This window comes from Capra hircus, chromosome 5, assembly GCF_001704415.2.
Source record: "Capra hircus breed San Clemente chromosome 5, ASM170441v1, whole genome shotgun sequence".
Taxonomy (NCBI): domain Eukaryota; kingdom Metazoa; phylum Chordata; class Mammalia; order Artiodactyla; family Bovidae; genus Capra; species Capra hircus.
The window spans coordinates 22,940,202-23,084,380 of record NC_030812.1 but is presented as its reverse complement, the minus strand read 5'-3'; the positions used below and the strand labels follow the sequence as shown (position 1 = coordinate 23,084,380).

At 40.0% G+C, this 144,179-nt stretch overlaps 3 protein-coding genes and 1 pseudogene across 6 annotated transcripts; 2 read left to right on the top strand and 2 right to left on the bottom strand.

Moving 5' to 3' along the window:
- On the bottom strand, positions 13,578 to 43,321 carry MRPL42 (mitochondrial ribosomal protein L42). Of its 3 annotated transcripts, none has more exons than XM_005679817.3 (7): positions 43,237 to 43,321; positions 42,427 to 42,499; positions 41,646 to 41,805; positions 36,553 to 36,616; positions 34,971 to 35,055; positions 27,673 to 27,836; positions 13,578 to 13,750 (listed from the first exon to the last, which is right to left on the bottom strand). In XM_005679817.3, the coding sequence occupies exons 3-7, from the start codon at positions 41,713 to 41,715 to the stop codon at positions 13,705 to 13,707; spliced, it is 429 nt and encodes a 142-aa protein (XP_005679874.1). In that variant the 5' UTR covers positions 41,716 to 41,805; positions 42,427 to 42,499; positions 43,237 to 43,321; the 3' UTR covers positions 13,578 to 13,704. The 3 variants fall into 3 exon arrangements, with proteins under 3 accessions (XP_005679874.1, XP_017903113.1, XP_005679875.1); XM_018047624.1 differs by having other exon boundaries at positions 42,394 to 42,502; positions 43,237 to 43,313; XM_005679818.3 differs by having other exon boundaries at positions 42,427 to 42,502; positions 43,237 to 43,313.
- Positions 57,315 to 99,447, top strand: UBE2N (ubiquitin conjugating enzyme E2 N). Its single transcript, XM_018047623.1, has 4 exons — positions 57,315 to 57,672; positions 94,484 to 94,730; positions 94,919 to 95,059; positions 95,839 to 99,447. The coding sequence occupies exons 1-4, from the start codon at positions 57,643 to 57,645 to the stop codon at positions 95,877 to 95,879; spliced, it is 459 nt and encodes a 152-aa protein (XP_017903112.1). The 5' UTR covers positions 57,315 to 57,642; the 3' UTR covers positions 95,880 to 99,447.
- On the top strand, positions 72,627 to 74,558 carry LOC102178041 (annotated as a pseudogene).
- NUDT4 (nudix hydrolase 4) lies at positions 103,711 to 120,039 on the bottom strand. Of its 2 annotated transcripts, none has more exons than XM_005680075.3 (5): positions 119,601 to 120,039; positions 109,430 to 109,540; positions 108,555 to 108,599; positions 106,709 to 106,796; positions 103,711 to 106,488 (listed from the first exon to the last, which is right to left on the bottom strand). In XM_005680075.3, the coding sequence occupies exons 1-5, from the start codon at positions 119,697 to 119,699 to the stop codon at positions 106,286 to 106,288; spliced, it is 546 nt and encodes a 181-aa protein (XP_005680132.2). In that variant the 5' UTR covers positions 119,700 to 120,039; the 3' UTR covers positions 103,711 to 106,285. The 2 variants fall into 2 exon arrangements, with proteins under 2 accessions (XP_005680132.2, XP_017903111.1); XM_018047622.1 differs by having other exon boundaries at positions 106,709 to 106,793; positions 119,601 to 119,720.

Genomic DNA, 144,179 nt, shown 5'->3' with positions numbered 1-144,179 from the left:
AATTATCAAGCAGAGTTGTTTTGTCTCATGTTATGGTCACTGACTAATCTTGTCTGATGCTGGTATTCTGTGAGATTCTTATGCCAGCAGAAAATAACATGGCCTGACTGAATCCCAGGTCAGCGTCAGGATGTCAACAGCTGCCTTTTTCCCTTCTTTCTCACGCATTACTGTCATTCACATGTAAATTACTTACCAAGTCCTATTAATTTTACTTCCTACATATCACTAGAATCTGTCCCCTTCTCGCCATCTTCTCTTCTGCTTCTCTAATCCAGGCCATTACCATTTGTCATCTAAATAACTACATCAGTCACCCCAGATTTCATCTTGCTCCTGTTCCGGTCCATCTGCTACCCTCCCCCCAGTTAGCCAAAATGAAGTTTCTAAAAATATCATCCCTGCTTAAAATCTTCTTTGGTTACATTATCAGCCATACTGCTAACACTTACACTGTAAAATTAAAAATCACGGAGGTTAGCAATGAAATAAAACTTTTTTTTTCTTTTCTCCCTAAGAGGAATTAAGAAGAGTGGAAGAATTTATTTTTATACAAGAATCAGCTGAATTTGGAGACCATTTTCACAGGGTTAGCAGAAGTATATTGTCCAGAACACGAAAATGATGTTCAGTTCAATTCTGGGCAATACATTTTAAGAGAGACTTCATTTAAAAAAATATGTCCAGAAGAGGGCAACTAAGACTGGGAGCTTCTGGAAACTGCGTCATACAGATAAACAGAAAAAGTGGAGCTTAAAGAAAAATAGGAATTTGACAAGTGTTTTCAAATATACAAAGAGCTGTCATATGTAAGAGGGACTAAATATATTTTTTACAGTTGTGGGGCAGGATCAATCCTGAGGATTACAAATCATAGGCAGATTGATTTCCACTCAATATAAGGAAATACTTTCTAATAATGAGAACTGTCCAATAATGGAGTTAGCTTCCTGGAACTCCAGGTTACTAGAAGGGTTTAAGCCAAAACTGAATAACTGTCTGGAAAGAATGCTGTAAAACAGAAGTTGTTAAACCATCAATTTTGATCTAATACTTTCATAAATTATAATAAAACAGTAGAATGAAAAGAAAAAAATGAAAATTACAAACTTAATTTTTTATTGCCTAATTCAATGAACATAAAATTTAATTTTAGTAAATAGAATTAGAACACATCTGAGTACATTCAGGATTAATATAGAAAATTTCTATGAAAGTTAAAGTGTTAGTCACTCAGTTGTATCTGACTCTTTTCTGAATCTGTTGGACTATAGCCTGCCAGGCTCCTCTGTCCATGGGATTCTCCAGGCAAGAATACTGGGGTGGGTTGCCATGCCCTCCTCCAGGGGATCTTCCTGACCCAGGGATTGAAACCACATCTCATGTCTCTTGCATTGACAGGTGGGTTCTTGACCACTTGAACCTCACGGGAACCAAATTTCTACAACTCTTAACATTTTGTTGTTCTTCAGTTCTAAATGAAGAAAATTATGAGTGAATTAGCAATTTTCTAGATTAGCCCAATACATGCATACTTTGAATAAACAGCCTGCATATTACTATTTTAAAGTTTTAATATTTTAAAATACCATGTGACAAATGAGCTTGTTTCTTTCTTGTTAAAATATCTAATCCAGGTTGGACTGATGACAATGCTACTTTCAGGAAATGATGCACGTCTAGACTACTTCTATGAGATATTTTAATATTATCCCTAAGAAAGAACTGAGCTTACAAAGGGGTGATGGTAGAAATGGAAAAAATAAGTTTTAAGATAATTTCAGCATGCTCACACTGTTCGTTTTAACTTTTGTACAAAATGAAGGGAGTGATTCTGAAATTTCAAAGTTTATTTTTAATTCTTCATTAGTTGCCAGTTAGAACAATATATCCTATAAGTCTATAATTAAATTTAAATCATCTTTTGATGAAATAAATGGATTCCAGATCTATGAAGTTACTGTTTGGACTTTCTTTTAATGGAAGATAAAATTCAAAACATTCTATCAAATTAATAATCGTTTGCTGTAAACTGTTTGCACATGTGCAGCATCAAGATAATCACCACTTCCACTGACAGTTGTTAAATTATGGAACATGGAATCACAATCTGTAGAAACCCTGTTCTTCCTGTCCTCTACCTTTTGTTTTTGCCCTTTATCTTCCACTGAAAAACATCTTGCATTCCTGCTTTGAGGAGACCAATTTTGAAGATATCAAACAAGTTAATAATTCTAGATGGCCAATTTATATCTAAAAAGTTGGAACCAAGCTGGTTTCTTGAAGTGAAGCTAAATATTCAAATATACTCAACAGAATTCCCCCCCTATGTAACTATCATATCTCAGCATGTAATCATAGTTGTTTATAATGTTTTCTAATTATCACATAATAAAATGAATAATTTCAAATTTATTGCATTAGCCTTAATATAATTTATAATATTTCCTAAGTCACTAAACACACTGTTTAATTTAGCTGATGAACTTTTTATACTAAGACTTTCTGAAAGAAAGTGGTATATTGACTTAAATTCTGGGTCAAGCTCCTTAACTTAAGTAACTACTTCAGAATGGTTCTTATCATTGCAGCTATGTATCTAATTGTATTCCTACTCAAAAATTCAAACCACATTCACTGACACTGTAATCCTTCTGTTGTTTACAGATAGTTATGTTTGTCAGCAATGAAGGTAAACAAGAGAATTATTTGGACTTATATTTGATTGTCTAATGCTGGGAGCAGGGGAGGAAAGACAGCAAAAGGGGCAAGAGTTAATTTTGAGGGATGATGGAAATGCTCTCAATCTCGCCAAAGCAATCTCGAGAAAGAACAGAGCTGGAGGAATCATGGCCCCTGACTTCAGACTATACGACAAAGCTACAGTCATCAAAAGATGCACATAACTAGACACATGAACCAGAAATAAACTTGTACATTTATGGCCAATTAATCTATAACAAAGGAGGTGAGGATGTATAGTGGGGAAAAGACAACCTCCTCAGTGAGTGGTGCTGGGGAAAATGGACAGCTACAGGTAAAAGAATTAAATTAGAATGTTTTCTTATACCATAAGAAACAAACTCAAAATAGATTAAAGATCTAAACATAAAACCAGAAATCATAAAACTCCTAGAAGAAAACATCAGCAGAACACTCTTTGACATAAACCATAGCAATCTTTTTTGGATCTGTCTCCTAAGGCAATATATAAATAGAAACAAAAATACACATATGTGACTTAATTAAACTTAAAAGCTTTTGCAAAACCAAGGAAATCAAAATGAAAACAACCTATTGAATGGAAGAAAATAGTTGCAAATGATATGATCAGTAGGGGATTAATACCCAAAATATATAAACTGCTTATACAAAATAAAAAATTCAATTTTAAAAATGGGCAGAAGATATCAACAGACATTTTTCCAAAGAAGACATACAGATGTGTGTATGACACATAGGAAGACACACAGATAACCAAGAGGCAGATGTAAAGATGCTCAACACTGCTCGTCACCAGAGAAATGCAAATCAAAACCACAGTGAGATATCACCTCACACCCGTTAGAATGGCTATCATCAGAAAGACCACACACACACACACAAAAGACCACAAATAACAAATGTTGGCGAGATCATAGAGGAAAGAAAGAGAACTCTTGTGAACAATTGATGGGAACATAAATTGGTGCAGCCACTATGGGAAAGAGATTCCTCAAAAATCTAAAAATTAGAACTATCATCTGATCCAGCAATTCCACTCCTGGGTATGCACCCAAAGAAACAAAAGCACTCAGTGGAAAAGATACATGCACCCAATGATCACAGTAGCATTACTTACAACAACCAAGGTATGGAAGCAACTCAAGTGTGCAGAGCAGATGAATGGAAAAAGAATATGTGGTGTACACACACACACACACACACACACACACACACACAATGAAATACTGCTCAGTCATAAAAAAGAAAAAGAACAAAATTTTGCCATTTCAACAACATGGATGGACATGGAGGGTATTATACTTAGTGAAATAAGTCAGGCAAATGAAGACAAATACTGTCTGTTAAATACGTGCATTTTATTGTATGTAAACTATACTTCAATAAGGTGGATTTAAAAATTGGTTCTCCAAAAAGCAGTCTTCTCCACAAATCTAATTCCCAGTGAGTGCTTCTTTTCCTAAACTTGAATGACAATACACAGTTTATCAACTGATTACCTAAAGTCTTATTTCAGCTTCCAATTGTTAAGCAGACTGTACCGCCTTACTATTTAACCCTTTCCCACCTCCACCCTCTCTTTAGCTAACCAGTGTGTGTGGAAAAGAGACAGTATTAAAATAAATGTTCTAATTGATAAGGAAATTATCAGTTAATGAGCATATCAATGAGGGCATTCAAGTAAAGCTGGTTTGTAAGTAAAAGTTATGAATTTCTTCTGGACATCAGGAAAAAAAAACTTCAGTTAATTTCTTACTGTGGGGCTTCCCTGGTGGCTCACTGGTGATGAGTCCAGCTGTTAATGCAGGAGACACAAGTTCAATCCCTGATCCAGGAAGATTCAGCTAAACCCATGCACAACTTACTGAGCCCGAGCTCTAGAGCCTGGGAGACACAGCAACTGAGCGGCGGCTGCAACAACTGAAGCTCGGGCGCACTAGAGCTGTGCTCTGCAACAGGAGAAGCCACTGCAATGAGAAGCCTGCCCCCAAACTAGAAAGGAGCCTCCAAGTGCCACGCCTAGAGAACAGCCCGCACAGTAACGAAGATCCAGCACAGCCACAAGTAAGTAAGTGTTCACATTTGAAAACTCTTTGCTGATGTTGAGCCTTCAGCTCTGTCCTACAGACATGTGACAATCTACACCCAAATGTAAATCAGTTAAGATTAGTGATTCCTACTGTGACAGAATGGCCACTGTATGTGCTGCTTCTCTCAAAAGCTAGAGAGTCTCTTTCCCCACTCCCGGAACCTGGGATGGCCTTGTGGAAGCGATGTCAAGCCAGTTCAAAGGCTTGGCCTTTAGAAACTTGACAGCTTCTAGTCTTGTACCTGTGAGACCATGAAGCCATGTGACCAAGCCAGGCCTGGCTTGCTGGACAGTGAGAAACATAGGTCCTCTTACTGCCCTAGCTGATAGACACACAGATGATGTCATCCAAGACCAGCCAGCCTCATCAACCCAATTAATGACCTTGGATAGACAAGCCCAGCCTACACTAGAAGAACACCCAGAAGAACTGTTGACTAAAATAGAGGATGGTTGTTTTAGGCCAGTGAGTTTTGTGGCAGTTTGTAACTTAGCCAATAAATAAGAGATACTCAAGGACTCATCTGAAGCTCTCTTAAAAGACAGACCAAGTCATTTTAGACATTTATCAAAAAGTTATTAAGTCCTTGGACTCCCCTGGTGGTGCGAGGGTTAAGAATCTGCCTGCCAACACAGGGACTAGGGTTCAATCCCTGGTCGGGAAGAGGCCACATGCCACTGGGGCAACTAAACCTGTGTGCCACAACGACTGAGCCCGAGCTCTAGAGCCCGCAAGCGGCAACCACCCAAGTCCACTCGCCTGGACAGCCCAAGCTCAGCACCGGAATAAGCCACTGCAGCGAGAAGCCTGCGCATCCCAGAGAAGAGTAGCCCACACTCACCCCAACTAGAGAAAGCCTGTGCACGGCAACAAAGACATAGCACAGCCAAAAATAAATAAGTAAAGATAACTTTTTAAAAGTCAGTAAGTCCTTAAACTGAAAGTAAAGGCTGAAGCTGACATGTAAAGAATAATTTATTTCTCCCTGGAAATATTAACCAGAAAGCAACGTAAAGTGTCTCTGAATAGACAATTAGAATGAGTGAAGAAATAATCTAATGCTTTAATAGTAAATGTATGATTTCAGAGGCATAGCCAGTGGAATGCTAGGACTGGCTCACACCAACCTTTGAAATTCAATTATTAAATTTTCAGAAATGTTGTGAGCCAATTGTTAAACCATTGGGAGATTAAATCAGCCCTGATAAGAGTATTTATACCATGGAATCCAGTTGTTAAATCTTTACTAGTGTATCACTGGGCATATCTGCAACTGGAGGCAAATTTCATCAGTTTGTATATACCTATATACATATTAAAATATCCTTGAGTCTTCCCTGGGGGTTCAGTGGTTAAGACTCTGTGCTCTCACTGCAGGGGGCACAGGTTCAATTCCGTCAGGGAGCTAAAATCCTGCACGCCATGTGGCACAGCCAAAAATAAAATATCCTTAACGCTTAAAGAAGACATTGGTTGGCATAACCAAGGCCATGGCATAGCATTCTGCCATGATATGTAGTCTTGGGGAAGCCAATCAGTCTTGGTAACTCTGAACCCATATATGTAAAGTCTGTGCCCCAAATCATCCTTTAGGTTTCTCTCAGATCTGTTATTCTATCTCCTATGAGTATACTGATGGTAATTATACCTGGATGGCAATGATGGGAAAGGCCAAGGGAGCATTCAAATGATTGCACTGTGCTACTGACCACAAAGTTTGCTCTAATTCAAGACAAACTAAAGTGATAGTACAGTAGTAATTACATGTACTTTGGGTTATAGACAGCAAGGAGATCAAACCAGTCCATCCTAAAGGAAATCAGTCCTGAATATTCATTGGAAGGACTGATGCTGAAGGGTGAAACTCCCACCTGATACGAAGAACTGACTCATTGGAAAAGACCTTACTGCTGGGAAAGATTGAAGGTGAGAGGAGAAGGGGTCAACAGAGGATGAGATGACTGGAGGGCATCACCGACTCAATGGACGTGAGTTTGAGTAAACTCCGGGAGTTGGTGTTGGACAGGGTTCCTGGCATGCTGCAGTCCATGGGGTCGCAGAGTCGGGCACAACTGAGCGACTACTGAACTGAACTGGGTTATGGAGGAGGAAGAGGTGAATTCTGACTAGATGGGAAAGAAAAGAAGGTCTGGGGAAGATATTTTATCCGACAGGAATGAGATCTCATCTCTGAGTCCACAGTGGCTCGAACTCTGTAGGTGCTTAATAAAACTTGCTGAAATTGGGCTTTCTGCAGGAAGATACTAAATAAATGTGAGGTGATTTTAGTGATGTTACTAAATCTAAGGGGATGCCTTTTGGTAGAATTAGAAAACACAAATACTCTGAGCACTTCTTGCCCGTACATTGAAGTCTTACTTTCAGAAGGTTAAACAGTACATTAGAAAATAGTAGGGGGTTAACAGCTGAGCTGTAATTAGGAAAGTATTTCTTTAGCATTGGAATATTTGCAAATTATTTTGGTAAAAATATTAGCAAATAATTTTTAACTTTGGTGGAAAAAAAATCTAAGAAATCATTCCTTTTGCCTATAAACAGTGGAAATACTTATCTATGCCTTCAGCAAAAGAAATGATTTGCTTATTTCTTGTGTTTATACAGATGAACAAGTTGACTCATTTCTGAATACACATCTGAAACTGAAAAAATATTCCTTGATGGAATTCTCCCATCTAAAACAAAGGCACATGATGTCTTGTTTTCTTCTTTTCTTAAAAAAGCTTGAATCTAATTAAGGTTGCTTCTGAGAATATGTGGAAACTACTCTTTGTTGCATATCAATATCATTCCATTACTAATGTTATTATGTGCTTTAGCTGCAGGCATGTAAGAACTAGGGCATAATGTGACAGAGCCTTTAATTGCTGAAAAACCACAGAACTTATTCCCGGGGGGGGGGGGGGGGAAGCGCACACACACACACACACACACACACACACACACAAATTCTCAAAATTCTACACAATTTCCAGAGTTTCATAGATACTTCCAACCCAGATCCCCTTTACAAAATCCTCTGGTTAAAATCTTCTGCAAAAATCCTCAACAAAATATTACCAAATCAAATCCAAAAAAGTCTAAAAAGAATTATGCACCATGACCAAAAGGGATTTGTCCCAGGCGTGTAAGACCGCTTCAGCACTCAGAAATCAATTAATGTAATCCATCAGTATTGAAGAAGTCAGACGACTGACGACCACCTGATTTTAACGCTTATTGTAAAGCTACAATCATCAAGACAATGTAGTATTGGTGAGTGAATAAACAGGTCAGTGAGACAGAGTCCAAAAGTAGACCCATACAGTAGTCAACTGATCTTTGACAGAGGCGTAAAAGCAACAAAAGTGAGCATAGAATGTCTTTTTTAACAAATAGTACTAGAACAATTAGACATCCACATGCAAAAAAAAAAGTCTAAACATTAACTTTTCACCTTTCACAAAAATTAGTTCAAAATGGATTACAGGTCTAAATGTAAAAAGCAAAACTATAAAACATTTAGAAGATAACACAGGAGAAAATCTAGATGATCTTGGGTTTGGTGATGACTTTTGCAGATACAACACCAAAGACACATTTCATAAAAGAATTGGTAAGCTAGCCTTCATGTCGATTAACAATGTCTGCTTTTTGAAAAGACACTGTCAAGAGAATGAAAAGATAAGCCATAAACTGGGAGAAAATATTTTCAAAAGACACATCTGATAAAGGACTGTTATCCAAAATATACGAAGAACTCTTAAAACTCAACAATAAGAAAACAAATAACCCAATTAAAAATGGGCCCAAAACATTTTAACATTGACTGTGGCTACAGAACTCTATGAATATACTAAAAACTATCTAATTATACACTTTAAATGGGTGAATTGTATGGTATACGAATTCTAACTCAATAAAGCTATAAAAAAAAAAATGGGTCAAAGACCTTAACAGACACTTCATCAAACACATACAGATGGCAAAGCAGCAGATAAAAACATGCTCCACATTCTATGTCATCAGAGAAATACAAATTAAAACAAGACACCACTACACACTATTTACAATAACCAGGACATGGAAGCAACCTAAATGTTCATTGACAGAGGAACAGATACAGATGTGGTACACACAGTGGAATTTTGGTCATAAAGAAGAATGAAAGAATACCATCAGCAGCAACATGGGTGGACCCAGAGATTATCACACTAAGTGAAGTCAGACAAAGATGAGTATCATATAGCACTTATCTGTGGAATCTAATTTTTAAAAATGATACAAATGAACTTACGAAACAGAAACAAACTCACAGATTTCCTTTTTCTTTTGATGTGGACCATTTTTAACATCTTTATTGAATTTGTTACAATATTGCTTCTATGATTTGGTTTTCCGGCCATGCGGCCTGTGGAATCTTAGCTCCCCGAACAAGGAATCTAACTCGCACCCTCAGCACTGTAAGGTGAATCCTTAACCACTGGACCATCAGGGAATTCCCTCACAGATCTTGAAATGAGACTTATGGTTATCAAAGGAGAAATGTGGGGGGAAGTGATAAATCAGAATGGGATTAACATATTCATACTACTATACATAAAATAGATAACAAAGACCTATTGTATAACACAGGGAACTCTACTCAATGTTCTGTAATAACCTATAATAAGAAAAGAATCTGAAAAAGAAAATATATATAACTGATTCATCTTCCTGTACAGTTGAAACTGACACACTGGCAATCAACTATATTAGAATAAAAAAAATTTTTTTAATAAGAAATAGTGTTCTTAGAAAAAACTATTGACCAGGATGTAGTAACAGCACTCCTTATAATAGGGAACAAACGGAAATAATGACTATGTCTAATGGTATGCATGCATGCTAAGTCGCTTCAGCAGTGTCCGACCCTGTGCAGTCCTATGGACTGTAGCCACCCAGGCTCTTCTGTCCATGGGATTCTCCAGGCAAGAATAGTGGAATGGGTTGCCATGCTCTCCTCCAGGGGAGCTTCCCAACCCAGGGATCGAACCTGCATCTCTACGTCTCCTGCATTGGCAGGCAGGTTCTTAGCACCATTAGCAACACCTGGAAAGCCCACGTCTAATGGTATGGAGTTAATTAAATTATTACATTCCAGTTTATAAAATAATATGCATCAATTAAATGAGAGTACTGATACAGCAAAAGAATGCATGATACTAAGTGAAAAAGCAAGTTATAAAACAATATGCATAATAAATATAATTCTTTTTGGAAATATATTTATGTAGCAAAATAACCCAGGAAAGAAAGGTAGCAAATATGTTAGTGTTCTCTTTAGATGGGACAATTATAGATAATTTAATTTTCTCTTTAGTCTCTAATTTTAAAAAAATGATACATTATATTCATGGTTAAAAAGCAACATCATTAGAAAAACTAAGTAGCTCAGTAGATACTAGTTAAGTAGATACTATGCTCCTTAAGGGTCCATTTTTTGTTATTGGCCTGGCAAAAAGTACAATGCCTCTTCATAGTAGTAGGGGTACAACAAATGACTAGATCAACAGAATGAATGATTGCTTTAATTAATTTCACTGGGGCCACTTACTCTACTTATCATTCTTACCTATAGAATACCCAAATAGTACCTGCTAAATTAAGTACATTAAATCACTGCCCTTTGGGTGAGGCGTGCTCAAACCGAACCCTATATGAGAGTGCCCTCTGGTGGTTTCACCGACAAAGCGTTTTTTCAATTTGAAGTATGGAGGCCTGGCGTGCTGCGATTCATGGGGTCGCAAAGTCGACAAGACTGAGCAACTGAACTGAACTAAACAACAATCCATTCCTTCCTCCAGGGGATCATCCCCACCCAGGGATCGAACCCAGGTCTTCTGCCTTGCAGGTGGACTCTACCATCTGAGCCACCAGGGAAGCCTCAACAACAATCCACCTTACCAACGGAAGGAAATATGAGAACAAGGACTTGGTAGTAGCATTTTCATGAAGCTAAATTTATTCCATTTAGTCATCAGACCTTACATATTTTTTAAATTTCTGAAAAAACAAACTATTCTTCCATGAAATGTTAGTGATGGCGGATAATACATTACACCGCTGAGGTGGAAAATGGGAGAAGCTGAGTGGAGGTGAAGGTGGTGATGAAATATGTACTTATTCAGCAACTCATGAAAACCAGAATTCCAGGAACTACAGTGTTAACTACAATGTATGATACTTCCAGTACAAATAAAACTAATTCTCCCAAGGACTCACATGTACATGTGCACTTTCGACATATCACAACCGAACAATCAGTATTTAGTAGATCCTTGCATTTAGAAGAAAATTTTAGTTTTTCTTCTTACTACTTTCATAATATGGTATATTTCAATCTTTGTAAAATTTTGGATATAACAACCTGAAACAACTATTTCTGAAGATATGTCACTGAATATAAGTGGTTAATATTTCAATTATCAAATTCTATTGTCTTTCGCTTTCCCCCCCCAAATGAGTAAGTTTTATTTCCTTTATACTTTTCTATTATTCCTACATTTTACTGAACACTTGAACCTTCACCTTCCTTTATGAAAAGAACTAGATTAAGCAATAGAATGTGAAATCATTTTTCACATCCAATTTAAAAATATCACAAATGTTGCACAAGTTTGAATAACTTTCCATCTTCTTAAAAGACTCCTCACTTCCTAAGGAGAAATCACAGAGGCAGCAATGCTGACCATATATAAGCTGGTAGTGATAATCAACAGAATAAACTATTAACATTCTTATAAGAGAAATCAGAGATCAAATTGCCAACATCTGTAGGATCATAGAAAAAGCAAGAGTTTCAGAAAAACATCTACTACTGCTTTATTGGCTATGCCAAAGCTTTTGTGTGGATCACAACAAACTGGAAAATTCTTCGAGAGAATACCGGACCACCTGACCTGCCTCCTGAGAAATCTGTATGCGGGTCAAGAAGCAAGTTAGAACTGGACATGGAACAACAGACTGGTTCCAATTAGGAAAGGAGTACATCAAGGCTGTGCATTGTCACCCTGCTTATTCAACTTATATGCAGAGCACATCATGAGAAATCCTGGGCTGGATGAAGCACAAGCTGGAATCAAGACTGTTGGAAAAAATATCAATAACCTCAGACACGCAGATGACACCACCCTTATGGCAGAAAGTGAACAGGAACTAAAAAGCCTCTTGATGAAAGTAAAGCGGAGAGTGAAAAAGTTGGCTTAAAACTCAACATTCAAAAAACTAAGATCATGGCATCTGGCCCCATCACTTCATGGGAAATAGATGGGGAAACAGTGGCAACAGTGGCAGACTTTATTTTCTTGGGCTCCAAAATCACTGCAGATGGTGACTGCAGCCATGAAATTAAAAGACACTTACTCCTTGGAAGAAAAACTATGACCAACCTAGATGGCATATTAAAAAGCAGAGACATTACTTTGCCAACAACGGTCTGTCTAATCAAAGCTATGGTTTTTCCAGTAGTCATGTATGGATGTGAGAGTTGGACTATAAAGAAAGCTGAGTGCCGAAGAATTGATGCTTTTGAATTGTGGTGTTGGAGAAGACTCTTGAGAGTCCCTTGGACTGCAATGAGAGCCAACCAGTCCATTCTGAAGGAAATCAGTCCTGAATATTCATTGGAAGGACTGATGCTGAAGCTGAAACTCCAATACTTTGACCACGTGATGCAAAGAACTGACTCATTAGAAAAGACCCTGATGCTGGAAAAGATTGAAGGCAGGAGAAGGGGATGACAGAGGATGAGATGGTTGGATGGCATCACCAACTTGATGGACATGAGTTGAACAAGATCCAGGAGTTGGTGACAGACAGGTGCAGCCTGGCGTGCTGCAGTCCATGGGGTTGCAAAGAGTCAGACACGACTGAGTGAATGAACAGAACTGATTCTTATAATGCCAGTTTAATTTAGTAATACTAATGCTCTAATCAGAGTTGCATGTGCTCTGAAGCAATTTTTAAGACAGCCAGAATGGTGCACTGAGATGACCCAGAGGGATGGTACAGGGAGGGAGGAGGGAGGGGGGTTCAGGTTGGGGAACACGTGTATACCTGTGGCGGATTCCTACTGATGTATGGCAAAACCAATACAATATTGTAAAGTAATTAACCTCCAATTAAAATAAATAAATTTATATTTTAAAAAAAAGGACAGCCAGAAAAAATGTCAATATATTTTTTCTAGGAAAGTAAAAATTCTTGGGTGAAAGAAAAAACCTCTTGTCATAGTGATGCATTGTTAAAAAGCTCTGGAGCCTGACAGTGTGGATCCTGGCTCTGCCACTTGCTAGGTAGGCAGAGTTCAAGTCACTTAGCCTTATCTGTAAAATGGGAAAGATGCTGTTTCTTCAGAGGATTATTTTGAGAATTTAATAATATTGTAAACAAAGGACCTAGCAGATAGTAGAAACTGATTAAAATGTAATTATTCCCTAGAGCCACAAGAGAGGAAACATTGTAACATCTTTTTCTGTGTGAACAGCATGAGTTTCTTTGCAAAAGCAATTTAAAAATCTTCAGAAGAACCATGAACATTTTTATTAATCATATTTATACTACTAACAGTATTTGGTTGATAAAAGTACCTAATCGTACTAGGCACATAAAAATAAATACGAGACTGAAATAACTCAACAGGAAAATACTATAAAATAGGCTCTTTAAAATTCGAATTGTCAAATTCAGAATTACTTACTATATATAAAGAAATACACATTCTAATATATGAAAAGATGTTTTATTATTATTTTACTATATAACATATTAGTGAATACACCCAACTGTATCTTCTCAAAAGGCAAATGAGATCCAGGGTAACATTCCTCTTTGATTTCTGAAAACATCAATATCATCTGTCTTTTGGAGGATTCAGTTTCCTACGACGTCTGTGATACCTTGAAAAGAAGAAAACATTTAAAATAAGGTTATTTTAATAAAAGTTAACTGTTCCTGATAGAAATATCAAATTTCTATTAGCTTGGTGTTTATTGGCACTCAAAAAAAAATCAATGAAACATAATACATACACAAGACATACCTCAAGTAGATAGTTCTTAATAATAAGCCACATTTCCCTGCTGTGAAAATTGCTTTCTTTTAATTAAGCATTTGGAAAGTCTTTTTTCACATCTTGAGGTAGTTTTAATATGGTAACCTAGATGACTGTTCCTTAACTTAAATCTAATGGTTGTCTTTGAAGTAAAGAAACACCACATTGCGAATATGAAGGATACACGCTATTGAAGTTTTATTTAAAAGGGGATGATCAACTCTAAATGGAAGCCTCTGGAGCTGCCAAATCATATTTTAATAAAAAATAAAATATAAGTAGTATGTATATGGAAAATGTGCAGTATCACAAAAAATGGAAGAATTACAAATTAAAACAGTGAGAAATCCTTTCCCTTGTTTTTGTAATCACAAATACTTTTTAAATTATAATGTACAATCCAAGTATAGGTATGGTGAACTAAGCAATATCAGACCCAACTGCCTAAAGTATGCATCAGTATAACATTTGAAAACCACACTATCAAAAATTTTTTTTATTAATCATAACTTTTGATCTAATAATTCCTCTCTGGAAATCTATCCTAAAGCAATAAGAAAGTAGCTAAAATATTAACTATCTTAATATGAAAATATTAAATATATAATATTCAATATTAAAGGGGGAAGGGATGATACAGGATTCAAATTTATATATACAGTATGATTAAAACCATGTAAAAATAGGTGAACTATTAAAACTTATGTATAGAAAGAAAGAGAGAAATAAAATGCACTGTTACCAGTGACTGAAGTGTTTTCACCATGCAGAATTCCTTTTTCTTTTTTCAACTGCTCTTTTCAATTATTTTTTCAATAAAGAACTCTTTCTTTATTGAGTCAAGAAAATTTCTGCACAGAGTACATGTGCTTTCAGTGATGAGTTCTCTGTAAAAATTCCCTTAAGGCGAGACTGTGGCAAATTGATCTGAGCTAATTTTTAACTTTTTTGCTAGTGTGGAAATTCAATGTAAAGATATCTATACCAATGAGTGACAAGGCATGTATCTTATGTCCTTCAGTTGTTGTGATTAAGATGATCTCAAGTATTTTTTGCTTATCTTAAAGGTTTCATATAGGCAACTTTCCCATACACTGCTTTTTGATAAACTGCAAAATACAGAAATTAAATTAAATAAATGAAGTACATCTATATATACTAACAGGGAATACTAAGTTGTAGGATAACACATATAACATATTATCACTACCTGAACATGTCTACATATATTTATATTGGCATTGAGAAGATTATGGTTTTCTTAAGGGCTCCAGTTATGTGCCATATAATCAAGGTTTTACTAGCACAACTGTATTCCTGAAAGATGTTCTGTAAAAGCTGTGAGACACAGAATAGGGGTTTGGGAAGTTACAAACTTCAGGAAATTATTTATTAAAATTTTGAACATGTATTTATTTTCCTGGGAAGTGGATTAATAGGTTTCATTGGATTCTCAATGAAGTCTGTAGTTCTAAAAATCTAAGCACTGTCCTACACAAGTGTGATTCAGCTTATAATGCTCAAACATTTTCACTACTCAAGATGCTTAAGACCAGAAAACACTTTGAGATCTTGATAGCCCTGAATCTAACAAAGTCATATTCTAAAATATGCTCAATAAATGTCAAATCGCATTTACAGATTTTTTTATCATGGATGAATGTCAACACTCGGAAGCAAATACCTGAATTTTAAGGTGCCCTTATAGAACTGGACATGGAAAAACAGACTGGTTCCAAACAGGAAAAGGAGCACATGACGGCTGCATATTGTTACCCTGCTTATTTAACTTCTATGCAGAGTACATCATGAGAAACGCTGGGCTGGAGCAAGCACAAGCTGGAATCAAGATTGCTGGGAGAAATATCAATAACCTCAGATATGCAGATGACACCACCCTTATGGCAGAAAGTGAAGAACTAAAGAGCCTCTTGATGAAATTGAAAGAAGAGAGTGAAAACGTTGGCTTAAAGCTCAACATTCAGAAAACTAAGATCACAGCATCTGGTCCCATCACTTCATGGCAAATAGATGGGGAAATAGTGGAAGACTTCATTTTCTGGGCCCCCAAATCACTGCAGATGGTGATTGCAGCCATGAAATTAAAAGACACTTGGTCCTTGGAAGGAAAGTTATGACCAACCTAGATAGCATATTGAAAAGCAGAGACATTACTTTGCGAACAAAGGTCCATCTAGTCAAGGCTATGGTTTTTCCAGTAGTCATGTATGGATGTGAGCTGGACTATAAAAAAGGCTGAGTACCGAAGAATTTTGATGCTTTTGAACTGTGGTGTTGGAGAAGACTCTTAAGAGTCCCTTGGACTGCAAGGAGATCCAACCAGTCCATCCTAAAGGAGATCAGTCCTGGGTATTCATTGGAAGGACTGATGTTGAAGCTGAAACTGCAATACTTTGGCCACCTCATGCAAAGAGCTGACTCACTGGAAAAGACCCTGATGCTGGGAGAGACTGAGGGCAGGAGAAGAAGGGGGCAACAGAGGATGAGATGGTTGGATGGCATTACGGACTCGATGGACATGGGTTTGGGTGGACTCCGGGAGTTGGTGATGGACAGGGAGGCCTGGCGAGCTGTGGTTCATGGGGTTGCAAAGAGTTGGACATGACTGAGAGACTGAACTGAACTATGACTTATCATCTAAACTGGGATCATTTAAAAAATAAAAACCTGCTCTATTAATAATTAACAAAATAGTTAAACTGAGACAGTCCCTGGCAAGCCAAAACATATTGTTATCCTTCTTAAATTACACAATGACTCAGTGATATCTGAAAGATTTGTCAACAGCTCTTAGTCCAGGACAGTACTTCACCCCCTGGTTCACAATGCAGCTGGACGTTCAATGTTTCCTACTGATGGTGAGAATTAATTTTTGTTGCCTCCATGGGAAAATATTCAAGTTGCTCTTTAAAGAGGTACTGCCACTTATATGTTTATAGAATTGCTTTATATTTCAGAAATTCAGAATTATGTTCCATATCCTTCTTACTTTCAATCCAGACTTCTTTCAATCCTTCCATCCTTTTTTTCAACATAACTTTACATTTGATAAAATTATGTTACCTATTTTCTTTTTTAAGAGATATTATGAAAATCAGAATCATTCACTTATTCATTTGTTTTTAAATATGTGGAGCATCTACTACATAGCAGGCATCATTTTTAGGCACTAAAGTTTCTGTGGTACACAAAAAAATGACAAAATCCCCACTCTCATGAAGCTTACATTCTAGTGTATTAACAGAAAAATAAGATAAACAAGTTGGCCAAGGAAGGCTTCAGTGATAAAAACTCCAAAGAAGAGGTGATGGAATTCCAGCTGAGCTATTTCAAATCCTAAAAGATGATGCTGTTAAAGTGCTGCATTCAATATGCTAACAAATTTGGAAAACTCAGCAGTGGCCACAGGACTGGAAAAGGTCAGTTTTTCAAATCCCAAAGAAGGGTAATGCCTAAGAATGTTCAAACTACCATACAAATGCACTCATTTCACATGGTAGCAAGGTAATGCTCAAAATCCTTCAAGCTAGTCTTCAACAGTATGTGAACTGAGAACTTTCAGATATACAAGGTAGATTTAGAAAAGGCAGAGGAACCAAAGGTCAAACTGTCAACATCCACTGGATCATAGAAAAAGCAAGAGAATTCCAGAAAAACATCTACTTCTGCTTCATTGACTACACTAAAGCTTTTGACTGTGTAGATCACAACAAACTGTGGAAAATTCTTAAAGAGATGGTCCAGACCACCTATCTGCCTCCTGTGAAACCTATATGCAGGTCAAGAAGCAAGGGTAAGAACCAGACATGGAACAATGAACTGGTTCAAAACTGGGAAAGGAGTACGTCCAGGCTGTATATTGTCATTCTGCTTATTTAACTTATATGCAGAGTACATCATGTGAAATACCAGGCTGGACGAATCACAACCTGGAATGAAGACTGAGAAATATCAATAATCTCAGATATGCAGATGACACCACCTTTATGGCAGAAAGTGAAGAAAAACTAAAGAGCCTCTTGATAAGCATGAAAGAAGAGTGAAGAAGATGGCTTAAAACTCAACATTCAAAAAACGAAGATCATGGCATTTGGTCCCATCACTTCACGGCAAATAGATGGGGAAACAATGGAAACAGTGACAGACTATTTTCTTGGGCTCCAAAAATCACTGTGGATAGTGACTGCAACCATGAAATTAAAAGATGCTTGCTCTTTGGAAGAAAAGCTATCACAAACCTAGATAGCATATTAAAGTGCAGAGACATGACTTTGTCAACAAAGGTCTATATAGTCAAAGGTATGGTTATTCCAGTAATCACATATGGATGTGAGAGTTGGACCATAAAGAAGGCTGAGGACTGAAGAACTGATGCTTTTAAACTGTGGTGCTGGGAAGACTCTTGAGAGCCCCTTGGAGTGCAAGGAGATCAAACCAATCAATCTTAAAGGAAATCAACCCTGAACTGGAAGGACTGACAGTGAAGCTGAAACTCAAGCTCCAGTACTTTGGCCACCTGATGTGAAGAGCCAACTCACTGGAAAAGACTGATGCTAGGAAAGATAGAGAGCAGGAGAAGGGAACAACAGAGAACGAGATGGTTGGATGGCATCACCAGCTCAATGGACATGAGTTTGAGCAAGCTCCAAGAGACGTGAAGGACAGGGAAGCCTGACGTGCTGCAGTCCACGGGGTTGCAAAGAGTCAGACACAACTGAGCGACTGAACAACAATAACGGGTCCGAGGTGGAAGGAAGGGCATGTTGAAGGAACAGCAAAGAGGTCAAGAGGTTGCAACAGCCTGAAGATAGAAGAGAACAATTGGAAATGAGAGTAGAAACGTAATAGAGGGTCAGATCACGTAAATTCTTGCAGATAACAGGTAAGGCCTATAGTTTTCTCTGAGTGAGATGGAAAGCTGCTGGAGGTTTTTCAACAGAAAATTTATAATAACTAGCAGAATTCTGGCTGTGTGCTCAGAAAAGACTGCAGGAAAGCAAAGGCTGAAGTAGGGAGACCAGTTAGAAAGCTTCTATGAACCAGGCAAAAGATGGTGGCACAGACGGGATGATGACAGAGGGAACGGTGATAAACGGTCAAATTGACACATTTTGGAGATAGAGGCAACAGATCTGCTGATAGACCAGATGTTGGGGGTGAGACAAATAGAAAAGTTAAGAATGGCACCAAGATTTCTGGCCCAAGCAGCTAGAAGAATGGAACTGGCATTAACTGAGACAGGGAAAATTGCAGGAGAAGCTGGTTTGTGAGAGACCATGAGAAGCTCAGTTAGAGACACATTAAGTTAAGGATATGCATTAGACAAGTCAAGTAGGCCCCTGGAAATACAGGTCTGGAGGTCAAGGGACAGGAAGAGAGAGATCTGGGAGCCAATGTAGATGGTATTTAAACCCATATGACTGGATGAGATCACTGTCTTAGGGAATGCACAGAAAAGATGAGAGAACCAAGGATTGATCCTCGGGGAACTCCAAAATTTAGACATAAGGGAAATGAAAAGGAATCAGCAAGAGAAACCAAGATATTAATAGTATATGAACTCTGGATATGCAAAAAATATAAAAAAGAGTTTCAGCAAACTTCTTAAGGTTGAATTAGTGAGAAAAATAACAGAAAACTCAAACAGAACCACTAGGAACCCTGCAATATTGCTAAAATGATGTGTTCTGCAAGAACCATAATGGAAGGAATGCTCCACTGACTATTTTTTTCACACCAACTGAGGAAGACTAAAGACAGGAAGAAGAGCTTGGACACAGATGCTGGCAACTTAGGGCACTGATATGTCCTGCTTCTTGAACACTGGCGACATTAAAGGTCAACAGGAGACACCTCAGGGGCTGCAGAGAAGAGCAAAATGACTCACAATCAGGCCCTCAACACCTGTGTACAGAGGAGCTATCTAATGCACACTATAGGGAGTACAAAGAAATCGATTTGTAGAAGGAGCACCTTTCACAGAATATATTCAACGTCCCATTACATCAGGTAAATTATAATGTAGTGATTTAGCTAGGGTAATCTGTTTTCATCACCTATAATATCATCAAATAGGAAGTAGCAGGAGCCTCATGGTTACATATGCTATATTTTTAAAAAATCAATCTTTGCACAACTACATATAAAAATAGGCAAAAGGCAGAGGGGAGGGAACCAAAACTTCAATTTAATCCCAAACCCTTGGCCCAAATTTCGTCATCACTCATTCTCACCCTGAAAATTCAAACAGCTCTATACCCAGTCTCAGTATAAAGCCCAAATCTAAGAGGACTCTTCGGATTGCCATCCTAAAGTAAATAAGATCATCAGGATTAGGAAACAGTCATATCCAGTTGATAAATTTAGTGGTAACAATTCTAACAGTGGATCTCCATATGTGAGATAACCTAACCCCCAGTGTTTATTATCCACTCGACTATTTCAGCATCAATTCTATACAGTCATACTACCTATGCTTCCAGTCCATCCCACTGTGGGTGAGGTCAATAATTAAATGCAGGTAGGTTCAGGACTGAATGAGGTAGGCAACACCTTGAGATCATAAAGCCTTTTCTGACCTTGATTCAGAATCTGATAATAAAGAACATCTTAACGCACAGGTGACATACAGAGACAAAATGGAAATTAAACAAATCCTCATGATGTAACAGCTCAACTCTGAAAAACTTCCAAGAATCACAGGAAATTTACCAATGGACCAACCCAAAGACTACCGTAAAGTACAGCTTCAAAGAAAAACAACACCTTCAACAAACTGGGAAGATAATTAGGTAAAATAATATCCCATCAGACAGTGACTTAGTACATAGAGATCATATTAAAGATACTGTATTAGAGGTCTTCCAGGAAACTACAAAACAGACGTTACATTCCTGATGAAGACAGAATGACAGGAAAAGATGAAACCAAAAAATTACCCACAAATATGTTAATGGGTATTCAATAAATTATAGTTAAAATATTTTAGAGGCAGTAACTATTCAAAGTGACTATAATCAAATTTCATGAAAAAAGTAGGCTAAGGGCAAATGGCAGAAGAAGAGCGCAAGTACTGAAAATAGAAAAAAAAAAGCACTTAAGATGGCTTGATACTAAAATCAGAAGTCAGACTAGATAAAAAAAAAATAAAATACAACTATATTTCATTTTAAAAGCCCACTTTTGAGGACTTCTGTGGTGGTCCAGTGGTTAAGCTCATGCTTCTGATTCACCAGTTCAATCCCTGATCAGGGTTATATGCTGCACTTGGCATAAACAAACAAACAAAAAAAAAACCCCTTCAAACTTTATAAAAAATTTTGCACAGCAAATAGAACTAGAAACAAAATGAATGAACAATCCACAGAATGGGAGAAAATATTTGCAAACAGTGCAACTAACAAAGGATTCATCTCCAAAATATACAGACAGTTCATGCTGCTCAATATCAAAAGAATAAACAATGCAATCAGTAAATGGGCAGGGACTTCTCTGGTGGTCCACTGGGTTAAAACTCCATGCTCCCAATACAAAGGGCAAGGTTCCATTCCGGGTTGGGGGACTAAGATCTGGAATGCCTAAAGGTGCAGCCAAAGAAAGAAGAAAAAAAGGGGGGCAGAAGATCTAAACAGACATTTCTCCAAAGACAGACAGACGGCCAAAAAGCACATGAAAAGATGCTCAACACTGCTAATTATCAGAGAAATGCGAATCAAAACTATAAGGGGGACTTTACCCAAGGGTCCAGCAGCTAAGAATCCACCTTCAAATACAAGGGACACGGGTTTGATCCCTGGTCGGGGAGAGGAGCAGCTAAGCCTATGCTCCACAATAAGAGAAGCCTACGCAGTTCAGCAAAAGCAAGCCTTCCAACCACAACAAAAAGCCCCCACGCCACAGCAAAGACCCAGTGTAGTCAAAATATGAAAAATAAATTAATTAAAAACAAACAAAAACTACAATGAGGCATTACGTCACACGAGTCAGAATGGCCATTACCAAAAAATCTGCAAGCAATAAATGCTGGAGAGGGTATGAAGAAAAGGAAACTCGCCTTACTGTGGGTGGGAAGGTAAATTGGTACAACCGTTATGGAGAACAGTGTGAGTGTTCCTTTAAGAACTAAGAACAAAACTACCATATGATCCAGCAATCCTACTCCTGAGTATATATTCAGGGAAAACCGTAATTCAGAAAGATGCATGCATCCCAATGTTCACTGCAGTGTATTTAGAATAGCCAAGACACAGAAGCAACCTAAATGTCCATCAACAGAGGACTACATAAACAAGATGTGGTACATATATATAATATATGCGGTTTTACTCAGCAGTAAAAAAGAATGAACTAATGTCATCTGCAGCAACATGAATGGACCAAGAGATTACCATGCCAAGTGAAGTAAGTCAGACAGAGAAAGTTAAGTATCATATGGTGTCACTTACATGTGGAGTCCAACAACAACAACAAAATGATACAAATGAACTAATTTACAAAACAAACAGACTCACAGATCCTGAGATCAAACTTAGGGTGACCAAAGGAGAAAGTGGAGGGAAATGATAAATTAGAAGACTGAGATTAACACATACACACTACTAGATATAAAATAGATAATTAACAAGGACCTACTGTAGAGCACAGGAAACTCTACTCTGTAATAACCTATACAGGAAAGAACCTGAAAAAGAATGGAGAGACACACACACAGAGACACACACACACACACAGACACACACACAGATACACACTCACTCTGCTGTACACCTGACACTAATACTGTAAGTCAACTATACTCCAATAAAAATTTTTAAAACTTAAATAGGACTTCCCTCGTGATGCAGTGGATAAGAATCCTCCTGCTAATGCAGGGGCCACAGGTTTGATCCCTGATCCAGGAAGATCCCACATACCAGGGAGCCACTAAGCCCATGCTCCCAATGCTGAGCCTGTGCTCTGGAGTCCAGGAGCTGCAAATGCTGAGCCCCCGTGCCACAGCCACTGAAGTTCGCATGCTCTAGAGCCCGTGCTCTGCAGCAAGAGAAACTAGCGCAATGAGAAGCCTGTGCACTGCAACGAGTATCACCTCCACTTGCCACAACGAGAGAAAAGCCTGGGCAGTGTTGAAGACCCAGCACAGCCCAAATTAGTTTAAAAAATATAACAGCCAACATACCGGAAAGGACCCCAAATGCCCAACTGGTTAACATATAAACAAACTGTGGTCTATCCATACAAGGAAATATTATCCAGAAATGAAAAAGGACAAACTATTGGTATATACATCAATATGGATGAATCTCAAAAGCACTGTACTTAGTGAAATAAGTTAGACACGAAAGGTTATGTACTGTATAACCCCATTTATATGAAATTCTAGAAAGTAATAAGCAGACAAGTAATTGCCAAGGGTGAGGATTATAGGGAGGGATCAGAATGCAAAAAGGCTTAGGAGAACTTCTTGGAGTTATGAAAACAGTCTATATCATGATCGTGGTCGTGATTATGAAACAAAGCAGGACCTTAAGGCCCTTGACCGCCCTCCCCACATATCCTCAGCTTGCTTTTTGTCTGTGGGAAAACATTAGCCAACGAATAAGTTTAATCAGAGAAGTGAGAAAATGAAGAAACAAAGGAAAACAGTCCAACAAGACTAAATAACAAGTTGTAATAACAACAGAATAACAATAATAATGATATGCTAAATATTATACTCAGCATGTAATAACTACACAAGACAGTTGTATAACTGTTATCCAAAATGGGTGTCCAGCTACTCGCATCTCAAAAGCTAGTAAGTAGGCAAGGTTGGTGGAAAGGAAAGTTTGCTTTATTTTGAAGACTGGTTCCCAGGGTGAGTAGGTACTGCTGTCTGTTCAAACGCTGACTCCCCCGACTGACAGTTGGTGGGCAAGAGCTTTTGTAGACAGAGGGAGGGGGCTTCATGCAGAAAACAGTACACTCAGCTCCGACAGTTATCTTGAAATTGGTCACTGGTGGTCTGATCAGCATCATCTTGATTGTTCTAAGTACAACCCTATGCGACCCTTTATAACCCTGTGGATTGTAGCCCATCAGGCTCTCTGTTCAAGGGATTCTCCAGGCAAGAATACTGGAGTGGACTGCCATTCACTTCTCCAGGGGATCTTCCCCACCCAGAAACCCAATTCTTGTCTCAACATCTCCTACAAGCAGGTGGGTTCTTTACCACTAGCAGTATACATTTGTTACAATGCATACATTTACATACTTAAACTAGTGAATATTTCACTTAAAACATTTGTCAAAAGTCACAAAGTTGTAAACTTAAATCTGGTAAACTTGAAGTTATGTAAACTACACCTCAAAAGAGCCTATTTAAGAAAAGGTGCTTCAGGGAGCTCTCTGGTGGCCTAGTCGTCAGATTTAGTGCTTTCACTGCCCTGGCCTGGGTTCAGTCCCTGGTTAGGGAACTGAGATCCTACAAGCTGCATGGCATAGTCAAAAAAAAAAGAAAGATGCTTCAAAAAGAATAACAGAAAAACTGTGAGTGGGAGACAATGAGACAATGTTAATTATTATCACACTACTACTGTATATATACTATATGCCAGCTGTTTGACTATATTTTATCTCAAAACCACCAAGCAAATTAAGCATTATTAGCCATGAGATTAAAAGACACTTACTCCTTGGAAGAAAAGTTATGACCAACCTAGATAGCATATTCAAAAGCAGAGACATTACTTTGCCGACTAAGGTCCGTCTAGTCAAGGCTATGGTTTTTCCTGGGGTCATGTATGGACATGAGAGTTGGACTGTGAAGAAAGCTGAGCACTGAAGAATTGATGCTTTTGAACTGTGGTCTTGGAGAAGACTCTTGAGAGTCCCTTGGACTGCAAGGAGATCCAACCAGTCCATTCTGAAGGAGATCAGCCCTGGGATTTCTTCGGAGGGAATGATGCTAAAGCTGAAACTCCAGTACTTTGGCCACCTCATGCAAAGAGTTGCCTCATTGGAAAAGACTCTGATGCTGGGAGGGACTGGGGGCAGGAGGAGAAGGGGATGACAGAGGATGAGATGGTTGGGTGGCATCACTGACTCGATGGACGCGAGTCTGAGTGAACTCCGGGAGTCGGTGATGGACAGGGAGGCCTGGCATGCTGCGATTCATGGGGTCACAAAGAGTCGGACACGACTGAGCAACTGAACTGAACTGATTTCTATTTTCTTCAATAGATAACAAGATTGAATAACTAGTCAGTAAGTAGCAGAGACAAGATGATTTAAGTCAGTCCAGCCTCTTTAACACACTTATACTCTCAGAAAAGGTTCTACTTTATTGGAGTTCAAAAAGCACAAAACTGAGTATAATATGAGGTAGGGTTATTCATATATGGAGAGTTTAACAGTGTTCATCTACGGGGAATACAGCATTTGTAGGTATCAAGAAGATTTTTGTTTTATACTTTAAATGCTTCTGAATTGTTTTAAAATATTTTAAAAACAAGTATTTTATACCTTTCAATAACTTATTTAAAAAGATGTTATATAGCCCCAAGTAGTAAATTCATAATGGGTCCCTCCCTTTCTTTTAACTGTTATAACTTTAAAACTGTGAAATATTTAGTAAAATACCCTTGTATATCCCGCCTGATATTTAAGAAATGTTCTCTAACATCTAGAAACCAACACTTGAAAATGGCTCCCATTAAACCAAACTATCTATATATATACACCGAATAAATATTTGTTAAGTATCAGTAATCACACATTGAAATTGTGAAAGGTGATGCATCACAATGGCAATGCCTGCAGGTAAAACTTTTCTTTGTACACATAAGCTAGCATCTGGAGTTTTTCTGTTGAACTCTTTATTAGGAGAGATACTGAGATAATCAACTGCACCTAATTAAAGTCTGCTTAGAACTGAAAATGCCTAGTAATCCTGAAGAGAGAAGACATACCAAGAGATTAAATTAATTAGCAGTCAAAGCTAATTAGCAGTAATAAGATTAAACATAGGTAGGGTACTAGACAGAAAAGTCTGAAGATTACACGTTTGGTTTTAAGACTCCCTAATGGTCTTCTTGCCTTCAGTCTTTCCTCTTCAAATTACAAATCAACACAGAACTTTTGTAACTTCAGCAATTTGGTTATGAACAAAAGATCACAAAAAAACTGCAGCAATATGAAACATGCAGGAAACAAGCACTGAAAGCTATTATAAAAAAATTTTTAAGGTGGGGCTTGAACTAAAGTATCTCGATGATGGGAAAGAAATAAAAGATAAACATGAGCAATGGTATGAATCATAGAAAGAAATCTTAGAATACAGCAGTGACTGAGATATGGGGCTATATAAATGGCTTGCTAACCTGTTTTCCTATAATGTAATTTCCAAAGAGGGAAAAACACAGACTGCATGTATAAAGTAAGTGGGTACTGAGTAAGAAAGAAAAATCAAGGAAGGGGACATAAAATAGGTAAAGGAATTGAAAGATACTTATGGTAGCCAAGAGATAAATGGATAAAGAAGATGTAATATATTTATTTGCCACATACAGCAGCTTGTGGAATCTCAGTTCCCAATCAGGGACTGAATCCATGTCCTTGGCAATGAAAGCATGGAGTCCTAACCACTAGACAACCAGGAATTTCCAGTATTATGTTTAGTTAAATAGGTCAGACAGAGAAAGACAAATACTCTGTTATCACCTATATGTGGAATCTAAAAAATAAAACAAATGTATATAACAAAATGGGCTTCCCAGGTGGCGCTAGTGGTAAAGAATCCGGCTGCCAGTGCAGGAGACATGAGAGATGCAGGTTTGATCCTGGGTCAGGAAGATTCCCTGGAGGAGGGCATGGCAACCCACTCCAGTATTCTTGCCTGGAGAATCCCCTGGAGGACAGAGGAGCCTGGCGGGCTACAGTCCATGGGGTTGCAAAGAGTTGGTCACGACTGAAGTGACTTAGCATGCACACATACGTAACAAAACAGAAACTGACTCACATAGAGAACAAACTAGTGGTAACCAGTGGGGAGAAGGGAGAGACGCAAGGTAGGACTGTGAGATTAAGAAACACAAATTACTATGTATAAAGTAAACAAGCAACACGGATATATTGCACAACACAGGAAAATATAGCCATTATTTTGTATTAATTTTAAATGGGGTAAAACCTATAAAAATACTGAATCACTAGTTTGAGGTATACCTCAAACTAATATAACACTGTAGGCCAATTATGTTTCAATAAATTAAAAACAAATATTGTTTTAACTTAGACACTACAGTGGCAAAAAAAAATCATAGATTTTTTTCCCTTGGAAACTGATGCAGAAATATCATTACAGAAAGATTATTAAGGGAGAGAGAGGCTCTTTTTGAGTGGAAAAGAGCTGTGCTTTGTTATAATGAATTTAAAACTTTGCACAGATTATCTAGTTAGAAATATTCTAAGGACAATGAATAAAAACAATACTTTAAATGACTGTATCACAAAACAGAAAAAATTTTAAGAACCCCTCCAAGATTCCCTGAAAGCTTTGATTAAACTCTCCCACTAAAATAAAGGAAGAAAAGAAGTATACTTTCATTTTAACTACACTTATGTAGATTTAAAAGCACAGTTCAGTAGGTGAACATACTGGGTGTTAACCCCTTCAGGCAAAGTACAACCTCAGAAGGCTGTTAACAGAAAGAAAGTTGTGTTATTTCTTTAGTGTTCAGTGAGAGATGAAGAAGAAAAAAAACCACTTACTGTCCACGAGGATACCAACGGTGCTTAGTAGTAAAGAACATTTTACTGAGTTGTTCTATCATGGGTCCTTGCTCTAAGTGCTCACTCTTTTCTTCTAATCTGGTTTTCAGTACTAGATCATGTGTTTCTTCATTGTTATGCACTGGATCTGGCCGAGGGATAGGCTACAAAACAAACAGCAGTGAACATCAGCATGTAGGAATGTTAGCCAGCATCTGATTGAGTTGACGGTAAAATAATTACCACCACAGTATCTCAAGGTGGGTAGATAAGTCACCAGAACGGTTTCACTGAGTTGCACTATCCGTTAGCGTATCAGAATTTATTTTTGGCTGCACCAGGCATGGCATATGGGATCTTAGTTCCCCAACTAGGGATTGAAGCTGTGCCCTCTGCAGTGGAAGCACAAAGCCCTAGCCACTGGACCATCAGGGAAGTCCCCAGAAACTGTTTTCTTCTCATATCAAGTTCTGGGTTTCCTTTCCAATAATAAAGTTATTATTTAAATTTATCTTCCCCCAATAATAAAGTACTTATTACTTTAGTCTCTATTTCTCAAAACTATAAATTGTGTCCATTTTACTTTTTAACTTAAAAGTTTATGGTCTCAGGACTTCCCTGATGGTCCAGTGGTTAAAATTTGATGCTTCCACTGCAGGGGGCTCGAGCTTGATCCCTGGTCAGGCACATAACACATGGCTCAGGCAAAAAAGAAAAATTACAGTGTCTACAGTCTCTAACATTAAAGTGAGATACAATGAAAAACAGTTCATTGAAAATGACATTTCTTATATCCAAAAGAAAGAGGAAAATTTTTCAATATTTTCATTTTAGGTGACTGCACTGGCATTAAATGATGCTTTATAATAATTTGAGTAGTTTTTTTCCCCAAAGACGTTAATTACTAAAAAAAAAAAATCTCATTTCTTCCCAACACTAGTAAGATAGCATACGCCCATCAGCAACAGTGGCTGACTAAAGCTCTTAAAAATCAGTGCCTTGGAAAGTCAGCTTACCCATATTTTAAATATTAAGTGATATGACATATAACACAAGATTATAACATTATATTAGTTTTATAAAAAATATAACATATAAAATAACATATATGTATATTATATATATATAACATATATAAAACACATATATATTTATATATAACATATATAAAAGACGCTTGCTCCTTGGAAGAAAAGCCATGACCAACCTACACAGTATATTGAAAAGCAGAGACATTACTTTGCTGACAAAGGTCCATCTAGTCAAAGCTATGGTTTTTCCAGCATCGTGTATGGATGTGAGAGTTGGACTATAAAGAAAGCTGAGCGCCGAAGAATTGATGCTTTTGAACTGTGGCGTTGGCGAAGACTCTTAAGAGTCCCTTGGACTGTAAGGAGATCCAACCAGTCAATCCTAAAGGAAATCAGTCCTGAATAATCATTGGAAGGACTGATGCTGAAGCTGAAACTCCAATACTTTGGCCACCTGATGCTAAGAGCTGACTCATGAAAAGACCCTGATGTTGGGAAAAACTGAAGGTGGGAGGAGACAGGGACGACAGAGGATGAGATGGTTGGATGGCATCACCGACTAGATAGACATGAGTTTGAGCAAGCTAAGGAGTTGGTGATGGACAAGGAAGCCTGGTGTGCTGCGGTCCATGGGGTCACAAAGAGTCAGACAGGACTAAGCGAATGAACTGAAAACATATATAAGCTTTACAAATACCTTATATATGTATTACAACACAATGAAACCTTGAATTTCTATTAATGACAACTACTACATTCTACCACTGTATTAAATGTTAGAGCATATATTCATATTTATTGCTTATGTACATGAAAAAATAAAGCCATTTAAAAAAGCAATCTGTAAGTACATGATGGTGGTGCAACTGAGTAAGTACTACAGAATGCAAAATAACAAAGACATTAGTGAAAAATAAAACAGGAGCCAAGTTAGAGCCTTGTCATAGAGTGCAGAACGAGTTCTAGAAGGAATAAAAAACATTACAAGTGAAGCAAAGTAGGTAAAAACACACAATACACAGGTAATCTTAAAAAAAGGACCCTGAGAAATTAAGATTATAAAAAGCTTTCACAGTTTCAGTTTTCGTGGTTCAGTGGTAAAGAATCTGTCTGAAATGCAAGAGATGCAGGTTCAATCCCTGGGTCAAGAAAATCCTCTGGAGAAGGAAATGACAACCCACTCCAGTATTCCTGCCTGGGAAATTCCATGGACAGAGGAGCATGACAGGCCGTAGTTCATGGGTTGCAAACTGTCAGACATCACTTAACCACTGAGAACTAAGTACAACAATTTGACATAGGTAGAAATAAGGAACCACTTCCTTAGTGTGGGAGGGAATAAGGAGAAAATATAATGAAGAGGTGAAGAATTTGGGCTTTGGTCAATAACTACTAACTCTGTGACCTTGGAAAAGTTATTTAAGCTCTTAATTTCCTTTCTGTAAAATCTGAGGAGTAATTACCTACTTAATATAGGTTTGCTGTGACAGTTGGGACCATAAAGAAGTCTAAGAGCTGAAGAATTGATGCTTTCAAACTGTGGTGCTAGAGAAGACGCCTGAGAGTCCCTTGGACTGCAAGGAAATCAAACCAATCAATCCTAAAAGGAAATCAACCCTGAATATTCATCAGAAGGACTGATGCTGAAGCTGAAGCTCCAATACTTTGGCCACCTGACTCGAAGAACTGACTCATTGGAAAAGACCATGATGCTGGGAAAGATTGAAGGCAAAAGGAGAAGGGAGCAGCAGAGGATGAGATGGTTAGACAGCATTACTGACTCAATGGACATGAAACTAAGCAAACTCCAGGAGATAGTGAAGGACAGGGAAGGAAGCCTGGCATGCTGCAGTTCACGGGGTTGCAAAGAGTCAGACACGGCTGAGTGACTTGAACAAACTACTATTTCTTTTAAGGCCTCAAACAGGAAAAAAGTATTACTTAATTTTTTTTTTAAAGAAGTGTTCCTTAAACATTTAAAGTAATTTTATAAGGTCATCTCTTACATATAGAATGAAATATTAACATATGTCTTTGCAAGTTACTATCAGGCTCTGAAGGATACCAGCAAACACTAGATTAGAACCTATAGTTTTCTCTCCTTTAGGTTATTGTGTTGTTATTGTTTTTAGTCACTAAGTCATTCCTGACTTATTGTGACCCATGGACTGTAGCAAGCCAGGTTCCTCAGTCCATAAGATTCCCCAGGCAATACTGAAATGAATCACCATTTCCTTCTTCAGAGAGATCTTCCCAACCTAGGGATAAAGCTGAATCCCCCCATTTCCTTCTTCAGAGAGATCTTCCCAACCTAGGGATAAAGCTGAGTCTCCTGCTTAGCAGGTGGATTCTTTACCGCTGAGCCATCTGAGAAGCCCCTTAGGTTACTGTACTTGTTACTAAAGATCAAATGTTTTAAATATTATCAGCTATTTTCAAGTTAATAAATGTTCATTGTCTCTCTTCCTATTCCCAAACAGGCTCAATTCTAATATATCACAAATTCTCTCTGCTTTGTATATTTAAAAACATTTTCTTTCCCAGGCACACAGAAAAAAGATATTAGAATTAATGGCTCCCTCGAAATCTAAACCAAAAGCCTCTACAGACTCAGAACTGACTTTTAGGTTGCACTTGATCTCCCTGATCAAATTTCAAAGAAAGGGTACATGAATATTTCAGTAAAAAGGAAAAACTAAAACTGCATGTCAACTTAAAAAAAAAAACATTTAGAACTGTCATCTTGAATTTTCCTTGTTTTCCTTAAGAATTTAAAAAATTTGACTTTTGAAATTTTCCACTAAATCAACCACTAAAAAGAATTGCCTAATACTTACATTTTTACTTTATTTTTCCAAATCATTATTTTTCTGTCCCTGGTTTAAAAGCTTTATTTTCCTAAACTAGAAGTATAAATTCTAGAAAAACATTTTTAGTTTTAATGAGACTTATACCTGGCCGAAACAGAAAGAAGGATCTTTTTACCTGGATATTTGGAATATAATCAACATCTAGATGCAAACGCAAGTTACAGAAAACCAAGGATATAAATCATTTTAATTTTCTTAAAGTCAGTGTCAGTAGGTATTTCTGCATATGACCATGATCTTTGTATGCTTCCCTGGTAGCTCAGATGGTAAAGAATCCACCTGCAATGCAAGAGACCCTGGTTTGATTCCTGGGTTGGGAAGAGCCCCTGGAGAAAGGGCATGGCAACCCACTTCAGCATTCTTGCCTAGAGAATCCCCATGGACAGAGAGGAGCCTAGCAGGCTACAGTTAGTCCTTGGGGTCACAAAGAGTTGGACATGACTGAGCAACTAAGCACAGCACAGAACAAAGTTGCAGCTACTTCCTTGAGAAAAGAAAATCAAATCTAAATGTTAAGTTATGTTTAAATACAGTTATTTAATGCTATACACTTTGTGAAATCTGTAAATCTAGATTCAAAAAGAACATATTTTAACAACAACGTATTTTCAAGAATGTTTCCTATTGTAAATAAAGTCCAATCTGTAATTACTTGAGAAACAAAAAATTTCCAAGCTTCTACAAATTTGTATCTCTTAGCTTTAGAACAGAAAATCATGGAGAGGACCCAATTTATTTAGTTGATCAACAAATATTTATTGTGCACCAACCAAGTACAAAGGTTTTCCAGGTGCTGATAATATAGCAAAAAATAGAACAAAATAGACAAGGCCCTGTCCTCATGGAGCTTACATTTTAATGAAGGGAGACACAGAATAGCAGGAAAACATCCATTGTGCCAGAAATGATAAATGCTATTGAGAAAAGCAAAGCAAAGAAGGACAACAGGGACTCCAGGGGCAGGGGTACTACTTTAAATGCAGTGGTCAAGGAAGGTCTCCCTAGGTAACAAATAAGGAAAGATCTCAAGGAGAGGGAATAACTACAGGATTTTTTTGGGGAAATCATTCAGGCAGAGGAAGCAGTAACCTCATGGGCCCTGAGGCAGGAGCTTCCTAAGTATCTACCTTAAAGAACAGCAGAGAATCCACTGTGTAGAGGGATTATGTGTGACCTCACAGGAGTGATCTCCTAGACTAGAGAGAGGGATACTGAGGACACTGGAGAGGAGACAACTGATAAAGGAAGGGCAACAAAAAGAGAAACGGAGACGGGTACGTATGCAAGGGAGTGATGATGAGGACAACCATGGAATTGATCCCAGGCAAGGAGAATGTATGAGATATGTAAAGGACTGCGAAAACATGGTTCCATCAGTCGATGGAGATCTTAATGACGGAATAAATAATTCTTGGAGCTGGGAAACTAGGACGAGTTGGTAGCATACTAATGGAATTCTTAAACATCTAGATTGGGAGTAAGAATTATTTGTGATTAAAACCTCTCTAGAAAACTACCATGGGCTTCCCTGGAGGCTTAGATGATAGAGAATCCACCTGCAACATGGGAGACCTGGCTCTGATCCCTGGGTTGGGAAGACCCCTTGGAGAAGAGAACGGCCAGCCCACTCTAGTATTCTTTTTTTTTTTTTTTCCACTCTAGTATTCTTGCCTGAAGAATCCCCATGGACAGAGGACCTGGCAGGCTACAGTCCATGGGGTCGCAAAGAATCGGACACCGCTGAGTGACTAAGCACAGCACAGTAGCAGGAACAACCATGGCAGTGGGGGGCGCTGTAGGGATAAAAGGTCAAGAAGTCAGAGGCTGGGGTAGTAGACAGATCATCTACACGGACACTGAAATAACAAAGAATTAGGATACAAACAGTGTTGGCGAGTGTGAAAGTACATTTAAAATCTTCAAAGAAGAGTGGAGGGATGAGGAAGGGAGGATGAGAAGCGAACTGCAGGATGACAGCAAAAAAAAAAAAAGATAAGTAGATAACATGATTTAATGATCCAAACTACAAAGCCGGAAACTGTTAGGGAGGAAGAAAGATGATCTGGATATGACAGTGAGAGCCACAGGGACATCTATTCTATCTCTAGGCTCAGTAGTAAAAGGCTTTAGGAGAGAAAGCATAACTACTTAAGAGTGCTAAGGAAGCAATGGGGTCAGGGTACAGCCAAGTTTCTTTTAAGAGTTAGAAGGCAAAGGCAACGTTCTAGAAGAAGTTAAGTTTCTGAGAGACTTTATAAAGACAGTAAGTTTTAATAAAATGTAGACATTTTAAGAGTTGGGAAGGATAGGAAAAGTCTCAGATTCAGGGATGCAAAGAGCTATATGGAGATGAGAGTCTGGATAGTGAGAAAAGACCACACAATCTTGGGCTTTTTAGTATAACTGCTAACACAGGAATAAAGCACATAACCAGAAAAAGAATACAAAATAAAAATGGGAGAAGACACAATACAGCATGAGCTAGAGGTTACAGGCCAAAAGTCAGTGACTTTACCTGTTTTCTAAAAACTGTTCAAAGAAATGAAACAGAAAAGGTACAAAATTACTGCCTATGATATCTAGCTAGAATACAAAGTAGGCAGACAAAATGATGAAATTAAAAAAAGAATACAAAATAGCAAACTAACATTAATTTGTTCTATCAAATCAGTACTCTAGCCTTAATTGATTTTTAAAAACAGCTACCACTAGATGCATCATATGATGAATTACTTAAGTAATTTTACCTCAAAAAGCAAATCAAATATTACCAAATATAATAGAAGAAGGCTTAAAGAAAAAAGAGAAAGCAATTCGTACATAAAATAATAAATAAAGACTTGGGTCAAGTTAAATAAATTGTATTAAAGTAAAAACAAAGCCTCCTTTATCTACTGCTCTGCTTTTGAAGAAATATGGAAAACATTACTTAAACTAGGCCACTTAAAATTATGCCCATGTTGGCCCATTAGAAAAAACTAACCAAAAAAAGGAATTCACCAAACATTAAAAGGATGATCAGAACCAACACAATATAAAAGTTATGAAACGGCACTCTAAAATACAAACTTTTCATAATTTATTAGACTGCAATATACAGTAGCATGGCACAATGTGTTTTTAAAATTTATACTGTGTGTTTGATCCCTAGTCAGTAATCCACCAAATTTTAGGCAAGAAAATTGATGCCATAATTGTGTTTAAATGGTTCACATTGTGTATTGAAAAAAATCTTTAGAGAAAGAGGAAGAGAAACATCAAAACAGTAAGATAAAAAAGCCAAAAGACGATCAACATCAAATAAAGAAAATCAAACAATTCCCTTCTCTTTGGACACTGTAAAGAAGTGTATTTTCAACAGCAAATTAAAAATCATAAGAGATCTGCTTATACATACTTTTGTGTGTTCATATGGAATGTCCACAGAAGGGTGATAGCATACTATTGTCCTGGCATCAGATGTCAGAGCAAGCTCTACTTTGCTTAAAAAAAAAAAAGAAGAATGAACGTTTCAGAGACAAATTTATACTGTATTCAAGGCAAAATGAGTATTAGAGCTGAAATCTGTTAATCACCAATCCCTGAAGAATGCCATGTCACTGGACTGGCAAAGGAGGTACCCATATCACAGGAGACAATTCAGATCATCCCACAAAGTATGTCAATTTAACTACCACAACAAACCCATTACCCATGATTTTATCTATTATCCTCCAAATTACTTGTTAGTTTGTTCTCCAAATCTTTGGAAGAGATCTTCATGTTCACTCATCACTATTAATAGAACTTCCTTTCCTTATCTAAAAGCTACTTTCAAAAAGCTATAAGATTACTTGAATTATTAAAGCTGAAGATCAGCAAAATACATAATCTTCCAAGTAAAGGATCACCTGAATTTCCAATCATAAAGATTGTAGTTGAACACTTTTTCTAGATCAGCATTTCTCCAAGCGTCCTTGGCATAATGTAAAACATGTAAGATTCAATCTTTTCAGGTTCAAAAAGTGGCACCTATTATCTAGTCTTGTTGCATCACTATCCTAACACTAAATTTACAATTAAAACTGGTGTCAAGAGATACGAAAATACATTTTTACTAAAATTCACAATAAAACAACTTTGTGGGGCTTTCCTGCTTCTTCAGTGATAAAAAAAAAAATCTGTCTGCCAATGCAGGTGATGGGGGTTTGATCCTTGGTCCGGGAAGATCCCAGATACCACGAAGCAACTAAGCCCACTGCACCACAACTACGGAAGCCCACATGCTCTAGAGCCCCGTAGCTCCAACTACTGAGTCCCCCATGCCAAGAGCCCGTGCTCCACAAGAGAAGCCACCAAGATGAGAAGCTGGCACACAGCAATGAAGGCCCTGCTCACTGCAGGTAGAGAATGCCCAGACAAATCAACAAAGACCCAGCATAGCCAAAAATAAATAATTAAATAAAAGTAACTTAAAAAAAATACTGTAGCTTCTGCACATAGGACTCTGCTATAAAGGACAACATTCCATTCATATGCTATTCCTAGTTCTTAGCATACTGACTAGAACTGAGAAAGTACCAAATAATTTGTGGTTAAATTAAATATTTGCAATTTAGGATTATTCAATATCAACAAAAGAAAAGATATATAATTGTTTAAGCTAACAGATATGAACTCTAAGAGAAAATCATAAAAGTAATTAACTTCTCAAAAAAACTAAAGAATGCTTCAGGAAGAAAAGACAGCATTTCTATCAGCACATCTGTCTTAGAACAAATGAAGTATTCACCGAAACACAATGATAAATGATTTTTATTTAAAACATTTATAAGTCCAGACACTGGGTAAATAAGATCACTGAAATATTTTTTTTAACAAAATTAAAGAAAGAATAATCAGAAAAGAAAACAGAAGTACCAAAACAAGAAATAAAACAATCATTTCAGTTAGAGCTAAGAGACTCATTTCTTTTTTTCCAATTAGATTTCAATACATACCAATTATAGTCATCTGGAAGAGAAGAATACGTAGATTTGTGACCAACACAATATAAGGTTCCGTCTGTAAAAACCCCAAACAGTAAAATGGATTTAGTTCATTTGAGCATATATTCTCACATAAATGTACAGTTAGGTTTACCCATTCAACCAATATTTACTATTTTCACTATGAAACAGGGTTGTACTTGGAGCTAAGGATTCAGCAAGTTAAGATCCTGCCCTCAAAAAAGGTTCAAATCCGGTGAAAGAGGGACACTAAACAAACAACTCCAACACAAAGATAAGCCCTGTTGGCACAGAAGGATTGGGAGTAGAAGGGGCACACCGACAAGCTGCAAAACAGGAGCACAGGTCCAAGAACACTTCTCCAGCGGAGATGATCTTTAGGGTGTCCTGAAGGCTGAGGCAGTAAACTGGAGCTATTAGTGGAGGAGTACAACGTTCCTTGCTGCTGCTGCTGCTGCTGCTAAGGCACTTCAGTCGTGTCCAACTCTGTGCAACCCCATAGACGGCAGCCCACCAGGCTCCGCCCTCCCTGGGATTCTCCAGGCAAGAGCACTGGAGTGGGTTGCCATTTCCTTCTCCAATGCATGAAAGTGAAAAGTAAACGTGAAGTCGCCCAGTCGTGTCCAACTCTTAGCGACCCCATGAACTGCAGCCTACCAGGCTCCTCCGTTCATGGGATTTTCCAGGCAAGAGTACTGGAATGGGATGCCACTGCCTTCTCCGACAACGTTCCTTAAAGAGGTAATAAAAAGTGCCAACAAAAGAACATAAAACTTTATAGTGTTGGGAATTCCCTGGTGGTCCAGTGTTTAGAACTCGGTGCATTCACTGCCAGGGGCTGGGTTTGATCCCTAGTCAGGGAATTAAGATCCTACAAGCCAGAGAGCACAGTCAAATAAATAAATAAAAACTTTAGTGCAACTGGAGTGCACAGTCCACAAAAGAGGAGTGTTTAAGTGACAAAATACAAAATAAACTGTTCAAAATCAACTTTTCTTAATCAAAATGCTGACATTTCCTTTTTTAAGAATATCTGCAAATTCAAATGGAGAAGGCAATGGCATCCCACTCCAGTACTCTTGCCTGGAAAATCCCATGGACGGAGGAGCCTGGTGGGCTGCAGTCCATGGGGTCGCTAAGAGTTGGACACGACTGAGTGACTTCACTTTCACTTTTCCCTTTCATGCATTGGAGAAGGAAATGGCAACCCACTCCAGTGTTCTTGCCTGGAGAATCCCAGGGACAGAGGAGCCTAGTGGGCTGCCGTCTATGGGGTTGCACAGAGTCGGACACGACTGAAGTGACTTAGCAGCAGCAGCAGCAAATTCAAAAGCCATATTTTTTTGACAGTTTGTAAAAGGTTTCTCTAAGTCCAGAGAAATGATAACTCTTTTAAATATAAAGGAAAAATGTAATTCAGTATGGTTAAAAAAAATTCTGAAATCTTCTGTAGAAAAGATCAACTTCTCTCAACTAGTCTTGTGCTCCTTAGTGTGGAATGCCATCCCAACTTGGTTCAAATGCGACTCATCTTTCAAAAGTCAAATGCTACTCTTCTATGAAATTCTTCCCTTCTCCCTGCCCGACAACCCCCATCACAGAAGAGCTATCTATTTTGCATACTCCGCAACCAACACTCCATACAACATTGCTATACCATCTCTGTGGTCTTTCTTTTTTTTTTCAATGCACCAGTTATTTATACGTATCAAAGATGTCTAAACAAAGTTGCATTTTCCATCTTTGTATACCTCTCCTTTCCCCAAGGATTGCATATACTTAAGAGTTCTAAATATAAATCCTTACTCAAATACATTAAAAAGTACCTTAACAAAACTCACTAGACCGTAAAAGATTCTTCAGCAAAATGTTGACCTCACAATTCCACTGATGTAAAGATAACAAAAATACAAAGAATTATAAATATAACCTCATCTTTCAAAAGATTTATTAATTTTCATTATCTGGCATAATACAGAGGCGTATTCATTAAGACAAATCAGAGGGTAATGTAAAAATCATTTATAGGTATTTTATTTTGTTTAACACTGTTGGGGATCTTAACTATGTATGGATTAGTATTAAAAGTCATTTGTATTCTCTGAACACAAACCAGCTAAGTGATCTACATGCTTGCTGAAAGAAAAGAGGGTTGGGTGGCAGAGGAAGGACAGAGAGAATTTACCATTTTTTAGGTAGGCAAGAGGGAAAACTCAAGACAAGACTTTCAGTTCAACAGAAACTGCACAATTTCTACTCTGCACTTACAGACATTTGTTTGTACCCTCATGACACATACATTCTACCTTCTATTCCACGTATTGTTTCCATAGTTGTCTACTTTAACTACGAGTCTAAATAAATTCTTAAATGAACATCCTGCTTATTATTGTGTCCCATATCACGCTTAATAAAAAAGAAGAGACTGCTAAACCGCCTCTGAAATGTTAACTTCTGTATAACTAATACTTAAAAAACTTATTTGACATTTTAGCAAAAGAAAAATTCTAGATATGGTTAAGTATCAGAAGTTCTAAAGGCCTAATTAGGACTGATGCCAAAGTTAACATCAATCAATCCAAAGCAACTCAATATGCCAAAAAGAATCTCCCATGAGAGTCAGTTCTCCACATCTCAAGGACTTTTCCTGTTTTATGTATATATTTACACACACACACACACACACACACACGTTTAACTGCATTATGATACGATCTGTAAAAGCTGATAGTCCCATTCATTTTCAAATGCTGAATTATCTTAAATTACTTCAACAAAAAGTATATTGAGAAGACACAGTTTTGATCTTAGCTCTAATTTATCAGATGTGCAACTTGGTTGAGTTTCTGAGGGCCAGAGAACTCTCATCTTCAGAAAGAGAATGCCACCACATGATAAGTAAATTATTGTAAAATTCAAAGTTGTAAACATCAAAAGACTTAAAGCGCTTAAAAGCTGTAAAATTTCCACAGTGACTATATATTTCAGAGGGTTTTTAATGTTCCTTTTGGAGTATAGGGAGGCCTTTTAATTTGTGCTCATTGAATTTTCCAATAACTGTTTGCTTTGCCTCTAATCTTTTAACATCCTTCCCTTTTGTATAAAATATCAATAGCAACAGTAGTAATAATATGTTACCTTCACTAGTAATAATACAAATTGTGTAGAATAAGGGGCTTCAGGATGCAAGAGGTTAGGTAGTCAATGATTATTAGGATGACTGATGATGGAGTTATTTTCTGGGATAGCCCAACTGGTGAAGTCTGCATAGACATTTTTAACTTTGCCATGGGCAGATTAACTGGTTTTCAGATTAACCTGAGTGAGGACAAACTGCTGTTTCAGGACATGGACTAGGTCAAAATTGATTAGGCCTGATTTCCCATCAGCCTTGGGGCTGAGTTCCTATCAGAGCAAAAAAGAGACTAACTGCAGCAGAGCTCTCTCCCCAAGTTCTCAACAACAAAAAATGCTCCCAGGTAATCAAGGGCTGACTGCAGTTTTGTTTTCACTGATTTTAGTGTATATCTAAAGACTCTTAGCAATCTCCTCCTCTTTACTTTATTATACTTTTACTTATATAGTTTTTTACCCATTAGTCTTCAAATAACTCTTTTCCTCTTAACTCAGTCAGTTCAGTTCAGTTGCTCAGTCGTATCCAGCTCTTTGCGATCCCCATGAATCGCAGCACACCAGGCCTCCCTGTCCATCACTCCTGGAGTTCATTCAAACTCATGTCCATCGAGTCGGTGATGCCATCCAGCCATCTCATCCTCTGTCGTCCCCTTCTCCTCCTGCCCCCAATCCCTCCCAGCATCAGGGTCTTTTCCAATGAGTCAACTCTTCCCTTGAGGTGGCCCAACTATTGGAGTTTCAGCTTTAGCATCAGTCCTTCCAATAGGAACGTTCAATTACAAATGGTAGTCAACAGGAAACATGAACAAAATTAAGACTGGGCAGAGATGAGTAAAAATGTTGGCTGACTAGCTAAACATGAAAAAGAAAACCTATTGTAGCATTCTAACCATGTCTGCTTTAGAAATAGGAAAATGCAGTTCACAAACAGAGGAAAAGGGAAGAGAAAAGAAGGCTGGTTGGGAAATAAGATTTTAATTGCCTGTTTATTTATATAGGTCATGGTTTTGACTATCAAACATGTATTACTAGGCTTTGGAGAAAATATTACACTGTATTTCTTCAGAAAAGGAATAAATTACATTTTTTAAAAAAATTACAGAGAAAAAATACAAAAGAATACACCAAAATATTAACATAATCATCTTTGTAAGATGGAATTATACATCTGGCCCTTGTTTGCTAATTTTAAGAACTGCCGAAAAAGTAGTATGTGAGGACTTCCATGGTGGCTCAGTGATAAATTTGCCTGCCAATACAGGAGACATGGGTTCAATCCCTGGTCGCGGAAGATCCCACCTGCCAGGGAGCAACTAAACCCTAGAGCCACGACTATCGAGCTGATGTTCTGGAGCCCAGGATCCGCAACTACTGAAGGCCAAGTGCCCTAGAGCGCTTGCTCCACAAGAAAAGCCGCCTCAATAAGAAGCCCGAGCGCCGAACAAAGAGTAGCCCTGGCCTCTGCACCTAGAGAAAAAGCCTGAGCAGCAACCAAGACCCAGCAGAGCCAAATAAATAAGTAAATAAATAAACACTTTTTTAAAAAAAGTGGTATGTGAAAACATAAGTGATTCAAACCAGAAAAAGTTCCTCTTTATTAGTCCTTCACTTGGCCTCAGTTAAATCCCACTTGTGGTCTACAAAGATAACTTACTTGGTCCACATCTTTTACTCTTCATTTATAAAAGTTGATATACACATACGGGTCAATCATCTTTCAAATGCACAAAGTAGATCATAAAACAGATACTGTCTGACATACACCCCTCTCTATACAAGGATCTTTCCACATCATACAATATGCGGAATATATATACCTCCTATATAAATAGCAAGCACATACAATAACTAAACACTGTAAATTTTCTTCAGTGAACACACATTATGATATAATATTTGAAAAAGTTTAAAATCTCTTAAACATTAAAACAAAAACAAACCCAACTTACTTTGAATTGGAAATAAATGTTTCAAGATAGTTCTGCTTGATATTGCCCATTTTACTGCTGCCAATGCCATGGTGAATCAAAATGCTTATCAGGCGGTATAAAGATGATTTGAAGAGAAACTGCTTTCAAAATCTGCTTCTAGATATAACAATCTTCACCCCTGCATGAGAAATAAAGAGAAACAAGTGCTACCTATGATAAACTGAAGCGACACAACACACTGAACACCGCAAAATAAGATCACTACCTAAAACCATAGACACTAACGCAAAACTTTTTACACAACTTTCTCTTTCCAGGCAATACAGGACAAAGAGCAACATCATCAGATGTTATAGTTATCTCCATTCAATGAGTGCACAGCCAATGTGTAATTACTCTTAGAAACAGTCAGTCACACATGCTATACAGAGCATTCTCCTTTCATAAAGCTAATGTGTCTGTGTACAACCTCCCAGGCACCAAATACAAGATCTTATTACATCTCTTACAATGGTATTGCTTCTGATTAAATGAAATATTAAACAAGAAGACCCAGCCTTGGCTTATTAAGTACTGACTTAGAGAAACACACATAAACATCCTATCCTAAAGCCCCAAATAACATGTCACCCTCTTTATATATGTATGAGATTTCTACCTTTGCAAGGTGTTTTCACTACCATTCATTTTACTCTCATATTAATCATGAGAAGTATCTTTATTTTGATTCATGAATTAATTAAAGTACAAAATGTAAATAACTTGCTTCCAAGAGCTTCAGAGTCAATCATTTACAAACCGGGAAAGTTTGGGCAAGTCATTAAGCAATCCTCTGTTTCTTCCAAGGTAAAACGGCGGAAAACAACTCCAGGCTGCTGGGAATAAATGACATACATCACTCGTTTGCAACTGACTATTCGACGACTATTCCCCACACCCCCATCCCCGCACAGTGATAAAATCGTACTTTATCAGTCTTAGTTGCTAAATTATGCAGCTGACTCCTTGCACTGTCGGTACATTAGCACTGACATCCCCGAAATCCTTTCTATAGTTTACAACCCATTTTCCTATACATTATATGCTCTTTCACAAGTGTGGAAGTAGGCATCTCCACTTGAAAAGCTAAGAACCTAGGCTCAGAGAAGTCAAACGGTTTGTCCGCCCACTTTACCGCTGCTTAATAGGTGGTATGGTTGAAACGCAAACCCGTATCTTTCGACTACGAACTGAGGAACAGAACGTTTTAAACGACATTCTGTCTGAAACCCAGGGATCAGATTGTTCACCTCAAAAAAAGAATTCAGAGGGTATATCCGTTGGCCTGGAATTCAACCCTGAAGAATACAGGGTTACGGAGAGCCTGAGAGGGACTGAGGTTTGAGAAACAGGCTACCAGAACTAACACCTTTCACCTGGAGCGTAGCTCCCACAGGAAGCGCGAGGATACACGCCGGCCGTTCTGCAAGACAGCCTGAGTCTGGTCATGCCAGAGGCTTTATCCTGCCGTAGGATAGGAGATAGGAGACCTCAACACTTGCCAATAAGCCTCTGGGCCCGCCGAGTTTCTAGGGACCCCTAGACAGGAAAAGGAGAGGGCAGCGGTTACCTGCACTGCTGCTCACCGCGAGCCCGCCATCTTGCCTCACTCCGGGGTCTAGGCGGCCCAGCTCCACGCGCCTTCCTGGCCCGCGGGGCACTCTGGGAAATGTAGTCTCCGCCGGAAGGAGCCCAAGGTGCCCGGGTGGGGGCGCGCGGTAGCATGGGGTGCGGAGCGGGGATTCATCCAACCTGCTCCAGGGTTTAGTTGCAGCGGTTCGCCAGCAACTTTACTAGCACTATCTTCAAAAACAAATTCACTGCTCCCCGCTCATATCCTTAAGAAAGTAACACACACTATTCTTTTAAGGTTTATATCAATAATCGGAGCAACTTGAGATCCATCCTCCGATGAGTTAGGTTTCCTACCGAAAGAGACGTTTCAGAGAAGCATTGAAGGAGTAGTGGCGTTGGATTTAACGTTTGAAATGGGGAAGCGGGGCAACCCTTCAACCTAAAAGCCCAGCACTGTGTTTTGAGAACGGTGCTGGTTATTTATTATGAGAGGAAGACATGTGCAGAATCCCGAACCTTGCCTTGTGTCTTAAAGGGAAGAAAAGGCCACACTACAATGTCTTTCCGGACTATGCTGTAGGGGAAGACAGCGAGGAGAAACAGATTGGAAGGAACAATCAATGAACTCGTCAAACATTCACTGTGCAGAGCTGAAGATAGACAGAGCAAAGACGATTCCGCAGGACACGTCTCCATGGCTGTGAGCCTAGTGGGAATCGCTGACCAACAGGGAGGCTCAGCGGGGCGAAGAAAGGTTCACAAAGCTGAGACCAGAAAAGAAACCAGCCATGGGCCTGGGCACATAAGGAGTGAGTGTAGAAAAAAAAAAGAAAAGTACCCAGAACCTAGCCAGGAAATTCCAACATTTAGCGGTCCGGTGGAGGAAGACAGCCAGCAAGGGCCTCTCAGAAGCAGCTGGAGAGAGGCAGTATGAAAACCAAGAAGACAGTCTGAGAGTGTGTCCGGAAGAGTTTATCAATAATGTAGAGTTTAGCATCGGCAGTTTTAAAACTAATTTACAACATGCTAACATTTTGATGTATAGTCTTTCACTTTTTGTCTCTTTGTGTATCTGTACTATGATAGTAGCTTAACAGTTATTATGCACTGGTCATAGCAAACACCCTCTTCCAACAACACAGGAGAAGACTCTACACATGGACATCACCAGATGGTCAACACCGAAATCAGATTGATTATATTCTTTGCAGCCAAAGATGGAGAAGCTCTATACAGTCAGCAAAAACAAGACCAGGAGCTGACTGTGGCTCAGATCATAAAGTCCTTATTACCAAATTCAGACTTAAATTGAAGAAAGTAGGGAAAACCACTAGACCATTCAGGTATGACCTAAATCAAATGCCTTATGATTATAGTGGAAGTGAGAAATAGATTTAAGGGCCTAGATCTGATAGAGTGCCTGATGAACTATGGACGGAGGTTCGTGACACTGTACAGGAGACAGGGATCAAGACCATCCCCATGGAAAAGAAATGCAAAAAAGCAAAATGGCTGTCTGGGGAGGCCTTACAAATAGCTGTGAAAAGAAGAGAAGCGAAAAGCAAAGGAGAAAAGGAAAGATATAAGCATCTGAATGCAGAGTTCCAAAGAATAGCAAGAAGAGATCAGAAAGCCTTCCTCAGGGATCAATGCAAAGAAATAGAGGAAAATAACAGAATGGGAAGGACTAGAGATCTTTTCAAAAAAAAAGTAGAGATACCAAGGGAACATTTCATGCAAAGATAGGCTCGATAAAGGACAGAAATGGTATGGACCTAACAGAAGGAGAAGATATTAAGAAGAGATGGCAAGAATACACAGAAGAACTGTACAGAAAAGAGCTTCATGACCCAGATAATCATGATGCTGTGATCACTCACCTAGAGCCAGACATCCTGGAATGTGAAGTCAAGTGGGCCTTAGAAAGCATCACTATGAATAAAGCTAGTGGAGGTGATGGAATTCCAGTGGAGCTATTTCAAATCCTGAAAGATGATGCTGTGAAAGTGCTGCACTCAATATGCCAGCAAATTTGGAAAACTCAGCAGTGGCCACAGGACTGGAAAAGGTCAGTTTTCATTCCAATCCCAAAGAAAGGCAATGCCAAAAAATGCTCAAACTACCGCACAATTGCACTCATCTCACATGCTAGTAAAGTAATGCTCAAAATTCTCCAAGCCAGGCTTCAGCAATATGTGAACCATGAACTTCCAGGTGTTCAAGCTAGTTTTAGAAAAGGCAAAGGAACCAGAGATCAAATTGCCAACATCCGCTGGATCATGGAAAAAGCAAGAGAGTTCCAGAAAAACATCTATTTCTGCTTTATTGACTATGCCAAAGTCTTTGACTGTGTGGATCACAGGAAACTGTGGAAAATTCTGAAACAGATGGGAATATCAGAGCATTGACCTGCCTCTTGAGACACCTGTATGCAGGTCAGGAAGCAACAGTTAGAACTGGACAAGGAACAACAGACTGGTTCCAAATAGGAAAAGGAGTACATCAAGGCTGTATATTGTCACCCTGCTTAGTTAATTTATATGCAGAGTACATCATGAGAAATGTCCAGCTGGATGAAGCACAAGCTGGAATCAAGATTGCCAGGAGAAATATCAATAACCTCAGATATGCAGATGACACCACCCTTATGGCAAAAAGTGAAGAAGAACTAAAGAGCCTCTTGATGAAAGTGAAAGAGGAGAGTGAAAAAGCTGGCTAAAACTCAACATTCAAAAATCTAAGTCAGGGCATCTGGTCCCATCACTTCATGGCAAATAGATGGGGAAACAATGTAAACAGTGACAGACTTTATTTTCTTGAGCTCCAAAATCACTGTGAATGGTGACTGCAGCCATGAAATTAAAAGACAATTGTGCCTTGGAAGAAAAGCTATAACAAACCTACACAGCATATTGAAAAGCAGAGGCATTACTTTGCCGACAAAGGTCTGTCTAGTCAAAGCTATGGTTTTTCCAGTAGTCATGTATGGATGTGAGAGTAGGACCATAAAGAAGGCTGAGCACCAAAGAACTGATGCTTTCAAACTATGGTGTTGGAGAAGACTCTTGAGAGTCCGTTGGACTGCTAGGAGATCCAACCAGTCAACCGTAATGGAAATCAGTCCTGAATAATCATTGGAAGGACTGATGCTGAAGCTGAAACTCCAATACTTTGGCCACCTGATGCTAAGAGCTGACTCATGGGAAAAAAAACCCTGATGCTGGGAAAGATTGAAAGCAGGAGGAGAAGGGGTTGACAGAGGACGAGACGGTTGTATGGCATCAGTGGCTCAATGGACATGAGTTTAAGCAAGCTCCAGGAGATGGTGAAGGACAGGGAAACCTGACTTGCTGCCGTCTGTGGGGTCGAAAAGAGTCGAACACAACTGAGCAACTGAACAATAACAATGAGATGTAAGCAAATGTGCCTTTGGGTCTTCCCAAATGCTTTGCAAAGTACCTGACATACTGTAAAGCACTCAACTCAGTACTAGAAACAATTTTACCTTATAGGTGCTTAATAAATACTTGTGTAATAAATTTTTATGAATATCTTACCCAAAGAGATTACCTACTTCTTAGACATTGAAATGTAATCCTTCCCTTTTGACTGTCAGGAATAATCCAATGAATGTAATTAAAATTTAAAAAAGGACTTAGTCTATAATGGAAAATAATGATTTCTAGCTTTAAGTTGGTATAGCACTTAGTCTCAGAAGAAAGCAAATGACATGCTGAGCCAGTATCACTCTGAGCAGTTTATTTACGGAGGAATTCTTTAAGGAGATGTGAGTGGAAATCACATGGAGCAGTAGTAGTATAACCCGGGCTTGGTACTATTGGCTGTTCCTTCCAGATCAGAAGGAATAAACAGGAGGAGCAGTTCCTAGACTCCAGGAGAGAATCCTATAGTTGGCTACCTGGAGGAGAGTAATCAGCTGTTGAAGGGCATTGCCAGCCTGATGTGACCTTGCCAGGAACAATCCAGGATAATAATTACTCTGACTTCCCTATCCTCTCCGTCTCCAGTCTCCTGCAAGGGCTTGTCATTGGCCCAAACCAAACAGAAGCCAGAGGTGAAAGAACCCCCTCTATGCAGTGTCGTCTAATCAGGTTAACTTCCAGGAGAACAGAGTGGATGAGGTGAAGAGTGGATTTGGAAGAGCAAAAGGGAAGTTCTTGGCACCATATCAGAGTAAGTGTCCTTGGCATGTTTTTGGTGCTCTGATTGTAAAGCCAGAGATTGGTAATCCAATTGGATGTTATTTAAATATAAATAGTATGATCCTCCAGTTTTAATGGAATAGGAGAAGAATTCTGAATAGCTTTGAGCAGTAATACCTTCATTGAATATGTTGATAAATCAAATAAGTGAAACAACTTGGGTAGGAGATTGGAGGCTCACATCACATTGATAAATTAGGTAATATGTGTAACATGAACTCAGGTAACACTCCATCTGGAGGGTATGGGTGGCAACCATAAGAGAGGACTCTGCTTCTCCTTCCAGGTCGTGTGGAAGAAGATCCTGGAAGACTGCACTTCCAGACCTCACCCTCACAATCAGCCTAGAAGGCATCTCAAATTGCATGTGTAGGTTACCCCAAGGTACTTGGGGGTTACTTGTTTCCTTCAGTTTCTAAGTGACTTTTAGCTCCTCAGAGAATTTGGAATGAAGTGTAGAAATGATGACATAAACACACGTATGGACTTCCCTGGTGGTACAGTGGGTAGGAATCTGCCTGCCAATGCAGGGAACAAGGGTTCGATCCCTGGTCTGGGAGGATCCCACATGCCACTGAGCAACTAAACCTGAGCGCCGCAGGTTCTGAGCCTGCATGCCCTAGACCCTGTGTTCCACAAGAGGAGTCATTGCAATGAGAAGCCCGTGCACGGCAATGGAAAGGAGTCCCCGCTCATTGCAGCTAGAGAAAGCCCATGAAAAGAAGACCCAGCACAACCAAAACCAAATAATTAAATAAATGAATCAAACCCACCATGTAGTATTATTTTCCAGTTAGGGTTGAGAACATAATACATTCACAAACATGTATTTTCTGTGTTTATATTGAAGTATTTAGAATATATCAGAGAATCTGGACTATTAAACTTGCTTTGTGGCCTGATAGATTCACTTTGATTCTAATTTTAAAAAACTTTTTATTACAGAAATTTCAAACACATGCAAAATTAGAAATGAGAGTAGAAGAAACCACCACACACCCCTCATTTGGCTTCAACAATTACCAGCTCATGGGCAATTTTGTCTCATCTATACTCCCATCATGCACCTCTCCCTAAGTTATTTTGAAGCAAATCTCAAGTAGCCTATTATTTCATCTAGAAATATCTCAGTCCGTGTGTTTACTAAGTCACTTCAGCTGCGTCCCACTCTGTGTGACCCTATGGACTGTAGCCTGCCAGCCTCCTCTGTCCATGAGATTCTCCAGGCAAGAATACTGGAGTGGGTTGCCATGCCCTCCTCTAGGGGATCTTCCCTCCAGGGGATCTTCCCTACCTCCAGGGATTGAACCCACATCTCTTCTGTCTCCTGCATTGGCAGGTGGGTTCAACATGCAACTGTCCAAATGGTTCATGAACATATTTTCTATTGAGTTTGCTTGTTTGAATCAGATCCAAATTAGATCCACACTTTTCAATTGCTTAATATCAGGTTTTAAGCCCCTTTCATTTAAGAGTTCCTTCCCCATTTGTCTTTCTCCTTTTTCCTTGTACTTCTTTGGTAAAGAAACAAGGTGTTTGTCTGGCAGAGATTCCCACAGTCTGGGTTTTGGTGAGTACATCTTGGAGCAAACTTTAACATGTTCCCATCTCCTGTGTTTTCTGTAAACTGTGATTCCAATTTGAACTTGTCATTAGGTGACTGATCTAGGCTTATGATTCTATGTTGAAAAGTGTGAAATAATTATATTGTTTGGAAGCAGTGTTAGAATACTTAATAGATGACTCATTGTATTTACATTGTTTTTCATTTATTAGAATTACTTAGATGTTTGGGAATGTTTACCTATCAGAAAATTGAAGGGCTGGACAAGAAAATTGAGTATGTTAAATTTACAGATGCAACTTCAAATGTTCAAATGTATGTATTTAATTTTATTTTATGGAACGTTCCCTTAAAAGAGTTTTATTTTAGTTGCTAGTCTAATAAGCAGAATAATAAGATTTGTAAATTGAACTTAAGGAAAAACTAGACTTTACTCTCACTTCAGTAAATTGAACGTTAATTAAAACAACGCTACTTAAACTAATCTATGGATAATCTCCTTGTGCAGGAAAGCTACCTCAAAGACACCAAAAATGCTCTTATTGGTATAAAGATGTTTTTATCCTCTACTTTCCAAAATTATACTCAAACAACGAGAACAGAGGTGAACGGCAAGAGATGCAAGAATGGCACCTGATTGAGCAGACCGAAGTTAAGCCTGCAGGCTGTACCAAGGCTCAAACAATTGGTGTCACCACTATTCAGGAAGTGGGGGTGAGGAAAGGCTGAACGCTGATATTTGAAAGTCAGTGTAAGGTGCAATTAGATCCAAGTCTCCCATACGCATCAGCCCACCCTGGTCAGAAACGGGCATTGAATCTGAGAAGCTCTGGACTCAGGAGCACCCACAGGCGGAGGAGGCACTGGAGAAGCGCCCAACAGGGAACTGGGGAGTGAGTCCCCAGGTTCCCGTCCTTGTGCAGCTCCGGGATGTCAGCACCCTTTGTATTTTGAGCCTGGTCTGCAGCCTTCCCTGTGACCATATGAACCACCAGATGTCCTTCCAATAAATTCCTTATCTTTTAGTTGGAGTCAATTTCTATGCCTGCACCCAGGAACCCTGGGCATGTGGGATCTTAGTGCCCCAACCAGGGATTGAACACATGCCATCTCAGTGGAAGCACAGAGGCTTAACCACTGGACCACCAGGCAAGTCCTCTCTATCTTGCTCATAAAAACAAACAAACAAACAACAACAACAACAGTTCCTAGGGAGGACCTAATACGTTGTAACAGGTAGAGAATGAAGGAAGCAGGAAGAGGCGATATGTGCTGCTAGACACATAGCAAGTAAGAATATGCATGGGTAAAAAGGCAACATGACATCAGTGACAAGGCAACAAGATGTGAAGATGATAGAGAGAACATAGGTATGATGGATCACGGGATTTTCAGAGCAATGATGAGATTGTCCAGACTGTGGGCTGAGGTTGCCTTTGGGAAGCCGAGATAGAAAGCAAGCAGGAGGTTAAGAAAATGTCAGTTGGTTTTGTGATTAGAAGGTAACAGGAGTAAGTTTCCTAATTGGTGAATTTAAAATAAAGAACTGGGTCCTCTCAGCCGTGTCTCTTTCCCACTTCTCTTTCTCTACCTCCCTCCCTTTCCCCTCTCTTTTCCTTTCTCCTTCTCTTTTCTTCCTCCTTTCTTTCTGTTCTTCCTTTCTTTCCCCCAGCCTATCTTCTGTTCTTATGCCTGCCTATCTCCTCTGTCTTGGTTTAAGGGGCCTGCAGCTGCCTGACCGTGCTAAACAATTGGGTGGCTATGCCTGCAAGTGGAAAGCAGGTTGGGGAACTATTAATAAGCTCAAAGCGCTGCAGACTTAGAGTTGTTTTCTTCCATTAGCTTTACTGGTAATGAAGACAATGTTTTGGTCTCCATCTCTTTCAATGGGTTATAGTTTCAGGAACCTAAATTAGGTTTTATTTATTGGCTTCCTCAAAACCCAACAATCTGGAACACCGAACACCTGGACCAACTTAAAACCCCAACAATCTGGAATATCTAACACTTGAACCAAGTGAATTAGAACAGATAGGAGGAAAGATATGGGTATTGGGCCAAAAGGAATTAGAAAAACAGGAACAAGAGAAGTATAAATCAAGCTTGGTCTTATAACTGTTTTGCTTTCTGGAGCAGATTAGATAATATTGGACAGTGATGCTCAAGCTTTGGACCTCTCAGTGGTACCCAGGGAGCTTGTTAAAATCACAGGCGCCTGTGACTTGCATTCAAAATCTTGGATGGGGCTCCTGCACCTGTATGTTTCACCAGCCCCTAAGGTGATTTCCACTCCAAAGTTTGAAAACCTCTGCTTCAGAGTGTGCCTGCTGCTGCTGCTAAGTCGCTTCAGTTGTGTCCGACTCTGTGTGACCCCATAGACGGCAGCCCACCAGGCTCCACCGTCCCTGGGATTCTCCAGGCAAGAACACTGGAGTGGGTTGCCATTTCCTTCTCCAATGCATGAAAGTGAAAAGTGAAAGCAAATTTGCTCAGTGGTGTCTGACTCTTCTCTACCCCATGAACTGCAGCCCACCAGGCTCCTCCATCCATGGGATTTTCCAGGCAAGAGTACTGGAGTGGGGTGCCATTGCCCTCTCCAGCTTCAGAGCATATTACAGCCCAAATCATTGTACTGGACAGCAAAATAAAGTTTTCAAAACACTTCTAATCATGCTGGAAGCAGGCCAGCACTTTCTGCAGCAAGAGAGAGACACAAGTGAGAAGCGTTTGAGTGGTCAGTAGGACTGGAGAGAGATCAGTGATGGGTGGAGGAAGAAAGGTGATGGGAGTATTCTGACAAGAAACTTGGGCAGGGCACACCAGAGGAGAAGATGTGGGGAAAGAGCTTAGACTGGGTAGGCTGAGTAAGCGCTCACAGGTGGAGTCACCTTGGGCAACTGCTCTCTGGGGTACCTGGAAGAGTGACACACGGAGGCCCGGGGAAAAGCCTTGCTTTCAGAGTTCCTGTTCCAGTCTGGCTTCTGGGCAACCCTTGAGTCACCATCCTCTGGAATCTTGTTTCCACTGGGAACTGGCCCAAAGAGAGGAATACCCTCCTTCAGAATTAACAAGAGGCTAATGTCTCTAGGGGTGCATGCACTTAAAGCTTCCTGTGGGTAAGATAGCGTTCAAAAGTGCTTGGTAAAGTATCAAGTGGTGAAAAAAGGCCTGTCTTATTACCCTGATCCTCTTAGGTCTCATCTTTCCAGAGTCTTTCCACCTTGAGATAGTGCTCCTATGACCCTGGATGACCTCACTGTGTTCCTTCTCACAGGCTGGCATTGTGTGGGCTAACACTTTGTAAGTGCTCAGCTATTTATGTTGAAGTCACGAATATGAAGCAGCAGGGTTTTTGTGTTTTTTCTTTTCTTTTCTAAAATCAGTGTGCAGCCTTTTCTTCCTCCCCCACCAACTTCCTCCCTGAGTCAGTGTTCATGAACCCTCTTCTCAGAGATACTTCTGTCTTGATCGCCCACGAAACAGTTTTCTTATTCGTTAAGAAACAAAAAGTGTATTGCCAACAAATACTTCTACATGAAGGCTATTGCTCATAATAGAAACAGGACCTCTATTAAAGGTGACCGATCTATCATTTTCCAAACTGATCTACTCTGTCTTTAAAAAGCATGAGACAGCTTGTGAAAGAAAAAGAAAAAAAAAAAAATTCTGTTGTCCTCCAGGAAGTCAACTTGAAAAGTTTAGGGATGAACATCAACATCCTGTGTTTTCTGTAAGCAACCACTTATGGATGAGGAATTTAGGCAGCCGTTCTCAAACAGGTGCTTGTCTTCAGCCTGAACTCATGGATTAATTTCCTTGACCAGTTCTTTTTGGGAGGTCTGATGTAGACCTAGTCCTGAGCTACATCCCAGGGATCCAGAGATGCCCGAGATAGAGAAGATCCATGACTCTGAGGAGCTCAGGTAGAAATGTCCTCAGATATTACCTGCGGGGTAAGTAGTACATATGCTGCTGCTATTATGGCAACCCACTTCAGTATTCTTGCCCAGAAAATTCCATGGACAGAGGAACCTGGTGAGCTACAGTCCGTGGGTCACAAAGAGTCAGACATGACTGACTTAGCAGGCATGCAGTGAACATCTGAAATATCTGTGGGAGGGGCTGGGGAAGGAACAGGAAGCACTAAAACAGTATTTTGAGGAGTAAGATTTGCATAGAACAGGAGTCCTCTAAATTCGCCAACACAGCATTCTAGGGCCCTCTTCCCTGTATTATAGTGCTAAGGCCCTTGGAGTTTGAGTTCTGAAAGGAGCAGAGCCCGGGGGGGGGAAACCTAGACAAGAAGGAGGTCTGATGAAGAGCCAAAAAAAAACTAGCGAAGAGTTCTGTTCAGTTTAGTGAGGCTATTGGTCACTCTTATTCATTCAATACCATGGACTGGCATCTTTTGAATTTTGAGTACATGATATTCTTTTTTTTTTTTAATTAGCTTTTTTCCCCTTTTTTCTTTAGTTGTATATCATTCTTTTTATGTATATATTTATTTGGCTGTATCAGGTCTTAGTCGCAGCACGAAAGATATTTGTTGCATCATGTGGGATATTTCGCTGCAGCACACAAGTCTCTCTAGTGTGGCTCAGGGGCTCTCACTAGTTGTGGCACGTGGGCTTAGCTGCTCCTTGGCATGCAGGATCTTAGTTCTGCAGCCAGGGATGGAACCTGTGTCCCCTGCATTGTAAGGCAGCTTCCCAACCACTGAATCACCTGGGAAGTCCCTGTGATAACATTCTTGGACAGCATGTGAAGAACTTTGAACACCTTTTAGACTCTTGAAATTAGTGAATTGGATTATTTTATGTTTTGAATAGGTAACACATTCAAAATCCAAAGGTTCAGTTTAGTTCAGTTCAGTCACTCAGTCGTGTCCAACTCTTTGCGACTCTGTGGACTGCAGCACGCCAGGCTTCCCTGTCCATCACAGAGTAAAAGTCTGTTTTACTACTGTTCTCCAGCTGTTTTGTGGATATCTTTACTTTTTCTGTATTTTATAAATATGTTAAGATTCTTAACCAGCTTTCTAACCTGAGAATAAACACTGCATCTCAGCCCTGTGGCAACCTGTTCTTCTAAAACAGATCCTGTTCTACAGGACTTACATAAATCAGAAGTTTGGATTTTATTTTCCGGATGAGTATAGTGTGAGCTGTTCTCAAAGGGGAAAAAAAAGGGTAAAGACATATATATATTATATATATATATGTGTGTGTGTGTATATATATGAGTGCATGCTAAGAAGCTTCAGTCATGTCCAACTCTTTGTGACCCTATGGACTGTAGCCCACCATGCTCCTCTGTCCGTGGGATTCTCCAGGCAAGAATACTGGAGTGGATTGCCATTTGCCATGCCCTTTCCAGGGAACCTTTCAGACCCAGGGATTGTCTCCTGTGTCTCTTGCACTGCAGGCAGATTCTTTATTGCTGAGCCACTGGGGGGTATATTATATTATATATATATATAATATTTATCTAAGAGAATTTCAGGCCATCAAACTGATCTTGGCCAAATAATCTATACTGTCAAGTTTTAAAAGATCTGGTTTCCTGGGCTACCCTGGTGGTCCAGTGGTTAGGAATCTGGACACGGGTTTGATCCTTGGTTTGAGAACTAAGATCCTACATGCTGCTGGGCAACTAAGTCAGGGCGTCACAAATACTGAGCCTGTGTCTAGAACCTACGTCAAAACAACAAGAGAAGCCATGGCAATGAGAAGCCCAAGCAACACAACTAGAGAAAGGCTGCATGCAGAGTGAAGACCCAGCACAGCCCAAAATACGAAAGAACTAGTTGCTTAAAGTGCTTTACAAAAAAATCTGCTTTCCTATGGAAAACTATACATGGTTCTCATCAAGATTACAAAAATAATAGCCCTATATGTTATGAAGTGTTCTAAGTACTTAATATACATATTTGTATATCATTGAACTTTCACAATAAGCACATGAAGTACACTTTATAGGTGGCCAAAAGATCAGACAAGTTAAGCAAATTGTTTTCAAATCTAGGTGGGGCTTCAGTGCTCTCTCACTCTTAACCTCCACAATTCTATCCATTCTGATACAGAATAGCCAAAAGAAGGCACTGGCAACATTTTTGCTGTTTATTCAAAATCTTTCCTTCTCAAATTTTAGGATCTATCAACATTACCCATGATGTTTACATGCAGAGTTCCAGGCCCCAGCACTGACCTAGAAAATTAGCATCTCTGGAAATGGGCTCCAGGAATGCTATTTTAACCAGTGTTGTGGATGATTCTAAGGCAGGGGGCTTGTAAACACGTTGTGACAAATATACCTGTGGCAGTTTGTGTTTCTCAAAGTTGGCCACAATCGTATTTTCTATCATATGTATACCCTGCTAGTTTCTAGAAGTTGCCACTCTTCTTTCAAGAGAGGGGGGCCGTGTGCCCTAGTTTTCAAACTGGGTGGGTTTTTATGACGAGAAGTCAACCAATAGATTATGGCGGGAGTGATGCTACCTGATTTCCAAGGCTAGGTCAAAAAAAGGTGATTCAGCTTTCACTTCTGCCTGCCAGAACACTCATTCTTGGAACCCAAGGTAGTGAGGAAGCCCAGGCTGTTCCAGGGAGAGGCCCACTTGGAGCAGGACTAACAGCTCGTACCAACTTGCCTGCTATGTGAGCCAACCTGGAAGTGCTTCTGGTTCAGTCAAGCTGCCCAAGCTGACACAGCATGTAGAGAGATGTGCCTTCCCTGCCAAGCCCTGCCCAAATTGCAGATTCAAGTACTAAATAAATGATTATTGTCCTTTTCAGCACTAAATTGAAGCTGATTTTTTTATGCACTAGATAACTGGACTAGAATCCTTCTAATCCCATATTCACTCTGCCTTTCTATCAAGGTGGGTTCCTGGACCTCTCTGAAATATTCTGCCCAGTGTCTCTGTCCAATGTCATTTACTTTCCCCAATTATTCTAATGACAGAACTACTCATTTCAGAGTTCTAGCTATTCAAAGTTCTCATTATTGCCTCTGAGGCTTGGTTTCTCATCTAAAAAACAACAGTAATAAGACAGCCTACCTGATACATTTTATCATTAAATGAGATAGTCCATGTAATCATTTAGTATCACGCTAATGACATTTTCTCTTATTATTCTTACTAGGTTTCTTGCATTCATATTCTCAATTCTTTAATGCACTAATTTTTTTTTTTTTTCTTATAGCTCAGTGCAATTCACAGGCTTTCTAGGCCTGGCATGCTCCCCTGACCAAGTCAGTTAGATTCTTCTTCATCTTTAAGGATGCCACTTCTCCTCTGAGGAGCCTTCTCTGACTTCTGAAGCAATTAATGCCTCTCTGTGTTCAAATAACATCTTGAAGGAACCTCTACTATGGCCCTTAACGCACTCAATTGTAATTGTTGACTTGTCGCTATTCTCCACTGTACTCTTTAGTTCTTGGAAGGCAGGGTCAGCCTCTTTGTAACCTCATCCACTAACACAGCACCGGGCACTTTTTTAGTCACCGTCTACTGTCTGTGCTACTGGGCGAGTAAACTCCATAGCTAAGTAGTTAACGGGTCCATGTTTTGGTAGATCTGCCTCGGAACAAAACTTTCCACACAACCTTGGGAAAAGTGAATGTCTCCGAGCCTCATTTGTAAAGTGGAGGAAGCACCTTAAGGTCGCTATGATGTGAAAGTGAAATAATACCGCATAAAGTCCATCACAGAGCAAGCAATCAATCATCAGGGTGTTACGAAATGGTTTCCCAACAATCCGATTTTCGGGTACCCTCACTTTAATCCTTTAGCACCGCGGCACTCTAAGGGTAATCCTTCTTTTAGGGATTACTCTCTAATCCTCTCCTAGGTCATTCCTCCAGCGATCCAATCGGCAAGTCAACCGCTAGGGCCAGGCATTCAGAAACCATTCTTCCCCGCCCCAAACTCTCTCCAAATCCTTTTCTTTTAGCTTTCCTAGGACTAAGGGGTGTATCGAAAAGGCTCGACTTATGCAAAATTTTGGCACCAAAATTCTGGCTAGAGTTTTACTGGAAAACTTTCGAGACCCTACTTGGGAGTTTCGGTGTTTCGCTTCCCTTTGAGGAAAGAGCCTGCGATCAATTTGACCTGTCTTTTGCCCACCGCCAGCCCAGACCGCGCGCAATGCAGTAACGTTGAATGAGCCAACGAACGGATGAATGGGTTACGTCGGCGGCCAGGCCTCTGTTACGTCGCCCAGTGGCGCGGGCGTGGCCGCGGATAAGAGGCCTGCGGGGCGCGGACCACTCAGTGCCACCAGCGCGCGGCAGGCTCGGCCACGAGCGCCGGAGCTCCGCGCCGCCCCGTGCCGCCTCCCCCAAGTCCCTGCCCCGCCGCGGCGCGTCACTTCCGCCACCCCCAGGCCGAGGCTGGGGCGGGGAACGCGGGGGAGGGGGCCAGGTCCGAGGGAAGCCCGCCCGCGCCCGAGCAGGAACTACATTTCCCGAGGGGCCTTGGCGGCGGCGGCGGCGGCGGCGGCGGCGGCGGGCGCGGCAACGTCCCCCGGAAGTGGAGCCTGGGACTTCCACTCGTGCGTGAGGCGAGCGGAGCCGGAGACGAGACTAGAGGCCGAACTCGGGATCTGACAAGATGGCCGGGCTGCCCCGTAGGATTATCAAGGTAACCGCCTGGGCCTCCCGGCTCTGCTCTTGCCCTGTCGGCGTACCGCGCAGCGTGGCCCCTCGCTTTCTCCGGCCCGCGGCCCGCGGTAGGAGGCCCGAGGCAGCGCGGAGAGGGTTTGGACGCGGCGGCGAGGGAAGTCGGGTGCTGGGGAGGGGGCGCCGGGGAGACTTCCGGCCGCAGTGGGGCACCCGGGTGGCGGCGATCGGGGGCCCCCAGGAGGCTCCCCCGCGAGCGAGGAAGGCCAGGCCCGCTCCTAGGCAGAGGGTGGGGCTGCGGTGTTGCGGGACTCTGGTTTTGGGCACCGGCCTCCGCGGCCTCTCAGACCACCCCAGAGCAGAGGCCGCGGGCGCGCGGGAATCGCGGTGGGGCCCGGACTCCGGGCAGGGGTTGTGGCCCGACGCGGTCACTCGGCCTCGGAGCCCCATCTCAGCCGGGGCGGGAGTGCAGGGGTGCGGTAGCCGCAGGTTCAGAATGAATGAACCGGGACGGTGAGGCCGGGCGGGGCCCTGTGCCTCAGGAGGCGGCTCCGGGAGGGCCGCGCGTCCTGCAGCGCCAGGCACATGCTCGCCCCTTCCTGCTGGGGTCCGGGGACGTGGGGGCTTCGCGCCCCGCCGCCCTCGCTTCCGCGATCTCCTCTGCTTTAAATGCGTTTCCGTTCGTTATCTCAGCGAAGTGATTTTACTCTGCTTGGCAAACTCTTCTAGAGCTGTTTCTGTTTGCAGGAAATTGTTTTAACGCGAGACCGGGCGGGAATTGGGGGAAAGAGTATGGGGGACCTTGTGAAATACTTTGCCTCTGTATTTCCTGCACTTTTTAAAAATCGTTTTTTGGTTTCTTATGAATATATACTTTGACAAGTACGAATGGAACCATAGAAAATTCATCTTGGTTTTGTAAGTTCTTTACAGAAACATCAAATACTCAGATGTGAAATATTCCTTGAAGTCCACGAAGACAAAACCTTGAGAATTTTTGATCATTTTTAATGAAGGAAATTAGCTGAACCTCTGTGTTGCTCACTATGCGAGTTCAAGTGCCTAAATTGCAAAATCGTTTGCTTGCTATAACCTGGTGAACGTGTATTTAACTTAACTTGTCGTTAAAGTTTAGGGGAAGATGGCAAGCTAAGTGAAGTGATAGACCTGTTGAAGGATGATATATTGTGTAGTGTTCCTGCAGTTGCAGTGAAATATATTTCAGATGGGGTGTCTCTGACCTAAAGGTTCTTCATGTAGAGAAATACGACGTGTTTTGTAAGGTAGAAAGGCTTACTAGAAAGTACAGAAGTAGAACAGATTGTCATTGTGCTCTGGAGTCTGAATGATATGACCCTTCGTAATGTTGCATGAAGCAAACCTTCATTTGTTGTGTTAAAGATTTGTCTTCGACTCTGTCCAAGGCAGTTTAATGGCTGTGTGCTTTGGAGGGTACTTACGATGTGGTTTCAGTTTTAATACAATCGCATGGCCGCAATGGTCATGTTTATTGAGGCCCCAGTTGAATATGAGGGATGGAGGATAGGGTTATACACCAAATATCCTTGGATTTTTATTTGCTGGTATTCAGGTTATCGACTAAGTATAAGTACACGGTACACATTGACATTCAAGATAACTCTCAAAAATACATAATGAACTAAAGACTTTACATATATTTTTTCCATTTTTGCTTAAGGCTGGATATATTCTGCAATAATATGAAAGCCTTGGATGGGAAAAATAAATTCTGTGGGACTTTTATATGAACTTACAGATGGGACTTGAAGCAATAAGTTGAAGTCTTGGTGATAACATCTCTAGTGAAAGTTTCCTTGGTTTGGATTTTATCTTGCAAGAGGTGGTTTTACTTCAATGCCGTTTATAGCAAAAGGAACTGTTTTCTCTAATTTCTAGGATGGATTGAAAGATTATACAATTTTTTTTCCCTATTGCCCATGCTTATATTATGTAGGCTTTTCCATAGTTGGTGAACACGTTTATATTTTATATCAGAATTAAGAAGTTTGCCTGTTTTCTGTCAACTACAATACAAGGTTCTATGTGGAATATAATGGTGGTGGCAGTGGGGTACTGCTGTCCTGAATGATGGGAACATAGTGTTTCTCATTGGCCAGTGTGATGCTTTCTGCCTCAAAAAGGGCATTATTTACATTTGCAAAAGACTTCAACCACTTGGTACCTGCAGAAATCTTGTGAAGTGAACGATACTGTTTTAGGGCCTAGAAGCCCATTCAAAGGACTTTTCCTAGGGCTTTTCAAAGCTAGCAGAGGAGGCAGAACTTGGATCTTGACCCAGTGGACCTTCCCCTGCCTCTTGTTATTGTGAAATGACATAATGCATGTAAAAGTACCTTAACAACTGTAACTATACACATAAAGATGATTTTTTAAATTACTCTTCACCCAGTTGCTATTGCAGTCAAATTCCATTTCTAATCCAGCAGTAAATTCTGTAGGCTCTATTTTTCAAATCTCAGACAGTAAAGAGCCTGTCTGCAATGTGGGAGACCTGGGTTTGATCCCTGGGTTGGGAAGATTCGCTGGAGAAGGAAATGGCAACCCACTCCAGTATTCTTGCCTGGAAAATCCCATGGACGGAGGAGCCTGGTGGGCTACAGTCCACGGGATTGCAAAGAGTTGGACATGACTGAGTGACTAACACATACCCACACCCACACCCACCCCGAATCAGATACGTTTCCCTGTCTGTCTGAAACCACTATTCAGTTCCATCATTTGTTGCCTGGCCTACTGTACTGATCTTTTAAACAGCAGCTAGTGTTACTTTTAAAAATATAAATCTAGTCATTCTGCCACTTAGAACTCCACAAAGGTTTTCCATTGCATTTAGAATCCTGACTTTGTTTCCTCCTAGCTACAAAGCTCTCCATGCATCTGGGATCTACCTCCCTCTGAGACCACGTCCCGCATTTCTCTCCTTAGGTCGCCCCATTGCAGCCATCCTGCCGCTTTGCTGTACCCTGAACAGTAAGAGGCTCTGCAGGTTCAGTCACAGGGCTTTCCTTCTGTTTATTGCATTGCTAACTTTGCCGTATTAGTCAGTTCTCGACTTACATGTCCTGTCCTCAGAGAGGTTTACCTAAACTGTCCTAAAACATGGTCCTCGCTCCTCCCCCATAATTGCTCTTTATCCCCTGTTTCCCTCTCTTCAGTATAGCATTCATCATTACTCAAAGTCACATTATTTACTCTTTGTCTCTACTCTCCATGAAACTCCATGAAGGCACGATTTTTCTCAGATCCCTCCAACGCATAATCTACAAATCTAATGCCTAGACTTTGAAATACTGATTGAATGAATGCTATTCAATCTCTTTGGAAGAAAACTTTAGGAGAGTTAGTCTATATAATTTATTGTCACTGCCTAGTAGATTCTATCTGAATTGATGTCTGAGCTGAAAGTTTCTAATTCTACCCATAAGATTCATTAAAAACAAATCAGTCTTTTGTTGACTAGGAAATACATAGAGCACCTTTGAAAAGTTCTGAAGGATATGTAGAGGAAGATTAAGACTCATCTCTTATTCAGCATTCTAGTTCCCCTCCCCAGACAGCCACAACTTTTATTGTATGTTTTTCCTGAAAGACCAGAGAGACTTTGTGAGTCTATGTTTGGCCTGTTCCCCTGCTCCCCAAATAAATGGGCTTCCCAGGTGGCACTATTGGTAAAGAACCCTCCTGCCAAGAGGAGGTCATGACAGACCACTTCAGTATTCTTGCCTGGAGAATTCCATGGACAGAGGAGCCTGGCAGGCTACGTACAGTAGGATTGCAGAGTCTGACAAAACTGAAGCGACTTCGCACACACACATGAAGTAAATACTATATCTTAATTCCTCCCTTTGCCCCTAAATATGCTTTGAGGTGACTAGTTGTTTTTAAAGGACTGTTTTGAGAAACCTTGTGGTTAGACCTTCATTTTACTAATTGCATATTGATAACTTCTAGATTGTTCCCTGTATTTTGCTATACAAACTGCTGTGATGTAGTCTTACACAGTGATATTTTGCGAATATATGAGTTACACTGAATCTTGGCAGTTATGTGTTTAGCTTGAATTATAGAATTTGCTTTTCTTTCCTCTTTTTCCCCGAGCTAAATGTCTTTTAGTCTATATAGAAATGACAGAGCAATTAAAGCTTAAAGTCTCATAGGGTGAAAGCTCCCTAAAATAAAAGGTCCTCCTTAATCTATCTGTCATAAAGAATCAGAGTTATTTTGGGAACAGATAAAAGAGATCTGTAGTTGCGGCTTGGTTAAAAACAAATTTGTGTGTTTTACATGTTACATTGACAGAATGATATTCCTTTAATTTTCTTCTCAAAATTAATCATGAAATCAATAAAACATAGCCTAAGCAAACAGTTACTAAGTTACTCAGGGAGTTGACTTATTTGATTAAAACCTAGCAAACCAACCTTCTGAGATTAGAGTTTCATCAGTTTTTCCTACAATTTGTTTTTCTGTTTCATGAGGTTTAGTTTCAAATGTAAAAATGAATCTTAAAAATGTAATCTGATGTTGTACTGAGTCTTGAGTTGTTTTTTATTTTAATAATTTTTATTTTGAAAAAATAGGTTTTTTGTCACTAAAAGTGATACATGTTTTAATATCATTTGATATGTATTTTAGTACATAAGGTAGTTTTTAGTAAGAAAAGTAATTCAGAAAACCAACCCCTTTTTTAAGCCCTGAAAATCCTTGGCTGATGATGGGTGTTTTTCCCATTTAAGAAAAAAAAAGGCATGAAAAACTTAGTGATCTGAAGATGCACTTGTTATAAATTGTAATGAAAACATTTTTAGGAAGCAGATAACCCCATATAGTAAAAATATGAGTAGAAACTGGTCTTTAGCTCTTTTGGTTGTTGTTCCAATTTAAGAATCCTCTGTGCTTCTTCCTAGTACAGTCAGCTGTATTTTTTGCATATGACTTCTGGGCATTCAGGTTCTTGACAGGCTTATTTGTGAACTCCCTCAGTCTCCATGGATTCTAGGTTGGAGTCCCTGAACTACTGTTTAGTCACTGTAGTGATTAAACTTTCAGTCTGTATGGATATTGTTCAATATGCTACCTAATGTTTTGATTATGGAATGTAGGCATAATTAAAAGTAGGTTAAAAATAGCAGTCAGCTTAGTTTTTTACGCTCCTCTTTGTCATGCACTTTGTTCAGGCCAGATTGATCAACTCTCACACAAGAGAAATTGAGTTTTGTCGAATTATTAAGTATTTCTTATGTAACTGGCCTTCTAAATAATTGTATCAGAAATATTTCTCATTTGCTTTGTAGAGGTTCTGAGTTTTTTCCACACTTGTGATGACTTCCAGCTATATACAGTAGAGAACATTATCCTTCTACTTCTCTGATGAGGAGACTGTAGGCCAAAGAAATCGAATGACTAAGATTCGTGGCTGGCAAGTTAGTATTTATACTTTTTTCCCTGTGCTGTCTATAGTGATTTGTTTTACCTGTGTGTAAATGGATTTAAGAAGAAAATAACTTCCCTGCCTTGGATTCAAGTAGTAGGGATTCTGAACATACATTTGAGTCTGAGTTATGGATGCATAAACAGTGTAGGAATAAATAGCAGAACCAAGGAAATGAGGATGGCTTTCAACAGGGGCTTTGGACATTACAGTTCTAGTCAACCTGGTTCTGATGTGGCTGCTTAATGTTACATGATTTTACTTGCTAAAACCAAAATAGATCTGAAAGGCATAGTGTATGTAGCAGTGTTACATTAAGAAATAAGGATTCTTCCCCTCCCCCTTATTAAAGATTTCTTCTTGGTTTATTTGCAAATGTAATATAGGACATCTGTGGATTTACAAATTAGGATATGAAAAATACGGGTTCAGTTAACTTCAGTTAAAATCTTAGCAGCTTTTAAAAATGCTTCCCAAGTGAAGTTTTTTTGGTTTTGGTCTTTTTAATATTAAGCAGTCATGTTTGGTTTGTAGATTACGAAGGACGTAGGATCACCGTAGTCTGAGAGAGTGAGATCTGTGGCTGTGGCATTTCAGGCGGCAGAAACTGTTAAACGTGTGGTCGGAAGACCTGGGGAACTGGGAATCTACGGAAGGAATTCTTCATCATCTAGTGTTTCAAGAGCTGCACCACACCATTCAGGGTGTTGTATGTTTGTTAAAATTCTGGATGTAGCTATTGCAAAATCCCCTGAAGATACTTAGGAATAGACATTTTTATAATTTGGGGTTGGCCTGTAGCTCAGATGTTTCTGAATAATTAGGATTTGGCTATAATTTGAAGTACATTTAGGTACTGATTTCAGAATCTAATGTTGACATATTTTGCCTTTTTAAAATTTTAATTGACTGTTTTGTCTTCATATTTTCAAACTCCTTTAGTATTCTTGCCTGGGAAATCCCATGGGCAGAGGAGCCTGGCGGGTTACAGTCCATAGGGTCGCAGTGTCAGACGTGACTGAAGCGACTTAGCGCGGGATAGCATTAGTTTCCAGTGCTGTCACAATATGCCAGTGTCAGAGGCTTAGTCTGTTTTGGGCAAATCGGTTTCTGTTTTTAAGAGTCTGTCACAATCCAGTGGTTGAAGGCTCTGTAGTCTAGAAAAATACTAGAAAGAAGGGCAATAAATGTTATCTTTGTGTCTTGAGACTATGGGTGCTTTTTATGTCTTCATAGCTTTCTAAGATTTCTTTGTAGTTTATACTAAGGAAAATGATATTGCTGTAAAGTCAGTGTGTTTTTAGTGACCTTTAAGGGTCATTGGGATTACTGTCCTGTTGTTCAGTCACCGTGTTGTTCAGCTGCTCTGTCGTGTCTGACTCTTTGCAACCCCATGGATTGCAGCATGCCAGGCTTCCCTTTCCTTCACTATCTCCTCGAGTTTGCTCAGACTCGTGTCTGTTGAGTCAATGATGCCATCCACCCATCTTATCCTCTCTTACCCCTCCTGCCCTCAATCTTTCCCAGCATCAGGGTCTTTACCAAGAAGTTGGCTCTTTGCATTAGGTGGCCAAAGTATTGGAGCTTCAGCTTCAGTCCTAATGAATATTCAGGGTTGATTTCCTTTCAGATTAACTGGTTTGATCTCCTTCCTGTCAAAGGGACTCAAGAGTCTCTCCAGCACCACAGTTGGAAAGCATCAGTTCATTTCACTCAGCCTTCTTTATGGTCCCAACTCTCACATTCGTGACTACTGGAAAAATCGTAGCTTTGATTATATGGACCTTTGTTTATGTCGGCAAAGTAATGCCTCTACTTTTTAATATGCTGTCTAGGTTTGTCATAGCTTTTCTTCTAAGGAGCAAGCGTCTTTTAATTTCATGGCTGCAGTCACCATCTGCAGTGATTCTGGAGCCCAGGAAAATAAACTCTGTCACTGTTTCCATTTTTTCCCCCATCTGTTTGCCATGAGGTGATGGGACCGGATGCTATAATCTTAGTTTTTTGAATGTTGGGATTTAAGCCAGCTCTTTCACCTTCATCAAGAGGCTCTTTAGTTCCTCTTTGCTTTCTGCCATTAGAGTGATGTCATCAGCATATCTGAGGTTATTGATATTTCTTCCGGCAATCTGGATTCCAGCTTGAGCTTCATAATGCAAAATTCAGACTTAAATTGGAGAAAAGTAGGGAAAACCGCTTGGCCATTCAAGTGTGGCCTAAATCAAATCCCTTATACACTGGAAGTGACAAATAGATTCAAGGGATTAGATCTGATAAGAGTGCCTGAAGAACTATGGACAGAGGTTCGTAATGTACAGGAGGCGGTGATCAAAACCATCCTTGAGAAAACGAAATGTAAAAAGGCAGAATGGTTGTCTGAGGAGGCCTTCCCAATACCTGAGAAAAGAAGAGAAATGAATGGCGAAAGAGAAAGGAAAGATGCACCCATCTGAATGCAAAGTTCCAAAGAATAGCAAGGAGAGGTAAGAGAGCCTTCTTCAGTGAACAGTGCAGAGAAGCAGGAAAACGATAGAATGGGAAGACCAGAGAGCTCTTCAGGAAAATCAGAGACACCCCTTACCATTGGATGGTGGCCAAAGAGGCCGTAGTAGGCTAGAAGGAGCCCGCGGCCAAAGCTCAGTCTTCTGTACCATTGTGATTTGTCTGCCTTTTACCATCCATTCATAAAACATGCTTCAGTTCAATTAAATGGGTATTTGTTGACGGCATAGTATGTATTCATTAAACCAGGTAAACAAGACAGGTATCCCTGTCTGGTGAAACAGGAAATTACTGTGAGGTGTGTTATGAAAGAAGGAAAACCTGGAGTACCATGGTCAGAGGAAAGGCATCTGCTAAGGAATGTTTTTAAATTTGAAAAGGAGGAGGGAGAGCGTGGACACAGGGAATAGCAAATACGAATACTGGAAGGGGAGAGAGAGCGAATGGACGCATCATAGATTCCAGAAATCCAGTGCGGGAGGTGGATGGTGCCTTACCGTTGCTTAGTTAGAGGCTTCTGCGGGAGTCCTGCTTAGGACTGTAGTTTGCCTCAAGATGGAATGCCTCTCTGGGGTGGCAGGGTCCTGTCCTGCTCTCCTGGGCCCCTGGATCTGGGGGCGTCTGGGGTTCCAGTGAGAAGGAACTACAGAGCAGATGGGGAAATACGTTTGAGGTGTCACTGCCTCAGACCATGACCTCTCCAGTGTGAGTTTGAAACAAGATGGTTTTCATTCAGTAAGCCTAAAAATAGATTATGTTACACTCGTTTACATATTAAATTGAATTTTGTGTTTTCCACTCGAGGGTATGTACCTACTTAATTTCCTCACTGCCTCAGAGAGACTAAGGAAAAGTACTTTGCAGTAAAATTCCCCCGACGCTTGCACATACGGTTATTCTTGCTTTGGCTTTAAAGAAGTCATTTCTTTTCGTAGTGGGTGGCACAGTCTTTTACCTTTGGTTGTAAGAGAGCTATCCCTATTAGGCAATAACCGCCGCCCCCCGCCCCCCACCCTGTGGAGTACTGTCTGCCCTGTCTTTATTGTGGTGGTTCAGATAAGGGTTAAACTAAAAGGGCTGCGATCTTAGTTCAGGTTCCTGCCACTGACTGTGATTAGAAATCAGAACACTTGGCCAAACCTTGTCTGTTTCTTATCAGACTCTTTTCCCCGTTTAACTGGGTGGGTTGCTGATGTATTGAGTAGTAGGAACTAGAAGATATTTTCTGTGAAGACTTGTTTATAATCTGAGCAGTTAGTTTATGGTTGTGCATCAGAACTCTTTGGGCATTTATAAATTAAACAGTTGTCAGCCCCAGCCTGGTTTTTTGTTATGTTTTGTCTTAAGATCTCCAGATGATTTTGTAGGGTGTACCTTGCAGAAACAGTGGCCTTGTATGTGCTTGGCTCCAGTGCAAAGATAGGTAGAATGTGGTGGAATTAAAATCACATGTACAGCTACCTTATCATATATAGAAAACAAAGGCATCAGTGAGGATGTTGACGGCTGACATTCTCAGTGGGGAAGATCCCTCCAGATCAGTGTAGGGAAAGAGGTTTTTAGGGGAGTGACATTGGAGCTGAATTTTGAAAGATAAGGGGAAAAGTGGAGTGTGGGGAGAATGTTATTCCAGGTTAGACATACCAAACTCTAGGAAGACACTTGAGCAGTGCTAAAACCGTAACGTGAGTCAGCACTTACTTGCTTGGCCCATAGACACTTCATATGCAGTCTTTTAATTTGAAGTTTTTTTTCCTTTAGAAGTGTGTAGTTCATGGATTTATAGTCATTTGCTAAAAATCCAATTAATATAGTAATACAGAATGTTACATACTAAAAATAATTAAGTAATATGGATAATTATTTCCCCTTTACTTTCTTTTGCTGTTCTGATCTCCACTTTGCAGATAAAAATGAATATGAATATGAAAACTTAATATGAAAGGAAAACCAAATGCTTCCATTTTTTGATGTACAAATCACATATAAAATTCACTCTTTTTAAAATGTATAATTCTGTGTTTTTAACATATTCACGAAGTTGTGCAGCTATCAACACTATCTAATTACAGAACTTTTTCATCACCTGAAAAAAGAAACCCTGCATCTTCAGCAGTTCTTCTCTCTCCTCACTCCCTCAGCCCCTGGCCACCACTTAGCCACTTTCTGTCTCTATGTGTTCACCTATTCTGGGCATTTTATGTACACGGAATCACATAATATGGCTTTGGTGTCTGAGCATGTTTTCAAGGTTAATCCATATTGTAGTACGTATCAATACTTTATTCCCTTACAGACTTTTTTTTTGGACTGACATTTTTCTAAATAAATACTTTAAAGAAATTAAATGTTGAATGAAGCAAAGCAGTTTTAAATCTGTTGGTTTCCATAAAACTAATCACATTTGAAATCTGTATTGCTCTTGAAAATTTAAGAAATTTCTTTAGCCTTGTGAGTCATTATTATTTTTAAATTGTCAGTGGGCAGTAAATTTTTATTTTAAAGACTGAATTTTGGGAATTCGGTGGTGGTCCAGGGGTTAGGACTCAGCATTTTCACTGCTGAGTGGCTGGAATCCACTGCCTGGATTCAGCCCTTGGTCAGGGAACTAAGATCCTGTAAGCCTAGCAGCGAAGCCAGAAATAAAAAAGATTGGATTTTATCGCTGGATACTGAGAAATTTGAGCCAATTCTGGTAAATAATGAGTAGGAACCAGCATTGACTTTTATTTTTTTCTCAAGGGTTAAGAAACTGTGACCTTGGCCGAGTCAGTTTCTCTGGGCCTCCATTATATCTGATTCCTTTTTTAAAACTTTTCATTGAGAAGAAGCTATGATTATTTAATCTTGGAACTGATTTTCCTTTTTAGGCCTTAAAATTGGCCCTTAAGCAATTCTCAAAAAAAAAGGGGGGGGCACAACTGCTGAGTAGTAACAGTATTCTGAAATTTTATATAGCTTTCCAGTATAATTAATAAGAAGGCCTTTGTCCTGGGTTTCAGGTCTCTCCAATTGCCTACCAAGTCTGCTTAGATGTCTTGAAGACATTTTGAAATCAGTTTTTATCTTACAGTGGAATATATTCATTTTGCTGTCTCCCCTCCCTTGCATCAGTATTTCCAGTGTTTCTTTTCTTTATTAATTACACTAACATTAACTGAGTTGCCTGCCATTTACTTCTCTCCCCACCCCCTTAGACATTCAGTCTGTTACTAAGCCAGTGGATTGAACCTCAGAAATTCCTCTGCTTCTCCTAACCTATTCCTGTTTCTCATCCTTCCAGTTATCTTTGTATGTGGGCTCTTACCCGCTCCTGTACTTTTTTTTTTTTTGCATTAATCAGAGAACACATCTATCTTCACTTACACACACACATGTGCATGCTCTCTCTCACTCTCTTCATTTTCCACCTTGCCACATTATTCTCAAAAACACCCAGTGTGATCGTGGTGAGCTTAGGCTCGAGTTCGTATTCCTTGACTTGGCAGGCAAGGCAAACTTCGTCTTTTCTTCATTGACATTTCCTTCCTTGTCTCCCCTCTCCCATACAACTGCTGATACTGATGGTGTTTACAAGTTAAAATGATATATTTTCTAACTTTTGAATTATGACATGTTGGCAAGAGAACATCCTTCGTATGAAGTGTTACTGCCCAGCATTCTGTGTTGGTTGAGTTTGGGTTGTTTTTTTTTTTTACTCTCTCAGAGAATCTTGACTGTAGTCATCTTGGTTATATTCCTAGCATCAAGTATATCGTGGTTTAGAAACTAGCATACTATTTTCTACATGAAAAGAAAATCAGGCATAAAATTGAAGTCATTTGCTTTATTTTCTAGGATCCTATAAAGGCACTCTAGGAAACAAATGTCCTATTGTTAATTGAGTCATCGCAGTGAAAATTTTTTAACTTTTGACAAATAAAAATTGTAAGTATTTAAATTGTATGAGGTGATGTTTTGATGTATGTATACATTGTGAAATGATTACCACAAGCCAACATCTGTCCTTACCTTTGTTGTTTTTGTGCTGGTGGTCAGAAAGAATACTTATTAGCAAATTTCAAGTATACACTGTGTTAACTATAGTCAGCTGTTGTACAATAGGTTACCAGAAACAGCTGTTGTACATTAGGTTACCAGAACTTATCTTCTGAAAGTTTATATCCTTTGGTCATATATTCTCTTTCCCTCCTCCTCTCAGACTCTGATAACCACCTTTCTAATCTGTTACCAGTTTTACTTTAAACAAATCGTTTTTAAGATTCTGCACATAGGTGACACCATGCCTTTCTGTGTCTGGCTTACCACACTTAGCATTGTATCCCTGGGTTCATCCACATTGTTACAAATGGCAAGATTTCATTCTTTTTTACAACTGGTGAAAAGATAATTTGTTCTCTGTAATCAGACAAATAATTTGGCACTACTTGGGTCAGGGTTTTGAGTGCCTTTTATATGCTTATGTTTTGTTTTATTTTACATTCTTGTTTTGGCTACACCATGCAGCTTGTTTCCAACCAGGGATTGAACCTGTGTCCCCTGCAGTGGAAGCTTGGAGTCTTGAACACCGGACTGCCAGACAAGTTCCCTGTATATGCTTTTTAAAATGCCTGCCCTCGTGGTTCGTGCAGATACACTAGCCTTTTGTTTTCTGCTGCTGAACTGATAACAGCGGGTTAGTTGTAACTGGGCCATAAAGAGGCGGTGGAGAAGCCCAGTGCCACCTCCCGTCGTGGCAGGGCTTGTGCCAGCGGGTCCTTACTGTGTTAGTGTGCAGTGGGACTCGGATAGCCAGGAAGCTAGTCCTCATCAGTGAGCAGCCTTTCACTCCTTAAGCCCCTCAGGTAGGACTTTAAAATGCAGATGTTTAGGTTTACTGTCTTCCGAGGTGGCGAAGTAGTAAAGAATCCACCTACCAACGCTAGAGACGCCAGAGACAAGGGTTTGATCCCTGGGTCAGAAAGCTCCCTTGGAGTAGGAAATGGCAACCTGCTCCAGTATCTTTGCCTGGAAGATCTCATGGACAGATGAGCCTGACGGGCTACAGTCCATGGGGGTCACATGGGTTGGATGTGACTGAGTGACTGAGCACGCGTGTGCATGCACACACACATATAATGAAAGAAGAAAATAGAACTTGCACGTTTCCTCTTTTATAACAATTTTAATATTTTAAGAATGCACACATATACTCCTTTACTGTAAAGTGTTTACTTGATTAGTTCATTTGGATCATCAGGCCAATTAGGGTTATATATTTATGTAAATTATGACCAGTGAATGTTAATATTTTAAACATTAAGAGTATTAGTATGCTGAGTATCAACTATGTTCCTTATACTGATTGTTGATAGGTATCTCTGTGGTTTATGGCAGATTAAAACAAATACTTGAGAGAATTTTTTCTGCTTGGTATATATCTACTTCATTTTGCCGTTAGCTGGCATGTATAGTCAGAATGCTTTAATTAAAATATTTGCTTTTAGTATATAAACACACTAACATTCATTTTTATAAAAAGATCATGTCTGCCCCCCCCCAACACACTTATTTATTTACTTATTTAATTTTGGGGCCTCTCCGCGTGGCATGTGGGATTACTTTCCCGACCAGGGTTGCAACCCACACCCCACAGTAGTGGAGGTGTGGAGTCTCAACCACTGGACTACCAGCAAGTCCCAAAGATTCTGTCTTTTAGAGCCCCAGATACACGTTGCAATCCAAGTCCAAAGATTCACATTATAATTATAAAATTGTAGGTGTTTCACATTATCATATTATTTATTCTGTCATTTATATTATAGAGTTAATCATACAACTTCTGTTGGAAAACAGTTGTCTTGAAAAAAATGTGATTGTGAACTACAGAAATGTTGCCCATTTTGCTCAGTATCAAGAGTCTTATTGTTCTCACATCTACTGAAAATGATTTATAGTGAAAGTGAGAAAGATTGAGACGGGATATTTGTATCCTCTGGCAGGAAAATCACCTTCCTTAATATTGATGTGTGCAGCATGCTTTTTTCTATAGATTATTTTTGATGCCCAAATGTGTGAAGTTGTTACCTCAAAGTATTGCCAAGCTGTGTACAGAATTGCTGGACCCTAAATCTTTCATCAGGGTATTGGAGATTACCTGGCTGGGAAGAAGTTGGTTGTATAGTTGTTGGGAGTTTTACCATGATTGTAAAATTCTGTTTGGGTCATTCACACTTGGGTGTGGCTTACTTTGAGCGTATTATCAGATTGTTTTCTAAAGAGCATCTAGCTGAGGTCCTCTGCCTTGAAAGATGAGGAAGGGTGGGTCTTAGTTCGTACAGGGTTGGTCCTGACTTCTGTGAAACTCACTTTGATACCAGTAAATTGCCTTTGAATCCTGAGTTTGATTATTTTCTACTTATTGGATATGGGCACTGTGGCTTCCACCGGTGTCAAGTGGAGGGGCTCCCAGACACCTGGGGACTGAGGTGCTTGTGTGGGCAGCTCTAGACTTGGCATTTCCTTAACTGGCACAGCTGCCGTCCTGCTTCTTAGCTGTCCTTTGTGTCTTGCTGAGTGTGGAGGGTCAGAGGGGTGGGGTGGTACCAGGCAGTGTGCAGGCTGGGCTCATCCGTTCCTCTGGCAGTTCTGTGAACACCTGTGAGCTGTCACACGTCAGGTTGTTACTTAGGTGACTAAAGGAAGAGAAGAGAACTTCAGGGCACTGCAGACCTATCAGCTCTAGGAAGCACACACTGTGCTAGAGCAGATCAAAGCTATATTTTCTGTTTGTAGCTCTGATACACCTTTTAGTTGGAGAAGGAAATGAAAACCCACTCTAGTGTTCTTGCCTGGAGAATTCCATGGACAGAGGAGCCCGGTGGGCTATAGTCCATGGAGTCACAAGAGTTGGACATGACTTACCTACTAAATCATCATCATCACCACACCTTTTAATTATAAACTCCTTGTCATTCTCCTGAGTCTGGGGTCAGAAACAAAGAAGTTGAGGTTATTAAAATTTAGCCACTGAGAGAAGGACCCCCAGCTGGGATCCAGAACTCTGAAGCGAGTCTAGCCCTCTGATGGGGGTTCCAGGGGGATGCTCTGACAATCAAACTGGTTCTTTCAGCCAGCGTCAGGGATCATGTTCTATTTAATGGCCACACGCAAGAGAATATTCTATTCTAAAAGACTCCTTGCAGAGGCTAACAGCTCCCGCCTCCTTGAAAGGAGGATGGTCCCTCTAGAGCACTGGTTCTGAGTTAATAAAAGAATGTGTGGATGGAGAGACAGGCAGCAGCACAAACAGCCACATTTCTAGAAGTTTCTAAGCAGTGCGCAGGGCGGTGGTAGAGGGAGTAGGAATGAACAGGTGAAGGACCTGGGGTCATGAGATTGTTGGGCTGGCGGAGCCAGTGGCCAGGAAGGTTCTAGTCTGTTCTGCCTCACGGCAGCTTTATGTGATCACGCTGCCCAGGCCTGGAATCGGGCCGCACCAGCCGCCTCTGGACCATGGACCCGCGCAAAGTGAGTGAGCTTCGAGCCGTCGTGAAAATGCGTAAGCAGGACCAGAGCGATCTGCCCACTGAGAAAATGTGCATCCTGGGGGAGTAGGTGGAGAGCATTGGGGGTAAAATACTACCTGCTGCTCATAAAACTAAATCGGAAGAAAATACCAAGGAAGAAAAAACAGATACTAAGAAGGCGGAGGAAAACAAAAAGACAAACCCATCAAGTGAGGAAAGTGATCTAGAAATTGACAGTGAAGGTGATTGAACCAGATGCTGATGCCTCTCAGGAAATGGGAGATGAGAATGTAGAGATAACTGAGGAGATGATGGATCAGGCAAATGATAAAAAAATGGCTGCCATTGATGCCCTAAGTGATGGTGAACTCCAGAAAGCCATTGACTTGTTCACAGATGCCATCGAGCTAAAGCCTCGTTTGGCAGTTTTGTATGCCAAGAGAGCCAGTGTCTTCATCAAATTACAGAAGCCAAATGCTGCCATCTGAGACTGTGACAGCTACTGAAATAAATCCTGATTCAGCTCAGCCATACAAGTAAGTGGCAGGGGAAAGCACACAGACTTCTGGGCCGTTGGGAAGAGGCTGCCCATGATCTTGCCCTTGCTTGTAAGCTGGATTATGATGAAGATGCTAGTGCAGTGCTGAAGGAAGTTCAGCCAAGGGCCCAGAAAATTGCTGAACATCGGAGAAAGTGTGAGTGAAAACGTGAAGAGCCCAGGATCAGAGAAAGGGTAGAAAGGGTTAAGAAGGCTCGGGAAGAACATGGGAGAGCCCAGAGGGAGGAAGAAACCAGATGACAGTCAGGTTCTCAGGATGGGTGTTTTCCAGGTGGCTTTCCTGGGGGAATGCTTGGTAATTTTCCTGGAGAAATGCCTGGAATGGGAGGGGGCATGCCTGGAATGCTGGGAAAGCCTAGGCTCAGTGAAATTCGTAGTGATCCAGAGGTCCTGCATTGCAGGATCCAGAAGTTATGGTGGCCTTCCAGGATGTGACCCAGAAGCCGGCAAATATGTCAAAATATCAGAGCAACCCAAAGGTTAGGAATCTCATCAGTAAATTGTTGGCTAAATTTGGAGATCAAGCATAATGCCCTTCTGACATAAAGCTCTGCTGGAGGAAAAGCAACTTAGATCACCTCATGGATGTTGCAGTGATACAAACCAGTGTACCACTGACCTTCTCATAAAGAAAGCTGGGGTGCTTTGAAGGTAATCCCTTCCCCTTTGCCCCAAATGCAGCTGAAAACATTTTACAGCAGTTTGCCGTTAGGGTATTCATTCAGATAATGTTTTCCGACCAGAAATTAAAAACTTGAAGCAATTTTTAAACCTTAAAAATATTTAAAATTAAAAAGATGTATTAACCCCCTACATTTTTCTTTACTAATCATTTTGATTTTTTCCTCTGAATTGATTAGGCAAGGAAGATACATCAGTATGGAAGATTTATTGTTCCAAGTTTGAGTGAAATAAAGATTTGTTAGTGGGAAGCTAATACAACATTTAAATAGATAAAGTTTGAGTTGGACATACAGTTACTGAGGCATTTTGATTTGTGTTTTTAATTGCTTTGTTGTTATTATTTTAAATGATTTACTTCTGTAACTCTTGGGACCACCAGTATTACAGTAGGACCTGGGGAGGGACTGGAGGCGCTTGGCAGGGCAGTAGCTGTCTTCCTGCATTTTATATCACAGGTCCTCTTGTGCACTTGCATTTAAACCTTACACTGTGGTGAAGGGACGGTTTTTATAATGCTGCAGTAAAACTGGATTACTTAGCTCTGTTCTTGTCTGATATCTAAAATAAATGTTTCATATTTCCACAAAAAAAACCCCAAACTGGTTCTTGGTGTGGAGTAAGCTGCTGTTAGATGAACGTGCGGCTGGGATATTGATTGGGTAGTGCTGACAGGCGCTTCGGGTGGGCTAGAAGCCTGAAGAAGCAAGTCCATCCTTGCAACTTAAGCAACCACCTGTGTACAGAGGTTAACAGTGAGCCCTGGAAGAGCAGAAATATGGTTTGCAAAGTTCCACCTCCAGAGTCATAAGTACAGAATTTATTTCAGTTGAAAGATATTTAATCTGGCACAGATAAAAATTTCCCAGTGTAGAGGTTTTAAAGACAGAAACTGTCTGACTTTCTGGTCCGGCCCTTGATAGAGAAGAGCAGGAATCCCCTGAGATGTGGCGATATTTGGCTTGACTTGAGTCCTACAGAGTTAGGAATTTATTCAGGTTTTTAAAATGTGTGTGTATTTCTTTTGATTGTCGTTTTTTTTGAAAGCATTATGTACTCTTTGTTCCATATCGTTAAATCCCCCACTTTGTTTAGTCAGCCCTCAAATCTCAGGAAAGACAGAACTGCATGCCTTCAAGTGGGGATTAGAGAGAGAGTATGCCAAGGGAGACAAGGTCGCCTGTCCTTGATGGCCCTACATCAGCCTTAAAGACACTGCTTCGTACACTACCAGAGCAAATTAAGAGACATGTTGATTCACCCAACGTGAATGCAGAGGTGTGAAGCTCTGCTGGATGCTGAGGATTCCAGACTCTTAACTGTGATGTATGAAAAGAGCTCTTGACTATAGAGTGGCCTTTTGGTCTGTGTTCTGCCACTTGATAGGTTTCTGTGCACATTTCTGAGGATTACATGAAACTGTATAGTATGTGAACATCCAGGTCAATTTTAAGGATCAATCAGTTGTCAATTCCTGCACCTTAGAGTTCTAACTAAATGCATCTAGCTATCTAGTTCTTTAGGCTCTGAAAGTTCAATGTCCTGCCCAAAGTTTGGCCATTTATTAGTAGTTTAAGGTCTTGAGGTTTCCTTTTGTGTATGTGGTTCTGGCATTGTACGTGCTATAACCCAGACAAGGTCTTTTAGTTGTAAGCATTTTGCATGTTTAGTGATTTTTATTGAGTTAGGAGTTTAGCAGCAAATGGTGTGCCCCACCTTGTTGGCTCTTGGTTTTTCCCCTCTTTTCTCATTTCTCTTGCACTGCTCCGCTGCTTAGATTCTCTCGTGTCTGGTCAAATTGTGTTGCTCCTGCCCCCAAATCCTAGCAATTACTCACTCAGGCTTAGAATAAAGAACCCTGTTTCCCTAAATTAAGACCCGTTTCCTTCCCTCAGTAAGCTCATGGCACATACTATACTTTTTTCTTTTAAATCAACTTTAAATTTACATACAATTGCATGCACTCATCTTAAGTGTGCAGCTTGAGTTTTGACAAATGTGTACAGCTATGAAACCGCCGTCTAAGTTAAGATTTGGAACATTCCATCACCCCAGCAGAACACTTAATTGAAAGATCATACTGTTCTGAAGTAAGTTTTCAGTTTATATGGAAGGAATATTTTTCTGCACTGTTAGATTTACGGCATCCTTTTCCCCATAGACTTTGCTGTGAGTTAATCTTTGTCTGTTCTGAATTTTAATTAAAGATTGTCTTGATGAGACATTATTACTTTGAAAATAGGGTTATTCAAAATGCACATTCAGTTTCTTTAGGTGATTTTATTTAGTTTTCTTGTTTTTTGTTTTTGATAAGTAGTACTTGCACGTTACAAAATTCAACAAAGGGGTACTCCTTGAAAAGTGTCCACAACCTCTGTGTCCCAGTCAGCAAATTCCTTTTCTCAAAGAAGCCGTTGTTTACTTGGACAGTTTAAATCAGTTATTTTATGATTTTGTAACATTTTTTTGGTTCAGATATATTTCTACATAATATATTAGCTCACGTTGCCAGCAGGCCCTCAGTCCAGCATTTATATTCTTTAAATGTTTGATCACATTGTTTTAGAGACTCAGGCTTCCTGGATGAAGTGGGTGAATTTGACCCAGTATTACTGTACACAGGTGTTCTATCAAATAATACTTTGGCCTTAGTGTGTAAATTTGTGCCTCTTTCAGCTCAGTTCAGTTCAGTTCAGTCACTCAGTCGTGTCCGACTCTTTGCGACCCCATGAATCGCAGCACGCCAGGCCTCCCTGTCCATCACCAACTCCCAGAGTTCACTCAGACTCGTGTCCATCGAGTCAGTGATGCCATCCAGCCATCTCATCCTCGGTTGTCCCCTTCTCCTCCTGTCCCCAATCCCTCCCAGCATCAAAGTCTTTTCCAATGAGTCAACTCTTCGCATGAGGTGGCCAAAGTACTGGAGTTTCAGCTTTAGCGTCATTCCTTCCAAAGAAATCCCAGAGTTGATCTCCTTCAGAATGGACTGGTTGGATCTCCTTGCAGTCTAGTTGTATTAAAATCTGAGTTGTTGTGGTCATTTCTCCTCTGGCTAAATAGCACAGGACAAAATAAAATCTGAAATCACAGAAGAATGAAAAAAATTACATGTACTGAGTTATACTCCAGTTGGATCTCTTAAGATTATTTAACTTACAACCGAATTGATAATCTGTGAAATATTGAAATCTTTAACTTCATGTTAATTTGGTTTCTTGAGCAATTTTATTTCAAATTCGGCCAAAAATCTTGAGGTAGAGGATGGAATCTTTAATATGTCAGCCAGTTAGTATTGAGCAAATTATCATTATTAAAGTTGAGGAACATAACTATTGGAGCCTCATGGTTGCTAAAGGGACAAGAGAAACTAAAGCCTGCTTCCTCCGGTGCTTAGTATTTGGTCCTTTTAAGTGCACAACCTGTACAGAGGGTATCAAGGCAGGACTTCTTAGCAGAAGTTTGAAGATAGTGTGTGAAGATTGGGTTTGAAGTTTTAAACAGTCTCCTTTCTGCGTACTCCAGCTGTGTACAGCCACTGTCTGGCTCGTTAAAGCCTTGAGCCTACCATTTTTGAAAGTTCGATCTGTTCATTCATTTGGAATGTGAGACACTGTGGTGCTCAGCCTTGGGACTGTAAACTTTAGTGCGTTCCTGCTCAGTCGCTTCAGTCATGTTCGACTTTTTGTGACCCTATGGACCGTAGCCCACCAGGCCTCTCTGTCCAAGGGATTCTCCAGGCAAGAATACTGGAGTGGGTTGCCATGCCTTCCTCCAGGGAATCTTACCAAGGTGCGGGTTGAACCTGCGTCTCCTATGTCTCCTGCATTGGCAGGCAGGTTCTTTACCGCTGGCTTCACCTGGGAAGCCTATAAGCCTTAGACCTGGGCCTTGATCTGTAGGAGCTGGTGTGGCTTGGAGACTGACAGTGGGGTGGCAGAGTGTGTCATGGACGCCCTTCTGGAGGAGGCGCACCCCTGCTTTGCAGCAATATTAAGTAGCATTTAGTCAGTTGCTTACCTGTTACGTGACAATTGACTTTCAAAATGGTAGGAATGCTGCTTTGTGGGCAGAATAATGTCTTATGGCTTAGATCTACTTCCTAATTCTCAGGAGCTAAAGGATTTTGTCTATGTGGAGACGTGTGGTAGGCGTATAGAGTCTGGGGCCAGGCTCTCTGCACTTGATCTGTAGCCCTGCCAGATACTAGCTTGGACATCCTCACTTGACCTCTGCTTCTTTATCTGCTTAAATATACTAATCCTGGTCTAGGGTGGTGGGGAGGGTTAGAGTGCAGAAAACAGCCTAATGTAATTCTGAGCCTTATTTAATATTGCAGATTACTGTTTTCTGATTTTGCAAAGATACTGCCTCTCTGTAAGTCTAAAAAGAATGAACATCTTTTGTGTGGGAAAGCTATGATTGTCATTTCATGTTCAACAAAATAAATGATATTAAACATAGCTTTCTGAAGTGGGGCATAGATTTTTAAAGTAGAGCAAATCTTCATTTGTCAACAGTTGGTAGGAAAATGGGATGTTTGGGATAATCATATATTTTGATTTTATTAGCATTATATCTATTATATATATATATAGGGAGAGAGAGAGAGAAGAAGAAGAGTTAATTTTGCTTGTGTTAGACAGTGCTAAACTATTTTTACAAATGCTAAACTGAAGTTTTATTCTGTAACCCAAAGTGTTTAGGATCTTGTGCTGCGTAACTTCACGGGGTGCCACTCCTGCCAGCTGAGCGGCACGTTCTTGGAGTTGTGTAGTGTGGCACAACTTGTTAAAGGATGCTTATTCGGGGGAGGCAGAATTCTTAATATTCTGATTGTTTCCTCATTTATCACACACTGCATGCGCAGTGTGAAAAAAACTTCATTTTCCCTTTCTGGTGGTTTGGATTTCAGACAAAACTGTGCCAGTGAGACAGTTGGATTGAGAGGGCAAACCTGGAGCAACTGCAGCTTGTTTTTGTTTGCCTCGCTGAAAATTTCAGCTGCTCTCCCTCCATCTGTCATCTTGTCTGTTAATATCAACAGAGGCCTTTCCTATTAGTGGAGTCCTCAAGCTTTTAGCACCTGAATTTTCCTGGGATTGCCATGTTTGAAACTCGAAGTAGCTAGTAATCAAGGAAAAGAATTGAACAGATGATGTATAGTAGCTGTAGAGGTGTAGCTGCTAGCTGGTAGGCCAGCCAGGAGAAGTGCCTGTTTGTGTCATTTGGTTTGCAGAGAATATTTATTATCTATAAAGCAACCAGGAAAGCACCATGCAGTGACATAATAAATGAAAATGTGTAAACGTATTTAACCGTTTCTAAGGACTTTTGTCTTTATCAGAACAAATATGTGCTGGAATGTTAACCAGGTTTTGGTTATTAGGAGTATGGCAATTTTAAGATTTCTTTCTTTTTTTTCTTTTAATGAGCAGGTGAAATAATCTTGGGGGGAAAGCAGATACCATGAGCAACAAATTTCTTCCTTATTTAGATATTTAAGCATTGGCATAGATGCTGGGCATATAATACTATATGCATAATATCCCTTTTCTCAACAGTAAAGATGAAATGATGAAATATTGAGTATTGAACAGTGATTACAAGGTTAAAGAATATTACAGAAGGGGACTTTCCAGTAGAAGGAAGCATACAGCAGTAAGATTTAACCCATCTCAATAATAAAATGTTCAGCCAAGTTTAGTGCTAGAGAGAACCTTTGAAATGTCTAAGGGACCATGTTTTAGTAGGTGGAGGAGGTAAATGAATTTGTACGGTTTTATACAATTAGAACTGGAATTAAATTCAGATTCTTAGCTCTAAAGTTTTTTCCCTAGTAGGCACACTAGGCTGCCTAGTTGAAGTTAGCTGTCTAATGTGAAGTTAACTCCCTCTTTAAAGGCCCTTAAACTTGGTAGAAGTTCTTTGATCAAGAGATTAGCCAGCTTCATTGCTCTCCTCCTCTGACCCTGCTTAATTTGCAGAGATAGCTGCTTCTTAACCTCTTCATCCCCCCCAGGCCATTAGCTCTTAACCTCCACTTTCTTTTCTAATTTAGACTTTATTTTTAGCAAGCAGTGAAAGCCAGCTTTGGCTGTTTTAATCCGCAGTAGTATTTACTGGGTTATGATATATCTAACACAGTCTTCAGGACCGCCAGAGGGAGAGGCAGCTAGGAACACGGCTGGGACTCAACGTCACCAACTTCACCGCGGACACTGTATGCATCGCACACTGCACTGTGATTGCTGATGCTCCCCTTGGCTGTCTATGGGTAACTCCTGCTGTTCATTCCAGAAGGCATCCTTATTTCGTATCTTTAGTTTCTGAAGCACAGGTTTTGAATGAGCCTAGGTCTCACATGCTGGATTGCAGGAGAGTTAGGAAATAAGACTAAAGCTTCTGTTGAGGCAGGTGAGGATCTGTGAAGGTTGGGGAGTGTAATCTCCAAATACATGGGTGTTCTAGCTGTTGGGTAAAGGAATGAAGAAGGTCTGCTGTGAGTCTCCATTTGCCTTATGGGCAGGCAGGCCTATGTGTGACCACAGATAAGTTTTTTTTTTTTTCCCCCTAAAACAGTTACTTCAGATTTTTGCATTCTTCTCAAGCTCTCAATCTGAACATTGCACTAAGGAGGAGGAGGGGAAGGTGTGAACAAATGGGGAATTTTTATCATTGCTTAATAGTGGACCTATTTATAGATACATGGCTAAGTTTACACATAACAGGCCTTAAAATGAATTTCCAACTTCAAACAGTGAGTTAAAGCTTGAAGTAAGAAACCCATAGTCTAGATCATTTTTAACTTAGCTGAAATTTTTAAAATGTTACAAGTTCACTGGTTTTTGCTGGTGTACCATCACTCATAATTAGTGTTCACCATACAGGGACAGGCATTCAAAAATTTCCCCTGTTCCTGTTCAGGATGAATTCAGAAGACACCCTTACACGCCCCTCACAGAATCTTAAATATGCGAGCTTTCTTTTTTGTTTGCATAAGTTTATTAACGGTGCCTTAAGTACCTTGGTACAATGGCAATCCCAGTGATGAATTTTTACTGTTTTTCAGTCCTCCCTTCATTCAGAGTTCTAAGATACCATTCCGAAGACAGAATTCATTAAGACAGTTACGTTATTCAAATCATTAAAGGCTTATTTTCATTTTTTGTACTATAGTCAGTTCAGGCCATGAAGTTTTACGGCATCCATCAAACAAGAAATCAGGAGAAATGGAGAAATAGCTTCTGTGAGTCTACTCATGTCTAATTACAGTGCTGGGTATTCAAAGGACATTTTTACCACCAAGAATTTCATGAGTGTTATATGAAGGAGTAGTTGATACTGTCTTTAATTGTGATGTCAATATTTACAAATCTTATGGAAAAAAATGAAGGAAAAAAAAGATGGAGATGTAAAGTTGCCAGAAAACATGTAAAGTGTCTTTAGAAATAGCCGAGAAAAAATATGCCCTGATGTAGTCCTGTTGTCCATACAGTGTCTCTAACTCAAACCTTTACCTGCTTCAAGACCTTGACATTCTCACTCTAAAATGCATCTTTAAAAGACTGACTTCTATGTATATTTTATGAAATTTTAAGTCAAGAACAGTGTATGCTTTACACTCATGTTGAAATAAATTCCTGGGGTGGGAGGGGGCAACGGACTCTCTTACTCAGAGTTAGTTAATACAGTAATACTATGAGCAAAATAAGGAATTAATACATTTGTTAGTAAGTTTGTATTTCAGAGTCACAAGAACATTTCAGAGCACAATGATCTGTGCAATATGAGAGAGAAAATGGCTTACCATAGAACAGATAGTTTGAGGTCAAAATTATGTATGCCTCTCCCTCTCCAAGGGGTCTTCCCAACCCAGGGATCAAACCCAGTCTCCCACACTGCAGGCGGATTCTTTACCAGCTGAGTCACCAGGGAAGCCCGAGAATACTGGAGTGGGTAGCCTATCTCTTCTCCAGCGGATCTTCCCAACCTAGGAATTGAACCGGGGTCTCCTGTCTTGTAGGCGGATTCTTTACCAACTGAGCTATCAGGGAAGCCAGAATTATATATGCCAATTTTTAAATCAAATATTGCATATTTTTCCTGCCTTATTTGTTTTAATAAGACTATATACTTTTTCAGTTGACAGTCCCAAAAGGAAAATAAAGGTGACATGGTTTAATTTTCCTTTTCCATGAAGCACTGCTACATGACCATGAAACCTTTCCTTAACTTCTGTGCTATTTTATCATCATGGCAAACATTTGAGATTTACTGTTGTTATACTGTAATGGTTACTCTTTTCCTTTTTAAATTTTATTTTGGCTGTTCCAGGTCTTAGTTGCAGAGAGGGAAATCTTTGTTGCTGTGTGCATGATCAAACAGAGATCTGGTCTGAGCAGAGATCTCAGATCTGCATGATGTGAGCAAAGATTGAACCCCAGGACCCCCACTTTGGGAGCTCAGAGTCTTTTAGCCACTGGACCACCAGGGAAGTCCCTGTAAGTGGTCACTCTTAGTTCATCATTTTCCTCATGTGTGGAATGGGTCTGAGGATTAAATGAGTTAATGATACATTTCAAACATCAGTATTTGACCTAGTTTGTTTTATTACTTAGACTTTTATATGCTCTGTGAATCAGGGACTTTGCTTGATAATTGAGTAGAGTCCCTGACCTTATGGAGTTCACTGACTAGTGATGGGGGAGTATAAGAAACAGACTGCAGCGTGTCCTCATGCATTTAGTGGGGCAGAAGAGCTGGGGGACAACAGACAAGGAAATCAAGGAATTCAGCCTAACACTTTTCTTTGTTGGATGCACAGTTTGTTAGTAAGAATTTTCAGATTTTTGTCCACTGTCAGTGATTGAAATAAATCGTACATGCCATTCCTGGGGTGGAAGTTACTAACACAGCAGGTATGGTAATCCTTCTCATCAGCTCTGTGTGGAACCTGAGTGTGCCTGCTTTTATTCCTGGGAGAAACCTGTGTTTAGCACCTAAAACTACCATTTGCTAGCTGGAATGCCCATCTTCAAATAGTGTAGGGTCCAACAAGTTAACCAAATGATTGTGCTAGTTACAATAAGAGGAGTGGAGATAATTAATGCACAGGAAACTGGGAGTACAGGGGAGATGCTTCCAGACTAATTCCGACCTGAGGAATAAGTTGATTAGATATACTTAGCCTTTGAAAAGTCCTTCTTTGGCTCCTAAGTCTCCATTCCTTTTCACTGAACTTAACACCAACGTCTCGATCTGGTCTTGGGTAGAGGAGAAAAATTAAAACAGATTTCTTGTGCAACTCATCCCATCCTGTCTCTTGGGTATTACTCCAAGTAGAATAGGTATTACTTTCCTAACACTTACTTAGCAGTCTGATGGGAAATAAAGTTTTTCAACAAAGTGTGATACCTTGGTCTAAGATCTAAGATTTAGTCCTTAGTATCCAGAGCGTTTGAAACAGTAACCTCCATTTTTCCTTTTCTGAATATATCACCTAAAAGTAAGTATGTGGGAGTAGAAAAAGGGAGAAAAGGAGGAAGAGGAGGGTGTGCCTTGAGAATCATCATTCTCATCTAAGTTTAGAATAAGCCATTTTTAAAAAACGATGAGTTAGGATAACATCATTAATTTTTATGATCATCAGATTTTTCATTTACCAAGGAAAAGGAATTGAAAGTAGATTATGTCTTATACCCACTAGGGGGTAGTGTGAGCCATAAAAATTAAAATTATTTCTCACTGATTAACCTGTTTCATCATGAATTTGCCTTGTTTGAATCAATTTTTCTCCATGCAGTGTTTTTTAATTGCTATAAGTCATCATTGTCAAATGCAGTCTTATGACTATAACAGACAGTAACACACATTCCTGTCTCTAGTGATTCAGATGTTGTGACTTTACTCTTTTTTGTGTTTTTTTTTTGTTGTTGTTGTCTGTACCCTCTGGCTTGTGGGATCCTAGTTCCCTGACCAGGGATTGAACCTCTGCCTTTTGGAGTAAAAGCACCAGTGTTAACCACTGTAGCACCAAGGAATTACCCTGACATTACTTGTTTGTGAAGAATTTTCTGAGGGGAAAATAGGGCTTCCCTAGTGGCTTAGACGCTAAAGAATCCACCTGCAATGTGGGAGACCTGGGTTTGATCCCTGGGTTGGGAAGATCCCCTGGAGGAGGGCATGGGAACCCACTCCAGTATTCTTGCCTAGAGAATTGCCATGGACAGAGGATCCTGGTGGGCTGCAGTCCATGAGGTCACAAAGAGTCGGACATGACTGATGACTGAGCACACACAGGGATACTTTAAAGTTTCTCTACCAAATTTTACTCACTATAGGAAGTAAAGTAAGTTATTCTTAATGACCTGTAAGTAAAATTATTATATAGCAGGATTGTCTTCTGTTTCACTGTCCTGTATGGTAGCTACTAGCTTCATGCGCAGATTGTAGCTGAAAGGTGGCTAGTTCAAATTGATGTGTGCTCTTAAGTATAAACCACACACTGGATTTTGAAGACTAAGTATGAAAAAAGATTGTAAACTATGTCAGTAAGTTTTACATTGGTTATATGTTGAAATGCTAGTTTGACTATATTGGGTGAAATAAAACATTAAAATTAATTTTTTCTTTTTCTTTTTACCACATTACTCTTTAATGTGGCTACTAGAAAATTTTAAATTACACATGTGGCTCATATTGTAGTTCTTGTCAACAGCACTGCTGTGGAGAAAAGCTTTCACTGACCCATTTTTATCATGATGTACCTCTACCTGGCATGATTTGTAAGGAAGGAATACAATGAGGAAGTTGAGCACAACTTTGGTTTTGTTCCTAAGGCAGCTAGAATGCATATGTTCACTTCTATAATGAGACGTATGTGTTTCTAAAATTTATTGTGTTAATAAGGAAAATCACATGGTAAAAATCGTAGGGCTCATGGATAAAATGTTAGGGGCATAATACTCAAAAAACATTGGTTATGTTTTTTAAATGCCCACTTAAATGTCAAGGGTGAACTTGCAGATGCCTTCAAGTAATTTACAGTTGTGTTTATAATGAAAAATTGATCTTTGCTTTATTGATACTCTCCCCAAAGAATTCCCTATTAATATTTTAGAGTCATTTAAAGATATAGTGACAGGTTGCAGTAGACATAGTAGGCATCATTGAGGCATTTCTCATTTTATGACTTACGATAAATTGATGAGTTATTTAGTATACTTAGATCTTAGATGAGTTAAAAGATTCACAATTGCAGTTTTGTGTTTCAGAGAATATTCTAAATGGGGAAAAATCTAATTGCTGTAGGTATAACATGTTGGGGGTTTAGTTGTGAAGTGTGTTAGTCTCTCAGTTGTGTCGGACTCTTTGCAACCTGTGGACTATAGCCCGCCAGGCTCTTCTGTCCACTGGGTTCTCCAGGCAAGAATACTGGAGTGGGTTGCCATTCCCTTCTCCAGGGGATCTTCCCAACCCAGGGATTGAACCCCGGATCTCCTGCATTGCAGGCAGATTTTTTACCGTCTGAGCCATTAGGAGGTGTATATATGAATAGTTAATAAATGGGGCAACTTTTCACACACGCGAATTACCACTCTTTCTAAAAATACTGTTATCTAAAATTTTACTGTACATAATTCATTACCGTAGAACGTGTGAGACCTTATACTATTTCATAGTGAAGTGAAAGTTGCTCAGTCGTGTCCAACTCTGCAACCCCATGGACTGTAGCCTGCCAGGCTCCTCTGTCCATGGAATTCTCCAGGCCAGAATACTGGAGTGGGTAGCTATTACCTTCTCCAGGGAATCTTCCCAATCCAGGGATCGAACCCAGGTCTCTTGCATTGCAGGCAGATTCTTTACCAGCTGAGCCACCAGGGAAGTGTACGCACATTATTACTGAATCTGAAAACAGGAGAAGTCCTAATTAATGGAGTTTAGTGTTATTATTTACAGTGGTGTCATTCTGGGATTAGCTCTTTGAGTCCCAATAGAGCTATTGATAATCAGATCAATTTGATGTTATTTAATTCCTTTGAAAGTATTTGTAGCATGAACTGCTGTATGCCTTCGGTAAAATATTTTCCTTGAGACCTAATCTTGTTACCACTTAAATTCATATTCTGCTTTTATGTACTTCCCTTTCTATTTTTTAGTAACCAGTTTTCTAAACATAGTCTACATTATTTTCTATTTTGCGTGGCTTTTCTAAGCATAGTCTACATTACTTCCTATGTTGCATGGTCTAACTTGAGTTATACTTGAGATTCAGTCCCAGGATTGCTTTTGAACAGATAGGATCACAAAATGCAACTAAAAGTTACTCGGTTTTCTTTAAAAATGAATACTGTTATTTAATAAATCTTGAGACTTGTTTCTTTGCTCTGTTCTTACCCTGTATTATTTTTGAGCTGGTTATGTGTAGACTGGCCTTCTTATGTGACTTCATTTGTCAAGTCATTTTACAGTGTTATCTCACAGCAGTTCTACATGAGAGGTAATGGTAACCATATAGCTAGCTGAGGAAGCTGAAGCTCAGAGCAGTGTGAATTTCTGCAGGAATGTAGTTAAGTGAGGCAGTAATAATTCGAACCTGTTGTTTCTAAGACTTGAATACTTCGCTGTCTTTCTGCCAAAGGATAGTATAAAACTAGGATGTGTCTCAAGTTAACTGTGTGTGAGTAGTAGCAGGAGGATTTTAGTTCCTACCCAGTTTTTGCCCTTTTAAGGAAAAAAAATCGACAATTTCTGTTGGGGGGGAGAGTTGTTCCATTTGGTTTGGGTTTTATTCTTTTTTTCCTCCTATAATTTATGCTGTGGGTTTGGGAAATCAGTGCTGTGTAGTCAAATAATTATGCATGGGTATTCATTATATCAAAATCTATCAGAACTTGAGAGCACATTAAAAACTATTTCAAAAAGTTTTGCATAGCCAAGAGCTTATTCTAGAATGTGTTCCGATTAAATCTGATACATGATCAGGTCACATGATACATTTAATATGTATGTTCTTAAGAAAGAGTGTCTGATTTTGAGGGTGAACTGAAGATGAGGAAGTGAAGCTCCATCTGCCTGTGATAATTGTACTGAGTGATTTTGAACCTATTTTCAGATGTGATCTTGGAGGCTTTTCTGGCAGCTTTTTATAGCTTTGAATAGAGCTGCTACTATTTTGTATAACCAGGGAGTGGTGTTTTGGGACTCTTGGACCCCAGCTTTTTTCCCCCAGCCTCTCTCTTCTAAAAATATGAGGAATTGGGATAAAACAAAAGGAAGATGGAGGTGAGGAGTCAAAATTCAAGAAATTTTACCATCCACTTTTCTCATTCCTTTACGCCTAATATTCATCCTAATAGCTTTACTTTTTCTCCTAAAAGTGAAGACCAGACTCCTGTTCTAGTTACATTTTGGAAGACTTCCTAAGATGGGAGGCTTCTTTATTGCCTTTTGAGATTTTTAATGCTCTAAAAATGTTTGACTTTGTTTGAATCTAAAGAATATTTTGCTGAAAGTAGTTTATAGCATTTCAGTTTTTCATTTGCCCTGGCATTGGAATGCTTAAAATCAAGCAGGCTAGTCTTGAAGCATTACTCTAAATGGCTGTGAGTTTTGGAAAAGAATTTGATTTTATACCTGCATCTTATGACTATTTCAGTATATAACTGTACTAACAGAGAAATCTTTTCTAGTATAGGCATTACAGGCTGTAGAATGAAGTAGCGTAAGGTGTGGAATTTTTCTTAAGTGAAAGCAGTATAGTATTCTCATTCATTGTTTTTCATATCTAGAAGCTTAAATACTGCAGTGTTGTAAGCCTTTTTGACTACACGTACATATTCAAAATGTTGAAAATGTATTGTGCACTCAGTTGCTCAGTCGTGTCTGACTTTCTGCAACCCTGTGGATTGTAGCTGGCCAGGCTCTTATGTCCATGCGATTCTGCAGGCAAGGCTACTGAAGCCATTCCCTTCTCCAGGGGATCTTCCCAACCCAGGGACTGAACTCTGCGTCTCCTCCATTGGCAGGTAGATTCTTTACCACTGAACAACCAGGAAAGCGCTGAAAATGTACTGCTAATGCATAATTGACTGGAGATACATCAGTACATTTTTAGAGGGTGATACAATTAACATTACCATGGGAAGTTGTTAGAGCTTAAACTTGATCAAGAGTTCATTATACAACTTCTGGTTGTTGTTATCATTCACATTTTGTTCTGTTAGGTTTTTGTTCCAACCTTGTGTATATATTATAAACATAAAATTTTCAAAAATGATGCATCACAAAATTTTGAGTAAAGAGTTTTCTAGTGAATTTTATGTAGATGGTTCTCTTGTCAGCCTAGCGACATGTATGCTAATGTCTCAGAAGATGATTGGTCTTCAGAATATAGTTCTGATTAAGATGATACGAATATTAGACAAACAAAAAGAAAACCTTAGTGATTGATTCTGATACAGAAAGTGAAAATGAAACTCACATCGCTGGAGTGAGCGCTTTTGCTTATATAGAAGAGTGGACTGAAGGAATTTCATGAAAACTATAAGACTTTTCAGCTGTGTCAGTTGTAACTATTGAATGTAATAACCTGCATACTGTTGGTGAAATTATTAATTTTTGGTCAGCCAAGAGAAAAATCGCCAGTCACGGGCATTAGTTTCTGCAAAAATCCCCTGGTCGATAATGAGCTAATATATAAAACTATACATACTATTTGTCAGTTTGTGTATTGAATATTAACATTTTTCTGACTAAATATTTATAAATATAGATTATTTCTCCTTGTACCTCAATGGATTCTTTTTCTTGTGTGCATCCTGCTTTGAATAAAAACTGCTTTAATGTTAAAGATGAAATTTCTGATGGTTTATTCCTTGTTCTTTGTATCATTAAATAGATTCATAATTCAGCAAGTGTTGCAGAACATCTATAGTACTGCGCACTGTTCCAAAGCTGAGGATTCAGCAGTAAATGCAACAAACACAAATCCCCCCCTTCCGAACAAAATAAGAGAGATATAGTACGTTTAGAGCCCTAGAGATAAACTGTGTAGGGGGTGAGAAGGAGCAGGGCTAGAGGGAGAGTGTGGGGTAGGGTGGAAAGGTGTTTGCAGATTCACTTATGGAGGCTTCACTGAGAAAGCACATCTGAATGGAGATCTTGGGATCTGAGGGAGTGAACTTCAATCTTTCCCAGTGACAGGGTCTTTTACAGTGAGTCAGTTCTACCCATCAGGTGGCTAAAGTATTGGAGTTTCAGCTTCAGCATCAATCCTTCCAATGAATATTTGGGACTGATGTCCTTTAGGATGGACGGGTTGGCTCTCCAGGCAGTCCAAGGGACTCTCAGGAGTCTTCTCCAACACCACAGTTCAAAAGCATCAATTCTTCAGCACTCAGCTTTCTTTATAGTTCAATTCTCACATCTATACATGACTACTGGAAAAGCCATAGCCTTGATTAGATGGACCTTTATTGACAAAGTAATGTCTCTGCTTTTTAATATGCTGTCTAGGTTGGTCATAACTTTCCTTCCAAGGAGTAAGCGTCTTTTAATTTCATGGCTGCAGTCACCATCTGCAGTGATTTTGGAGCCCCCCAAAATAAAGTCAGCTACTGTTTCCCCATCTATTTGCCATGAAGTGATGGGACCGAATGCCATGATCTTAGTTTTCTGAATGTTGAGCTTTAAGCCAACTTTTTCACTCTCCTCTTTCACTTTCATCAAGAGGCTCTTTAGTTCTTTGCTTTCTGCCATAAGGGTGGTGTCATCTGCATATCTGAGGTTATTGATATTTCACCCGGCAATCTTGATTCCAGCTTGTACTTCATCCAGCCCAGCGCATCTCATGATGTGCTCTGCATATAAGTTAAATAAGCAGGGTGACAATATACAGCCTTGATGTACTCCTTTTCCTATTTGGAACCAGTCTGTTGTTCCATGTCCAGTTTTAACTGTTGCTTCCTGACCTGCATACAGATTTCTGAAGAGGCAGGTCAGGTGGCCTGGTATTCCCATCTCTCAGAATTTTCCACAGTTTGTTGTGATCCACACAGTCAAAGGCTTTGGCATAGTTAATAAAGCAGAAATAGATGTTTTTCTGGAACTCTCTTGCTTTTTGGATAATCCAGCAGATGTTGGCAATTATCTCTGGTTCCTCTGCCTCTCCTAAAACCAGCTTGAACATCTGGAAGTTCATGGTTCAAGGACTGTTGAAGCCTGGCTTGGAGAATTATGAGCATTACTTTACTAGCGTGTGAGATGAGTGCAACTGTATGGTAGTTGGAGCATTCTTTGGCATTGCCTTTCTTTGGGATTGGAATGAAAACTGACCTTTTCCAGTCCTGTGGCCACTGGTGCGTTTTCCAAATTTTGTGGCATATTGAGTGCAGCACTTTCACAGTATCATCTTTTAGGATTTGAAATAGCTCAACTGGAATTCCATCAACTCCACTAGCTTTTGTTTGTAGTGATGCTTCCTAAGGCCCACTTGACTTCACATTCCAAGATGTCTGGCTGTAGGTGAGTGATCACACCATTGTGATTATCTGGGTCATGAAGATCTTTTTTGTATAGTTCTTCTGTGTATTCTTGCCACCTCTTCTTAATATCTTCTGCTTCTGTTAGGTTCATACCATTTGTGTCCTTTGTTGTGCCCATCTTTACATGAAATGTTCCCTTGGTATCTCTAATTTTCTTGAAGAGATCTCTAGTCTTTCCCATTCTCTTGTTTTCCTCTGTTTCTTTGCACTGATCGCTGAGGAAGGCTCTCTTACCTCTGCTTGCTATTCTTTGGAATTCTGCATTCAAATGGGTATATGTTTCCTTTTCTCCTTTGCTTTTCGCTTTTCTTCTTTTCACAGGTATATGTAAGGCCTCCTCAGACAGCCATTTTGCTTTTTTGCATTTATTTTTCTTGGGGATCTTCTTGATCCGTCTCCTGTACAATGTCATGAACTTCCATCCATAGTTCATCAGGCACTCTGTGTATCAGATCTAATCCCTTGAATCTGTTTCTCACTTCCACTGTATAATCATAAGGGATTTGATTTAGGTCATACCTGAATGGTCTAGCGGTTTTCCCTACTTTCTTCAATTTAAGTCTGAATTTGACAATAAGGAGTTTATGATCTGAGCCACAGCCAGCTCCTGGTCTTGTTTTTACTGACTGTATAGAGCTTCTCTATCTTTGGCTGCAAAGAATATAATCAATCTGATGTCGGTATTGACCATCTGGTGATGTCCATGTGTAGAGTCTTCTCTTGTGTTGTTGGAAGAGGGTGTTTGCTATGACCAGTGTGTTCTCTTGGCAAAACTCTATTAGCGTTTGCCCTGCTTCATTCTGTACTCTAAGACCAAATTTGCCTGTTACTCCAGGTGTTTCTTGACTTCCTACTTTTGCATTCCAGTCCCCTATAATGAAAAGGACATCTTTATTGGGTGTTAGTTGTAGAAAGTCTTGTAGGTCTTTATAGAACCATTTAACTTCAACTTCTTCAACATTACTGGTCATGGCATAGACTTGGATTACCGTGATATTGAATGGTTTGCCTTGGAAACAAACAGAGATCATTCTGTTGTTTTTGAGATTGCATCCAAGTGCTGGATTTTGGACTCTTTCATTCCCTGTGAGGGCTACTCCATTTCTTCCAAGGGATTCTTGCCCATAGTAGTAGATATAAAGGTCTGAGTTAAATTCACCCATTCCAGTCCATTTTAGTTGGCTGATTGCTAGAATGTAGACGGTCACTCTTGCCATCTCCTGTTTGACCACTTCCAATTGGCCTTGATTCATGGACCTGACATTCCAGGTTCCTATGCACTATTGCTCTTAACAGCCTCGGACTTGGCTTCTGTCACCGGTCACATGATGTTTTTGCCTTGGCTGCATCCCTTCTTTCTTTCTGGAGTTATTTCTCCACTGATCTCCAGAACCATATTGGGCACCTACCGGCCTGGGGAGTTCATCTTTCAGTGTCCTGCTATCTTTTTGCCTTTTCATTCTGTTCATGGGTTTCTCAAGGCAAGAATACTGAAGTGGTTTGCCATTCCACTTAGGGGAAAAAGAATGCAAAGCTCCTGAAGGAGGAGTATGCATGACAGGTTGAAGACGCACAAAGCAGCTAGTCCTGCTTTAACAAAGCAGATGAGGAGGGCGGTGAGGGTTGGGAAGCATAGCTGAAGATGACTAAGAGGTAGGTGGAATAAATGCATTCTTTTCGGGTGGAGGTTATAAAGACTTGGATTTTTAAAAGGTCTGTGGAATACAAACTAGGTAGGGGCTGGGGGACACAAGATCGGAAGCAGGCAGAATAAGTTAGCTGGCTGTTGCAGCCTGCTGGGTAAGAAATGGTGGTGGCTTGGGTCAGAAGTCTAGCAGTGGAGTGATGATCAGAAGTATAGCAGTGTCCAGTCATGGGCAGATTCTGAAGTTTAAAGCAACAGGATTTCTGATCAGATTGGATGGGTGAGGTATGAAGGAATTGGATCAGTTGGAAGGATGGATTTCTGAATGACTCAAGGAATGCTCTGAGGAGGAACAGGTTAAGGGTGGGGAAGGTCATGCTAAGTTTGGGATGGTTACTAGAGATTCAGGAGTAGCTGTTGAGCACAGGGTTATGAATAGGGGCATGATTCAGGGAGAAATCTCTGCAGAATATGCATTTGGGGAGGCTTCATACATGGAGTGGATTGATTATTTAAATTCATCAGACTAGATGAGATCACTGTAGAGTGTGTAGGCAGAGTAGAAGATCTCAGACAGAGCCCTGGTGCCCTTCTATAGTGAGTGTTGGCATGAGGTTGATACCATGCATCTAGGCAGAAAGCCAGGAGAGAGTGGCTGCAGGAGCTGGATAAAGTCTTGCAAGGAGAGCACAAACCAGCTGGGTGAGATGGTGCTTTTAAGTCAGTTAAGATGAAGGTTCAGTGTTAGCTGTTTGCTTTAACCATGTGGGACTCATCGATGACCTCAACAAGCAAGCTGGCAGCTAAAGCCTGCTTCGAGAGAGGTGTTCAAGACCAGAGCAGAGGAGGGAGGTTGGAGACATGCAAGTTCAGATGACTTTCAAACAGGAGTAAAGCAGTGGGGCAGCAGCGAGGGTAGGGGGCATTGACTCAAGTCAGGGTCATTTCCTTCCCCCTCTTTTTTTTTTTGAGAAGTTACAGTAGCTTTGTACAGTTTGGAGAAAATCCAATAGAGGGGAAACAGTGATTCAGGAGAGGAAGGCGATGCTAGAACAATGTCCTTGAGGAGGTGAGGAGATAAGATCTAAAGGAGAGATTGGTCTTAGTCCAGAGAGACAGTCCTTTCACCCTTAGTAACGGAAGAAAAGGTGCAGAGCACCTGGGCCCACAGATGCAGGTTGATGTGCAGATGCGACAGTGAGAACTTCAGGAGGGGTTTGTTTTCTCCTGTAGTACAAAACAGAGTTGTCAGCCAAAAGTGAAGATGTGGATGGAGATATTGGAGGTTGACAGGAGAAAGAATGTTCAGTCAATTAGGAGAGGGAGAAAGATGGAAAAGAGAGCTAATGATATTGTTGGGGGAGCAGTAAGGGTCCATTTGAGGTTGGTTCATTTTCGATTTTAGACACTAATCAGCTTGGAGACCGGCTGATCTCCAGCCCTGTTTAAGTGCCTCGGCACTTGTACTTCCTTTGTTCCATTAGATTTTTCAGAGGGGAGATTTTCAGTGACTTTAAAAACTAGTTCTGCTTTTTAAACAGCTTGGTTTGGTTAAGTTTAAACAGAGCAGGTTACCTTACTTATGTAGTAATCCTATTGTTCTCTTTTTTTCCCCTTTTCTTTCCCATGGGTATAAGATCAATTTCATTAGTCTGATCCTATTCTCCGCATATTTGTAGACATTTGTAGCTGCAGTTGTACGTGATGTCATCAGTATTTGCTGGCGGTTGCTTGCAGCTGCTTATGATGATTTATGTTGTTTTCTTTGAACTTTACATTTTATAAGGTAAATAGAAACCCTTTGAGAGATTGGAGAGGTTCTTTTATATCCAATTCCAAGAAGTAAATTTCTCTAATTTTTATTTTGGTGTTTAGCAAAATGGTATTTGTTTCACAAATGTGTTATGTTTTTCTGTTGCAGGAAACCCAGCGTTTGCTGGCAGAACCAGTTCCCGGCATTAAAGCAGAACCAGATGAGAGCAACGCCCGTTATTTTCATGTGGTCATTGCCGGCCCTCAGGATTCCCCCTTTGAGGGAGGGACTTTTAAACTTGAACTATTCCTTCCAGAAGAATACCCAATGGCAGCCCCTAAAGTACGTTTCATGACCAAAATTTATCATCCTAATGTAGACAAGTTGGGAAGAATATGTTTAGATATTTTGAAAGGTAAGTGTTATCTTTATCATCATATGCTGTTAAGATTTTTTCCTTTTTTCTCGTAAACATTCCGTTTTGAGAATCTGAATATTATAATCTTACCTTATGTGAAGACTGCAGAAGTATGGGAGGGAACCACAGCCGCTCTGGGGCTGTTGTTTTCATGCATGGTCATTCTGGGCCTGTTGCCTTTGTAGATAAGTGGTCCCCAGCTCTGCAGATCCGCACAGTTCTGCTATCGATCCAGGCGTTGTTAAGTGCTCCCAATCCAGACGATCCATTAGCAAATGACGTAGCGGAGCAGTGGAAGACCAATGAAGCCCAAGCCATAGAAACAGGTACTTACTGTTCATTCTCCTCACACCACTTCCACTTTAAGAACAACCTGTACCACAGTTTTTTTTGGGGGGGCGGGGGGTTGTGTCTTGCTCTGCTTGAGGGGTCTTAGGTCCCAGTTCAGAGATCAAACCCAGGCCATGGCAGTAAAAGTGTCAAGTCCTAACTGCTGAGCTGCCAGGGAAGTCCTGTGTATCACCTTTTCAAAAACTTTTAGTTTTAACCAGAAAAAGAAAAGATTCGTTAAAAGGAGAAGATCAGATCTCTCTTAATAGTATGTAAATAACCTCTTAACAAAAGATTTTCGGGTTCCATCTTATGGTCCACTACATGACTCCCAGGTCTACACACGATTTAATGAACGTCTGAGTGCCTGCCATTCATTTAGCATTGTGTAAAGATAATGGAAGACCTTGAAACTTCCTTGAGCTGTTTTTGCAATCTGTTTGATTAAATTAAACTATGTGTCCGTTTATAGTTAGAGAGTTTGAAAGCAATAAGCTTCTTGCTACAAATTTTAACAGTTAACGAGGAGCATCATATGAGATAGGAAGGAGACAACTCTTTTCATCCTTTAGAATTTTGTAGAACTTTTGAATTCCATTGTAATGTTTAGGTACAGTCTTTTTGCCCTGACCTAGATTATAGAAAATGACATGAATTTAAGAAATTATAGCATGCTGTTTTCATAATTAACTGAATTCTGTTTGTTTACTTCGTATAGAATTTGGAAAGGAACATATTGAACTTAAGTAATAATCACGTTTGTTTTTGTCCACAGCTAGAGCATGGACTAGGCTATATGCCATGAATAATATTTAAATCGATTCGATCGTCAAGTGTGCATCACTTCTCCTGTTCTGCCAAGACTTCTTCCTTTTTTGTTTGCATTTAATGGACACAGTCTTAGAAACATTACAGAATAAAAACCCAGACATCTTCAATCCTTTGGTGATTAAATGCACATTAGCAAATCTATGTCTTGTCCTGATTCACTGTTGTAAAGCATGAGCAGAGGCTAGAAGTATCATCTGGATTGTTGCGAAACGTTTAAAAGCAGTGGCCCCTCTCTGCTTTTATTCATTTCCCCCATCATGGTTTAAGTATAAAGCACTGTGAATGAAGGTAGTTGTCAGGGTTAGCTGCAGGGGTGTGGGTGTTTTTCTTTATTTTATTATTATAATTTTTTTTTTGGTGGGGGGGAAAGGTAGTTTTATTTTAATTTTATGGGCTCCTTTCCCCCTTTTTATGGTGATCTAATTGCATTGGTTAAAAGCAGCTAACCAGTTCTTTAGAATATGCTCTCTAGCCAAGTCTAACTTTATTTAGACGCTGTAGATGGACAAGCTTGATTGTTCGAACCAAAATGGGAACATTAAACAGACATCACAGCCCTCACTAATAACATTGTGACCTTGCTGTCAAGTGTAGAATCCTCCCTTCAAGAAAAAGCTTGTGACCATTTTGTATGGCTTGTCTGGAAACTCCTGTAAATCTTATGTTTTAGTAAAATATTTTTTGTTATTCTACTTTGCCTTTGTACAGTTTCTTTTACTGGGTTTATTTCATTTTCCCAATGTGACAATCGTTTTTAAAAATTAAAACTGATGGAACATTCTATTTTGATCTTCACCATCTGACAAGTTGAATGATGAGAGGTAGATTTTGCCAATCTCTTTTCACTGATGCAGATTTGTGTTAAGATATATCACTGAATGAAGTATTTATAAGCTGGCCCTGAGCATGCCTAAAACATCAGTATGTGACATTTTTTTTTACCTCCTAGAAATTTGAAATAAATGTGTGTGTGTCGTCTGATTGGTTAGGCGATCATCGGTGTCTTGCCACAGTGTTTGGAAATCACTATTCAGGAGAGTCACAGCACAGCCACCCCAGTGACTGACTTTGTGTGGGGCTTCTACTTGTGCCACAGTTGTGTCTGGCATTTGGGTTATGACCTTGCTCTTAGTTCTTGTCTCAAAACTTCGTGTGTGACCACTGTTATTAGAAAACAGCAATCTCGTAATCATTTGGGGTTTGCTGAGGCATTTATCAGTCTTTCTTGCAGACCTGCTGAGCAGATCTCAAGCAGTCAGCTTGCATAAGCATCATCAGAAAGGTTTCTTCCTTAGAGGGCATCAGATCCTCAGTTAATGATCCTTACTGTCATCCCTGTAATATTTGGTGCGGGAGCTCCTTTCATTCTTTAATTTGATAATCTGCAATTATCTGCATTGACAGAGTTCTTCCCCACCGCAAAGCTGTTCTTTCCCACCTTTCCATATCTAATGCCTAAGTCTTGTTATTTTAAGACATTAATGTAGTCAGTCATAAATAAGTATGTAAATGTTAGCCTGTGGGTTGGAACCTTTGTCTCTTGCAGTTTAAGGTAATGGATATTGTAGCCGATTTGAATTTTCCCCACTCTTATTCTCATACCTTCTGGAGTTTCTTCAGAATGTGGTGTATTTTATTGTGCTCCTATGTAAGATGAAGAATATCTATTAAAATTACATTTTCAACATACGAAAGTTTTTGATGACTGGTAACTGGTATCCTTCAATAAATGCGTTGCTTGGAAACAAATATTAGTTTAATTCAGAGTAAAATTGTTCATAACCAAATATAAATTTAAAAGCTTAACAGCAGTTGTCATTTGTAACAGTTGTTGATCTCTTTAAAGGTTGTCTTACAACTAAGGGAACTGAATCTCATACTGGCGCCAAAATGAGTGAACACTCAAGCAGTTAAATAGAGATTAGTTTTACTTATTGCAGGTGGCATTGCTCAGATGATAGCTAGTATGACATAGTGGTTTATAAGTTATAAAATTCCAGATTTAAACCTATTGATCCACAAAAATGTATCTAAAATAGGACTCTGATGTCTACTGAGTTTTTGAGTTATCGAAGTACAAATATGTGAATTCCTAATTTCACGGCAACATGGTTTTTTCCTTTGTAATTTTGATAAGAGCCCTCATGGTTTTGATAATACTCACTTCCCCAGCCAGTGGGATGAAACCGGAGCCAGTGTGCTGGCTGGGCTTTCTTAGACTTTAAAGGGCTCTGGGAGAGGCCAGGAGAGAGTGTGAAAGCTGGTGGCAATGTCTGGCTTTGGGGCCTGTTCTCCTTGGCCCACATGGCGTGGTTGGTCAATACATTTTGAGTTCAATGCTGACATTTTAGAAAAATTGGGAGAGTCGCATGAGAATCTATAATTCTGGTAACTTGAATGATCTAAAGTTCTGACAACAGGAAGACGTGATCTGCCTTATGCAAGGCACCTGCTGGGAGGAGCTGAGTAGTAGCCTTCCTAAGATGAGCTTGTCATTCTTCTACTAAGTGATTCTCAGGCCGGTTAGAATCCCCTCCCAGCCCACCTGCTCCTCTCTGTAATCCTTTTCCCTGGTAAGTCTTTGACTTTGTAACTGCTTAGCTTATGGATGCACTACTGTTTGTCAGGGGTGATGAGGTGAATGGGACTGGCACAGGATGTTCCCTCGTGGACCTCCTCATCTAATGAGGGACGCGGGTGGGGCACATGGACAGAGAGCAGTGGCAGCTCTGATGGAGAGGGGAAGTACGCGCTTGGGAGGGACTGCTCTTCTGGATTCAGTAGCTCCAGGCAGGGGACCAGCTTGTGCAGAGCCCTGGGAGAGGAGAAGAATCTGAATATTTTGATAAATGGCTTCTTGAACATCAGCTGCCCATTCAAAAGCTTTTCTGAAATCTGGAGGGGTTGATAGGAGCCTTATGTCTTTCATGTGATTTTTAAATTTTGTCGTCTCCTTTGCTGTGATTTACTTCCATGCTAGTTAGTGCTGGTCTGCTCAGAAGCTTCCTAATGAGATCTTAGATTTGAGATATGTATAACTTAAACCATGCTGTAGACCAAGAACATACTTTAATACAAAATTTCAGAAGCATTTAAAAATAAACACTATACCTAAAAAAGCCATAGGTGCTATGGTTTAGCACTAGTAAAGGAGAGTATGGGGTGGGAAATCCTGTAAAACATTAACACAGTTTTGGAACTAAATGGTATGGGAATAATAGGAATTGGCTACTTAACTCTAGCCACATCAACTTTTTGTTAGTTGCAGTTGCAAAGGTTTAAAAATAGAGCCTTATCTATAAAAGCTGGCCAAAAGAAAAAGGTAAAATGCCATGATTATAGGGCAGCTAATTCAACAATCTATTTTAAAAAATGTAATTTCATTGGAACAATGTATTTTGGGACTGGGGGCAACATTTCATTTAACCGTGCAGCATGCGCTTAGTTTAAGAAATTATATTGGGGGTTATTTTTAAATGACAATGATCACAAAAACAAAACATGTTGAATGTAATAACTTGGAATATTAAGAATAAAAATCTGTACACCACCACCCAGACTGATGATACTTTGTTTCCTTAACTATATCTTCCACCCCCTGCATTAATTTCCTTTTTTTTTTTATCATTGAAGTCGGAAATCAGGAGGATTTGTTCCAAGAGTTGGTTTTGCTACATCTTTGTTACAAATTGGACAAGTTCCCCATTGGCTGCAGAACTGGGATTTGGACTAAAATTTTCCTTGTTAAGTATAGAACTCAACCTGAAGAGTCTGGGTCCTTCCTCCTCCTGGCAATTCATCTTTGCTCCTGTTAGCTGATTTAATTTGATATGTGCCAGTGGTAGCATTTCAAGTGTATGAATGCAGACTTGCTGATAACCAAGCTGAGCATCTGTGGACTTTATGTAGTTTCTGATTGGTTGGAGAAGCATACGGTAAGTGCCTGGATATTTAGACCTTACTGTCTCTTGTAGCAGAGCAACAACTGAATCCCATGATCTTAGTTTATTTCATGGTGCTCTTTAATGAGCTTTAACATTTTCTGCTAATCACTTTTACCTATGGGACAAAAAAGCTTTAGAAATGAGAGACTTGATAGGTAGCTCAGGTTCTCTATTGTAGAATAACCAGCGCATTTCCATTTTATATATTCCTGATCCATATCACCCACCATGTGACTCTTATTGAAATAAATAGTTCATAATCTAGATTGTTGTGGTTGTCTCTCAGTCATGTCTCTTTGCGGCCCCGTGGACCCCAGGCACGCCAGGCTTCCCTGTCCCTCGCTATCTCCCGTAGTCTGCTCAAACTCATGTCCATTGAGTCGATGATGCCATCCAACCATCTCATAAAAATGGAACAAAGTTCACAAAGTATACTGGTTTATGTTCTAAGAGTAGACTACTCAAGAAGACTTGCTTAGATCTGTTAGGCAGCTTAGACGTGATAGGTTGGTTGCACCAGATTTCAAGTTGGTGCTCTTTTCCTTATATTTTGGCAGGAAGTATTAGAACTGTGAGTAACCAAAGGAGTAGGACCAAATGGTTGCAATCCGTGTTTTTCATTCTGAAGCTGTAAATATTTTGGGCTTTCCAGGCCATGGGTCTGTCTCAGTTACTCAGCTCTGCCAGTGTGGTGAGAAGACAGTTATAAACAAATGGGCATGCTGTTCTCTGCTCTGACAAAACATTAGTTTTCATGTCAGAGTATTTTTTCCCCAACTACTGAAAATGTGAAAAGCATTCCAAGTTTGTGGAATATACAAAAACAGGCTGGGGTCTCCATTTGGCTTGTAGGAGAAGGAAATGGCAACCCACTCCAGTATTCTTGCTTCTTGCCTGGAAAATTCCATGGACAGAGGAGCCTGGCGAGCTAGTCCGTAGGGTCACAAAGTCAGACAACCGAGCACGCGGGCACCAGGCTGAGTTAACCCCTACCTACTTGACAGTGACTGATTACTTGCTCTTGTGTTATAAGCAAGATATGTCTCCCCCTCCCCTTTTAAAAAGTGATGTGTGCACGTTAAGTTGCTTCAGTCGTGTCCAGCTCTTTGTGACCCCGTGGACCACAGCCGCCCAGGCTCCTCTGTCCATAGGGATTCTCCAGGCAAGAATACTGGGTGGTTTGCCATTTCTTCCACCAGGGGATCTTCCCAACCCGGGGAGTGATCCTGCATCTCATGTCTCCTGCGCTGGCAGGCAGGTTCGTCACCACCAGCTCCATCTGGGAAGCCTTTTAAAAGTGATACGTTAACTGTCACTCCAGTAACAGGAATGATTTGGCAGGTTTCATTTTTCTGCTTTGATATTAACGTACTTTGACAAGTTATACAGATTGGGCATTTATCAAGCCCTGATTTTTTCATTTGTGATATATTTTCATACGAAATTTCTCAATGTTCACAGGAATGAACATTGAACTCAGAATGTTCAAAATTATACAGGATTTGATTTTTAAAATCTGTACAGGCTTCTTTAAAAGTGACCTTTAACAGGAAATTCTGTGTAGTGTTTTTCAGTTAGCAATTACTGAAAGGAACTCCATCTCTGGCAGCACATTTCTTTGCTATCTATCAAATAGATGACTAACAACCCCACCCAATTCGTACATTTAAGTTGATGTGAGTTTTATAAATAATGCACTACACACCTTTGACCATATTTTGATTGTGCAACTTGAAGCATTTTTGTTGACTAGGTTCCCAGAAGTAGGTGAGTTATATGCGTTTTTTTAAATTTTTGGCTGTGTCAGGCCTTTGTTGATACACAGACTTTCTAACTGGGGAGAGCATGGGCCATCATTGTGGTGGCTTTTCATGTCGCTGAGCACAGTCTTTATGGCACGTGGGCTTCAGAAGTTGCAGCCCCCAGGCTCTAAAGCCCTGGCTCACTGACTGTTCGTGCACTTAGCTGCTCCATGGCATGTGGGGAACTCCCTGGATCAGGGAGCAACCCTGCGTCTCCTGCACTGGCAGGTGGATTCTCACTGAGCCACCAGGGAGGCCTGCATTTAGAGATTTAATAGTGGTGCTACATTGCCATACCAGTCTCTTCTGGCATCTTTAACCTGAATACCATTTTTATGTCTGTATAATATTCCACCATGTGGACACATTCCTAGTTAACCATCACGCCTTTGGGCCTGGGCATTTTATTTCCATGCCTCACCAGTTTGGTTCCCTTACCTTCGTAGGTACATTTGTGTCTGCATTCCTAGAGATGAGATTCCTGGTGTAGTAACTTGATCAAAAGGTATGTTTAATTACACATACCTCTTGTTTTACAGTAATAGCCAAATAAAGTATTTCATGGACTATGGAATGAATTTGAGTAAAAATTGAGAAAAGCAGGAAGATTTACAGTACTATGTCTGGCACTAGTGTTTAGAACCAGATAACGTGATGTCCGGAGGGCAGTACTCCACATATTGGGAAGAGTAACTTTTAGGATCATAATCAGTTGAAATCCCATCAAAGTAAAGAAATATAAGACTGTTTCTGAGTAAATTAGGGTCTTTGCCATAATGCAATGCCAAGATAGCACTTGGGGCCTTCCCATCTTACTGCTCGAATTTAGCCAAGGGAACTAGTCAAGTAAAAGTGGAAGTTGCTCAGTTGTGTCTGACTCTTTGCGAACCCATGGACTCTACAGACCGTGGCATTACAAAATACTGGAGTGGGCTGCCTTTCCCTTCTCCAGGGGATCTTGCCGGCTCAGGGATCAAACCCAGGTCTCCCACGTTGTAGGCGGACTCTTCACCAGCTGAGCCACAAGGGAATTTAGTCAGGAAGGTACTAAAAGTAAGGAGAGGAGCAGCACCAGGGATGAGGTCACTTTTCAACCTGAGTTTTGTCCTACAGTTCCATATAAAATGTATGAAAGTACTTGATGGGGAATCACATTTTCAAATAAAGATTTTGTTTTTGAAAATGGTACATGTCTTAAAAAATAGAGCTTACATCTTCAAGGACATTTTCTGATGTATAAATAACTCATCTCTGTGCCTTACTAGGATATAAGCTCCTTGAGGGTAGAAACTTTTCTATGCTGTTGCACTAATGCTGGGCATAAAGCAAATGCTGACCATTGTGTAGCTAACGGTGAATGTTGCATTAAGAATTTATGAAACAAGGGACTGTACTGGATGGAAACTTCATTTGAGGACAATCAGCTATAACATTCCAGCTGTAACATATCTGTCACAGATCATACTTTAATAAACTCAACTAACTAGTTCTATGTAAGAGATCTATAGAAGATTCTTATATTCCAATGTGAAGACATTAGAAAATGCCAGGCTTTTTCTTTTCTTCCAATTTAACAATCAAAACCAAATGAGATCTGAGTAGAACTTTTATGTGAGGATTCTAAAGTTCATCTTACGTAAACAATTATTTTGGGTAAATGGCCTCACCCATCACCTTTTTAAAACAGCTGTAATAATTAACGTGACCATAGTGTAGAAAGTATCTGCAACATAGTACACCAAAGTACTCAGGATAAGCCAAGCCCCTTGAAAATTAACAATTATTTTAACACAAACTCCATGAGGAAAGGAGAACAGCAATAAGTAAGACAACCACAGTGGCATGACTGATGTCCTGTATAAGATGGAAAACATAAGAGTGGAGAGTAATGGCAACACCTTACCGGTGAGCCCTTCCTTTTACGTTAGTTAATTCCACTAGTAAGAATCATAAAAAGCAAGTGTATAAATAAACGACTAACAGAAAATTATATGGCCATCAATGGGAAGACAGTGAGTAAAGCTGTTACTGTGCAATGCCAGACAAGTTTTCACTTCGACAGTGCTAAGCTGTGTTTAAAAAAAAGTTCATTTCCATTTTTTATTTGATGTTTCCAAATATAAAAAAAGTCAAGATTCTTACACCAATTATCTCAAATGAGACCATGCAAAGCAAAGTGTATACAACAATCATTTCCCCTTCAGTTCTGTGTGATTGACAGAAAATTGAATGGCATATGCCTGGTTGAAAAATTTCACCAGTTTACAAAAAAAAAAAAAAAAACAACCACCCAGCAACAAACATGCAAGCCAGTTGCTACTTTGTGTCTACAAGTTACTTGATAAACTTCTTTAATTAGGAGGCACAATGAACTGAAATTTCTAGCTGCCCAAATTTATCCTGCTACCCCACAGAAAGCACAAGTGACAGCCCCAGCGCTCTGTAAGCTCTGGAGAGTTGAGCTAGTAGACACTATTTGTTATCTGCAGTGGCTTCAGCTCTTGAGTGCAGAAGTCAGCTTTTTCTCTTAACAGAAATAAGTCTCCTTAGGGCCTCTCCTCTAGGAAATTTTGCTAGGCTGGGTTCCAAAAGAATAGTGAAGTGTGAAATTTAAAGTGTGACAACTGAAGTATTTTGATGCATTATACAAAGGTTTTTCCTAGTTGCACAGACTAAAGACAGGTGGTTTGCTAAACAGCACTGAAGAAAATCCTGACCCAGTGGTTCTACTTACTCCAAATGTTTCTGACCAAAGAAAATTATACAACAATATTTATAGGCTCACTTTTAAGAAATGGCTGACATTAATACTGTACATATTTTACATGTCAAATACATAGTCCAAGAGTTTATAAAATAAGTTCATGCATTATTACCTCTAATAATATCATATACAAGATACCCAGCCTCCCTCCCCCAGTACTTCTGACATTTCAGGTGGACACAAGTCTTATATACAAAAACAATCCAGTTCTCTCTGCTGTGTTAAGTATATAATTGAAAGAAACTTCAGAGATTACTGAGAAAAAACTACAAAGTGTCAATCTGTGGGATTTAAAATGTTTCCTTTAAAAAAAAAAAAAACCACCCAGAATACATAACCTCTGTACAAAGAAAAATATAAAAATTCTGGATGATCATGTTTGATCACATTACATAATTTAGGATGAAATGTCATTGGTTAAGTTTTTTTACTTTACTCATTCCTTTGACAGCATTCATTGGTGAACTAATATTTATAGTTAGTTCAGCTGCATTTACGGCACAAGATCTCATTTTGAAAACAGTGGCACCAATTTTCCTTAAGTGTAACAGTATTCTATTTTTAGCAGCAATTATGTTTTAAAGGTTGACAATTTAGAGAACAAATGTGTAACTATGCTTACTTTCTACTTTATATTCACCAGTTATGATGTTTACATATAGAATCATCTTTCACTTTGCCCCACCTCATTTCTTGCTTGGTCAGCAAAGTACAGATAAGGTATTCATGTGTTTCTGTTAGATGGGATTCTTGGATTTAAGTGAATATAAAGACAAGTGTAAGACAAATTCTTAGTCCAGGTATGTTCCAGAGCCCCAGTATTTAGTTATATAATACCTACTGACCAGCTATAAAAGATGAGATGTTCTAAGGTGCCTTAACAATCTACGTATGTAACAGCTGAACGAGAAGGCCATTTCACTCAACTGTGATGCAGTCAGCACCGACTGGCCTTTACCAGCAAGTTTAACCGATGTCACTAAATTAGAAAACAAAATGTTTTTAAAATTAGTTTACATTGAGGGACGTATAGTTCTCATGTATTCTGTGTGAAGAGAGAGTATGGATAAAGGGAACTGGCCATGGAGCATGTTAACGCAAATTCTAGGAGTACAGTTTTCATGATAAGATGTTATCTACTACATGCAATTTGCTTACAGTACCTGCCTAACAATCACTAGCTCTATAGAGTTAAACTTTGTCTTAAAGTGACTGTTGAGTCCCTTTACGGGAATTGGCCATATCAGGTGATGTAATACCACTTGGGAAAATTGACACAAGTTGACAAATTCCTGAAAATAGGGTCATATAGAAAAAACAGTCCAAATCTGGGATCTATGAATTAAAATTGTGATCCTATGAAACAAGTTTTTGGGTTGATGGACTGCTTTAATATCAAGAATTACTGTCATAAATTCCCACAACAGAAGGATTTGTTGAATATGTGAAAATGATTTTGTGTCTGTGTGTGTGTGTGTGCTTTGTTAAAACAATTTGAGGGGGGAAAACGTACCCACAAATAAGCTGATGTGACAAAACCCACAGACTGATAGCAAATGGACAAACACTGAAAAAAAAAAAAATGCTGTGAAAATGCCAACCAAAATAACAAGGTGGGTGGGTGGACTGGAGTAAGGGGGGTACAGTTAAGGCATCTAAAAAAAATTCCACATGGCTTTGGCTTATTAAAATATTTTACACTATCTTTTTTTTTTTTTAAAAGAAGATTTGAAAGCATCTGAAAAACATGCAAATTGTTTGAAAGTCCTGCATGGCAAATTCAGACAGTTTGCAAGCGTCATTCAGATGTTTGTCAAGGATAATAAAGAAGCCTCTGCCCACAAGACTGCACAGGGTGGAAGAGGTCTTTCCAATTCTCTCTTATCTTACACTAGACGGCAGCCCAGAGGTCTGTGCAGCAGTTACAAACAAGGTGTTACTGTCTGGAAGGGAAGGGACTGTAGAGTTTCCATTGGTGGGAGAACAACCCAGCTTTAGTTTCTCCAGATACTCTGCATGGACAGGCTTGTGGCACTGGAGAACTTTTATGGCATCTTCTACTTTGAACCACTCTCTCTTCCTTCCTGAAAAACACCAAATGAAATAAAAATAAATAAATATATAATAAAAATAAATGAAAAAAAAATTAATGAAGTTAACTTACAATTGTAAGATAACTCAAACTGGCAGATGTATACTGATCTTCTCTAAAAAGCAGCCAGAAACTCATTTAAGATGCAAACTGAATATACACATGTAGTATGAATTTAAAGAATTCAGATAGCAAAAGGGAAGGGAATTTACCTATATTAACAGAATCTTCCCAGTCTTCTAGTATTTCAGTGACAGTAAGAACATAAACGTATGTTCTGTGCTTTCGGTCTTGGTTCTGCTTGAATATAAAAAGAAAAGCATTTTAATCTACAAGAGCCAGTCAAGCACATGTTTCGAGTGAAGAATTCAGTGCAGCCTACGTTAGCATAGTTTTCTTGCCAACACAGGCAAGTATACTCAGTCATACAACCCTCAGCACCAGAGTGAATTTATATAAGACAAAACATGAGCAGACTTCCTAACCTAGACCAGGGCCTCTCAACCTTGACCATCTATTTCATCACCCAGGATGCAGTTTGTTTCTTTTTTTTAAAAGAGGCACTGATTCAGTTAGTCTGAGAGGAGGCCTAAGTATGTAAAAGCTTCCTGGTGAACTACGCACAGCAGAAGTTGAGAATAGTATGAGGACAGTCCATTTCTAGAATGCCATGTCCTATATGCTCCAACTCAGTTTTTACTCCTATTAAAACTGCCACCTAGCCTTGTGTCTAGGTTCAAAATTAAACACAATTGGCCTTAAAGGAAGGGGCTCATCTTCACCTTGACTAAAGGTAACCTTGTTTGCTATAGTCTAAGATGTCAGACAACTGCCCTAATTTTTTTTTTTTACCACAAATCACCCGAGTAATTCACTCAATCAGTATCTTATGTCTTTGGGAATGAAAGAGAACGGGAATAAAACAGAGGCCTCTCTCACTTAAAACATTATGTTTAAGGATCTGTCATCTTAACTCTATGCCTAGAAAATCAATACACTTATTTGCTATGTTCACAAATTAATCAAAATCACCATGGTGACTAGGCAGGAACATTCTAATTTTCCCTATATTTTTCTAAAGGGAAAGGTACACTGATTACCATTTTCTGTTCAGATTCTATGAAATTTAAATAGTGATTATAAAGCACTTATTACTGTTGCCTTCCCATGTTACACAAACATGAGAAGTTTTCTTTAAAAACCTTGTCAGCATATTCACATATGCACTAATGTGTACCATGGTTACTCAGTTACAGAAGACTCAGTGTTTTCAGTTTAACCAGGAGATGGTGCTATTTAACTGGGTAAGGCAAGTGGTGAATTCTGGAAAATTATAGTACCTTATGAACTTTACTCTTCCACAGTTACTGTATTCTGGGAGTCATCAATTTTACCAGGTGCTATACAATCAGAATTTTTTCTGATTTCTGAAAAAGGCTAAAAGATAAAATCTTTAAGGACTGTATTTATAGTCCTATCAGCAGGACTAAGCTAACACTTAAAGGGTATCTTGAAAAAGAAAATCACAATGTGTCTGATATACCATGTATCTAGGTCTGAATCTTGTATGAAAATATATTTGAGAACAGCTTGGGTCTCATGACCTGACCTCACTTCTCCCCACCTTCCATGGAATACTTGTCACTTTCAAATTTCCTCTGCACAAATTCCATTCTGCCTCAAGTAGTAACACATTATAGCAGAGAATTCTATCCTAGTGTCTGGTCTGCGCATCTGAGTTTTGCATCCTCACGGTGTCCTTTCAGGATAAAGTCGTTAGGCATATCATCCAGTGTTACATGCTGAAGGGAAAGGGTTCATTTCCAGGCAGTATCCATGAGAGACCTAAGCCCTTAGGGGATACGGAGAATATTGTAGTAATAGTATATGAAAGTCAAACAGCTTCCACTTCCCTCCCTCCTAAATCCTTATGACTTTCTTGCCTACTGGTAGCTTCAGAGGAATATCTAGTTCAGGCTGCTGCCGATTATCTGGCCTGTTAGGAAGGAAGAAGTCATTAATTCTATCAGCAAGATGAGGATTACTTTTGTAACTCACCTCAAATATGCCCAGAAGTCTGCCCAATTTTCCTTTTACTCCAGCCTATTAAAAAAAAAGACGAAATATAAAATTTTTACGTAACAGAATTTATGTGCAAGTTATTTTCTCTGTGTTCCCCTTCCACTGCACAGTCCTGTTCCTTTTACCTGGTACTGTGACAGACTGGAACTTCAGTGTGTGCCACAAACCCAGAATGAAAACTAACAGACTGGCACGTGCTTTCTCTGAAAATGCTTATCCCTTAAGACCCGTCCCTAGAAAACCTTTCCAATTACACACCAACACCCAATGAGAGCCTTATCACTCACTTCTCATTATGCTCTAACTGCTGTTCAAGAAGTTTTTATGGCCCTTGATCTATGCTGTTTTGCTCCTGAGTAAAAGTAAGTTCCATCTCCTATCAGTTGTGAGAACACAAGCGGGCCAAGTGTGCTTCTGTGCATGTGTGTGCCCTCATTTTACTGAACTTTAAGACAAAGCCAGTAAAATAAAAGCAACTGGCTTCCTATATGTATGTCTGAAAATGAATTGTAGCACGATGAATTTTCTCTCTGTACATTTTTGCTCAGTTAACACTAACCTTGCTTTGGGGCAAGGCCATCATGTTATATATTGATCACTGATGAGACTAACTGTTATATAACTGTTATTCAGCTCTGGGGGATTTTCACATTGATCTTTAACTATTTTACCAGGTAGAAAAAAATAATCTGCTTACCAAAGTGCTAGCTGTAGTCACGTGCTTTAAAATGTTGAATCAGACAACCAAACAGCACTGTGTGGCCTGCCTGTCTTCATGCCTCTTCCTCGGTGCGCTTAGCAAACTGCCTTGTTTGTGAACCTTACCCAGGATGCCCTACTCTCCATCTTACCTCTTCATAAACCTCCCTCACAGCAGCGCCATCAGGCTCTTCCTCAGGCTCCATTCCTCCTCCGGGGACAATCCATTGGTCTGGATACCGACTGCTGCTCACCAACAGGACCTGCAAGCCCGACCATAACTGTAAACCCCAGCCCCAGAAGTACTACGGACATTCACATTTGTTCGTTCATGCTACAGCAGCAGAGTTGGGCAATTTCAACAGAAACTGTATGGCCCACAAAACCTAAAATACTGTTTGTCCTTTATAGGAAACTCTGCAAATCCAGGTCAAGAACGGCATTAAGCTTGAAATGTGTACACAGTTATAAAACAAGCGAAAAACCCCATACACTGTATTAATACAGAGTAGTATCCTGCCAGTTCACTTTTTAACAGTATCTGAAACAAGAAGTAAACATCCATCCTGTAAGTGAAAATTTGTGCACTAGGTTAGGTTGGAATTCACCCAAGTTGAGAGGACGGAGGTGGGGAAAGACTATGATAAATAACCAAATGATGTTTATGAAAGTAACAGGCAGGCGTCTTGACCAATTTGAACAGAAAAAATGTCTGCAAAATTACCTTAGTATATTGCCTTCAAGCAAATGCAAACAGTTCTTTCCAGAAATTAATCAGCTGACAGCAAAGCTTGATCCTCACTGCGGATTCTGGTTTTCTGACACTGCCAACTGTCTGCCCAGCTTTGTCCCTACTGCCAGATAAAGGGCTGGCCCTTGGGAATTTATAGCCAGCCCAGGATTCACCTACAAGAGTAAGCTCCAGAACCCAATCTGCCCAAATGGAAACTTCCAGGCTGACAGCAGTTTACAAGTCCCACCTTTCCCCCAAACCTCAAGAAAACTGGGTTGGGAGATGAGGGAAGAACTTCAAATGCATAACTCCCCTCGATCTGAAAAGCGGCAGCACGCCTTGGCCTACAGACACACCATCACCACATAGTGGTGGATTGACTAACACTCAAGAATCCTGAGCACAGTTTCTCTCAATTCTGATCTGGACAGGACTTTACTACATCACTCCTCCAAGTATATAACAGGCAGAACAGAGGCACGTCCAGAGAAAGCACTGTAAATTAACAATTGCCAGACCCTTAGCTAAAGTACTAACGGGGTTTCCCAGATGGCTCACTGGTAAAGAATCCACCTGCCAATGCAGGAGACGCAGGTTCGCTCTCTGGGTCAGGAAGATCCCCTGGAGGAGGAAATGGCCACCCACTCCAATATTCTTATTGGGAAAATCCCATGGCCAGAGGAGCCTGGTGGGCTACAGTCCACGGAGTCACAAAGAAATCAGACATGACTGAGCACCCAAATGGCTGACATTGAGGGCACCACCAAGTCCAAACATAGAAATTTTGGTAAAGTGAAATGTAAGACAGCCTTAAATGTAAGCTTTCTTAGTTACAGCATCCTCCTCTGCAAAAAGAAGTACCTAGCCTTGCAAGACTGTTGAGTGTTAAGGAGCATAACATACCTCAGATCCTAGCCCACGTGAGTAGGCCAAGCACAATGGGCCTCACTGTACCCACTACCGTGAGTACTGTTGGCCATCACAGTTGGATCTCCTGCTTTCCCACCAACTGAGTTGGATTCATCTGTCAAGACAAGCTTGTTCCCCAGATTTTGCCAGTTGCACTTGTTTTTGTAATCACTGAACGTTAATAGTGTTATATCCTGTATCATAGAAAAAGCAAATGGTAACCACCAGTTCTGACCACAGAGCTGGAAGCTTCTTTTCCTGGTTCCTAGGCATGAGTTAGGGATAAACTGGTTTCTAGTATCTGGATAAAATTCTTACTGCCTAATTCTATGCTCTAAAAGCAACCTCCTTGATCAGCTTCATAATGGAACAGGGTGGTGCAGGGAACTAGCCACCAGAAAAGTACATCTTCATTGAGTAAACAGGGCGTTTCAAAACCATCGATATTCATAACGTTTGAGTTCTGAAAAAAAAATGAAATTCAGTGTCATGTATCTAGGTCAATGACTAATATGTTCCTATTTGACCACAACAGTCTTTAAGAATTAATTTACATAAGGTTAATAATCTTGAAAAACCATTAGAACAGTCTGTGTCTGTTTCTGAACTAACACTTAAGCTTCCAATTTAAAACCAAATCTTTATCTACAGGACATCACTGTCATATGACTGAACTTCTCTTCCAAATGATTTAGCTGAGAAACCAAGAAATTGTGCTGCAAGAGTCCCTTGACATTCTAAAGTGATTAAATTTTATCAAGCCATTCACTCCAAATGTATCTTTCCAAAAATGATCAATTTAAAATGAGTAATACCTAAGGTACAGCATCCAAATGTTTAGATAATCAGTATCTAAACAACTAGATTAAGAGATCTGATAATGAGGCTTTGGTGATGGTACAGATTTGGAAACTGGTATGTTATTAAGTACTTGCCTACTCATCTTGAGTACCTGGGAGTGCAGACAAGGTCAAGGCTATGTGGTTAGAGGAAGGGGTTGGGTGGGATTAAGAAAAGAAATCTAAACAGTATAAGCAGAGATAAGGACAGTTAAAACCCCTACTATAGACTGGAAGAATCTAAACCCACACCACAGAATATTACTATTCAGTATCTCCCTCTCAATTCCTGCAAAGCCATCTTAACATTCTATAACATCCCCAGTGTACCAGATCTACAATGCAGCTTTAGGATGCAAACTAATGCTCTAAGAAAGGTGTTACTAAAAACAAACAAAAACTTCTAGAGAGAAGGGTTCTCAGACTATCCACCTCTATCCATATTTTTGTCTCAAAATAATGCTTATCACAATTTTTAAATTCTATAGTTGCATTAGAACATCCCTGGTGGCTCAAAGGTTAAAGTGTCTGCCTGCAATGCGGGAGACCTGGGTTCGATCCCTGGGTCGGGAAGTTCCCCTGGAGAAGGAAATGGCAACCCACTCCAGTATTCTTGCCTGGAGAATCCCAAGGACGGAGGAGCCTGGTGGGGTTCACGGGGTCACAAAGAGTCAGACATGACTGAGCGACTTCCCTCATGACTTCACTCCAGCTGCATTAACCTTTACAGACTTCTTTCAACTCTCAGACAGCTAAAAAGTATTCATAATTTTACTGGCTTCACAATCCTAGGTTGGTTCTTAGATGTCTGTGATGCAAAATCTGAGAGAAAGTGGTGAAATTTGCTGGAAGTTGTGCAAGACAAAAGGTGTGCAGCTGCTATGAGGTAGGTCTATTGATATTTGCCACTAAATATATATATGTGAATGAATATATTTATGTATTAGGTTGGGAGAAAAGTTCTTTCAGATTTTTGTAAAAATCCAAACAAAATATTTTTGGTCAGTATTTGTTGTTGTTCAGTTGCTAAATCATGTCTGACTCTTTGCAACCCCAGGGACTGCAGAACACCAGGCTCCTCTGTCCTCCACTATCTCCCAGTTTGCTCAAATTGCTATCTACTCATCTCATCCTCTGCTGCCCCCTTCTCATTTTGCTTTCAATCTTTCCCATTATCAGAGTCTTTTCTAATGCGCTCTTCACATCAGGTGGACAAAGTATTGGAGCTTCAGCATCAGTTCTTCCAATGAATATTCAGGGTTGGTTTCCTTTAGGATTGACTGGTTTGATCTCTCTGCAGTCCAAGAGACTCTCCAGTATCTTCCCCAGAACCACAGTTCGAAAGCATCAATTCTTCGGCACTCCGCCTTCTTTATGGTCCGAATTCCACGTGTACATGATCACTGGAAAAAGCACAGCTTTAACTATATGGACCTTTGTCGGCAAAATGATGCCTCTGCTTTTTAATATGCTGTCTAGGTTTGTCATAGCTTTCCTTCCAACCCCAATATTACTGTTATTTATGGAAGAAATGACCAAAGCTTTAAAATAAATGGTATTACTGAGGTAACAAAGGATAGGTTACAAAAACTCTTTCAATAAGAGGATACACTAACAGCTGACAGGTCCATACATGGTCATTCATAGGTTTTAAATTCTCTTTCAACTACTTTTCTTGACCTATTAGATTCTGTGTGTCGGACAAGATGATAAAGACGAAAGTTGACACTTAACTTTCCAGATAAGCCAGAGCTGAGACCAGAGGAAAGATTTATAAAAAGGAGGCTAGCCAACCCACCAAGTTGCAGGATTAGACTTGAATCATACTCAAACCCCAACGCCAATGGCATTAGAGTGGTGAAAAGTGAAGACACTTCTTCCCCAATTCGACCTGGCCTCCTTCATATCAGCATTCCTCCCACTACACTATCAGATCTTATCCCTCTTTTCATGTATTGGTCAATTATCAGAATAAAATACTATTCACTTGGCATTGTTGAGAAGTTATTTTTCATATGTGTTTTTCTTAGATACCCAATGTTTCAAGATTTGGAACAGAGGTATCTCTCACTTTTAGTAGCAACAGTATAGTGATAATCAACTTGGAACCAGCCCTGAATCTTGCTGGACAAAGGTTTGTCTGTGAATTGGAGTAATATTCCAATAATATTCTATAATATTACTCTATATCACCCAAGTCCTCCTCACTGAGGGATGTGTAAAAGCGTGTAAACTAGGATATGCTGTTCGATGTCTACCTAATACAGCCATGCCCTCAGAGGTGAGAGGTACATGGGACTGTTGGTTCCCTACACCAAGGGGCCCCAAATTGCCCTGTGGTTCAGCTTTTACCCTTACGATGGCTCTTGGTCACAGCCTGCCTCCAGGAACAAGCGAAAGTGAAAGCTGCTCAATCCTGTCTGACTCTTTGCGATCCCATGGACTCTAGCATACCAGGCTCCTCTGTCCATGGAATTCTCCAGACCAGAATACTGGAGTGGCAGTTGTTCCTTTTTCCAGGGGATCTTCCCAACGCAGGGATGGAACTCAAGTCTCCCACATCGCAGGTGGATTCTTTACCATCTGAGCCACCAGGGAAGTGAACAAGTAGTCACTATAAATTACCATATCTTTCTCAGAAAACACAAAGCTATCCAGAGAACCCCTTAAGTGATCCCTAAATATAAGAATAAAGAATTTTATTTTGCAAATTGTATCTGTATATTTAGAAGCTGTTTTGGGGTTGTTGGTCTTTCTTTCCCACATTATCACAAAGAAGAAGAACACGAATGGTTAAAACTATCTCTACTGTACCTAACGGTTTTATAGGCCTTTGGCCAAAATTAGGGCAGCAGTATATTAGGAACACCCACTACGCATATATACATTTTAAAAGGTAGTAAGTTACAATAATAGTTAATATATCCACTAGCCACTACCAAGTTCTATTACTCACAAACTAGTACTACTTTTTGGGCTACAGAGGCAGAGTGCTGTAAGATCAGAAATAAAGACACATTCTGTGAAAATGTATTTAAACCAGATTATATGGATTGGTAGATAATGGTAAGCTGTGTTGACCACGACTTTTTTCTCCCAGCATGTTAATGTTCTGAAGTGGGATAAACTTCCCACTGGGGATGGGATAAACTTTCACAAAATTGGAGAAAGCCTTGGTGATACACCAAAATCCGTAAGAATAAATACGGATGCAAATCGTACATGAGGGCCTTCCCTTGAAGAAGTGGCTGACTGGGTAGGCTAAGCAGCCCTTCTCTAGGTCTAGGGAAGCTGCAGGCACAGATGAAGGAGGCTGGTGACATCTCCCGGCAGTTAGAAAAGGCCACCTTTGGATAGTTAATCCTGATGAAAGTGGTTTCCATTTGAAGTAAGAACCTTCAAGGACTCAACGCTCTTGATACATGTTTGAAAAGGCTTATTGATTCTAGGGGTTAAAGTACTAGTAGAGAGAGGCCGTAATATTTCTTAGTAGTAGTGTTAGTTGCTCAGTTGTGTCCAACTCTTTGCAACCCCATGGACTATAGCCTGTCAGGCTCCTCTGTCCATGGGATTCTCCAAGGAAGAATACTCGAGTTATTTACCACTCCCTTCTCCAGGGGATCTTCCTGACGAGGATGTAACCGGGTCTCCTGCATTGCAGACAAATTCTTTACCACCTGAGCTACAGGGACGGCTTAGTTTTTGTTTATTAGAGCTCTGGTTTAGAGTTCCACAGGTTTCAAGGCTACTAGCTCAGCGAGCTTACAAGCCAATTACAGCAAAAAGTCCAAATGCAAGTTCTTAAGACTGTATGTTTCTCACTTGCAACCGTGCCTGGATTCCACCCAGGATCAAGTCATTTCTGTTTCTCTCTTTAGAATTCTATCCTATTTTGCTGCCAGATAATCCCCAAACTTGAATAAATCTAAAGCTGAAATACAGCAAGCAACTCCTTAATCTTACACTGAAGGTGCTCTTCGTTTTTCAGCCACTATTTTTTCTCTGTTCTCCTAAGCTACAGTTCAATTAACCACAGCCCCAAGTCTTGCTCTGTTTATGATGTTTGGTCCTTCCTTACCCACTCACTGAAATCCAACTCCAAATGACTCATGCTGGATCTTAACTCTGGAGCTCCTCATGGTACTTTTGCCTGCATGCTAAGTCGCTCAGTCATGTCTGACTCTTTGCGACTCTGTGGACTGTAGTGCTCTTGGCTCCTCTGTTCATGGGATTCTCCAGGCAAAAATACTAGAGTACTAGTAATACAAGAATACTAGAATACTGATTTTGCCCTTTCCTACTCCAGTGGATATTCCTGACCCAGGGATCTAATCCATGTCTCTTTTGTCCCCTGCACTGGCAGGTGGGTTCTTTACCGCTAGCCCCAGATGGGAAGCCCGACAGTACTTCACCAGCACTTTATTGCCTTTTATGGGCTTCCCTGATGGGTCAGAGGGTAGTGAGTCTGCTTGCAATGCAAGAGACCCGGGTTCGATCCCTGGGTCTGGAAGATCCCCTGGAAAAGGGAATAGCAGCATTCCACTCCAGTACTCTTGCCTGGAGAATTTTTTGTGGAGCCTGGAGGGCTACAATCCATGGGGTTGCAAACTGTCAGATACGACTTTTTTTCTTTTCATATCAGTCATCTGTCTAACCTCCTGCTATACAGAGCATGTTCCTTAGGAGCCGACACTTTTCATCTTGCAACCTGGTTCCAACCATCATATATGCAAATACATTCAATGGAATCCATTTCAGGTTTCCTTTCGTGAATGTACTGTCCACTTTCACAGCAAAGGCAGAGATTCCAGCTCCTCTATAGAATACTTATTTGTTGTCTTGACTGGAAGCCCAACTGTCAAAAGGGTGGTTTCCTATAGAAATAACTAGTTGGAGAGGATCAAATGAACAAGAGATTTAGAAATAAAGGGCCTGGGCTCAAAACGATCTGTCAGCTTCTGTGACCTTGAGACAAGTTACTTCCATTGCCTAATTTCTTCCTTTACAGATGCTAATGTTTATTATCTACCTCACAGGGAAGAAAGAGATGCAATGGGAAAATACATAAAACCACACCCCAAAGAATAAAAACTGCTGCGAGAACACCCTTCTGTCCTACAAAAACCTATTCTAAAGTCTACTTAGAACCCCTTTAAGTAGAGAGCCAGACTGGAACACTGCACAGCTTGAGGGTCAAAAAGCAATTACTATTTTATTTCACTTTAAACTCTATAAACACAACAACAGAAACGAAGATCCTGAAGATCTAAACCAGACGTTAAAGTTGGCTGTGCGTTATTTAAAGAATTCCAGAGCCTTCCCTCAGAGCATATTCTCTAACAAACTGATTGACTTGGTTTCGTAACCTCCGGGTTATCACATTTACAGTTTTACGTAATAAGCTTATCTAATAAATTCTTCAAATCTTGCTCTTTATTTTATAATGGCACTGGTCTCTTGATTCCACTAGAGGCTAGGAATCTAGCATTTATTACAGTAGCTGCTACTGCTAAGTCACTTCAGTCATGTCCGACTCTGTGCGACCCCATAGACGACAGCCCACCAGGCTCCCCCGTCCCTGGGATTCTCCAGGCAAGAACACTGGAGTGGGCTGCCATCTCCTTCTCCAATGCATCAAAGTGAAAAGTGAAAGTGAAGTCACTCAGTCGTCTCCGACCCTCAGGGACCCCATGGACTGCAGCCTTCCAGGCTCCTCCGTCCATGGGATTTTCCAGGCAAGAGTATTGGAGTGGGGTGCCATTGCCTTCTCTGTTATTACTGTAGAAACAATTTCAAAGCAGAAAACCAACTCACTTATCTGCTACGATCAACTTCTGATGCTCTCCTCAGACTGTTGCTTTACCATTCACACAATACAAGCCATTTCAATTTCCTCCCATTTCCCATATTTTCCCCTGGGAACCTTCGTTTTTACAAAGCCTGAATTCCATGTTCACATTATGGAAAGACTTCAAAGTCACTACTTTAAAGTCTTCCAAACTCAGCCTTGGATGATCTCACTCATTCAGCAAACCTTGTGCACCCAACTGCTCTGGGCCTAGCCCTGTGCTCAGAGCCCAGCATCAGCAGGGACCAGATGCTGAATTCCAACTCTACCATTTCCTAATTACCTCATTTGGGCAAAGTACTTCTGATTTGCAACTGTCTCCTCACCTATAAAGCTGCAGTTAAGAGGAGTAAATGTAACAAACTTAAATGTCTTCAGGCAGTGCCCAGCACCTAGTAAGCACTCAACTAAGAAAATAATTATACAATAGTGAGCCAATCAGATAAGATTCTTGACCTATCTTGATCACTTCTGGTAAGTATTATTTTATATTTAAAGTTTGCTTTGTGCTAAGTGGTCCTTCCCTCAAGGACCTTCTAATCTTTTTAACAGAATGCACTTAAAAAACCCATTGACTTTGTAAATGCTAAAAGCCATTCTCTACTTTCTGGCTCTCCTAAACAGGCCCAGCCCCAAAACATCAACTTCTCTAGAAAACTCCTTTGGAATTTAAGTTTAAATTCCAATAGAGACCCTCAACTGAGCATAAGATCAACACTAAAAGGCTTGGTTTCTTTTAAAAAAATAAAGAGTTTGAAGAGCACCATTCTGAGCTACTTTGATTTTTGTTAGCATAACAATATAAGCCACTGAGAGTACACTATGTCATACTCATCCTAACTACAGGGACTAGCAATAAGGAAGCCATTAAATTCCTGCCTCCAGCTTTAGCTTAATATTTTATTGGACATAATTGGATATGAAAACAGAACTCAATGTTAATGCTTTTCCTGTCTAACCATTTAGAAGTGGCAATGCTACAAGATTTTCATCAGCTACCAATCGACTTTATTGCTCCACGCAAAATAAAACTAGTAAACCATTTTTAAATTAAATAAACGAAACAGAAGTAAGTATAAACTGTTCTCCAGAAAAACCTCAACGGCCTTACTATCAACCCAATGCTGATGAGTGAATTAACAGAAGACTGCTGCTTCCTCTTAGAACAAGAAAGACTGCTCCTCGCCAGATGTCAAGAAAAACATACCAAAGCAGCTCTGATAAATATGCAAAGGTAGAGATTACCGTCAGAAAATGGCAACTTTGCCCACCTCTAGTCCACCTTCTCCCTTCTGGTGATTCCACGGTTTTCACTACCCATCATTCTGTAGTCAGAAAACTTTAAAAGAGGAGGCTTTTTTTTTTTTAATCCAGTACAAATACGCCAAGTGCTTGTAAACTAAAGGATCCACCAAAAAGTGGAACTGATAGAACCAGACCGAATGGGTTTTTAAAGCACGGGGACTGTCTGGATATTCCATAATCATGCCTACATTCATCTGAAGCCGCAAACTGCTATTTCAGGGGAGAGGAAAATATAACAAGAGGCAGAAGGGCTGGGGCTGCAACATTCACGCCATTTCTACCCTCTGTTAGCACTCAAGGTTTTATTTGGTTTCACGCTCCATTTGCAGGTTAAAGTGGTGACTCCCGCTAGGCGGGAGCAAGACGGCTCGGGACCCTCCAGGGGGCCAGGAGGCGTCTCGGCCTCCCGTCCTAACCACGGCCCCGTGGGAGAGCGCAGGGCTGGGTGAGCCCCTTTGTTTCCACAAACAACCCAGAGAAAGGAAGGAAGGAGAGAGGGAGGGCGGGAGGGAAGGAGGGAGGGGGCTAATCCCTTCCAGCCCTGAGGCTAGACGGAGGGTCTGCTGAGAAGGGGATGGAGAAAGGGAAGGGAAAGCGCAAAGACCTCCCATCCCGGCCAGCCCGGACTCCCACACCAACCCCGCCCCGGCGCCCTAGCGGAGGGGACCAAGCACGCCGGCCGCCCTCACCTCGTCCTCCTGCTCGCTCCGGAAGCAGAGGCACGCCGCCCGCTTCTTGAAGCCCTCGCGGTCATAGGTCCGCGTCTGGTTGGGCTTGAACTTCATCATAGAGGAGGGTTCTTGCTGCCGCTGCTGCCCCGGCCGCCGCCACCCCGCCGGGCAGTGGGGTCGAGGGCGAGTCGGGGCGCAGGGAAGCGAGGAGGCGGCGCGGGGAAGGGCAGCGAGGCCGGGTCAGTCCCGGAGCAGACGACCGCTCCGACGCGGGGCAGAGCGCGAGCGTCGGTCACTGGAGCCCGGGAACCGGGGTGGAAGCGCCGCCTCTGCCCGGGCGTCCGCCGCTCTCCATGGAGCCCGCCGCACGCTCGCCTCCGCTCTCTCCTGCTGCCGCCTTCGCTGCCGGAGAAAGCGAGGCTCCAGGCTCGCGCCACGAGGAGACAGTTGCAGGAACTGGCGCCCTACTGGGCAGCAGCGCCGCGGCAGCTTCGCACCGCCCCCTTCGCCGTATTTAAGGGGCCGCGCGCGCCCCGCCCCCCTCGGCGCCCCGCCCTGCGCGCCTGCGCGCCGGGAACCGTTGCGACGGGGGAGGGGCGCCGGGGGCGGGGCCTCAGCCTTCAGGCGGCAGGATTTCGGCGGGGCGGGCGGGCTGGTGCTCCGCCCCAGCGCGGGAGAACAGGCATTCTAGGTAGGTGCCCTCGAATGGAAAGAAGCAAAGAAGTCTCCCCCAGTGTTTATAAGTCTCGTAATGTTACCTGCGAGGACCTTAAATAGCCTCTCCGCGAGCGGGGCCTAACCACATACCTCTTCGGCAAAATCTCTCCTGGTCAGAAAACGCCTGGAGGCCTCGTTGCGCTGGCAGCCTCTGTAGTGACTGTGTAGACGTCCAGAGAGCGCCCGTCAAGTGCAGGGCGGGCGAGTGAGGCCTGGAAAGGTGAAGACGTTGATGAAGACGTTTTATTGTTTTTGTTTTGCAGGGGAAGGGAGAAAGCACATTTCCTTTTTATTTTTTAATCTTTGGTTGGGGGTAGCATCACTTGTATTCTTTCAAGAGTCAACTGAAGCTTAGACGTTTGTTAGAAGCTCTGGATAACGGCTCCCATTTTATCCCGCCTTCCAGAATGCACTCATTAATGCTGGCTACGGCTAATATCTTCTGAGTGTATCTCTTGCTAAGTAACAGACATGGCCAGGTGTTGGGGCCGCCATCACCAAATAGAATGGAATGTCTGCTATCTAGGGGCGCTCAGTCTCTCGGGGACTTGGGACAAACGATTTTTGTGTTTTCTCACAAGCGCCAGGATAGGAGCCAGGAGACCTACCTTAATGTGAAGGAAGTAGGTAAGGACGCCCAGGGGAGCCCCTCACCCCGCTCCATCCTGTCACCTCCACAGGGCCCGGGCCGCCTAGGTCCAGCCCCATCTAACAGTTCAGTTTTCATTCCTGGAGGGCCTCCTGAGTGCCAGGCCCTGGCATTTCAAACCAGCCCCTGCCCTGCCCGGAGCGTAGGCACCTGAGAGCCGACAAATATTAAGCAATCACCCAAGTACGTGTAAAACGACAAATGTGACAAGGTCTCAGGTGGTAGAGGGTTTTATGGGGAGATTTGACCAGATCTGCAAGTCAGAAAAAAGCAGCAGGCCAAGAGCTGAGGCTGAAGGAGGAGGAGGAGCTAAGTTGACCGGGAGCATTTTCAAGGCGTAGGGAACTGGGACTTACGCGAAGCACAGAGAGGGAGGGAATGACGAGAGTCCTCCGAAATGAAAGAAAAAGACTAGTGTGCCTGCAGACGGTTTCGGGGAGGTGGGTTCCCCTTCTGGCCCAGGGAACTGTGAGGATTGACCATTCAGAGGAGGGGGAAGGCTTTGGAGAGCTCAGAGTGTGCATTAGTCTTGATTTTCTAGGCCTTGACCTCCTTTAGTTTAAGAACTACTGCATGTAACTCATCTTGCCCTCAGAACCTAGCATGTGCAAGATTGTACAATGACTTAATGTTGAATAAGGAGAAATTAGGTTTTACCAAGGCACAATTGGAAACCTTATCAAGGCTGTGCAGAGACATTTTCTAGGCCTTAACTTTCTTAGAGAAGCCACTTGAAGTTTATTTCCAGATTTACAAACAGGGACAGAGCACAGCTAGGTAGGGACCCCAGTACAGTTAACATGCAAATATTATTTTTAGATCATTGGTTCAAATTGATAAAGTTATTAATCTCACTGTAGTCTTTTTAAGTGACAAGAAAGACTAAGTTTCTCTCTGCTTAAAACTCTTCAAAGGTCTGGTTTCTAGGTGGCGTTCAATAAATGCTGGTTGGGTGAATGTTGGTTCCCTCAAGTCCTTCCTATGTAGTAATTATGTGAGGTGAAACACCAATCAGGATTAACTGGGGAGGAAAGAGGAAGATGCATGGAATCAGCTCACCAAAGGCAGGAAAGGCAGCAGCATAAAACTAGTGAGTGTGAGCACAGGGTTACATGCTTCTGCCTCCAGACTGTAGGACTTGGTTGAAAACTTCTTGAGTTCAAGTCGCACACGTGCCTAACTACCATAGGTAGCTTTTCCTCACCTCTCAAATGTGTAGTACTTATACTATCTTGGACAAAGCTTAACTAAGCTACAACCATGGATCTAAAAGTCCTTTAAAACTAGAAAGCATTTAAAGAAACATAAGATTAAGGTGTTAATAAGGAAATTTTCTTTGAAGATCTCTTTCTCCCTCCTTTCCTCAGGGATTTGGAGAAGGCCTTGGGAAGGGCTGTGGGTTTTTGCATTATGAGGGAGGGAACTTCATTTAAAAGGAATTCTGCAACAAATCATTGAATGATACTATGAATAGCAACTACCATCCCTTTTTGTTAACTGATTAACTTAATACCTTATTGCAATTATTTGAGAGAAACCTAACAGAAAAGGAAACTTGTGTGACTGAAATGAGGGAGTAGAGAAAGGCTGAATCACGTGTTAGGTCTTCATTTCCCTGTGTCGGTTCCTCACACCCCAGCTCAAAGCTCCCTCCTTAGTGTTGACTAATGTGTATTGTCCACCTGAAAGGCACTGTTCAAAGCTTAGATCATATCTAGCCAGATCATAGTTGAGATAGATGCAAGCTTGTTTTTCCTCCTCAGGGCCAGTTAGAACTGGGCTACTCTGGCTGGTTCCCTTTGGGATCAGAGTCCGATTTCAAGTTAATCGCTGTTTAGTTCGCTTACCACAGTATTGTCTTACCTAGAACTTCTTATACACAGAGCCTCTTGTACTGTTTTCAAATGTTTGGAACCCCAGAGAGGGAAACAGTTTAACACTGCCTGTATAGAATACTTCTTTGACCTGGGTTCTTTTAAAAATGTCTGTGCAGCGAGGCGAGCTAGCTGCCTTCTGTGGTAACTGACTCACAATGTTACCATGAAGTAAACTTCTGTGATAAAACCAGTCATGACAAAAGGTCCTTTCCTGAGTCTTTCTCATCATAATAACAGCCAGTCTTTACTGAGTGTTAGCCAGTGCTGGGTGCTTCTCATGATCTCATGTAAGTGACCCCAGCAGCAGCTCTTCTATGAAGCAATTCCTGTTTATTGTCCCCATTTTACAGGCAAAGAAACAGAGGGCAGTGTTCTGTCTTTGCAGTCCAGGTTCTTAACCCCTACACTATATTACTGTGTGCTTATCTTGCTTCTATTACGTGATAATTATTTTGTGTGTGTTGTGTTCTAACACTGAAGTTTCTTTCTGTTTTAAAATGAAAAGGGAGCTTTGTTTAAGGTGGAATCTGGAACTGACAGTCTTAACAATGAAAGTGGAACTCTTGGATTAATTTCTTGTCACTTAAAGTGATTTTTTTTTCTTTTACCAAAGACAGACTAGAATGGAGTGAGAAAAGTTTGAAAATGGAAAAGCCTTAATAGGTTCAAGCTTTAGGATTAAAAATCCTAAATAGGATTCATCAAGCCAACCCCCGTTTGCAGAACTTTAAAAGTAGACTGTTTTGACCATTTAGAATCTTCTCTTTCACTGAAATAAAGGAATGGTTTCCAGATTTGCAATCCATTTTCTATTTCCTCAATTCCTGCTTATTGTAGAGCACTTTGTTTCATGAGCATCATGTTTGTAATGCAGTTCTCTGTGGCTAATAAAAAAGTTTACTGGGAAGCAAACTTCCTTCTTTCCGTCTTTATCACTCAGAGAAAGGTATACGCTGAGTGTTTATCTCCTCGGCAAAGGCAATGACTTGACATTTTCACCGACTCCTCCAGGACAGCATTTTGAACTTCTGCTTCATTTGAAGAGGGTTGTTTTTGCTACCCAACAATTTTACATTTGCATTTGGGAATAAAGGTGAAAAAAAGGATGTCTGCTCATAAGAGAACCCATATTAATCAGTTGCAATGTACAGACCTTGTTTTGCTCTAGAGTCAAACAACAAGGCATTTAGAAGACAATTAGGAAATGTGAACACTGAATATTTTATGATATTAAATAATTATAGTTACTTTGGGGGCCGTGATCATGTTTAAAAAGGGGAGTCTTTACCTCTTTGATCAAAAGTGACAGCAGGACTAACACAACACAGAAAAGATCACAGAGGAATGGAGACAACAACAATGTATGAATGGTCGTGGTGACAGCTAGCATCCGCTGAGTGCTTCCTAGAGAGTCTGCTCTACACACTTTCCAGGTGCTCATTTACAGATGAGAATATTGAAGTACAGATGAGTTAAGTAATCAGTCTGGTTCACAAAACTGGAAGATGGCAGTGGACACAAGAGTAGAACTCAGGATTCCAGAACTATAATTATCATCACAGTGACAAACATTGATGCAGAGCTAATAAACAGAAGACACAATAGCAGTCTCTTATGGATGCCTAACCTTTAGCTAAAGACCAGGCTTTGTTTAGATAAAGATAACTGGGAGGTGAATTTGCACTCACAGCTCAAAAGTGTGCAGGCCTGGGAGAAGTCCTAGACCACCTGGAAGTTTTGTATATGCCTGAAGATTGAACTAAGTCTTTGAATGCAAAAAAGGTTCTTATATAAAAATGAAGGAGAATTTGAAGGAAGGAGGTTGAGAAAGTCTAACAAATATAAATAAAAAAGACTGAAAATTAGTGCACTAAAATATTGACAATTGGGTGCCTTTATTGCTGGGATTGTGAGGGATTTAAAAAATTCTTATTTATGCTTTTCCTCACTTTCCAACATTTCTACAATATACATATATCATGTTGGTGACTTTTTTTAGGAGGAAAATCTTGGAAGTCATAAAGACAAGAACTAGCTTTTATCAAACTCCAGCAAAGGTTAATTGTATCTGTTTGTAGTGACTGAAACAGAGGAGGTCTTTGACCTTTTCTGGCTGTTTAGAAACTTGTAGGTCAGAGCCATATAAGTTCATTAATTTGGTTCTGCATAGCTGAGTTTGTCTCTTTCTCCCTTATATCTGTAAGTCGAAAGGAACTTATTCATCGATAGATATAAAAACCAATCCTAGATTATATAGGTGTGCATTGTTTTTGTAGGGTTTGGTTTTTTTCTTTTACACTGTAGGTTACTACCAGTAGATGTTCCATATAAGGAGCCTCTAAAGGATCATGAACCTCTTGAAATTGTATGCAAATCTCTGTGTGTTTGTGAACATATATATCTTTTTTAGAGGAGATGAGTTCACAGTGTTCATATATTTTCAGGGAACCCCTCAAAAAGATTAAGGACCACTATCTGAAGCAGACCCACCTATAAGTCCCAGACAAAGACAAAAGGAGTCTGAATTTTTTATTAGGAAGCTAGAGTCAAAGTTGGAATCAGGTGACACTGTCAGTCCAGATGTGGCATTCAATAATAAGATATTACAGTCATGAGTTGCTCATAAGATTGTAAATCAAAATTCAGATTGTAGGGACAGAAATTGTCTGGAACCAGATAGAACAAGGCAAAGGCAGTTTTAGTAAATACCTGTCACATGAAAAGGAATTGATTATAGATTTGAGTAAGACAAGAATTTTTCCAGTAATACTTATAGGTCAATATGAGTTAATGTGGCTGAGCTCCCAGATAACTATGTGATTATTCCAATTCTCCTTCCTAAGAGGTCTCTCCACATGCTGTGAACAACTTACAAGAGATTCAACGATGCTGGACTCCCTGCTTTCAGTTACTGCCTTACCATCTTCATTACATTTACAAATATGTCTGAGGCTTTAAAACCTTCAGGGAGTGACCATAGGAAAGTCATCATCACTATCATCATCATACTTGAAACCATATCATACAAATGCAGATTACTGTAGGGTCAAGATGTTTCACAAAATAATAATGACAACATTTGGTTTGCGTTTTGTAGCTTAGAGAATGAGAATAACTTATTTCAAAGACTGGATGGTTAGTTGGACTGGTTCTCATGGAACACTGGATGAATTTACTTCTTTAAATTCAATACTTTTGTGGAGGATACAAAAGAAATAGAAGACCGAGTTCTTAACCTGAAGACACTTGCAGTCTTTTCAGGAAACATGAAACAGTACAAAGTAGTATTTCCATATAGAGTACAGCATTTAATTCAGGGTGTTCAAGTGCTAAATTACAACTATATTCAGAGGCTAGCTGAGGGCTCTTGAAAATTGCTCTTTGACAATAACACACACATGCATACACATATGCATACACAGATTCCCCCTATCTCTAGTGAAGGTAGCTTGCATGATCAGTTTCCTTTCATTTTTGAAAAGAAAATTAGTAATACATTAAAGCATTATGTTTAGAAGACATCTTCTGTTTCAGTTTTATATTCTTCAGGGGTCTTCTGTATTCCAGTTTTTTATCAAGTCACATTAGTTTAAAAGGCAAACATCCGTACACAGATGTGTTTTCTATTGATGAATTTTTCAGGCTGAACATTTATATAGCTAATCATCGAAAAAAAGTATTGTTCTACTTTATTTGACTGAGTCCGGTAATGTCAGGATAAATATTCATTTATTTAAGCCACACATAGTGTAGTTTTTTGGCGTTTAAGAGACACGCTTGCATTTCATAGTTTTGCTTACCATTTAAATCTCAACCATAGTTTTTCAAATATGGTACTGTATGTGAAGATTTGTCTTTATCTCTCAACTTTTTAGAAAAATTAATGATAAAATTATCTTTGGTTTCTACTTATAGGTGGGTTAATTAGATAAAAGATTTTTAAAATTCACATTTGAAGAAACTAGGGGAGGTTTGGGGCTTCTCAGGTGGCTCTAGTGGTAAGGAACCTCCTGCCAATGCAGGAGACATAAGAGATGCAGGTTTGATTCCTGGGTGGGCAAGAGTCCCAGGAGGAGGGCATGGCAACCCACTCCAGTATTCTTGCCTGGAGAATCCCACAGACAGAGGAGCCAGGCAGGCTACAGTCCATGGGGTTGCACAGAGTTGAACACAACTGAACTGACATAGCACATGTGCACAGGGAGGTTTTAAGATAGAATACATCAGTATGTACTTGAGAAAAATTCTCAGGGTTTATGTTAGGTTTGAAACTGTAGTACAAAACTGTTGTGAGATACCTGATCACAGAAGCACGAGCCATTTGTCATTAGGTTTTCTAACAATGCCATTTGCCAAAGCCACTGTGACAGTCTAGTCTATAGGGAATGGCACACTGGGCTGAAAGACAAGCTGTCTGGGTTCTGATGGCAGTTCCTTTATTATCTCCAACTGTTTTCTTTCTGAAGTGGAAGTATTAATACCTGCCCCGCCCCCCCACCCCCCCACCCCCATCTCTCAGAGTTTCATGAGGACAAACTGCGATAATAATTAAAAACACTTTTGGCAAAACAGAATGAGTTCAAAATTTTAAGATAAACTTCTTTTTAAAAATATTTATTTATCTTTGGTTGTGCTGGCTCTTAGTTGTGGCAGGTGGGCCTTTCATTGCGGTGTGTAGTCTTCTTTCTAGTTGTGGTGCACAGGCTCCGCAGCATGTGGGGTCTTAGTCCCCCAACCAGGAATTGAATCCACATCCCCTGCATTGGAAGGCAGATTCTTAACCACTGGACTCCCAGGGAAGTCCCTTAAGATAACTATCTAAGAAAAAATTTGATTTAAGTGAAAATCAAATGAAAGTATAACAATAGTCGCACGTTTCCCCCAGACTGCTACAAAAGTCCAGGAAAATTCTGTTTAGGGAGACTCTAAATTCTCTATTCCTTTCAAAGCATTCTTTCCCACAGTAGTGATTCCAGCCACATGCATTCTGTGAAACAACATCTGCCCCTTACTCCGTTGCTGGTAAAGTATAAAGAGCGTGGGAAAAGATGAATGATTTGGAGAAAAGACACTTAGGGTAGAAAGGAGATTACTGTTAACAAATGGTTGTTAAAGGTCTTTAAGAAAGGGTTCCACCTAAGGATTTGTGGCAAGCTTATCAGATAGTCTAGTCACCATCCAAGGCAGCAATGGGAGAAAAACTCTTCAGGGTGTCACTTAAGAGCCTGTGTTTTCTTATTCCCAACTTCATATCTTTACACCACCCCTCATTTATCTGTACTCCTTGTTTAACATTCCTCTCTTCCCCCAAAGCCTTGCTAAAGGTGGGAACTTCAAGTCAATAAAGACTTAAGTACATTTTTCTTGAGGAAATTTCAGAGTATTTCCTGCTTTTGTCTGTAATTCATGATATTGTACTTGTTTTTCTTGGGTAAAAGAAACCAATGGCTAAAAGCTTTCTAAATCTTTCTCCTACTGCTGCCTACACCATCTTGGAGGCATTCTTGTTTACTCATTGCTGGTTCTGAGGGTTTTTAAAAGGGTTAAATCCATATTGCTATTCCAGAATCTTTGAAAAAATCAAGTCTAGTAATAAATGGTTATATAAATTACAATATCCACTTCAAAATTTGTAACTATTTAAAAAAAACTAGTTTCTAAAAACAAGGCAAGAGCTTGTAACAAAGTTAAAGTGTAAGAAGTACATACAATACAGTCATAATTATATACAGACCCTTGAGTATAGGTGGGTTTTTTTCCTGTATGCTTTTCTATATTTTCCCAATTTTCTTTTGTTAGCATGTTTATATTAGAATAGAATGCCTTTGTATTTTTTTTCCCAGCCAAATCTTAATCACTTTCATGTTGGTTAATAAGAATAAAATCATGTATAATCTTAACAATAATTATTAAATAAGAATTCTGGGAGGATTTGGTGAACAACAAATGAATGAGTTCACTCCAGACCACTCACCTTTAAGTCAGTGCTAGAGCTCAACCTGTTATGTGCAAGGTAGAAAGTGGCGAGGTTACTGTAGCTTTGTAATAGACTTCATTTAACCTCAGCCACTGCAGGCATGGATACCTCGAAAGACCCCATTACTGCCCCCCGCTTCATCCTTTACTATCTCTTTCCTTTCCAACTTCCCATTTTATTTCCATGTCTCTCTAATGACTTAAATCAATGGGCAGGAAGGGAGGGAAACAAATGAAGCAGGTCAAACTTAAAGGTACAGGAAAGATTCTTTTTTCCTTACTTCTATCTCTGCAGGCAGGAGAGGTCCCTTTGGACAAGTTCTGAGAAATAGAACTATTTCATGTGACTGAGCACTCAGCTGCTTCTGCCAATGGAGCTTGTGACCCAGTTGTGGGAGTGGAGTTGAGTTCCCTTTTATTTCTTCAAGTGACTTTTTAAAAGGCACTGGAACTTGTAACAGTTTCTTTCTTCCTCTCTTTCTTTTGAACACTAAAAATTCACAATAATAATTAATATTATCCTGTTAACATTTTGTGAAACTGATCAAGGCCTAAAGCAGCTTTTCTGCATAAGATTTTTGCAATATCTAATGTTATGTGGCAGTCTGGATGGGAGAGGAGTTTGGGGGAGAATGGATACATGTATACAGTATGACTGAGTCCCTTTGTTGTCCACCTGAAACAATCACAACATTGTTAATTGGCTATACCCCAGTACAAAATCGGAGAAGGCAATGACACCCCACTCCATTACTCTTGCCTAGAAAATCCATGGACGGAGGAGCCTGGTAGGCTGCAGTCCATGGGGCCGCTAAGAGTCAGATATGACTGAGCGACTTCACTTTCACTTTTCACTTTCATGCTTTGGAGAAGGAAATGGCAACCCACTCCAGTGTTCTTGCCTGGAGAATCCCATGGACGGAGGAGCCTGGTGGGCTGCAGTCTATGGGGTCGCACAGAGTCGGACACGACTGAAGCGACTTAGTAGCAGCAGTACAAACTAGTAAGTTTAAGAAAGATTGTTGCAATATCATATTCAATAAAGTCTTGTGGGCAGAGTGTCTAAAGTCATAGAGTAGTGCATATTCAGATGCCCCTTAAATTCTCCATTAACTCTCTAAACATACTCAAAATTAACACCAAATAAATAAATAAATAAAAGTGTTCTGTGATATTCAAGCAATATTTTTTCAACCTTTAAAATATTGTGGAGGAAAACTGTCTCTAGAAAATTTTGCCTTTGCTGTTTATTTTGTAGCATATAATTTGTGCAGTTTAGACAAGTTCCCTAAGTACTGTCTAGTAGGGAAGAAAAATAAATATTTGTAAGTTGAGAAAGAAGAACAATAACAGATGGATGTCCAGAGTGCTACTCCCCCTGGGACTCCAGAAGGCCAGCAGCAGAGGTCTCAAAATGAGAGTTTCCAGGCAAGATAGGGAAAGAAGAGGGGCCCAGGCTAAGCGAAGATCATGTTCAAAGGCACTGCTGTGTGAAAAATAATCTAGGAAAATGAAAGCTACTTACTGAGAATAGCTGAAGACAAGGCGGAAGAAGCAGATACTGGCTACCTCACAGAGCTAAACGCAGGGAGTTTAAGGAGTTTGGACTCTGTTGTGTAGACAGGAGTATCAAAATAACCTCAGAAAGAGTTTTACTGGGGCAGCGCAGCTGTTGTAAAATAGCTTTAGGCTTGAATGCCTCTAAGTGGGATAGGTCTTTTCCAGGTCCATACTGCCTCCTGCTTGGCTATATCATATCATTAACTTTGCACATTTAAATACCTGGCAGTGAGGAGCCTGGTGGGCTGTCATCTATGGGGTCACACAGAGTCAGACACGACTGAAGCGACTTAGCAGCAGCAGCAGCAGCAGCAGCAGCAGCAGCAGCAGCAGCAGCAGCAGCAGCAGCAGCAGCAGCAGAAGGCATTGTCTCAAGAAACCTCCAGGTAGATGATGGAGAGCCGTGGAAAGACTGGACTAGGACAATGGCATAATCCAATCTGTAATTTAATAAGGTCAGGCATACATTAGAGAACAAGTTTTGTGACAGCTGGTGGCACAAACTGGAAGGAAATGCTGGTCAGAAAGATTATTTAGGAAGATAGAATCTATAGGACTTGGTAACTGATAGGTGTGGAAGATGAGGGAGGAAGTATAAAATGGCTTCTAGGTTCTTTCTCTGATAAAGCGGTAGATTGGGGTATCATTCACTGAGATGGCTTTGCAAAGGAAGTAGCGGGACAGAGGCAATGCAGGGATGTTCAGTTTGAGACCAGGTAAATCTAAGGTCCTATGGGCAAGATGTCTAGCGGGCTAGTGAGACAGATCCTGTGGACATCCTGATCCAGACCCAAGCCACACTGTTGAACCCAAGCTTCTCTTAATTCTGTTTGTTCACCAGCTTCCTTGGCTCTATCCCAAGGAGACGCTAGACTTCCATTCTCACTTGTCCCAAATACCTCAGTTCTCAATTTGTAGAGAACCTCTCATCCTGTAGAGGTTTTAAGGAGGAGGAATGTAATTACATTTCATCTTCTTGTGACTATTCCCTCTCTCTTTCACCTGTCAACTAACTGCCCCAAGGTTGTTTGTGCTATTATTGCTAGGAGGCAGTTGTGACTGCGTGGTTAACCACCCAGCAGCCCATGCTGAGAGTTGTGGACTGCATGTGAACATGTCTTCCAGCAAGAAGTGGCAGACACCCAGCCTTGTCCTTGAACATATCTGGCACAGAAGGCTTCCCTGTCTGGTAAAGATGGGCTAATTTCTCTGTAACAGGCCCCTCTACTGTAGGGGGTGGAGCTCAGGCTCAGCTGCTCATGGTGCTGGAACTAATGGCAAAATCATAGTTAGAAGGTTGCGGGACACCTGCGAAAGAATTTCTCTGGGGCATAAAGCATTTGCATTGCCTTCAGTAATTTGAAGGTTACTCCTCTGGACCTAAGAGGAGTTTGGGTTCTATTAATAAGATCTACTTAAAGCACACCTCAAAATGACCAAATTCTTATGTGACTTGGGTGTGTGAAGCTATCTGGAAGATGAAACAAATGACTGGCGAATGCAAACCAGGAAGGACCTCCACCCAGCAGGTATACTCAGTGGTATCCCTCCACAGAAACGTAGGGCTCCGTGAATCTCAAGTAGCTCCTTGATGCTTTGGGTAATCCACACACTACCTGTTGAGATGGTGGGAAGGAATGTCTGGATTAAGGGCAAGAGAAGATCCCCTGGAGAAGGGAATGACTCCTCACTCTACTATTCTTGCCTGGAGAATACCAGGAACAGAGGAGCCTGGCAGGCTAGAGTCTATAAGGTCACAAAGAGTCAGACATGCCTGGGTGACTAACACTTTCTCTTTTCAGGGTCATTGATGCTTATTTGAATACATTTGTATATTTGTGTTTATTTTAACTATTAAAATGCTGGTTGACAAGCTTGGAAAAAAAAAAAAAGAAAAAAGGAAGCTAAACAAACATAATTCCAGCACCCAAAAGTCCTCTCCAAATCATCATACCTTTTGATGAGTCTTAAGCCATATGTACTTACCCTGTTCCTCTTCTTCCCTCTCCAGCTATATTCCGAGGTTGGAACATTTCCACCAATCCAGAAGTTCCCTTACCTCTTTTCAAATAAGTCTGCTTTTCTTCACCTGCTCTCCGCTTTCCTAGGCAAACACTCTTCTGATATCTATTGCTACAGACTGGTTTTGCCTGTTGAAATTCATATGAATGGAAGCATACAGTTACATTGAGTTTTGTATTTTTAAAAAAATAGTAACATAGGTGAGTCATTTCTATTTCAATAATATTTATCCACAATATCACTTTTAATGGAAAAATAATATTGATTTTTTATGAATGCACTGCATGATATTTATTTATTTAAGCAGTTCCTACTGATGGGTATTTTGATTTTTAAAATTCTCTTCCTTCCTTTCTTCCTCCTTCTCTCCCTCCCCTCCTTCCTTCTTTCTTGCTATAATGAACACCCCAGATATTACTGTCACTATAAGCAAGACTTTGCACACAAGGCAACATAGGATCACATTCCTAGAAGTGGAATTGTTGTGTAAAGTACATATTTTTGAAAAAACACACTGTAAGGAATATTGCCAAATGGAGTCCAGAAAGACTGCCTTACTTTATTGCCTAGTATTATTAAAACACATAAACTTGTTTTCTCACACCCCCACCAACATAAAGAATTTGGGGCGGGGAAAGTCTTTTATCATTGTCAATTTCACAGCATAAACATGGTATCTCATTTTAGTCTTTTATTATTATTAATGAGGTTGAAAACTTCTGAGGATTAATTTTGTCATTTTATAGTGATAGTAAATTTTTTCTTAAAAAATACATTTTCCAAATAACTAGTAAACTGGTTATGGGAAAAAATTATTCTATTAAAGATGGAGAGATTAAAAAACAAATCAACAATAATTTTTAAAAGCCACTAGTCAAATTTTCTCTCTCTCTTTTAGCCAATGGTCTTATTCTATAATGGTTGATATTGGCCTTATTCTGTAATTGATTTTGATTAGTTTTTGCTTTTTCAATAATGCTTTTATTTTCAATTACTTTTAGAAAGGGTTTGCTCTGCTTGAGAGAAAAATAAATTCAGTTTTGGACAACCAGGTTTTTTAATAAAAATTAATTCACTAAGGATAATTTAAACCAGGACATACCTTTGATAATTTCAGAATGATTAAGAGATAGCCAAATAACCTGTGTCCAGGAAGCCCCTTGATTTTTGTCATGTTGTTCAGCAACAAAGTTAGTTAATGAGCTTTGAAAACTTTACAACCTTTTGTGTCAAATCCCAGAGTAAGCAGATCCTATCCTGTTAGTGCATTGTCATTTTATTTCAAACTGTAATTATCATCATTGTCAACAAATATAAACAGAGTTTCACTTTGTCTAGCACTTTAATGTGAACCATTGGTGGTTTAGTTATTGTTCAATGAAACTTGAGATAGCTCAGATCCTTGTTTGTAGATTTGAGGGTTGATTAAATTTACCTCAAAGGTCACTTTGAGACCTAAAGCTCTTAATATATATATATATATATAGAAATTTATCACATTCATAGTAATGTTAGTAATATTTATGTGATAATAAAGATTAGTAAATAGCACTTTGTTAAGTTCTTGTTTTTTGGAATGTCCACAGAGCCATTTAGAAACCCAGTTAGCATATAAGCAGTAAGAAACAGTGAAGTTTCTGGAGTTGTAGGCAGTTCTGGGTCTGAAAACCAGCTCCATCACTTACTATATGTGTGACCTTCAGCTAGTTACTTACCCTCTCAGTTTCTACATTTGCTCATTTTTGAAGTGGCGATGTAATACTATTTCATGGGTTGTTGTGGAAGGTAAATACTAAGCACTTAAATCATTTCCTGACACAGGAAATACACAGGATATGGTAACTGCTATTATTTTCTATCATCATCACCACAATTAACACAATCAGAAATTTATAGAATCAAACAGAATAAACATCATTCATCATTCTATTTTAATTTATATTTGACACTTTTAGATTGGTTATTCATATTATCAAATATAAAATAAGTCTGATTCCCTCACTCTATCTGGAAGGTTATATTAACAGAAATCTTTCTCTACTCCCTTGCAGGTTCTTCTTTCTAACTAACCTACCCTCTTGAATTGGTGGTATCTAAGAACAACAGACTGGTTGTACTGTACTATGCAGAGTAGTACATCATGAGAAATGCTGGGCTGGAGGAATCACAAGCTGGAATTAAGATTGCTGCGAGAAATATCAATAACCTCAGATATGCAGATGACACCACCCTTATGGCAGAAAGTGAAGAACTAAAGAACCTCTTGATGAAAGTGAAAGAGGAGACTGAAAAAGTTGACTTAAAGCTCAGCATTCAGAAAACTAAGATCATGGCATCCGGTCCCATCACTTCATGGCAAATGGATGGGGAAACAGTAGAACCAGTGGCTGACTTAATTTTTTTGGGCTCCAAAATCACTGCAGATGGTGACTGCAGCCATGAAATTAAAAGACACTTACTCCTTGGAAGGAAAGTTATGACCAACCTAGACAGCATAGTAAAAAGCAGAGACATTACTTTACCAACAAAGGTCCGTCTAGTCAAGGCTATGGTTTTTCCAATGGTCATGTATGGATGTGAGAGTTGGACTGTGAAGAAAGCTGGGCACTGAAGAATTGATGCTTTTGAACTGTGGTGTTGGAGAAGACTCTTCAGAGTCCCTTGGACTGCAAGGAGATCCAACTAGTCCATCCTAAAGGAGATCAGTCCTGGGTGTTCATTGGAAGGACTGATGGAAGCTGAAACTCCAATACTTTGGCCACCTCATGCGAAAAGTTGACTCACTTGGAAAAAAAGATTGAAGGCAGGAGGAGAGGGGGATGACAGAGGATGAGATGGTTGGATGGCATCACTGACTCAATGGACATGAGTTTGGGTAGACTCTGGGAGTTGGTGATGGACAGGGAAGCCCGGCGTGCTGTGGTTCATGGGGTCACAAAGAGTTGGACATGACTGAGCAACTGAACTGAACTGAAGGACATTCATATTGTGATGGTCCAGCTGGTCTGGAAAAGGCCTAGAACCCCTTGTGGCCTGAATGCACCACTTGCCAGACCACTCCTCATCTGAGTCCCTGTCACGATGTTGATGGAGGGACTGTCCCACTGATCTTCTGGTACAATTGCTCCCAGCTTCATATTCCTAGAGAGATTGGTGTGAACCACTTGTATGTGGCCCTGAAACCCACTGGCAGTGTCCTTCTACTAATCCCTCTTTGACTTTATGTGACTTGACCTGAAATGTTCCCTGTTGTTTTTAGGGCCTCACTGACTGTCATCTCTAGCCCTCGCTTCACCCTTTCACCAGTGATAGCATCTGTGTATTATAGTATATTATAGTGTGTTATAGTTATATATGGGTGTATATATATGTATGTATATATATTAGGGTTAGGGTTAGCCTTGCTACCATAGATAAGAAGCTCAGTAATTGTGGACCTAACAGAGGAGTGAATGCATGAAAGAAAATAATTTCCATCCTTAATAATGGTGTTCAGGATTGGCCCAAGACAAAGTTTTTGGAGATCTCACAAATACTTTTGTTGCTTCAGACTTTGGAAACTGTCTTATTTCCCCCATCAGGAGGGTTCCCTCATGCCTACCTTTCTCTGTCCTGTAACTCTGCCTGAAACTTTGTATGTGTTACCTTTACTACAACACTGAAGGCTCGTTTTATTTTTCTCATTTTACAGATGAGGACAGCTGAAACTCACAGAGATAGAAGGCAACTAGTAATCCCTTATGATTATACAGTGAAAGTGAGAAATAGATTTAAGAGACTAGATCTGATGGACAAAGTGCCTAATAAACTATGGATGGAGGTTCATGACATTGTACAGGAGACAGGGATCAAGACCATCCCCATGGAAAAGAAATGCAAAAAAGCAAAATGGCTGTCTGAGGAGGACTTACAAATAGCTGTGAAAAGAAGAGAGGTGAAAAACAAAGGAGAAAAGGAAAGATATTCCCATTTGAATGCAGAGTTCCAAAGAATAGCAAGGAGAGATAAGAAAGCCTTCCTCAGTGATCAATGCAAAGAAATAGAGGAAAATAACAGAATGGGGAAGACTAGACATCTCTTCAAGAAAATTAGAGATACCAAGGGAACATTTCATACAAAAATGGGCTCGATAAAGGACAGAAATGGTATGGACCTAACAGAAGCAGAAGATATTAAGAAGAGGTGGCAAGAATGCACAGAAGAACTGTACAAAAAAGATCTTCATTACCCAGATAATCACGATGGTGTGATCACTCACCTAGAGCCAGACATCCTGGAATAAGAAGTCAACTGGGCCTTAGAAAGCATCACTATGAACAAAGCTAGTGGAGGTGATGGAATTCCAGTTGAGCTATTTCAAATCCTGAAAGATGATGCTGTGAAAGTGCTGCACTCAATATGCCAGCAAATGTGGAAAACTCAACAGTGGCCACAGGACTGGAAAAGGTCAGTTTTCATTTCAATCCCAAAGAAAAGCAATGCCAAAGAATGCTCCAACTACCGAACAATTGCACTCATCTCACACGCTAGTAAAGTAATGCTCAAAATTCTCTAAGCCAGGATTCAGCAATACGTGAACCATGAACTTTCAGATGTTCAAGCTGGTTTTAGGAAAGGCAGAGGAACCAGAGATCAAATTGCCAACATCCGCTGGATCATGGAAAAAGCAAGAGAGTTCCAGAAAAACATCTATTTCTGCTTTATTGACTATGCCAAAGCCTTTGACTGTGTGGCTCACAATAAACAGTGGAAAATTCTGAAAGAGATGGGAATACCAGGCCACCTGACCTGCCTCTTGAGACACCTGTATGCAAGTCAGGAAGCAACAGTTAGAACTGGACATGGAACAACTCCTTTTCCAAATGGGAAAAGGAGTATGTCAAGGCAGTATATTGTCACTGTGCTTATTTAACTTCTATGCAGAGTACATCATGAGAAAGGCTGGGCTGGAAGAAGCACAAGCTGGAATTAAGACTTCCGGGAGAAATATCAATTACCTTAGATATGCAGATGACACCACCGTTATGGCAGAAAGTGAAGAGGAACTAAAGAGCCTCTTGATGAAAGTGAAAGAGGAGACTGAAAAAGCTGGCTTAAAGTTCAGCATTCAGAAAACGAAGATCATGGCATCTGGGCCCACCACTTCATGGGAAATAGATGGGGAAACAGTGGAAACAGTGTCAGACGTTATTTTTGGGGGCTCCAAAATCACTGCAGATGGTGACTGCAGCCATGAAATTAAAAGACACTTACTTCTTGGAAGGAAAGTTATGACCAACCTAGATAGCATATTGAGAAGCAGAGATACTACTTTGTCAACAAAGATCTGTTTAGTCAAGGCTATGGTTTTTCCAGTGGTCATGTATGGATGTGAGAGTTGGACTGTGAAGAAAGCGGAGAGCTGAAGAATTGATGCTTTTGAACTGTGGTGTTGGAGAAGACTCTTCAGAGTCCCTTCGACTGCAAGATCCAACCAGTCCATCCTAAAGGAGACCAGTCCTGGGTGTTCATTGGAAGGAATGATGCTAAAGCTGAAACTCCAATGCTTTGGCCACTGCATGCGAAAAGTTGACTCATTGGAAAAGACCCTGATGCTAGGAGAGATTGGGGGCAGGAGGAGAAGGGGACGACAGAGGATGAGATGGCTGGATGGGATTACTGACTCAATGGGCATGAGTTTGGGTAAACTCCAGGAGTTGGTGATGGACAAGGAGGCCTGGCGTGCTGCGGTTCATGGGGTCACAAAGAGTCGGACACCACTGAGCGACTGAAGTGAAGTAAGAGTCCAAGACTCAACATTAGCAAAAGGATTGGATTCCAGGTTTGTGGCTTCCAGAGTCCATTGCTCTTGAACCGCACTGCATCATCTCCAGGCGGAAGACTGGCTGGTGGTGACATCTGTTATCTGACTGCCCCATTGTGGCAGGTGCATATGGGTGGAACGCCAAAACTTTTGCAGGTACGTAGTACTGTTTTGAGGTGTGGGAGAAGATGGGTGCTAGAGTTTGCTCTCCATGTGGCAGAAGAGTTTCAAATGTCATCGCTAGCTTGTCATTGATATTTAAGTTCTTTTTGACTCAAAGGAATGTTTCCTATTAAAATATGAAATTTTGGGGGGGAGAGTGGGGCATCTATGGTAAGTACTTACCAGTTCAAGTTCAAATGATGTAAGTTAGACAGTGAATATATATACATATATATATTCTTGAAAGTGGAAGTGAAAGTTGCTCAGTTGTGTCTGACTCTTTGGGACCCCATGGAAAGTCCATGGAATTCTCCAGGGCAGAATACTAGAGTGGGTATTCCCTTCTCCCGGGGGTCTTCCCCACCCAGGGATTGAACCCTTATATATATTTAATTTACATGTATAATATAAATATATAAAAATACTTTTATGAGTATATACTCATACTTATATAAATATATACTTATATAATATATAATTACTTATATAAATATATCATTACAGTTGCATGTATTCTATACACATAGAATATATAGTTACATATATAGCTATATATATATTTATATGGAGAGAGTTATATAGAGTTTCTGTCTAAATGTGTTAAATTAGTTTTTTTCATCTTTTGGAGCAAAATTTTAATTGTTATTGAATCATCTCTTAAATATTGCCATTTAAGTGAATCTAAATAAGAATTATAGTATTTTAATTTTCTAGAACATTAATCTTATAGATGTATGCTTTGATATTTTTATCAGTGTTGCATTTATATATGAGTAGCTTCTTTTTTCTTATTCTAAAGCAATACATTAAGTTAAAGCAATAAGATTCATACTTTTCCTTTTTGCTCTTTTAGAATGGTCACAGTGGGCTTGATGAAATATTTCTAGAAAGATGTAAATACCTTACTGAGTCTTTCTTAGTAAAATGTCAAAGTTTTAAAAGTTTTTTTTTTTGACAGAAATGTCAAGATTAGAGCAAGATTATTATTGTTTGCATTTATGGGGAGAAATAATTTGTTGTTATAAAGGAGTTAATGACTGGGTTTAGTACTTTGAGGCTCCAAAGAAGGTATTTTTAAAATCAAGGGTAGCCTGACAGGAGAAAAATGCACATCATTAGATGCAATTGCTACATAAATGGTCTTTTTGTTTTAGAGTGCAGTTTATAGTAATTGAAAAAAATCCCATATGCCATTTTCATTGTTTACTCCATTTGTTTTCTTTCTGTGTAATTGAATATCACGCAAAAGAGAGAATGAAAACTTGAATACTGAAATACTGAGGCAATATTTTCAGGTGCATCATTGTATTTTCTACAGATTCTTTAATTTTAGAGCTTAGCTCTTGGTAAGTATTCTCCAGGGTGTATATTTATGTTTGTGTGTGTTCGTGTTTTATGAGACTCAAAGAAGAAGAATGACATCTCTTTTGAGACCAACCTCTGATTCCATTGAATGTTGCATTTCTTAAAACATCAAAAAATTGTCTTTCAGTCAGTTTTGGGTTTATTTCTGACCATTTGCCAAAGCAGGCCTTATTGAAATTAGGAGACAATTCTATTTCATGTATTATAGGGCTGTGTATCCAAAGCTACAGAAACACAGATATATAGGACTCTGCCAGATAAACACCATCAAAAAATTATATTTGAGATGCAATTCTATATCATGACACATTTTCCCATGTTTTTTTGTCAGTATTTGGGTATTTATACCTGGGTAAAATGAATTTACGGAAATGTCAGTATGTCCTCATTTTGAAGCAGCAAATCTTTGCTACTGTTTCATTTTATGAATGACGCGGGACATTGCATGTGGGAATAAATGGGAAAGTATAAGACTTAGAGCAACATTCAAAAGATTTAGAGAAATGACAATGAAAATGCCTTGCATGGAGTTCAGCTATAAACCTATGGATATGAGGAACAGAATGGTTTGCCTTTAAGCTTCATTGGTTGTTCTAATTTTTGTAATTCAGGCCTGCTATCTAGAGTTATGGCAAGCAAAAGAAATACTTACAAGGAATGTTCTGAATATAGATCTCTGAACCTCATTATATTAAGCTTTTAATTATTGGAAGATGGTTCTGTGAGACTCAGAATCATGTGAGCCACTGGGAAGAAGGAACTAGTGCAGTTTTCTGGGTGAGGCTAGTGTTGATGGGTGAGAGGGAAAGAAACCAATATTCCTTAGGAAGAAATGGAGTAAGCAAGGTATAAATGACAGAGAAGAGTGCTTATTCATTTATATCAATATTTTTCCTCATTTGACAACTATCTACTTCAACTATGTGTGAGGCCCTTTACTGGATTGTGGTAAATCTGAAAAAATGCCAGTGGGACTGATAGGCTTTGGTATATTCTTACCATTATACATTCTATTTCTTTCTTTTTTAAAAACTGAGATATGATTGACATATAACACTGTGTTAGTTTTAGGTGTACAACATAATGATTTGATATATGTGTATAGCAAAATGATTACCACAATAACAGTTATAATTTTTATTTTAAAAGGAGAACTTTTAAGATCCACTCTCTTAGCAACGTTCAAATGTGCAAAACAGCGTTGTTAACTATAGTCACCATGCTGTACATTAATTCCAATGTAATATATATATTTATCTTATGACTGAAATTTTACACCCTTTGACCACCTTCACCTCTCCCACCCCATGGCCCGACACTGACAACCACCATCTGCCTTTCCATGTCATTTTAACATGAATGTATTTTGCCCAAAATTTAGTTTGACTTGAGTGAAATTAAGGATCATCATTATTGGGGCTTCCCTGGCAGTCGAGTGGTTAAGACTCTGTATTGCTGGTGCAGGGGATGTGAATTTGATCCCTGGCTGGTGAATAAGATTCTGCATGCTGTGTGGTATGACTTGAATAAATAAATGAGACTGTCAATACAATACAAGAAAATAATATTTATTTTATTCACTTGGACAAATATGTGCAATCTCTTCTATGAGATTGGTCCGTGATACTTTGGTCTATGATAAAGGAATAATATGTTTATAGTGTTCTTATTCATAATTAAGCATAATGATTGTTAAATGCAGGTCTAATTTCTGGTTCATATAAAGGGTAGAGTAGGCAATATAGATCATAGTTCAAAATTTTGGATTCATATAAGAAAACTGGTCTTGAGAGAGGATATTCCTTTACTTTTTAGTTGATCTTTCAAAAGAGATAATGAGTAGATGGGGATTCAATATGCCCCAGTCCGGACTTTAAGAATCATACTTCTTAAAAAAGCCTCATGGGAACTTTCCTGGCAGTGCAGTAGTTAAGACTCCATGCTTCCTGTGCAGGGGGCACAGGTTCAATCTCTGGTCAGGGAACTAAGATCCCACAAGCCACACCATGGGGCCAAAAAGAGCCTCATCACTGTTTATTGAGATCATTTTGCTATTGAAAATTGTATACAACAGTCTTCTTGGTATAACCACCTACACTGTACATTTACAGCATGTTAACTTGGAATGTTCTGGGTCAGTTTCCACACTGCATTTGTGTGAACATTTTATTTCTAGAATCCATTGATTCATTCAGTTCAGTTCAGTTCAGTCACTCAGTTGTGTCCGACTCTGCGACCCCATGAATCGCAGCACGCCAGGCCTCCCTGTCCATCACCAACTCCCAGAGTTCACTCAGACTCACGTCCATCGAGTCGGTGATGCCATCCAGCCATCTTGACTCATTAGGATCTGCATAAAATACAAGCGTAGTGGCAAAACAGACCCTTTCGAAAAGGAATAGTCCAAGAGCCTGGCAAATAATTTCTGGGTGCTGCAGCATTTAGAAAAGTCCGTGAGTCTAAACAAGATACAGCCTTCAAACATGTACTTTTGTAACAAGCAGAATGGTGGTTGTTGGGTGATAGTTTCCCATGGGTCTCTCACATTTCTGCATGTCTTATGAGCAGAGGCATTGATTGTACTGGTTCCAGCCCCTCTTTTCAAAGATATTTGTATAGTAAATGGCCTTGGAAAATAGAAGTACTACTTCCTGCAGCAAAGGAACAGGTTTATTTGCTGCCAATTATGAAAGATTCTGGAAGCTCCAATGGCTCAAGAGGTAAAGAATCTTCCTGGAATGAGGGGATGCAGGAGACACGAATTCACTTCCTGTGTTGGAAAGATCCCCTGGAGAAGGAAATGGCAACCCACTCCAGTATTCTTGCCTGGGAAATCCCATGGACAGAGGAGCCTGGCGGGCTACAGTCCATGGGGTTGCAAAAGAGTCTGACACGACAGAACACACACATGTAATGAAAGGTGTGAAAGAGTCAGGGTTCCTCTCCTGTCATGCAAACCAGTGCTTGTGCAGATGTTATCTGGCCCCTTTCCTGTCATCCTGTGGGAACTCTGGGACTCTGGGAACCAGTGCAAGAATGTGCTGATACTTCTGTTAGCAGTATTGGTCTGAGTAGTAAATTCTTTTGTGTCTTACTCAGGAGTATCATGGTTTGTACCATCATTCATGAATCCATGGCAGGCTTACAGGTTAATTTGCAGGGCATAATCTCAGAGCCTTCACGGTCCTTGGCTGTCAGTACCATAATTCATAAATAAATTTCTTCATGTGTGCCTATCATTCTGATGACCTTACTATTTTTTTAATTAAAATTAAAAATTTCTTTTCCATTATGGCTTATTATAGCATATTGAATATATCCTGTGCTATGTGGTAGGACCTTGTTGTTTATCCATTCTATATATAATAGTTTGCATTGCTAGTCCCAAACTACCAATCCACCCTTCCCTCACTCTCCCTCCCCCTTGGAAATCACAAGTTTCTATGTCTGTGAGTCTGTTTCTGTTTCATAGATATATTCATTTGTGTCATATTTTAGATTCCACACATAAGTGATATATGGTATTTGTCTTTCTCTTTCTAACTTACTTCACTTAGTATGGTAATCTCTATGTCCATCCATGTTGCTGTAAATGGCATTATTTCATTCTTTTTTATGGCTGAGTAGTATTCTATAATATATATATTATATATATATATATAATATATATATCACATCTTCTTTATCCACTCATCTTTCAGTAAACATTAGATTGCTTCCGCTGTGAACATTGAAGTGCATGTATCTTTTTGAATTATAGTTTTGTCTGGATATATGCCCAGGAGTGGAATTGTTGGAGCATATGGCAACTCTAGTTTTAGATTTTTGAGGACTCTTCATACTGTTTTTTATAGTGCCTACATTCCCAAAATGTAGGACAGTTCCCTTTTCTCCACACCTTCTCCAGGATTTGTTATTTGTAGATTTTTTAATGATGGCCATTCTGACTGGTGTGAGGTGGTACCTCATTGTAGTTTTGATTTGCATTTCTCTAATAATTAGTGATGTTGAGCATCTTTTCATGTGCCTATTGGCCATCTATGTCTTCTCTGGGGAAATGTCTTTCTAGGTCTTCTGTCCATTTTTTGATTGGGTCTAATGGCCTTACTAGCTGTATAATTTGGAGAAGGAAAGGGCAACCCACTCCAGTGTTCTTGCCTGGAGAATCCCAGGGACAGGGGAGCCTGGTGGCTGCTGTCTATGGGGTCGCACAGAGTCGGACATGACTGAAATGACTTAGCAGCAGCTGTATAATTAAAAGAAATGAAATGATTGCCAATCTCCTAAAATAATACTGAAGAATCTTAGCATCTTCTTCCCTTCCTACACTATCCCCCATCTAAATTGTTAACTAGGAGCCAACTTTGAATTTAAAGAAAGAAAAAATTGATTGAATTGTTTGCCCGTATTAATTCCTTGTTTGTTTAGACATCATTCATTTCAAAAAGAGAGAACTGAGAACGCCA

Coding starts and splice junctions, on each gene's coding strand:
- UBE2N (XM_018047623.1), top strand. CDS start 57,643: ATGGCCGGGCTGCCCCGTAGGATTATCAAG. Junction 94,731..94,918: donor ATGTTTAGATATTTTGAAAG/GTAAGTGTTATC, acceptor TTGCCTTTGTAG/ATAAGTGGTCCCCAGCTCTG. Junction 95,060..95,838: donor AGCCCAAGCCATAGAAACAG/GTACTTACTGTT, acceptor TTTTGTCCACAG/CTAGAGCATGGACTAGGCTA.
- MRPL42 (XM_005679817.3), bottom strand. CDS start 41,715: ATGGCATTGGCAGCAGTAAAATGGGCAATATCAAGCAGAACTATCTTG. Junction 35,056..36,552: donor CTTCCAGATGACTATAATTG/GTATGTATTGAA, acceptor TTTTTTTTTAAG/CAAAGTAGAGCTTGCTCTGA. Junction 13,751..27,672: donor CGTTGGTATCCTCGTGGACA/GTAAGTGGTTTT, acceptor CTTCTTTTCAAG/GTATCACAGACGTCGTAGGA.
- NUDT4 (XM_005680075.3), bottom strand. CDS start 119,699: ATGATGAAGTTCAAGCCCAACCAGACGCGGACCTATGACCGCGAGGGC. Junction 108,600..109,429: donor TGAGGGAGGTTTATGAAGAG/GTAAGATGGAGA, acceptor TTTTTTTAATAG/GCTGGAGTAAAAGGAAAATT. Junction 106,489..106,708: donor GGAAGATTCTGTTAATATAG/GTAAATTCCCTT, acceptor GGTGTTTTTCAG/GAAGGAAGAGAGAGTGGTTC.